This window comes from Xenopus tropicalis, chromosome 1, assembly GCF_000004195.4.
Source record: "Xenopus tropicalis strain Nigerian chromosome 1, UCB_Xtro_10.0, whole genome shotgun sequence".
NCBI lineage: Eukaryota > Metazoa > Chordata > Amphibia > Anura > Pipidae > Xenopus > Xenopus tropicalis.
Genome location: NC_030677.2, coordinates 156827080 through 156971258, shown reverse-complemented (window position 1 = coordinate 156971258; position 144179 = coordinate 156827080). Strand labels below are relative to the sequence as shown.

The 144179-nt window shown below is 38.1% G+C and overlaps 1 protein-coding gene across 3 annotated transcripts; it reads left to right on the top strand.

Annotated features, from left to right (window-relative positions):
- Positions 1-79850: 79850 nt before the first annotated feature.
- On the top strand, positions 79851-137047 carry sfswap (splicing factor SWAP). 3 transcript variants are annotated; one of them, XM_012969267.3, is made up of 19 exons: positions 79870-80117; positions 90929-91065; positions 91416-91585; positions 92026-92163; positions 96479-96555; positions 97005-97230; positions 97708-97832; positions 98083-98215; positions 102947-103175; positions 104833-104964; positions 105821-105914; positions 111906-112056; positions 114339-114581; positions 115499-115686; positions 124158-124414; positions 127819-127947; positions 133982-134134; positions 134837-134909; positions 136702-137047. In XM_012969267.3, exons 2-19 carry the CDS (start codon positions 91010-91012, stop codon positions 136765-136767), a joined length of 2640 nt encoding a protein of 879 aa, XP_012824721.2. In that variant the 5' UTR covers positions 79870-80117; positions 90929-91009; the 3' UTR covers positions 136768-137047. The 3 variants fall into 3 exon arrangements, with proteins under 3 accessions (XP_004910609.2, XP_004910608.2, XP_012824721.2); XM_004910552.4 differs by lacking the exon at positions 90929-91065 and having other exon boundaries at positions 79851-80117; positions 133985-134134; XM_004910551.4 differs by lacking the exon at positions 90929-91065 and having other exon boundaries at positions 79851-80117.
- The last annotated feature ends 7132 nt before the right edge of the window (positions 137048-144179 follow it).

Below are 144179 nucleotides of genomic sequence, written 5' to 3'. Positions count from 1 at the left end.
TATGCACTAGGCTCCCCAGTGGACAGAAAAAGATTGCTCACAAGTTCACACCACGAAAAGCCTTTGGCAATTAAAATGGTTCAGACTCAGGGTCGGACTGGGGGGTGCAGGGCCCAACGGGGTTCCCACCCCAGGGGCCCTGCAGGTGCCCCAGCCAGTCGTGTCCCCTACCCCCCCAGGGCCCCCCTAACCCCCCCCGCAGGGCCCCCACCTGACGTCCTCCCCGAGCGCGTATAAATTGAACGCGTCAGGGGAGGAACAGTCAGAAGGGGGAGCGCCGGCAAAGGTCGGACTGGGCCGCCGGGGCCCACTAGGGCCAGGGCCCAACGGGATTTTTCCCGGTGTCCCGGCAGCCCAGTCCGACCCTGTTCAGACGTCCTGTTATGGGCCCCACCATCTTGTTGAGATCTTGTTCCATTTTTCACTTCTTCTGGGTTTCAAGATGCTATTGATTTTTCCCAACAATACTCTATTTAGATTGGTACATCAGACAGTCACAAATATAGTACATTAATAAAATTCAGTATTTTGATTTATGTCATTTGTATGGCTGAAAATCTTGTCAATATTGCAACTCATTTATGTTGCATTAGTTCTGGGGATAGGGTTTGTATAGGTTGAGCATAAATATATCCCTGCTCCCAGGCAAGTGAGTCACTCAGAGCCTAAGGAGCAACTGGTATGAAGCATAACAAACATGATAATATATCAGTCATGCACAGAATTCATCATTTTTGGATTCAGCAGCCGACCTAACACTCAGCAAATGACTGAGTCAAATATCCAACAAATCCAAATGTCAATTTGCATATTCAAATAAAAGCAATATCCAAAAAATGGCAACTTCAGTTATCCAGTGCCTTAAATTAAAGATAGATTTGGGTCCGTTGAGAACTAGAATTTAGACATGTCTATGTCTTGCAAAAAAACAAGGTAGGGATTCAGCAAAATTTGAAACTGTACCATTAATTCAGTAAATGCCTAATTGCAAGGGTCATGGGGTCCATATATACATATTTACCGGGACTCTCAACTGGCCCTCCCCAGCCACCTATTTTATTCTTATATTAAAAATATCTTGTCAAAATGTAACTGTAAGGAGTTATTTTTGCTTAAATAACACTTAATTATGTTTTGCCTCATCGCTGCACAGAGGAAGAATATGTCATGGCTGTCACGGAGCAATACATTTCCTAAATAATAATAACTGTTACGACTATATTTTGCCTGGCATAATATTACACATATACAATTAAAAAGCATATTCTTCTTCATTCATTTGGAAATTACAAGCACAACATATACAGTAGTTCCATACAAAGTGATGCTGCCAGACAAATACAGATTCTTGTATCGAGGAAGACATTTGTGACTTTTATTACATTACAGTCTTTAATGGAAAAATATGAGCAATGCAAATACATTTTTCTTTGTACAAATATTTTTTTCATTTTATGAATATAACATAAGGTTTGCCAACTTGGCAAAGTGTTCAGCAGAAAGGATTGTATATATTATAGTTAGGGCCAATGTGTAGTGTATGTAATTATATTTCCTGCAGGAAAAGTTACTTTACACAAAAAGCCAACTTTGTTGGGTGCTATACTATACTGATAGGGTACAAATTCACTTTAAAGTTACACTATGGCTAATTTAAGTGTAGTAATTAGTGATGAGCGAACCTGTCCCATTTTGCTTTGCCGAAAAATTTGCAAAATGAAAAGATTTGGGAAACAGGCAAAAATTTGCGAAACGAAGAAAATGTTGTGCATCAAAAAAATGTTGTTGCACGCATCATTTTTTGACGTGCGCGTAAAAAAAACCACTGCACGCGCCATTTTTTTTTTACCTGTTTCATGAAAAAATCTGCCGAAGGCGAAACATGGAAATTCTTCTTGGGAGAAATGTGCTTGCCCAGGCAGTATCCTACAAGGGGCTTATTTATTCATTTTGCTGTTTGTGAATTCAAGTTTGTTTTCTAAAATGAATAAACTCGCATATCGAAAGCTTATTTATTAATAAGGAAAAACCCATTCGAATAATAAACTTGAATATCTCAAATTTTTCAAGTTTATTAGTTCTAAAAACTTGCAGCTTGACGTTGCCTAGGTGTAACAATACTTGGTGGTCTAGTGGGACGGCGTGGACGCCAACCACCTCCTCCGGTGCAGGGACGCCTGCCTTCTTATGTTAGGCTTTTAACGCATACGCGCCCTTTGACGCACGTGCATGTGCACATGCGTTCTTTCACTCGTCACGCGCGTGACATCATTTTGCTGCCAAGTTCACATATTTAAAGCACTTACTGCCCTGTGTTCATTGGCCAACATAGGGCTACCTCCTGATGTGTTCTTTGTACTGTTTTGCTCTGTTCTGACCCTTGCCTGTTCCTGACTATTGTCGTATTGCAGCCTGAACCAATCTTTGCCTGTTTTTCGACTATTCTTCTGGATTCTGTTTTGGTACCAAGCTGTCTGATCATTACTGACTCTGGCCTGAGCTCTGACTACGCTGACTCATTCCCCATCTTTCTGCCAGACGGTTCTGGTTCCCTTGCCTGCTCAGAACTCTCAGCTTGGGTCTCTCACTATAAGTCCTGGCGGCATCCGAGTAGCGAAGGGCTCCTCCCAACGTGGAAGGCAGTTGTTATAGGTGGAAGCGTTAGCCGTGACCAGATTCTTGGCGCCTGTTCTGAGTTTTGGGATACCGACCGTGACACTAGATCTACTCCCATTGACGTCTATAGAAACTTGCAAGCTTTTAAATGACAAATTTTTACATTCAAGGTTCCAGGTTTTTGCACTTAATAAATACCAGACATTTGAGTTTTTGAACCATAACTTAAATTTGAGCTTTTTAACTGCAAAAAAACTAGAATCAAGAAGAAAAAAAATCAAACTCGATCATTGATAAATCGCACCCTAATTGTAGGATAAACACAGCATTTCAACTACTTTTCAACTACTTTTATTTTACTTCTTCTGATCTAGACTTTTCATGTCAGACTCAGCTCTTGAAGGGGTGGTTAATGCTACAGAATGTCCTATACCTGGCAACTATATTTTTGAGTTTTTTAATTATTTGCCTTCCTCTTTTACATCTTTACACATTTAAATGGGAAACCCCAGCATCTAAATAACGACTGCTCTGCGAGGCTAATATTGTATTGTTTTTATTACATTTTGTTCCTTATCTTTCAATTCAGGCCCCTTTCTATTCATATAGGAGTCTGTCATTCAAACCACTGCCTTGTTGCTAAGATAAACAAGACCATAGCAACCAGATAGCTAATGAAATTCCAAACTGGAGAGCAGATAAACAAAAAGCTAAAAAAAGATTTAAAAAAACCCCACAAATAATAAAAAAAATGAAAGCCAACTACAAATTGTCTCAGAATATCATTGTCTACATCATACCAAATATTAATTTAAAGGTGAACTACCTTTCATGAATCATGATAGGAAATCTTTGAATGATGATGAAGCCTTTGCAGCAATGCAGGTTAAAATGATATTAGCAGAGAGTTTTCACAGCATGTGCTACCTAGTGGCCAAATGCAGAATTTAATTACAAATTTTAACTTTTTGATTGGGATAATTATATAAAATATCATCAAGCCAATAACAAGTTTGTGGTTAATTGTGCACCTTGAATATATTTTTTTTTACTTATTTGTTATACATCAAATATTGGCATCAGAACACACTCCATTGCCCTCTGTGACAATGACTTGACTCGCCAGTACAAGGAGGTGATCGCCTCGGTGATAACGTTTCCCTGCAATGTGGAGACACCAAGAATAAACCTCCTTTACGTTGCATTATTTATCATTAGTAGTTACTATGTAAATGTGCGTAGATGAATAATGAATAGCATATTTATGTTTGGTCCTGAGGCAGAGTATACAATCTCACATCTAAGAATAACATTAGCTGTTATTGCAAGTACAATAATCTATGTGTCAGTGGCTTTTAATCTGCCCAGGTTATCTGTATTTAATAAACGTGCCCTGTGAATGTCATTGCTCAGACGTACTGTGGCTGTGATTTTAATTGAAACATATTTTGCCTGATGCAGCACGTGCTGTATTTATGTGCTACATTTGTGCTTGCTCTTTCCTTCTCTGTATTTTTATGCAGCAGTCGCAGTAATGCACAGATTGTTGGCGCCGCCGGCAGCTCAGTTGTATTGACCCTCATGAGCTGTACCATATTTTATAGTAATTTTATTTCCTTTTAAACAACAAAAAAACACTTAAATGGTTGGACTGCTGTGTGAATGAATCCAGATGAAATTCTGCTGCTTAGTACTAACATTCAACATGAGGCTTTACTGTTGTGGTCCTGTCCAGCAGTGTGGGAGCTGGATAAATCCCATATACTCATACTGTCCACACATGGACAAATTTTAAGGCCAGCAGACATGACAAATTGTGGTGCGCACAAAGGATTTTGTATGTAAACACAACATTTTGCATTTATTCTGACCCAAACACACAAGTTTTTAAAAATGCACAGACAGATGAGAAGGAATTAGGGGCAACATTGGTTAGGGGCAATTAGTACTTTGTGCCTGTGCACCTAGCCCCAGAGCCACCAAACTTTGCATGTTGGTGAGTTTGGCAGTGCAGCAAACAGGAATCAAGGAAGGGTTGCAAATATATTAAAACTCAGAGGGACTGCACTCCATTTACTGACTCGCCATAGGTTACCATAACTATTAGCACTCCATCATATTGGCCTTCAAATAACTGTCTGTGCACACCGGGTTAACACATATATGCCCACTACCAGCAAGATAGCAGACCCAGTTAAAAAAAGTGCACTCAGGTATAGTCCATAGATCATGGGTTGTACCCTGCACCCCACCCCACCCATGATTATGCATTGTTTTTAGAACATGGAAGGCTAGCTGGTGGACACTACAGTCTGCTTATGGCAAGTACAGGGCTACATTGTGACTGAAAAGCTTCAATCTGTGCCTTGCACTGGAAATTTTGATCCTCCTTGGAGCACAGATGCAAGGTGTCAAGGCCTAGATGCAAGTGATTAGTGCATTTGGAGGCACAATTCTCTGCCCTTCATAAATGGGTTCCTATATGTTTTGGTGCTCTAAACCCAAACCAAAAAGCACAGTATACAGGTCATTATCCCCTGGAGAACCCTAAACTTTAATTAAGTTTAATGACTCATCCCCAAAGCCTGAAAGAGATTTGAAAAATACTGATCTTTTATTACTGGTGAATGAGGCCTTAGCCAATGTAGCTTATTATTTGTTCACATGTAAAGGGTAATTTCCAATTGCAAGTCCAGTGAGCAATTGTTTTTTTTCCATGATGCAGTGTTTCCCCCCACAATTCCGGTGTTCTTGCAGATAAAGGGGGGCATTGCACCCGAAACAACTGTGGCCGGTGCATCAAAATGAACATAATTGTGCTTACACGTTTGGCACAGAGGCAACACTGGAGCTACCACAAGGTCTGGAAGCGGGAGTAGTTCCCAGGTTAATCTGCATCAACAGGAGCAACTGTGCTTGGACCAGGAGGCAGGAGGGATGGAGCGTTGCAGAACACAACTATAGAGTGCCATTAGAACAACTGACTACGTGCGAAATTTGTAGGACTACAACTGCATTTACAGTTGTAAATTTTCTGTGCGTAAACTGAATAGTGCCACATTTATTCAAAAACTGGAGCATTTTAAAAGAGAAGGAAAAGTTCAATCACTTGGGGGGTGCCACTGGGCATGCATATAATTAGTACCCCCAGTTATTGAACCTTTCCTTCTGCTTTAAACATATTTATTTGCTCACTTTCACCATATCTTCAGAGATCAACATCATAAACCTTTTACCTCTTGTATCTGTGGTTAGTTGTTTTTTTATTTTTTATGTATGCTATGATCCCACACTGTGAAATTTGTTGGAGCTTTATAGATATATATGTGTTAATAATAATATCCTTCTAATGGAAGGAATTAGATGTACAGTAGTTTGATTGCAGTTTGCAGGCAGCATTGGAACAGTTGCTTAACTTACTAATAGTGAATGTATTACAATATTTTAAGAAGCAATGATGGAAAATCTTAGTTTCAGAAGAAAAAAAAATAAAACTGGAACCCAAACAAAAGCCTTTTTTCCCCAAACATGAATTGAAAGCATTATCCCTTGCCCTTTGCTGGAAGGCACGTAAAGCTGTTATGGAGTGCTCATTCTTGCTTGCCGAGTGAGGGATGGCTTTCCCTTCATTATCTGCTTGGTGCAGTAGGCTCAGATGTAGCTTCTCATCCATTTTTCCAGATCTGTTGCTTTGTTTGCTGATTTAACAAGAAGAAAACCTAAAAAGGACCATTCATTACAAAGAAAGAAGGGACAGGCTGGCAAATAGCACAACATACAGGGAAACAAATTATATATTGTTGGCAAACACAGTCAGAATTACTCAGCAGCGTGGTGTTAGAACAGTTTTATGTTCCCTTAGGGCACTGGCAGACTGGGAGATTTTTGGTGCTTAGGCTCCAATGATTTTAAATAGCTCAGGAGTCAGAGCCAAATTGCATCAAAATGACCCTATTGCCTGCAATGGCACTTGCCAGGCCACTGTGGCAGTCTGGCAAATCGTTTGACAAACACATAATCAAACAGTGTCAGGTGATTGCCCTTAATGATCCTGGCCCTCCAGGAGTTAACCATGTCCCCGCGTGCAACAACCAACACATGAATATTAACATGAATATTAATTATTAAGTAATTTTTAAGGTCAATTTAGGCCCCTTAGCGGCCTATTTATTAAAGTACAATCGGGCCAAATACAACAAAATCATATTTTTTTCTAAGTTTTCGTACCTTGCGTGTTTTCGCCAATTTTTTCGTTATTTGGCGCTACTTTTTCATACTGTGCGTCAAAAATTACACAACAAAATTGAATTGTGTCAACGAATACGAAAGTTTCGGATTCATTACAGCTTCATTATCGTGACTTTCCTTGGGCCAGGTTGGAGCTGCAGAGTGCCATTGAGCCCTATGGGAGACTTTCCTTGGGCCAGGTTGGAGCTGCAGAGTGCCATTGAGCCCTATGGGAGACTTTCCTTGGGCCAGGTTGGAGCTGCAGAGTGCCATTGAGCCCTATGGGAGACTTTCCTTGGGCCAGGTTGGAGCTGCAGAGTGCCATTGAGCCCTATGGGAGACTTTCCTTGGGCCAGGTTGGAGCTGCAGAGTGCCATTGAGCCCTATGGGAGACTTTCCTTGGGCCAGGTTGGAGCTGCAGAGTGCCATTGAGCCCTATGGGAGACTTTCCTTGGGCCAGGTTGGAGCTGCAGAGTGCCATTGAGTCCTATGGGAGGCTTCCAAAATCATGCACAGAAGGACCAAAGTCAGAAAGGTTTCCCCGCCGTTTATGATCGTTTGGATACAAAAATTTCAGGACTTTCGGATCGCCAATACGATATTATCGTGACTAATACGATTTTTTAGTAAGCTTTTTCATGATATTTGCATTCATCAGAAATCTATTTAATCTCGTACTTTGATGAATAGGCCCCTTAGGGACCTATTTTTTTAAAATGTGAGAATGTTTTTGAATTTTTGAGATTTATCAATCCAAAAAATCTCAAAAATTTGAGAAAACAATTGGCAGCAAAACCTATTGAGATTCTATATAAGTCAATGAGAGGTATATATGCATTATGTATATATTATGTATAGATGCATATAAGGCTGTTTCATATTCTTATTGCAACAGTTATGCTTTTATACCATATTTAATATTTGTTTTAAAATGTTTTAGAAAAGATTATGGGACACATTTGTGGAGCTAGAGGCAGCTGCCTACAGGATATTAATTGATACAGTTTCGGTTGATTCAGTGCTTAGTGAAAATATAATCTTGCAATTAGATGTCATGCAATGCTGTTGGTGGCATAAGTCAGGAATATATATATATATAGAAGTATATATTTTATTTATTATTATGCATATTGAAGTATTTCATTGCATTATGCAAATGCCTTTTAGAAGCAAATCATTTACTGAATACAAACACATAATTAATATAAATACATTCTGAATGTTATATAATCATACTTTGAGCTCAGTGGGGAAGCTGTACAGGAAGATGTACAACTTTGGCTGTAGGAAAATCTCTAACTCTTGCATACAGAAAAAGTAGTTGGGATGTAATACAGGTATAGGACCTGTTATCCAGAATGTTCGGGACCAAGGGTATTCTGGATTAGGGGTCTTTACGTAATTTGGATCTCCATACCTCAAGTCTACTAAAAAATCAATAAAACATTAATTAAACCCAATAGGATTGTTTTGCATCCAATAAGGATTAATTATATCTTAGTTGGGATCAAGTACAAGGTATTTTTTACTATTACAGAGAAAAAGTCAATCATTTTTAAAATTCTGAATTATTTGATTAAAATGGAGTCTATGGGAGACAGACTTTCCGTAATTTGGAGCTTTCTGGATAATGGGTTTCCGGATAAGGGATCCCATACCTGTACTCTCTTGAATATAGCCATATTACCTCTTGTCTTACTAAGTTTCTATTTCTTGCACAGTCCCCCCCCCCCCCCCAAAGTTTTTTTTTTATAGTATGGTGGATAATTCAGGCACTTAATAATATTTGATACTTTATCTGGCAAAATGTATTCTTTAAGAGAACAGGAGTTGTGTGTTTCCTGAAAAAAATGGATATTTAGGCAGCTGAAAACACATACCTTAAACTAAAATTTTCATTAATAATTATATCAAGATATCAAAACAATAGTATTGAAAAATTAAAGCACATTAAAGAACCAGAAAATGATTTGTTTATAATTTTTTTATTAAAAAGTTATTTCTAAAATGTCAACATATTTTGCCAAGCTGTACAATAAATTGGTGTCAGCATCGGACTGGTCCACCATGGCACCGGGAAAACCCCCCCAGTGGCCCCGACCTGAACTCCCCAGGGCGCTCCCCCGATCTGCCGGTCTCCCATCCCCGACACGCCATAGGTGAGTTTCATTTAGGCGCACTCGGGAGAGGTCGGAGGGTGTTGGGGGCTCCTGCGGGGTGGAAGTGTGTGAAGGCAGCAGGGGCCATTGAGGGGTGCAGGGGCCCCCAAGGCAGAAGCCCCGGTGGGCCCTGCAACCCCCAGTCCGACCCTGATGGGTGTACATATTGAACATACAAAAATATGACAAATAATTGATAGAAAAGGTAAAGAGGGCTCTGCTTACTATTTGGAGCAGAGTTGTCTAATTGCTTTGAATGTCAGGGTCATTAGTTTGAATTTTATTCTGAACAGTAGCAGAAGCCAGAGCAAAACATGGCAGGGTAGCATTGCAGTGGGCAAGCAGTTGTTAAGGTGTATGTGCCTAGCAGCAGAATACATATTATACGTCAACGGAGGGAAATGGTATGTGCAAGGGTTTTGTTTAGTGAGCATCTATTACATCATGGGAATCTCACTAACACAGAGGTTAGTAAAAATATGGGTTGATAAATGCCTTTTCTTGGTCAACTTTATCACTCAGCACCACTGGCTCATAAGAGGCAACAAGCAAGAGACATCCCTTGGTGACTGTGCCTCTAGGGCACAGAATATGTAACATGGAATTTAAAGATTTGTGTAAATTTAAATTAACCAATGAATTATGTTGGGTCTCCTATGTAAATTACAACATTTTATATATCTATCTATCCTTGACACGAATGCAGTGGAGATTGTAGTAATAATATATGAAGAGGAAAAATGCACTCAAAGTAATAAATGAATATGTTAACTAGCACTTAACAAGTAGGCAGGGGAGAACTGACTTGATTTGAATTACAAAAATAAAAATTTGCTAAATATATCGCTAATATATCATAAATATATCATGAGTAAGCCATACAAAATCCAATAAGAAAATTCAATAAACCATGTTAGAAGAGGGTAAGAATAACATTAATATGGATAGTTATTAGATAAAGGGGTTATTAATATATCACAAAAAGTAACACATTTGTCTTATAATACTGTTTATTACTGTTTATTACAAAGTTAAAATTAAACTCGGGTATACAAGAGATTAATCATATAGGTGCCAACAGATACATATATTAATGCATTTGGGCTCCTGTGGCATCTGGGGATGACATGGCTCAAGTGCAGCTTTTTTTTTAGCTCCTATATATCTATCTATCTATCATCTATCTATCTATATATCTATCTGCAGGAGTGCATAGGTGGCATCCTAGGAGCAGAGTGAATAAGGGAAGACTAGTTAGTACAAAGCTAAGCCATGGCTTAAGCAAGATGCAAACTTATACTGTGATTATACAGTAACTTACCCAATTCAGCGGAAGCATGAAAGTTATTCTGTATAGTATGCCTGGTTAAATTAATGTTTACTTTAGAAAGTCTATAGCAATTTACAGCTCTACAAACCTATAAAGAATCTTATACTGTGTTAGGTAGATGGAAATCTATATGGTTTATCATGGTATGGCGTAGGAATCGTAATTGTTTTCTAGAATATATAGGTTTTGCTGTATAGCCATAATTGCTAAAGACTATAGATCTTTTTTTCCAGAAAAGATCAAAACGAATGTTAATTCAACATATTAACCCAACATTTATTAAGGTATATATGACAGTGAGATTCACTTAACAAAAAACAAGTCTGTCTAAAACAAATCACTCTTTGCCAGGGCTAGGGGTAGCAGATGGCATATTGATCACAAAGCTGTATAAAAATCCCACAGATAGAAATAATGTATTGTTTTCTACTAGTTTTATTTCCTGCTAAGCAAAGTCAATATGAGGACGAAGCACTGTACCTCATCAGATTATTTCAGCCTACGCACATACTGTATGTAATAAGACATTTCTTTTACAAGACCAAACTGTAAAGCAACCATAAGATATAAAAATGCGCCAAAATGCTATAAATATTTTGTAAATCTCCTAAACCAGCACCCCTGCCATTTGCCATCTGGGAATATATTTGTCACTTGTTTTGGAACTAAAGTAAAGCATTGTGACAGCAAAATTTCAAGTTGTATTGGCGACCTGTGATGGGCAAAAAAGGAAGTGTTCATGTCACTTCTGCTGTTCATTTGTATAGGTGATTCCTGCCACCATGTAGTAAAGGCAGATAAAAAGGGTCACTGTTTTATGCAACATTTTTACATTTTATGGGTCTTTTCAGTTTGGAATCACTTTGCATAAATATGTCATTCTTTGCATAAATAAGTCAGTCTTCCACAAGAGGAAACATTTTTTGCCAACAAAATAATTGTTTACAAAATATCTAAAGCTGATGTTATATATAGTGTATTAGAGACAGTGAGTATGCTACTTCAGTACAACATTTCACATCACTATGGAGCCATTGTTGAGAGGCTCAATCTATAATACATGAGTACAAATGCTTATGGAGAGGATGAGTGCTGCCCCACACACATCAATGTTAGCCCACAGTGACATCATCAAATAAGGACATTGGTTCATATATCCCAAGTTTGTGTCAACATGGAAACCTAATGAAAAGCAAAGTCAAATGAAATACAATAACGAAATTAAACTTAACTAAAACACAATCTATAACTAAATAACCAAATGCATGCTTTACCATTTATAATATCAAAATAGATGAACTAGCCACACTGGAACAAATTAATTCAGTGCAGATAATAAATTGTTACATGTCAAAGGCTTGTTAAGTTTTACCGACCATTAACTCATCGCTGCTGTAAAATACACCTTGCTCCGCAAACAAAAATCACATGTTGTAAGTTCTGCAGTTCCTACCATCCATACAGTCTGTGTTCATAAAGGATGGGGGCACTTGACTCTTGCACCCCTTACAGCAAAGATACAAGGGGCGATTAATTGCCGCAACTTTTTAAAAAGTCATGGCTAGTAATCGCTGTGTGTATCTTCGCCCTTAGGGGCACATACGAACGGGCCGAATGCGTCCGATTGCGTTTTTTTCGTAATGATCGGTAATTTTGTGATTTTTTTCGGCGTCTTTACGATTTTTGCGTAAAAACGCGAGTTTTTCGGCGTCTTTACGATTTTTGCGTAAAAACGCGAGTTTTTCGGCGTCTTTACGATTTTTGCCATTACGGAAGTTGCGCAAAGTCGGAAGTTGCGATTTTTTCGTAGCGTTAACACTTGTGCGCAAAGTCGCGCCTTTTTCATAGCGTTAAAACTTAAAAGGCGCAACGTTTCGCGCAAGTTTTAACGCTACGAAAAAATCGCGACTTTGCGCAACTTTCGTAATGGCTACGAAAAACTCGCGTTTTTACGCAAAAATCGTAAAGACGCCGAAAAACTCGCGTTTTTACGCAAAAATCGTAAAGACGCCGAAAAAATCGCAAAAAATACGAAAAAGTCGCAAAATGTTCGTTTCCAATCGGAATTTTTCCAATTCGGATTCGAAATTGTGTCTTAGTAAATCAGCCCCATAGTGTTCTTGCATTTCTGTAAGAGCACTAAATATAGTCTCATTAAGTATTTTAATGCTAAGGCTCACTAGGAGCTGCACTGCTATATCTAGCTATGTAATCAATTATAATATCATAATAGGTTGACCATGCATTAATTTTGGCATAATAGTCAAGGATAATATTTGGTATTCCAAAATAAACTTCTGTAGCATTAGTCATTAGGCATTAGCATTAGTTTATTTCTGGTTTCAAAAAAATAAGATAAATAACAAGATAAATTTGAGTTTTAGTAAGTCTGCCCAGGATCAGTAACCCATAGTAACCAATTAGCAGGAAGGGGCACATTTACTAAGGGGCACATTTACTAATCCACGAATCCGAATCCTGAATGGGAAAAAATCGGATTGGAAATTAAAATTTTGCGACTTTTTCGTCGCCGTCGCGGTTTTTTCGTATTTTGCGTGATTTTCTATCATCGCCGTCACGACTTTATCGTATTTTGCGCGACTTTTTCGTCGCCGTCGCAATTTTTTCGTATTGAGCAATTGTAAACGGTGGAAAAACCAATCCGATTTTTTCACGACGGCGACAAAAAAGTCGCTGAAAATATACGATAAGGACATAATCGCGGGACATACGAAGAAGTCTCAACGGCGACGAAAAAGTCGCAAAAATACCGATCATTACGAAAAACGTGTTCGGATGCTTTTGGTCCGTTCATGGATTAGTAAATGTGCCCCAAAGTCACCTGTTACTGCTCCTGGACAAACTTGGTGCCTTTTATTACATATGGGGGCTGATGTTTGCATTGCCTCTTATTATGTTATTATACATCTTATAGCCAGACATAGCAGTACAGCCACAGCTGTGTGCCCTCACTATTATTATGGATCATTTATCCAGAATTTTTACCACAGAACATTTAGGGGCACATTTACTAATCCACGATTCCGAATCACGAATGGGAAAAAAACGTATTGGAAACGAAAATTTCGTAAGATCGCAAATATCACGAAAATGCTTACGAAAAAATCGTATTAGTCACGATAATATTGTATTGGCGATCCGAAAGTCACGAAATTTTCGTACTGAACAATTGTAAACAGCAGTAAAACCTTTCCGATTTTTTCGTGCAAACGGCCGAAAAAGTCGTGCAGCGTACGAAAAAGTCGTGCGCCGTACGAAAAAGTCGTGCGGACGCCCGAAAAAATCGTCGAAAATACACTCGGAGCGTTCGCATGAACGCTCGTGCGTTCGTGCTTTTGTAAATGTGCCCCTTAGTAGAGTAAGTCTCATTTGCTGCAATTGCTGGAGCATCTGGGCTTGAGAAATCGGTTAAAAAAAGTTCCTGTAATTGATTACATCTCACAATAAAAAATAAGGCCTGTGTCTGAGTCTTATATGCCACTGGCCAACTGGGGATTAATTCTCCTTTTAGTAAATAAGCCCTATAGTATATGTGTATTTCTTAAAAGCATGGTATTTTTGCTCAGAACAAAAAGCACCCTCCAGAGCAAACCTACTGTAAAAAGCATTACTTGTGCTTTGAAGGCTACATTCGTTACATGTGCTTGATGACCATTATGCCAATTAAATCTAATTTTTGGGGGTGTTACTAGTCCTTTAAAGTGATGATTTCTTTTCAAGTATAAATGCGCAAGAATTCTACTGCAACATGAACCATTTCGCCTTCTTACAAATTCAGCATTTTACACTTCATAAATTATACAGGTAGATTATTAATATATAATATTCTAATATGCTTGTCACAGCCACACAGATTCACTCAGGAAATACTGGGCACAAAATGCCGGTGGTACAGCATTCCATTCCCATTTGTAATTCAGCAATGGGTTTAAATGAACAACAGTCTTAAAGTAAGACATAAAAGATAAGTAATATATAACCAGATTCAAAATCTGAAACAGTGAAACATATTAGAGAGATGCACAAAAGTAATGCATCCGTGTGAGGTATACCGGATATATCAGTTAGAGGCTACAGCAGAGTATAGCAATATGAATAGGGAATGGAAAATCTCACGTTTCTGTTGAGAGAGATTATGAGCACAACATCATTCCTGGATTCGGAGGGGGCCTATTTATGATTGGTCGAGTCTTCAAAAAAACACAACCACGACTATTCTGTTTTTCTTAAATGAGTTAGTGCTTTAGTAAAAAAATGTAAAGCATTTTGTCTTTTTCTTAAACTTTGATAAATTGGCCTTTCCATGTTCCTTTTGGTTTCGACCTTGTTTGGAATAAGAAACAGAATAAACCAACCTATTGCATCTGGATGGACCTATTGCTAATTGTGCTATACCAGCACTGCATGTACAACATAAGTGTCTAGTACACAAGTTCTCTGTATCAATAAAATTGAGGTTTGGATACATGGCACCTACTGTAAACCTACTGTAAAAAGCAGGACTTGTGCTTTACCAGGCATACCATCCGGCCCAAGTACAGATATGGGGTCCATTATTCCGAAACCTGTTACCCAGAAAGCTCTAAATAACGGAAAGGTCATCCCCCATAGACTCCATTTTAATCAAATAATAAACATTTCATTTTTCGCTGTAATAATGAATACATATTAAGTACATTAAATTAATACAATAAAGTAAGATATAATCCTTATTGGAAGCAAAACAATCCTATTGGGTTTAATTACTGTTTCAATAATATTTTTAGTAGACCTGGAGAATTTAAGGTCCTGAAGGTCCTTAAAGTATTTGGAATAATAGGTCCCATACCTATACCATGTTCACCCTCCACTCTTATTGATCAAAGTCCCATACTATACATGTGTGATGATCTGGTAAAATAGAGGCAATAAAAACTGATAAACATGTTTTAAATTAGTTAGGGACATTTTCCCTTTCTTGTAGGTTACACCTTCCAAGCAACAAATTCCCCTTAATGCCGCAGGACACATGAGTTTAAACATAGTCCCTAATGGTGTAGGACTTGTAATGACGTTTAATAATATTCCAAGAAATTGCTTCCCAAAAAGCCACACATCTATTCCAAATTATAAATATATTTAAAAATGTGTCTGTATGCTGTATGCTATTTCTGTGCCTGCTGTGAAATAAAATGAATTTCTTTAAATGTCCATTCCATCTGCTAAAGCACAATCTGGCGGCTTTATTCCGCTCTAACTGCTGTAACTTGAGGAAGGCATTTTCTGCTGAATGTTGTTTGGCCTGTCTTGCCTATTAACTAGCCAAGAGCTTTGCTATGCTGAAATCTCTGCAGTCTCTCATTAGGTATATTCCATGCAGCATCTCCATAAATTGTAAAAGACTTATGAATTATAACCTGCCTAGGTAGCCTTCCTCAATGCATTTGTCATAAGCATCCTGTTTCATGAATGTTTAGAAATAAGGCCCATTTAAGGGCTCAGTAACACCAGAAAAAGAAAATGCTTAATGTACATTGACAATTATTGTCACTAAGGGGCCCATTTACTTACTCACGAACGGGCCGAATGCGTCCGATTGCGTTTTTTTCGTAATGATCGGTATTTTGCGATTTTTTCAGAAAATTATCGCGACTTTTTCGTTACCAATACGATTTTTGCGGAAAAACGCGAGTTTTTCGTAGCCATTCCGAAAGTTGCGATTTTTTCGTAGCGTTAAAACTTGCGCGAAAAGTTGCGCTTTTTCGTAGCGTTAAAACTTAAAAGGCGCAACGTTTTGCGCAAGTTTTAACACTACGAAAAAAATCGCAACTTTTTGCGCAAGTTTTAACGCTACGAAAAAATCGCAACTTTCGGAATGGCTACGAAAAACTCGCGTTTTTTCGCGCAAATCGTATTGGTAACGAAAAAGTCGCGATAATTTCCGAAAAGTCGTAAAGGCGCCGAAAAAATCGCAAAAAATACGAAAAAGTCGCAAAACGTTCGTTTCCAATCCGAATTTTTTCCATTCGGACTCGGATTCGACCCATAGTAAATGTGCCCCTTAGAGTGCTCAAAAGCAATGCCTTTCCATGAAAAAAAACCCCTTTTAAGTATGACTGTCTCCCTTCTTTTTTACTTTTTCATTTGCATTCTTATTGTCCTGTGATTTGATTCAGTTGGGTGTTTTTTACAGCGTTTGCTGCCATAACAGTCATTTTCAGGGCAATTTGCAACAATTCTGTCACACTGTTACAATATTAAGACAAGACCTACACACAACATTGCTATTAAGTATTGTATGTCCTCTCTTTTAAAATCAGTTCAATATCACTCCAAGTAACTGACCGGTAGGGATGAAAAAAGAGATATAAGCAGATGATGCCACATAACAGAATCACTGAATCTGGACACTGTCCTTGAGGGTCAAAGTTCCCAATAAATGGAGAGACTCCATTTAAATACGCTAATAAGCACACAGGGTCAATGACAATATGAATGCTACAACTAGAAACAACTAGAATGTTAGTGCTCTTGTCTAGATCCATATTTGTAACTGTTACACAAAGAAAGTCACACAGAAGCATAAAAAATGCCCTAGTGAATACATTTACCCAAATGAAAAATGCAGAATACCTCATTCCTGTGTATAGCTGCATTAAATCAACCCATACCTTTTCTCTGCCCTAAATGAACAAGGCTGTTATTCTAAAGAGGAGATTCCCTAGTGATAATCTATCCATCATGTTCCAAAACATGGTATCTTTGGGGTTGATTTATTAAAATTAAAATTTTGTTTTTTTCCTCTGCTGATCAGAGAAAATCATTGCAAAATATCAAGAAAGAACAAGTGAGAAGAACTTAAAGGAGAACTAAAGCTTAACAAAGTAGGTTAGTAATGCTGCATATTATGTTTTGGCTTCTGTACCAGCCCAAGGCAACCCCAGCCCTTTAGCAGGGAAGATCTGTGCCCCCCAAAGATGCCCCAGTAGCTCCCCATCTTCTTTTCTGCTGATTTACTGCACATGCTCTGTGCTGCTGTCACTTACTGAGCTTAGGGGCTGACTCACAATATACTGTATATATAGAATATAAATGCCAAAATATAAAGCTGATTTGTAATATAATTCAGATTTTCATTGCATGGCAGCTCAGAAACCAGTGCAATCAGCATCAGCATAATTGCAAATATAAAGGGAAATGTAATAAAAGGTGCAACATTTGCTATTGGTCTAATCATCAATCAACAGTAAGCATTTACTGGTCACCTGTTTGAAAGCAAACATCTTATTGGTAAAATGAATGTCATAAGGCATTTTGCCCTTTCTGAAAATAATGATGTTAGCCACAAGGTAAATTAAGTCAGACGAATAGTTACATAGGAGATATTCTGAAAGGATTTTTCACTTAAATATTTCCAAAAACAGAAGAAATTATGATTTTTTAATATTAAATGAGCTTGAGGGTTAACTGTAAGACTTGACTTGGATCTTGGTAAGAGTGCTAAAATTCTGGTTGTAAGTACATAATGCAGTTGGCCATGTTCGATGTGTATGTATAACAAATTAAACTAACTGTAGGTGCAAGCACAAGGAGCATTAATAAACACAAAACTGCACCCATTATAATGGTATTCACCTAGCATTTGTGCCTACCTATGCCGTAGATTCAGGGTTTCAAATATTTACTCCTGATAGTGACGGAAACAATTATGCTAGAAAAGAATGTCATTGTGGTTAAAACGTGCTGATTAAAATTGGCAAATGCTCTATTGTACGACTGAGAGTCTTGAATTTACTTCTTTTGGCTTAAATGCATTCTGTCCTATATACAAGCAGAAGATTTGTATATTTAATTATGCATGTGCACACTGTATTTTTCCTGAATTATTAAAACCCTGATCCAGACCACAGTTTTTAGTGTTTGAGCACTGGCTTAATCTTGTGTGATTCTGATTTACACACAGGGCATTAGAAACATTTATTTATGGTAGTGTATGTCTGATGTACAAGAGTACCTTGTAGAATACATTTACAGTATGTAGAAACCATTCCATAGTGTAGTACATTATAACATGGGAGAAAATATGTACCTAGGGGTTATTGAGCGAGCTTTGGTTATGTGGTCCATTAATTTGCCTGGTCTGCCTACCTCTCTGACCAAAGACACTGCAGTATTTAATACTACTGGGGAACTACTGGCAAGCAAAACATGTCCCAGTGTTTATAGAATATATTTAAAGCCAAAGCTGTCAAAGAAAATAATTGGTAATTATTGCGAGATTAAAGAGACCAGCATTTACAGAATAACTAAGCACAAGTTTCAGTTCAAATATTTATAATTTCCAGCTTTTCCTTGTGATATCAATATTAAACGTTCAAGGTAAAAAACTAATAAATTAAAAAAATTACTCTGCTGTACAGTAAAACATGTTTTGCAATGCAGGTTTAAATACATATACAGGTATAGGATCCGTTATCCAGAATGCTCGGGACCAAGGGTATTCCGGATAAAGGGTCTTTCTGTAATTTGGATCTTCAAATTACTGAATTACTGAATTACTTGATTAAAATGGAGTCTATGGGAGACAGGCTTTCCATAATTCGGAGCTTTCTGGATAATGGGTTTCCGGATAAGGGGTCCGATACCTGTATATTCCCAGGCAATGCCAAGTCTTAGCTAGTTATTAATAATAAATTGGAAACATAATTGACATGAGAAATAATGAGGAATAAATATACTGCTCAGTCCATCATAAATTTAGGAGTAATTTACCAATGGTCATATTTTTTCAGCAATTTGTGCTTTTTTTTCTGCACTAAAGACCCAATTTTTTTCCATTAAAAAGCACAAATTTTTGCCCCTATCAAAGACTGGAAACATAATAATATGATATACTTATGATATACTTACTGGCAATCAATCTGGATAACAAAATACACTGTGGTGGACCATGATATGGCAATCATCAATAAAAGACATAATGATTAGTGAAAATACCCTCGCACACAGCAGTGTTAGCATTAGCATTAGTCCTCAACACTGTAAGAACACAAATATAAGTGAGCATTATATGGCAAACTTATGCCCACAAGTGCAATAAGCAAAGTGAAATTTCAAACATGATCACCATGGATTTTAACCAAAATGCAGCGTATTCTTAAGAATTCAAGTGTACCAAGTCGGGGTTGCTCCTTTTGCATTTGCACTGAATCTGGTGCAATTGTGTCCAATTCATCAAAATGAATGCAACTGTGTGCATTGTATTTCAAATTGGATGCATTGGCGCTGAAGTCTTTCTGTTGGCATTTCTGGTGTTCGGCGTATAAGTGACATCTGTGTCCAATTCTTAAGGTGCATATGTGCTGCGCTTATTAGCGCTGGATGCAAAGGGAACCCTGGAGGTCACAGTGGTGCTGAGCACAAGAGCAGAGAGCACATGTTCATGCAAATACCTTTAATGAATGCACAATGAACTGTGGGGAAAAGTGTGGGAGCGCAGCTGCATTTGCAATTGTAAATAACACATATATGTTTAAAAAATATAATATTATTTACAATTGCTACTCATTATGAAATTAAAATATCAGGTGGGACCTAACAATCACAAAACCTGCAAATGCTCAGAAGTACATCTTACAGTAAGTAAGCTTTAAATCTGAGCATATGTCAAAATATTCCTTAGCTCCTTACACCAACTCTGTGCCAACTTGCAGCGTATGAGCTTCCTTTTCCTACTAAGTTATCTCAGTCTTCTTTTCTTCAGAGACATGTCCCCCTGTAAGTAAGTATATATACAGCAGTGGTCCCCAACCAGTGGTTCGAGAGCAACATGTTGCTCTCCTACCCCTTGGGTGTTGCTCCCAGTGGCCTCAAAGCAGGTGCTTATTTTTGAATTCCTGACTTGGTGGCAAGTTTTTGTTGCATTAAAACCATGTGAACTGCCAAGCAGAGCCTCCTGTAGGCTGCCAGTCCATATAGGGGCTACTAAATAGCCAAGCACAGCCCTTATTTGGTACCCCCAAGTACATCTTTCATGCTTGTGTTGCTCCCCAACTCTCTTTACATTTAAATTTAACTCACAGGTGAAAAAAGGTTGGGGGTCCCTGATATACAGTACACTTACTGATATATAAGATATTTTAGGCTTTCCACAACATTTCCAGAACTAGTTAAATCCCCTCTCAAAATCCCAAATAACATCATTTAGATTTGTTATGTGGACTAAGATTTAAAGACATACTCATCACTTTCCCATTACAGGGAAATGCATTACAAGGACAGTATGAAAAAAGTGAATATGAGGGAAGAGACAGGAACAAGTGAAGAGTGTTGAAAGGGTTAATCTGATTTGCTTTCATCTCATTTCTGATCATATGACACTTGGGAATCAAAGTTAAAATATAAAAGTATACAAACCTCCCATATTTGGTGGTGTTTAGTGTAAAGAGCATAGTCATCAATGGAGGGGAAATATTTTCAATGCAAGAGATGAGAGAACATACAGGGGCTTTGATTGTTTCTACCATCAAAGCTTCATTGATCTGACAGCTACCTGGACTAATGATAGTGATGCATGTAATCATATGAGCATAACTTAAAAGTGAGGATTACTCCTTTGACAGCTGACAATGACAGCATACAGTACATGACAAACATTGATTTACTTAAATGCTATAATGCTATAGACATTTCTGCACAAGGGAGCAGAATAATTATACACAATTATAGTTCAAAATATAGATCAGAGATATCCACTGTAAGATAAAGTGTTTGCATGAACTTCAGATATAGTAAAATAGAAATGATAGTGGGGGTTATTAAACAAAGTGTTAACTAGAATGTATGCAGTTACTACACTTCTATAAAGGTCAATGTATTATGTATATATATATATATATATATATATATATATATATATATATTATATCGAACCAAGGATGGCACACCGCTTCAATTCTTGTCCCGGGTGCACGGTAAAAAAATTTAAGTATTGAAAAAAAGACCAGCAACACCGGATCTATTGTAAATAGTAGATTATATTAAAAAATGCATGAACAGCCAAACTGTATATATATTATTATATATATTAGTAAGAAGTGGAGTAAAACATCACCGGTGACGTTGCTCATAACAGCCAATCAGATCAAACATCACCGGTAATGTTTCACTCCACTTTTTACACAGCATGATAAATATACCCCTTAAATGTACTCCATAAAGTGTATTCTTCCCTGCAAGCCGGAACTGAAGTTGTGAAGAATATAGGACCACAAGTACTTTACACTAGCTGGCGGCTTACCTGGGAATGGGTACAGGGAGCACAGCAGTGGAGAGTAGCTGGGAAGCAAATATCGAAGTACCAGGGGATGAGACAAAAGTGAGGTCACTAGGTCTGGATCAGGGCAGGCAGCAGAGATTTAAGGTTGGTGTTCAGGCAAAGGTCAAGATCAGAGGTCAAATTCACAGGATATAATGCCAGGAGATCAAAGAGAACTTGATAACAAGGCAAGGAGGATAGTTTCTAGTATCCTTTCATAGGCCTTAGGAGGAAAGAGAGCATGCACCAAAATTTGCGAATGCCTGCGGCAAGATTGGCGCTGCTACGTAAAACGTGATGCAAGGCACGTCGGCTTAGACGCAAGCGCACACCCATGCCTCAAAGGAGGATATGGTACGGCCAGAGAAGGTAAATAGCCTTACATCCTCATTGAATATGTGTGCAGGAATTATAGTTGTTTGTACACATATTTAGTTCATTAGGGTTAAAAAAGACAACAGTCCATGACATATTTAAAATATCAGGGGGGACCTCTAGGTTTTTTACTATGTGGCCCCCCATTTGTTGATAATGTCCTCTAATGTACTTGTAGTTGGGTCACATTGCAAGCACCTTTACTCCAGAGAAAATAACTTCAACCTTTCAAGTCTTTTCTTGTAGTTTAATTGTTCCATTCCCATACCAGTTTAGTTGCACATTTCTGCACTCTCTCCAGTTCATTAATATTTTCTAGTGAAGGAGAGGCTTTAACGGCCACTGAGTGACCCTGCCTAGAGTTACACAGTTTGTTATGCACAAAAATCCCCAAATCCTTCACAATTACATAAGCCCCACCCACATAGTGTATAACTATAAGCGTTTATGCTATTTCTACCAATGTACCTAACCTTGCATTTATTAACATTAAAACTAATTTGCCAATTTGCTGCCCGTAAGCAGCATTTTTGGGAGAGCAGGTCTGTTGGTACATGTATAAGTATTTTACAAGAATTTTGAGGTGCAACTTACAACACATACATTTTTAGTATACATACTGTATATACACATATAAATATGAAGATTTTGACTCTTTTTTAACTCCTGAAGCCCATGTCTTTTATGAGAAAGCCTGTAAATCACTACATTAGTTTTCTGAATCAGCCAATAATCAAACCACCAAGAATAAATCCTTGCTTTTAGCCAATTTTCAACTTCAGGATACTCATTTCCTTTAGCTAGGATTATTTGATTTGTGTATCTTAATGTTACAGTTATTTGAATCTCTGGACTTGAGGCATGTGTTATGGAAAGATTATTTTTGCTACTGTATGAAATGAACTGGGGGTTTTTGTGTTCTAAATCCTTTGTATCATGTAAGTACTGCTTCCATGGGGTGGAGGAATAGATTGACAAAAATCGTACAATTGTGCTGAATATTTTTCTTATTTTTGCTCCTACAATTTTCCTTCGTTTTCTCATGGCCTTCAGTTTTATTCTTGTAACCTGCATCTATTTCTTCATATACTTACAACCTGAGCTTTTATGTTTCTCCTCCTTCTCTCAGAGTACATACTGTTTACAGGTAGAAAGAGGTAGCCCAAATAAAATTTGTACCACTGAATATTTCTATTGCTTACATTGGAAACAGAACTGGGAAGCAAAATGTATAAGTTAGATAAGATCTCCTTCAAAAATACTGTGTTATGTGTCAAGGAAACAACCTCTTAAAAATGAATGGAGTAACAACTTTCTGTAAGAACTATTATACATCTCACCCATCCAATATATTGATATACTGTGGCCTTGCACATCAGAGTGTGCCAGCTTTGTATATTTATATTTAGCAGCAATATTACATATATATCTATGCTTGTCACTGTAGTAAAACAGACCACCATAGCAATGTGCACAAATCTCAACAAAGCAAAGTCTTATACAGATGTTTATATTAAAGGAACAGTTTAGTGTAAAAATTAACCTGGGTGAAATGGATTGACTGCACAAAATAAAAAAAAAATTGTAATATAGTTAATAAGGCAAACATGTAATCTATAAAGGCTGGAGCTGGCAGATGTCTAACATAATGGCCAGAACACTACTTTCTACTACTACTACTACTTTTGAATCTGACCTGCATGATCACAAACTAACTGAACAGCTATGTCCCATGTGGCCCCACCTCAAGTCGCTAATTAACTATGAGGTCAGAGAGCTTAAAACAGGAAGCATCTATTTTACCCAGTTTCATTTTTACATGGAACTGTTCCTTTAGGTAAAGGTTTTAATGTTAAGCAAATATATTGCTATGTATATATTGGCTTCTTATGTTATAATATACACAATATTGCCATTTAATGGACTGATAAGCATTCTCTCTTATTCTATACAATTCATATAATAAAAAAACTGATGAATATGTTTCTGTTATAGGGTTGTTTCTTAGCTTCTACAAAAATTGTTATTCAATCTACTATAACCTCTGCCTTTCACAAGGCTTCTGTCATTATCATCATCTCATTATCTACCTTCATAACCCAACCTACCATATTCCAAACTGCTCGTGTAGTGTTCCTAATATTTTTCTACAACGTAGTAGGAAAATTGGCCTAACAGACCAAAGAGTGGGTCTAATACAATGAGTTATTTTCCTGAGCAAAGTGCCAAACATAGAGAACACTTGGTAAATTAGCAACAGAAGAGATGCTATATTACTATGCTTAACAGTCATATGTTAAACGTTATATAATATAGGTATGGGACTTGTTAACCAGAATGCTCAGGACCTGGGATTTTCTGGATAAAGGGTCTTCCAATAATTTGGATTTCCATACCTTAAGTCTACTAAAAAATAATTTAAACCCAATGGGATTGTTTTGCCTCCAATAAGAATTAATTATATTGTAGCTGAAATCAAGTATAAGGTACTGTTTTATTATTTTAGAGAAAATATTTAAAATACTGTATTGAATTATTTGGTTAAAATTAAGTCTATGGGAGATGGCCTTCCCATAATTCTGAGCTTTCTGGATAACAGGTTTCTTTATCACTACCACTCCCCTGTAGCAAGAAAACATGTCCCTTAAATATAACGCCTATAAACTTTTAGAACTGGCATTAAAGAAAAAAGTCCTGAGGTGTTATCCTATCACTTTCTGAATCCAACAAATTGGTTGTTGTGTAATAATAATGCAACATTACTGTCACGATCTCCCTGAGGAGACGCTGTGGAGTACCAGGAAGGTGGGAGCCTGAAGACGGGGTAACCCGGAGTGTAACCATAAGTCACAGAACTGGTGCCAGAGGCCATGTTGAAGGTGAAGAACTTTAATAAACTAGTGATGTAACCGAACATACAATGAACATACAAACTGAATGTAGAACGGCAGGCAGAGGCAGAATCCAAAAGCAGGCAAAAGGTCAGGGCAAGCGGCAGTCAAACGTAGTCAGGGCAGGCCAAGGTCAAAACCGGGAAATCAAGGTAGAACTAGGAAGGGCTCAGGAACAAGGCAGAAGGCAGGATCAGGACACGGAACTGGAGCTTGGAACCAGCGAGAACAAGGACACAGACACAGGAACAGGACGGCAGGGTCACGAAAGACAATTAAATGACCAAGCAAGGGGCAATGGTCAGGGAAAGGCTTATAAAAGGGTGAAGATTAGGAGATGGGAAACACATGAGGTTAATGAGGTGGGCGGAGGAAAGAGAGCAGACAGAAAGTAGGAGACAAGAGAAGAAACAGGCAGACCGAAATGCCTCCAGTGGCTACAGAGGCAAATGCATGCCGCCAGGAACACCCCAAGTGGTGTTCGAATCCCGCTGATCCTGACAATTACTCAATAATCTTTTGCACTTAATGCTGATTTAATGGGTTCTGTTCTTGTCCAGGGAATATACAGTAACTGTTGTTGCACTGTTAATAAATCTGTGTCAGAGACTAGTTAATGTTGCAAAGTTTCTTCTCTGTTGCAGTTTGCATAAAAAGAAGTCTTGTGGTTTGGAAGTGCACTGTCAGAAATAAAAAGCAAATGCATGTTTAAGACTTAAAGGTATTCTTTAGACAGATGTTGGCAGAGAACAAAGCTACTAAAGGGGAGTTAATGTGTAAGCCTCGGGGTATTCTCAGCCAGAAAGGTCTGTGCCAATGCATTTTTACTGGCCACTGCCTAAGGCTTCAGCATCAAAGCCTGGCATGGGTCCCTTGTGGATTTTTTAGTAGCAATGAACTTGAGAAGGAGAGGATATTTCAGCAGTTGGATGGCTACTTATTAAGACACAAGCTGCTCATCCATGAGAGGCAATACTCGCATAAGATACTGCCTAATATTAAGTATGACAGAGTGTTATTGGGCATATTTAGATATTAGTATTTTCATCTGTGTATTATATAAACCAGATGTGAATACTTATTTAGATATATTTGTGTTTTTACAGTTTATACAGTACAGAATGCCACAACACATGATGCAATGGTAGATTTTGCAAAAAAGGCTTCCTAGGGACTGAAATGGCCTGTAAAAGACTGAAAAAATATGGTGCCGATAAAATGCAGGATAATAAGGATACAACTGGCTTGTGGGCATTGACGCATTTGAAAAAGCAAGTTATGGTCTGGTCCCTATAACAAGGGAATTTGAATAACTGCTTTAACTTTCCTTAAAATGAACCTCCTTGTCCTATTTCCAGAGTGTGTGCCTTTTTGGAGTTGAACACCTGTATGTATGAAAACTGCGTAAAAAAACAGTAATGCCAGGCTGATGGCCTTTTATAGCATAATATATGATACTGTAGATTATATAAAAATACAGAAAATAAATAGTGGGATTAAATACAGAACGCATCAAAACGCATCAGTTAATAGAGCTTCTCCAGCAGAATCCTACATTGAAATACATTTTTTAAAACTGCAAACTGATATTTTTATAGATATATTATTTGTTTCCCAGGGTGCCACAGCCATGTGATCTGTGCTCTGATAAACTTCAGTCACACTTTACTGCTGAGCTGCAAGTTGGAGCAATATCACCCCCTTCCCAGCAGCCAATCAGCAGAACAATGGGAAGGTAGCAAGATAGCAGCTCCCAGTAGATGTCAGAATAGCACTCAATAGTTAGAAATCCAAGTCCAGCTTGGGACTCCTCCAATTACATGGGAGTAGGAGAAACAATAGGTTACCTGAAAGCAGTTCTAATGTGTAGCGCTGGCTCTTTCTGAAAGCTCAGACTCAGGCACAATGCACTGAGATGGCACCTACACACCAATATAACAGCAAACAAAATAAATTTGTTGGTTCAAGAATAAAATTTAAATGGTAGAGTGAATTATTTGCTATGTAAACAGTGTAATTTAGAAATAAAAAGTACACCATAAAAATCATGACAGAATCCCCCACACCTTTATAAATGTAATATTTTATACATTTGTTTTTTTTCACTGTTTTACTGAATAAAATTTTTACACAGCATGATAAATAAGCCCTTAAGTGCCCATATGCAGAGAACAACACATAAATTGTTGTGTGAATTATACTACAAATATAACATGCACTAAAAAAAATGTGCTTTATTTACAAAGGAAGCACAATGGGCATTGTGTACAATGCACAATCTGTTTTGCTTCTAAACTAGCACTTGCAATTGTAAATCAGGCTTAATTAATTAGTCCTGCTAAACCTCTCATGTTCTCATTTCTAAAGGCCCCCATACACGGGCCGATAGAAGCTGCCGATATTGGTCCCTTGGACCGACTCGGCAGCTTATCTGCCCGTGTAGGGGCAGAAACGAGCGGACTGGCCGACCGATATCTGGCCTGAAATTGGCCAGATATCGATCGGACAGGTTAAAAGATTCAGTCGGATCGGGGGCCGCATCGGCTCGTTGATGCGATCCCCGAACCGACTGCCCCATTGCCGCCTACATAATCCGATCGTTTGGCCCTGGGGCCAAACGATCGGATTATTATTTTTTTTAACTTCAGGCTCCCCGCTATCGCCCACCCGTAGGTGGGGATATCGGGGGAAGATCCTCTCGCTTGGCGATCTCGCCAAGCGAGCGGATCTTACCGTGTATGGGGACCATAAGCCCCTGTATGAGTAGTGGAAAGTTTTAGCATTCTGGAGAGAAGCATAACTTCTAGTTCAGGGCAAAATGCTTTCAGTGCATGTCATTGCATCCTGTTCAAAGAGTTATTTGTATTCAATTTTGTGATGTTCTTTTGTAAAAGAGTTATTACATTATGGTTCACAAGATTGTTGTATTGCTAATATAGCTTGCTGTAAATTCCCTTTCACTTTTGTTTTATCATACATCACCCATATGCCCCTCTGGAGACATGTCAGCATCCAGTACAATCCTTTAATCCGTCTCATGGCTGCCAACCCCAACACAGCTTCTATAGTGATTTCAAAGTCTCCTTGCATTATACAGATTACTTCAGTAGCTGGCTGAGTATTCCTGTAATTCCAAAGGCTCAACAGATATTTCTCTGGCCAGTTCTTTCTGAGTCAGTGACCTTATTAGAAGGATGATCTACTTGTATTTGTTGAAATGATTCTAATTCTTGGAGAGAAAATGTTAAACCTCTCACAAGATGTTATATAAAGCCGAATATCCCTTTTCTCAAAGGCTACAAAGGAAAGCTTAATTTCACAGTAGCAAAACAAGAGATAGGTCACTTGATATTCTGCTTCTCTTCTGGTCACTCACATTTTCTTAACTTGCATAACTTGTGGGCACGCTAGCAAACAGAGCTAAGTGGCACCTAATGCAGTATACCTGGCCTGAACCAATAGTTAGTATATCAGTATTATCAGTATTATGCTTGCAAATTTCTAGGCTTGTTCAAAGTGTGCAGACTGCAAAACATGTGAGATCTGCACCAAGGTTTTGTGTCATGGTATACATCAGTGATCCCCAACCAGTGGCTCGGGGGCAACATGTTGCTCATGGATGTTGCTCGCAGTGGCCTCAAACCTGGTAACATAACACATGAGTATTATGGTTTGTTCCACTGATTCAGACCCTCTGGTTCCTTAGGCATTGCTTTAGTATGTACAGGGAGAGGTGCCCTTGCAACAAGTCATCATTCTCTGTTGAGTCTCTTTGAAAAAACTGTTTAAAGGGGTATTTTACCTTTCACCTAACCTTTAGTATGTTATAGAATGACAAATCCTTACCAGCTTTTCAATTGGTCCTAATTTTCTAGCTTTTCAGCAGACAGCCGAAAAGCTATTGCTCTGTCAGGCTGCAATTTCATTGTTATTGTTACATTTTATTATTTATCTTTCTATTCAATCTCTTTCCTATTCATACTCCAGTTACTCGTTCAAACCAGTGTCTGGTTGCTAGGGTAACAGAGGAGAGCTATGGAACAAAAAGCTAAATCATTCAAAAAGACCAACTGCAAATTGTCTCAGGATAGCTGAGACAGAGGAGAGCTGTCTACATAATACTAATAGTACCAGTGGGGGACATGCACTCGCCATTAAACTCAGCGACAGGCAATTGCTGTTGTTTCTTTGCCAAAAGATGTAGGCCGGCTTCTCTGAACATGTCTGCGGTTTGCATTCATTTTATATGTTCAGTGTTTTTTGAGATATTTGCAGTTTTATACTGCTAATTGTCAGACTTTCAGCTCAGCAGTGATCTTCCAAAGACAGATAAGGGCACCACCTAGCCATAAAACACCTACTGGCATTGTAGTAAATTTGTGATTCCCTGATCTGCCCCAATTTGCCCCAATCTGCCAAGAACTTTCCTTATTTCAAGGTAAGGTAACCGTCTGTCTGTCACCAGGTCCGTCTGTCACTAGGTAATGTCATCATCCTGCCCATTTTGTGCCTGCCCCCAGCTGCCGGAGAAATCTAGAAAAGTGGCAACCCAGAGACAGAGTATGCACCACCCTAGGACTCTGCAGGGGGTGCTGCATGGTTAGTTATGGTCACCCACAGTTTCAAAGAGAGCTGCTGAGCAGAAGCCTAATATTGGCAGTGTAAAACTGTAAATATCCCTTTAGGAATTACTGGAAATTTTCTATATAGCAATGTTTGGGTAGGTAAAGAAATTCTTTCTTGGCAAGGGTAATTTCTAAACATTATAGATCCATGGTGGGGGGAAGTTGTACCTTAAATGTTTTAAAAGAATGTTATGGTGGGAATAAGATTTCTGCCTGGAAGACTAACAGCAGAGGTATCTAACGCAACTGTAACTGCCGTCCAAAAGACGCTGTGTCAATCCTGTCCTGTTAATGTGAGTTGCCGACCAATCAGTGTTGAATTCAGAATGAACTAATACAATCTCATTATTTTCATTGTCATTTCAGTCTGACACTCAGGTTTCACATTTAGTACATTTTTTTTAATTGGATTTAGACGCCACAGGGAAACGATTCTTCATCAATGTATGTGAATATTTATGCCACATGTAGAGGTCTTTGTTTCCCCCCTTTTCCATTGTTAAAGGAGAGCAGTATATTTAATGTAAATCTGTAGTAAATAATTAATATTTAATACAATTTTTTTCCTTTTTTATGTAAAATGCCCACACTCCATATAAATACAATGTGCTTTTGGGTGTAAATTGTAGAAAGGCTGAGTAATTGGAAGTAGGTTGTAATGAACAAACACATTAATTTAACTTTTCTTATGTGTTTCTTTTTTATATAGCAGATTTTATAATTGCTTCTTTAAATATGACCATACTTGGACCAATTATATGAGCTTATTGAAGGCAGATTGATTTAATATCATCTGATTGGTGCTTGTGTGAGTAGATCTGATGGGGTATTCAATGGTGCAACCAGAGAACTGTGTCAGATTGGGGTATTTGATTTGACTGGTTCCGTCAGCCCCCAGTGGGTGGGTCGTCACCTCAAAGTAGACTGTGCTAAATGTAATAGATGTCATATAGACCTCAAGGCCCCACCACCCCAGCCATGTAGATCCACCATCACAAACCCTCAGTGTCCCCACCTGGGAATAATACATGTCATATAGACCTATAGTAGAAATAAGAAGCAAATCATGGTAATTGTCATAGGCTTGGACTACTAGGACTACTAGGCCAGGGTCCTACTGGGAGATCCTTTGGCACTCTGGCAGGCCAGTCCAACCTTGAAAAACAAAATAACCTAAGCCAATGGCACTGCGTTGTCCTATTTGGCAAGGTAGTTTGATAGATGTTCCATATGAGTAGATCTGATAGGTGCAACTCCTCCTCGGGTCCACCAGAGAACTGCATCAGTCTGGGGTATTTGCGGCTGACAGGTTCTGTCACTCCCCGTGGTGGGCCATCCCTTCAAGGGCCACCACCCCAGCTATGCCGGCCCACAATCACCGTTGTGAACCCTCTGCTACCCTAAAACATGTAGTTCTTCTTGCTACCAATTCCTGGTGCTGAAAACCACCAACAAGTTGTTCCTTTCTATATCCAGATTCCAGGCAGGCAGTGGGCCTGGGCTGCCAGGGCCCACTTCCAATCTATACTTGCCAGAAAACATTGTGGGCCCACTTACAACAAATAGAAGTAACCTGTGCTAAATGTAATAGATGTCGTATAGACCTATAGTAGAAATAAGAAACAACAGATGGATATTGTCATTGGCTTGGACCATATCAATCATCCTAGTCAGTCAACTATATATAGACAAAACTGGCCTCTTTCTTCAAACCAAGGTAACTGAATAATTGATCTAAAATTGCTAACCTAAAGCTTCTATTATTTTAATGGCAAGAGTCAATATTTGAGACTGTAGTAAATAACTGATTGTGTGGACAAACTGGGTAGGAACAATTCCACTCTTGCAATGGCTAAAAATGTGAACTTTTGTCACTTGTCTCTACTTCATGTATTGCTAAAAGGGCACATGGGGCGATTAGATAGCACAACTTTCAAAAAAACACAAAAAAAGACATTAAGACATTCTGTGCATTAAGCTACTAAAAAACGCTCTCAGCTTCATCCATATTTTACAGAGGCCCAACATGTACTAAGCACAGTGACATACAGTATTAATTTAGATTAAGTATAGTCTGTACCTCCTAAGCTCAGTCTCACACTGTTCTAACCCCAATGATATGTTGATATATGCTATATATCATTTATATAGCAATTATTATAGTTATAGTGACTTTTTTAATTTTTAAAGTCTCCCTCAAGGCTTCGGACACTGACCAAAATACCTGCCTCAGTCAAGATCAGTAACACTGGGCCCAGGCATGATTTATTCCCTGCTTTTATTTCTTTAATATTAGTATCACTTTTCACCCATTTCTCCCACCCCTGCCCCTTGATTCCACCTTCTGTTTTCAGTTGCCCTTTTCCCTTGCACTACAAGTGTCCATCATCTCTAACACTCCTTGGCAATGCTATAAAAAGGCAAGAACACCAAAAATATGTATTAAAGCTTTATTTATAAAATAGATGTTATTTGTATGTATTAAATTTTAGTCTAAAAGAAACCTGCCTATTTGCTAGTTGATCCAGAGGAAGGCAAAAAACACTTTACTTTACTTCTACATTTGGCAATTTTTAATTAAAGGCTAAAGCATAGAAAGTGATTGTTGAGAGCAGCTTTCCACTGACAGCAATGTAACCCACGGCTCATAGCTGTCACCCTATATCCAGCACAATGGGGTGAAGGGTACAAACTGGCTACAACCCTCTTTATCACGTCCCATAGGCCCACTGTGTGTAATTATCAGTCTCAATTAAATAAGAGGGCAGGGGATGAGGCCTACGGGAAACACCAGATAATGCATTTATAAATGCAGAGTTACAGCAGGATCAGTCCCCTCAGTGTGCTGATCACTTATAGAGAAAGACAGCAAGACACTATGGCAGCACCGTTAATCCCATATGATCAACACAATTTTGCATTCCATTTTCAGATTTTGCACTCACTGCTACAGCGCCAATCAGCCCGGTGCAGCTAAAAATGCAGCTTTAACTGTGGGTCAGTTACATGTTTGACCTGCTGGAGGCCATGGGCTCCTGAAGAATGGCCAAACACTCTAAGTATTACTGTTCAATATGATTAGTTGCATTGATTTCTTACTGCCCTTAGCACTGGTGATTTTAGTTTTTAATGGCTCCAGAGAAAGAAACACATCTCAAATGAGAAGCCTGATAACATGTCCCAGTAACAGTACTGGTTACCAAACTGTGGGCAGGGGCTCCTCACTGAGCAGTTTCTTTTGCTAAACCAGAATGCACATATAGCAAATAATGGAGCAGCACAGCATTACCTTTCTCTTGTGCAATGTACATGGACTGGGTGCGGGAGGAAGTTCTACATTCACCTGCCACTTATCCACTACACGCTGCTCTCTCATTTGTGATGGCACAGCAGCAGCCCTGACGTCAGCTGGCCTGTTGATATTCCTTTATGTGATTGTAAGCTCTTTTGGGCAGGGCTCTCTTTACCTTTTGTATCGGTTATTGATTGCTTTATATGTTACTCTGTATGTCCAATGTATGAAACCCACTTATTGTACAGCGTTGTGAAATATGTTGGCGCTTTATAAATAAATGTTAATAATAATAATAATGTGGCAGGAGAGGTGTGGAACAGAGCAGAGCTGCATGATTAGGATTATTTAGGGGTTCTTTATGTTAGGTTCTCAGCCAGGCACCAGGTACCCCAAACCGACACTGGGCCTTTTCTCAGGCTAGGTTCTACTCAACAGCTGCATGCAATGCTACAAACAGTAACACAGACCAATCCCATTATAGCCCCAGAAACCAAGTGAAACATTCCTAATTGCATGAAATGTGCCTGAGTATATTTCTGGGCTATCCAAACATCAAGATCTGAAAGTAAATTTGATTATCATTAAAACAAAGGGAAATGCCCTGCACATAAAAACAATATTTTTCTAAATAATTGCTGGTTTTGCTTTAGTGTTTAAAATAGTGGTAACATGGGAATAAAGTCCAATCCTCTTTTCAGTCTGTTAAACCTTTCTTGATAAACTGTTAAGACCCTTGTTTGTCATAAATTATTGTCAAATATTGTATTACTTGCTAGTGTTATATAAATAATGATGACAGAGGTGGGCCAAGCAGGCTGGGTTGCCTAGGGCGACTCTATCCCCACCCCCACTTAGCAATATGCAAGGTGACAAGTGGCCCTAGAGGGATGAAAACCTGGACTAGCGGTAGGCAGAAGGGCCACCATTGCATTCTAGATTCGTGCCTCTGCTGCCTAGCCCTAGTTCTGGCCCTGAATGATAATGATGATCACTACACATATATATATGGATCAAATTTAATCTAATCTTGTTACGGTGGGTCATGTAGCACTGTAACAATCCCTTAAAATACATCATTATCAGACCTTTGAAATAAACTCTGTAACATGATGTGCCATGGTGGAAAAGAGGCTTAGAATAGGTCCATCTATATTGTACAATATAAAGATGAACATCCACCTTAATGCTACATAAGAAATTCAAATGGTAAATGTGGAAACTGTCATTTATTTTTGGATCTTAAGGTTGAAACATATAAAAAGAACTCCAGAAGTGGACTTTCCTCCAACTGATGAGGATGAAGGATCGGTACTGTGGCTGCTCGATCATCTTCACTATTGGAATATTCTCTGTGGCCGGGGTGCAGATAGTAAGATGATTAACACAATAATAAAAGCAATGACGGTGAACATAGTAGCGGCAATGTTGAGATTACGGGCAGTAGAACCGTAGCTCAAGGCTCCAATCCTGTCTCCATTCACCTTCCGATCCCGGAACTGTGGGTTATAGAAAGAGGTAAAGAAAGATCATTAGAAAAGGAGCTTTTTATTTATATTAAGAAGTATGAATATGTTTTGTTAAATGGCTGCAATAAAGCATCTGCTTTAGATATGAAGAACTGTGTTATTATATAAGGAATGTCGTGGCAGTACCCAGCTTCATCGCTCCCTACCGCCAGAATTCAGTTTGTCTTTTACTGTGACACATCAGTAGCTGTCTCTGTACTGAAAGAATAAGCAAGTAGCTCATTGTCTTACCAGCTATATTGTGAATTAGGCCCCAACCCGTATATTATGGGGCCTATACACAGCCCCATTTCCATAATTTCACCATTATATCACATTACCACAGGCATAAACATAGCGTAACTCTCCTCTAGATCTTTACAATACCTAGCCACCAGATGCTTTTTAAAGGAGCAGTATACCCCTTTGGTCAACATGAGGGCATTGAACCTATGTTTATTGTTATTTCTTGAATCTACTCCATGTTTGGCCCATGCATAGGTTGATCAATAGATTGCCAGTGCAAACATAATCCCCTGGACTCCTGCTAACAAAAAAAGTCACAACATAAAGGATAAAGGGAGGGGTTGTATATTGGAAATTATTAGTCTTGCAAGCATCAAACATAGAGTAGCTTCCATTTCCCTGTTTGGTCTAGTTTAGATCAAGAAATCACAAAAACCACAGATTTTTTTTTAAGGAGATTACATTTATTTACATGGAATAAAATCTGCTATTCCTCTACCCAATCTGCCACAGTGGCCAAAACTTGCAGTAGCAAATATGGTTCATATTTAAGATGTTCTACACAATCTTCAATAGAATGTGGCCCAGACGGCATCCACGTGAAATGTTATTCTACACTGTGTTAATCTGTGTACGTGGGCAGATAATGTCAAATGAGGCATGAGGGTTTAGGATCTGGTTTAAAGTTTTCAGAAACTGAGACATGCTGACCTCTTGATGAGCCTGAGTATCTCTGTCTTCAGATCTGCCCCAAAGAAAGAGTCATATCAATATTGCTTAATATAAAATGTATTGCACCCTAAATGGGGCTTGGTAAATTATGACCTTGATAAGGATCTCTTTTCAATGTCAACATGTTAAGGGAGGCAGAATCTGGCGCACTCATGGCTAAGGCTGACGTGGGGTTCTATATCCTCACATTCACTCAAATTGTTGTCTAATGCCTTTCTATAGACTGCTCCATATACTGTGCCTATCTCCAGATGTTTAGCTGCCTCCTCAGATGGGAGGTCTAAAGGCAAGGAAGGATATAGGTCAATGGCACACTATTACTATTATACTAGGGTGGTCTGTCTGTTATCTCTCATTTTCTTTTGTTTCTTGGTTCAGTGCTGTGAGATTTTCAGAACTATAACAGGCAACTTGGTACTTCTGGAACTGGTAGAATTCCTGGAATTTTATTTAGGAGATCCGAGGGCTGTCTTCTCCTCTAACAAGATGAATGTGGTGCTGGGGATAAACAAGTAGTCAACCTCATCATTTCCCCAGGTACTAGAGCTGTTAAGGATGATTTTCAGTGTATAAGATCCAATGGGCCTGATTCACTAAAGTGCGATAAAAATTATCGCACGTTTTTTTGCGGTAAAAAAGACGCGATAATTTGCGCGCAATTCACCATAGTATTATCGCGTGCGATAAATCGTCATTTTCGCATGCGGTATTTCTCGCGCTAGTTTTACCGCATGCGTTAATTTCCGCGCTGAAAAGTATACGATCGCATAATTCACTATAACTTTTGCGCGCTAAATATCGCATTCGGCTATGCGAAAATTAACACCTACTACAGGCAGGCGATAATTATAGAAAAGTACAGTAAATGATTTTTTGCAATAAAATATGGACTTTGCAGTGTTATTTATTCAAGTATGTGTTTCCCCTAGAGTGACGCAGCCGCCAGTTTGCAGCGAAATGTTCATTTTTAATACAGTAATTTTCTGCAAGTATTGGCGTGTATGGCTAACATGGCGTGCGTTCATTTGCGCGACTATTTATATCTGGCTACAAGTGATGAAATGTTTTGCCAGGCCTGGATTCGCAGCGAATTTTTGGACGTGCGTTGAATTTTTTCGCGGCGGATTTTTTCATGCGTTTCGCGAAACAATCCGCCAATGGCAAAACGCATGAAAAAATTCCCCACGCAAAAATTCAACGCACATCCAAAAATTTATAGAAGCATCAAAAAATAATAGTCACGGGCAACAATTTTTTTGCCCGCACAACATTTTTGCCGTTTCGTGGATCTTTCGAAAGATTTTTCCCTAAAGATAACCAGAACACATTTGCTCATCACTAGTGGCTACTATTTATAAGCATCTACTATTTATATGATACCATTTATATGTGGCTAATATTTATATACACCATTTACAGTATATGTGGCGACAATTTTTATACACTATTTCTATGCTACCATTCATATGCGGCGACTATTCGCGTGCGTAATTTAGCGCATGTACCGGCAAATACCGCATTTAAATAGTCTTCACGAGTTAAAAAACGCATGCAATATCGCGCGTAAAAAAGCGCAAGTATGCTTATAGTGAATCGTGCGAAAAATCGCCAAAATTAAGACGCGGTAAAATTTATAGCGCACTCTAAAAATAGCGCACATTTTATCGCACTTTAGTGAATCAGGCCCAATGTGTGGTGCAAGGCAAAACAAATTGCAAGGTCAAAATACATTATAGCTGTCTCATTTCAAAAGAGAGTGTTTTTTGCCTGGTGGCATCGGACAGAGGGGGGCAGCAGAAGGGCGGGTAACATCTGTAGGGCTGTGACACACCAGGAAATTTGTCACCCGCGAAAATGTAAATCGCCGGTGGGATGGCATACGCGGTACCTCGATTTCTCGAAATCTCTGAAGTTGCCTTGAGAGGAAACTTCCACAATTTCGGGAAATCGCAGCACCGCTTATGCCATCCCACTGGTGATTTACATTTTTGGCGGGGGGGGGATGGAATTTCAGGGAGATTAGTCGCACGCGATATACCTCACTGCTACTTCTTTGCACTTTGAGTCAGAGGACCTTTAACCCTAAAATATTAACCCTGCTTTTAAGCTGAAAAAAAGGCAAACAGAACAAATCACACAATAAGATAACAGATAACAAACATTATGAAAAGTTATTTATAAAAACAGAAAAATGCTAGTAAATCACTCTTCAAAACTGGGATTTCTTCTTTTTCCTACGGATTATCAAGCAAATCTGAACCCAAATACATAGACAATTTTTTTAATTATATATTTGCTTTTAAACTAACACACCTGTTGGCTGAGAGCCACTTGTATTTTTATATGAGGAAGTGGCTGTGCTCTCAGTGCTGTTTGTGGCTGGACAGAATAGATACCAGTGGGAGCCATGCACAGAGCTCCTTGTTGCCGATGCTGGGCTGCGGTGCTCCATTACACGGGTAGAAAGGCTCGTGATTGGTCAGCCAGCATGCAGGTCTTTTGGGAACAGATAGTGGTTAGAGCAGGAAAACCTGCACAACATAATCTGAAGTTTTAAAACATAAAGCTAGAAAAATGTAATAACACCTTTTTTGTTCATTTCAGTGCATTTTGTGCAAGATTTATGGTTGGACAGCAGTAAACATTGGTTGGACACCTAATAAAGAATGATGCCATTTATTATTAAATGAAGAATGCATGTTGACCATACCTAACCAGTAGCTTGTAGCTTGCTGCCAGTGCAAATCCTTTATATTAAATGCAAAAACCTATTGAAAGTTTAGACAAGGCATATTATAAAGCTAAAAACACAAGAAACATTGGGGGGGAAGGGGCAGTTGTATTGTCCCACAATAAGCATAGCCCTTGGACTGTAGCCATTATTATAACTTAACCCATTTCTTTATTCAGACAGTAAAGAATGGCCAGTTCTAAGCAACTTTTTAATTAGTCTTTATTATTTATTATTATTATATTTATTATTTATAGTTTTTTAATTATTTGCCTTCTTCTTCTTACTCTTTCCAGCTTTCAAATCGGGGTCACTGACCCCGGCAGCCAAAATACTATTGCTCTGTGAGGCTACAATTTTATTGTTATTGTTACTTTTTATACTTTATTTTTCAACTTAGGTCCACTCCTATTCATATATCAGTCTCTCATTCAAACCACTCCCTGGTTGCTAAGATCATTTGGTTCCTAGCAAAAAAAACTCCAAACTGGAGAGATGCTGAACAAAAAGTGAAATAACTAAAGAACTACAAATAATATAAAAATGAAGACCAATTGCGAATTGTCTCAGAATATTGCCCTCTACATCATAATAAAAGCTAACTGAAAGTTGGACAACCCCTTTACGGTGTCCCAGTTATACCAAACCTTATCAAACATTGTCATAGGAACATTCTTTTATGCCGACAATTATTCCATTCATTGTATATGCGCTCCCCCCAGTAGACTTCTCTTCTATAGAATCCAGAGCTACGGTGAAAAATGGGGGGTGGCACCCACTGCATATTTATTTAACCAAGTTGAATTCAGCCATGTAGGATTGTATGGATAAAGTATCCTGTGCCCTTTCTCTCAGTTATTTCTCCCTTTTTGGAAGATTCTACTTTGCTTTGCTCTTTTGAGCAAGTCACATGACTGGTTCAACTTTGAGTCTTCTGGTGTTCTACAAACAGATCTATAAAGCAGCAGAACAGATGTATGGCAATAGGCATTCTGGGATATTCAAGGCAGTGACCCAGATGGCCTGACCCAGTGTTGAAACCACAGTAACAAGTTAATCTCACATGTTCGTACAAAATTATAGTCTAGTTAGCTTAACTAACTTTTAGTACCTTATAGAATGTTATGTAATAGGAAATTTTTCTTTTTTTTTATATAGTGTTTGAATCCATAAGAATAAAGATGCCTGTACATAGTCAATACTGGATGTGAATAGGAGCCTTCTTGGCTGAATCTGCAGTTTACTGGTCCATTTGGGAGAATAAAGCTGCAGAGAAGCTGACTAAATGGCTGGTGGCTAAAAACAGAAATACTTAAAAATCACAAATAGTAGTCAGTCACAGATTGTAGTCAATGGTTTGTTTTTATGCGTTAATTAGTGTAGAAGGCTCAGTTGGCTGAAATACCAATTATGATCCCATTTCATGTTAAAGGTGTATGAACCCATTTAGCTGCCACTGTGCAGTCTATAGTCATTGTCAAGTGCAGGACTATTGGAACTATAGTATGAGTTTGCCCAAGTGGCCAGTGGTTATAAACGAGAACCAGGCTTAACAACCTTATATCTTTTTAAGCATGATAACAGTATTTATTAAGCTGAACGTCCTTACAAAACATTGAAGGTTAATAATCTATTTGATTATCTTGGCTACTGCATGTCCTCATGTTTGTAATGCTGCAAGCTCTATAATGCTGAAAGACTTCTTCAGTCAAAGGTTCTACTAATCTTGTTACCGTGGAGCTGCCAGATGACATGTTCTCATTATGCCCTTTTAACGTCTTCACAAAAAAATTAAAATGACCACAGCAATTGCTACTTTAATTACACTGTCATACAAGACTAATACAGTCAGCAGTGCAGATGGTAAAAGCAAAAGCATACTTCAATGCCATCCTGACCATTAGATGCTACTTTAGAAAACATTGGTTGTCGGGTATTTAAGTTTGATGAATTTCTTTCAACAAAGCTTTTTTAATGGAAAGTGCTCCTTAAATTTATCATACTTGATTCTCCGTTGTAGTTCTAAATTTACCTTTCAACTTGCTTGACACATAGGACATTTGCTAGTTGATAAAAAGTGGAGAAAGATTGTATTATTTATTGGTCCATTTAATAGTAGACAATGGGCTCTATTTATTAAAGGGTGAATATAGAGCTTGCCACAGTTCAAATTTCACAGCTGTCTATTCAATAGAATAGGATTTTTAAGGGGATATTTGTAAAGGGGCAAAGATTGCGCAAACTCTAATTTTTCCCTTTGAAAAATGGATTCCTATATTATACATGGACATAAGGAGCTGGGGATTACCCCTGTTGAAATGTGCTGAGATCTCTTTTTACTCTATGATAAAGAGGCCCAAGTAGTCACTACTTTAGCGTCACTCATTATACCATTAAAGCTGTGGTAGAACAAATATTACTGACATATAGGTGTGAATGTAACTCCACTTCCTCCCTTTGTTGTCCATAATCTCTAAGCATAAAGATTAGACAAGGAGTTTTATCTTTTAGATTATAATGTGGGTTCTCCACATCCAGGTGGATATGTACTTCTGGGGCGGTTTAACGCCTCATTTATGATAACCATACCCAAATATAACTCAAACAAAAGCAAATATATAGGGATAAACCATAAGGTGTTTTGATTGAAAATGGTAGGTGAATTAATCTGGTACCCAGTGTTTTATGCATCAGTGGAAAAAACTGCATGAAAGGACATTATATACAGATAGTGAAGGATGTTTTCCCATAAAAACAAAGATCAAGATCATCCCATTAAACTTGAGGAGCATTTGAAGCAGTGTAAGTGGGTCTTTACTGAGGTCAGTGAGATTGTGGAATGCCCTGATGTTGTGATGGCAGATTCTGTAAATGCCTTTACAAGTGACTTGAATGACTTCTTGAACAAGCGAAATTTCCAGGGCTATTGTGATCTTAAGATCAACAGTTAGTTTAGTATAGGTATTTGTGTATATACATATATATAGTTTATGTATGTGAATGTATAGATAGGTCTGTATCTTATACTGTACATGTGCACTGGGATTCCGTTGGAAGGGATGAACTTGATGGTCTTTTGTCTCTTCTCAACCCAATGCACATCATTGTAGTAAAATTATTTTTACTACTCTGTTATTAACTACATTCTCCTACCATATCATCATTCAGAGACAAGTTTTAAAAAATTATTATTTTTAACATGTTATTTGTCATTCAGTTTGACAGTATGATAAGCCAGAGATCATTTCTGACAGCAGCAGCTTCACTTCTATTACAATATTTTAAAGATTTATTATGTTTAATACAATTTAGTTCGTAATCATGTCTTTTTGCCTTCATAAATAGAAATTAAATTTGACATTATTTGTGAAAGATGAGCTTTTCCATTGCTGATACGCTTCTAGTTTCTTCCTGTTAAGTGCTTGTTAGTTGTTAATATCTACTATAGCAATCAGCACATCTCTGGAGAAGAGATACTGTGGTCTTGGTTTTCTAAACCACTGTAACCCTTAGTTGCTGGACATAGTTTCGCTATTCATATATATCTGTGAAATGGCACTCTCTTAGGGGCATATTTAGTATGAAATAAATGTTCTCCTCATTAGACTGGGACATAACTTGTTCAATAAATTATACAGTATGATGTGCTGAAATTTGGCTGGCATACATTTTTGGTAAAATTGGCATTTAATAGAAGTTTCACAGTGGCCTAGATACAGTTGGCAAAAAGGTGCATATACTGCAGGGTCGGACTGGGCCGCCGGGACACCGGGAAAAATCCCGGTGGGCCCCAGCGGCCCAGTCCGACCCTTGCCGGCACTCCCCCTACTGACTGTTCCTCCCCTGACGCGTTCAATTTATACGCGCTCGGGGAGGACGTCAGGCGGGGGCCCTGCGGGGGGGGTTAGGGGGGCCCCTGGAGGGGGGTTAGGGGACACGGCTGGGGCACCTGCAGGGCCCCTGGGGCGGGAGCCCCGGTGGGCCCTGCACCCCCCAGTCCGACCCTGATATACTGTATTCATCACGTGAAGTTCATTTGCCAGAATATGTATAACTCACATCTTAGTAAATTGCCAATGTCATTAGAAATTTAAATTTTTGATAAGATTACACCTTAATGTTTACTTTCATCCTATTACGCAAATGTCTCATAGGGCCAGCTTCAATTTTATGAGGAAAGCTTATCTCCTGATTCAGTTCCAAATTTTCCCATAGAGCCAGATGCAAACTGTATTAAAGTCTAAGGGGAAAACTGGAACTGAATTAGGAGAACATTTTTTTATTTTTAAACTGAAACCATGAGTTTTCATCCAATAAACCATAAAAATAAATGTCTTGTTTAATTAAATCTGGCTGCAGTGTCATGATTCTGGATCCCATACACCCCTCATCCTTAAGCCTGTTATTCTGTACTGAGTGTTTTTGTGGCATACAAGGCATATCAGCACATCAAGTGTGCATCCATTGTGCCTATTAATGCCATTTATTAAAGATACTTGACTCCAAGGTCCTTGAACTTCTATATAGTTGGACTCAGCACTGCTGCATCTGTCCCACCTCCTGATCCAAATTGTTTGCAAGTGCGACTATTGAAGCTAGGGAACCCTAAGGGCTGTGGTACACGGGGAGATTAGTCGCTGCGCTACAAATCTCCATTGTCACAGGCGACTAATCTCCCAAAATGCAATGGGATGGCATACACGGTGCCGCGATTTCCCGAAATCATGGAAGTTGCCTTGAAAGGAATCACCGGTGTGTCACAGCCCTAAAAGGATGCAGTATCTCCAGGATTCCCTCAGAATCACATGCAGATATAATTGTGACACAGAGCACTGAAAACTATATACAGTAATCCCAATTTATGTTTTCTCCAAGTTACTAAATTTTCTTAAAGCTTACCAGCAGCGACACAGAGACCAGACTTCTAATAAAATAATGATTAGTGTATACATATGTGTCCAAAACAATTGTGTGAGGTACCCTGGTTTCTAAAGCCCAATTCATAAAAAAACAAAGCCACTTTGACCCATTAGAAATGAGTCTGAATGAGCAGCTTTTGTATTTTGATACAAGGTATTTGCATGTTTAAGAGATGGAAGGTTGCAATTCACATGCATAGGGGCACATTCATGAAAACGTGAGTTCGAATTCCGAATGGGACAAATTCGGATTGGATACGATAATTTCTGAAGATCGCAAATATCACGAATATGCTTACAAAAAAAATCGTATTAGTCACGATAATATCGTATTGGCGATCTGAAAGTCACGTAATTTTCGTACCGAACAATTGTAAACAGCAGGAAAACCTTTCCGATTTTTTCACGCAAGCGTACGAAAAGGTCACGCGGGTGTCGAAAAAGTCAATTCAACGAATATACGCCCGGAGCGTTCGTGTCTTAGTAAATCTGCCCCATAGTGTTGTGTGCATTTGCCTACTCAAATCAATGTTTTATTGAAACTATATGTGTATTATTCAGATTTTACATCAAATTATGAGATAAAATTCCAAGAGTGAAACCTATTTACTTTAGTGTAAGGTTGAATGTCACTATGCCAAAGGTAGCCAAAGGGATTCACTAAATAGATATTCAATAGTAAATGATTTTGATACTAGTGGTTTGATCTTGAATAACATATTTTTGCAGTTAGCTAAAAACAACATGTGGCTTTTGTGGACCTGGGATGTGTTGTGCTCAACGTATGTGAGTTTACCAAACAGAACGACTATCCTTATAAATGTACATCCAAACTTCTACTTAACCACTGTTGGTAGAAAGAGGAAACAGTTTCAAGAGATTGTCCTGTGACGTCAACTGGGTCACACTGGATCACTTGAGCCAAAATGGAACATCGGCTTAGTAGCTTAAACCCTAATATTATATGCATGGGTTTTTTTTTTATCATTCTGGAGTTTTCAGTCTTCAGTTTTGACTCATACTCCAGCCAATCAGTTCCTTGCTATATTTAGTCAGATACATGCCACTATTCAACAGGCTGATAAATCAGATTCTGCATAACCACTTTACATGTTTTTCTTGATATATTTCATGTGATTTACACACTTTATATATTAATTTGCTCTGTTATATTTGTAGCTTCATCCTCCTTGCTAGCAAAGCTGCTAAGAAGTACTCTAAGTGTCAGGGTACTCACCCGCAGCCCGGTCCGGTGTCGCGCTCCTGTGTGCGTGCGCGCGCACGTCCTGCTCTGCGTGGGCCGTTGCGCGCGTGCGCCCAGGTGCGCGCACAGCAGAGCACTCGCGCGCGTCATAACGCGCACGCACGTCAAAGCGTGCGCGCGCGACAGCGTGCACGCACGTCGGTGGCGCGCTGACGTCACAGGATTCGGCGCATGCGCGGTGGGTATTTAAAGACGCCAAACACCCCCCTCCTATGCTAAGTTGTCTGCGGCCTTGCCTGTTAGCCTGCTAAGCCTGTTTGCTATTTCCTGTGGATTCTCTGTTGCCGACCTTTCACCTGTTTGGATCCGTTTGCTCCTCGCTGCCTGCCCACGACCTCTCGCCTGTTCCTGACCACGTCTCCGCTCGCTGCCTGCCCACGACTTCTCGCCTGTTCCTGACCACGTCTCCGCTCGCTGCCTGCCCATGACCTCTCGCCTGTTTCCGACTACGAGCCTGCCTAAACATTTACGGCCTTCCTGCCTTTTCTCCTAACCCTCTCCTGTACCCATTTTCAGGAGTTCGGGTAGTGGAAGCTGTGGGAAAGAGTCATTTCTCCACAAGATATTCTCCGCTTCGGTTTCGTGACAGTACAACTTAGCCAACATGGAGAATGCCGGAGAAGAGTCTCCCCTTGACTTGATTTCTCAACAGCTCACAGCTTTAACTCAGGCCGTCCAAGAACTGCAGACAGGTTACCAGCAACTTCAAACCCAGATTCTAGCCAATCCGGTAGCCCCTCCTCCAGGAGATGCTCCTCCGGGTCAGGATGGGGCAACTGCCGCTGCTTCTTCAAACGTCCGTGCCTCGGGGGGCTCAAGTGTCGTGAGTGCCCCTGAACCTAAGGTTCCTATGCCTGATTTCTTCTCTGGGGACAGAAGCCAATATCGCTCCTTCATGAATGGTTGTCGTCTGTTATTTTCTCTCAAGCCCCAGACCTACTCAAATGAACAAGTTAAAGTGGGAGTTGTAATTTCCCTCCTTCGGGGTGAACCTCAAGCTTGGGCTCATCGCCACCTAGAACAACAAAGTGTTATTCTTAATGACTGTAACACCTTTTTCCATACCATGTCTACTCTTTATGATGACCCTAAACGCCAATCTACAGCTGAATCTGCCCTTCGTTCCCTGCGGCAGGGAAGACGTCCGGTGGAAGATTACATCGCAGAATTTAGGCGCTGGGCCATAGACACACAATGGAATGATGTAGCTTTGAAACATCAGCTACGTCTGGGCCTGTCGGAATCTTTGAAAGATGAGCTAGCCCGTGTTGGTATTCCGGACCCCTTAGATGACCTCATATCTTTGGTCATTCAAATTGATAGACGTTTGAGAGAGCGACGTCAAGAGAGGGCCGGACTTTCTCCTCCTGTCTGGGTGATGCCCAAAGCCCCTTCTCCTACGGCTGGTTTGGAGGAGGCTGAACCCATGCAAGTTGGTCTTCTGCGTTCCTCTCTGACTGCTGAGGAACGGATCAGGAGACGTCGCCTCAACCTCTGTCTCTATTGTGGTGAGGCCGGTCACCTTCTACGTTCGTGTCCTACTCGTCCTGAGGGTAAGAAATCTCTTTCTGCACTCCAGACATCCAGTCTCTTAAAGAAGGATATGTATTTAACCCTCTCCTTGTCTCTGCAGTTCCACGAAAAAAAGACTAATGTAACAGCTATCATTGACTCTGGAGCATGCAGCTGCTTCATTGATAAGGACTTTATTAAAGGTCTTCTGATACCTCTTCGATCCAAGTCCCAACCCTGGTCGATCAAACTGGCCGATGGATCCACTTCTACTTCTGGCCCTGTTACTTGTGAGACTGTTCCTTTAAAAGTTATTTCTGCCAGCGGTCATGCTGAATACATTGTTTTTGACGTTATTAGTTCTCCTTTGTTTCCTGTTATCCTGGGTCTTTCTTGGTTGTCAAAGCATAATCCAGAAATAAATTGGACTTCTGGAAAGATTTTGTGCAATTCCAGTTTTTGCTCTAATAACTGTTTTTCGTTTCCAAACGAGGCCAAGGCCATCCTTTCCTTGACTCCTCATCCATCCTGCAGTTCAACCGTTCTACCCTCTGCATATCAAGCTTTCCATGATGTCTTCGATGAAAAAGGAATTGACTTCTTACCTCCTCATCGGGTGTATGACTGCCCTGTAGACTTGCTTTCTGGGGCTTCTATTCCTTTTGGGAGGATTTATCCCTTATCTGAACCTGAACTAAGGGTGTTGAAGGACTACATTGAAGAGAACCTTAGAAAAGGCTTCATTAGACCTTCTACTTCTCCTGCAGGAGCTGGAATTTTCTTCGTTGAAAAAAAGGATGGCTCCCTCAGACCTTGCATTGACTACAGAGAACTAAACAAGGTTACAGTTAAGAACCGGTATCCTTTGCCTCTCATCCCGGAATTATTTCAAAATTTACGCACAGCTAAGGTCTTTTCCAAGCTCGACCTTAGAGGAGCCTATAATTTGGTGAGAATTAGAGAGGGAGACGAGTGGAAGACAGCTTTCCGTACACGATATGGACATTTTGAATATTTAGTTATGCCTTTTGGATTATGTAACGCCCCGGCGACGTTTCAACACTTCGTTAATGATATTTTCCGAGATTTTCTTGACATTTTTGTTATTGTTTATTTAGATGATATCCTGATCTTCTCTAATTCCTTGGATGAACATCGTTCACATATGCGTAAGGTTCTTTCCAGACTTCGTACTCACCAGCTTTTCGCTAAAATCGAAAAATGCGAGTTTGAAAGAGAGGAGATTGACTTCTTAGGATTTAAGATCTCAAATAAGGGTATCCTTATGGATCCGAAGAAAGTTGAGACTATCATCAATTGGCCAGTCCCTGATAACCGAAAGGCGGTTCAAAGATTTATTGGGTTTTCTAATTTTTACCGAAAGTTTATTAAGAATTTTTCACAAGTCATCCGGCCTCTTACAAATTTAACTAGCTCCAAGAGTAATTTTTTTTGGTCTCCTGAAGCCCAAGAATCTTTTGATGAACTTAAATTCCGTTTCACCTCTGCTCCTATTTTACTTCATCCAGATCCATCTCTGCCCTTCTTCCTGGAAGTAGATGCCTCTGATTCTGCAGTTGGAGCAATTCTGTCACAGAGAAAAGATCCTAAGAATCCCCTTCATCCAGTAGCCTTTTTTTCGAGAAAGTTGACCCCTGCTGAAATCAACTATGATGTGGGTGACAGGGAGCTGTTATCCATTAAACTAGCTTTGGAGGAGTGGAGACATTTTTTAGAAGGCGCCAATCATCCCTTTATTATATTTTCCGACCATAGGAACCTTGAATATCTCAGTTCTGCTAAAAGACTGAATCCCAGACAAGCACGTTGGGCTTTATTTTTTTCTAGATTTAATTTCCATATTACTTACCGCCCTGGGTCCAAGAATGGAAAGGCTGACGCTCTTTCAAGGATTTTCCCAAACAACAGTCCCAAGACCAAGCCGGAGGATACTATACTACAATCAAACAATTTTCTTCTCATTCAAAGCGATTTTATTTCTCAGTTGAAATCATGTTCCAACCTGGCTACGTCTGAATTTCCTTCTCAGTTTTCGGCCTCTGTAAAGGAGGGTTTGGTCTTCAAGGACAATCAAATTTTTGTTCCCACATCTCTTCGTTTTTTGGCTCTTAAATTGGTTCATGATCAACTTTTGGCTGGCCATAACGGGATTCATAAAACTGTTGACTTAGCTCAGAGACTTTTTTGGTGGCCAGGTATCGTTCGAGATTGTAAGCTTTTCGTCTCTTCTTGTGAAATCTGTGCACGCTCCAAGGTACCTCATACCCTTCCTGTTGGACTTCTACATCCTCTCCAAATCCCTGAGCGCCCATGGAGTTCAGTTTCTCTTGATTTTATCGGGGAGTTACCAAAGTCTTCTGGATATAATACAATTCTTGTTGTGGTGGACAGACTCACTAAGATGGCACACTTTATTCCTCTGGTAAAACTACCTTCCGCAGCACAAACGGCCGATATATTCTTAAAAGAAATTGTTAGATTACATGGGGTACCTCAAGAGATTGTTTCAGATCGAGGCCCCCAGTTTACCTCTAGGTTTTGGAAATCCCTCTGCTCTGCCCTAGGAATAAAGTTAGCTCTTTCTACGGCTTTTCACCCCCAAACTAATGGTCAAACTGAACGTACCAACCAAGCCTTGGAACAATATTTACGTTGCTTTTCCTCATTTCTCCAGGATAATTGGGCCTCTCTACTTCCTATGGCGGAATTTTCTTTTAATAACTCAAAGCATTCATCCACGAACCAGTCTCCATTTTTTGCAAATTTTGGTTTCCATCCTGCCTTGCTTCCGGATCTTCCTATTGATAACTCGTTTCCTGCACTTGAACAAAGACTGAAATTTCTGGCCAGCAACATTCCTATTCTCCAAGAATCCATTAAGAAAGCTCAACATAACTTTAAATTTTATGCAGATAAACGCCGTAGAAAGGACCCAGAATTCAAGATTGGGGATAAAGTATGGCTATCTACACTCCATCTCAATTTACCAGTACCTACTAAGAAATTAGGCATGAAATTTGTGGGACCTTTTTCTATTATACAAAGAATTAATGAAGTGACTTTTAAACTAGAACTTCCCTCTTCATACAAGATTCATCCTGTGTTTCATGCGGCTCTACTTAGACCAGTTGTGCCTAATCCTTTCCCGGGACGGGAGGTTAGGGCTCCATTACCTATTACAGTGGATGGGAATGAGGAATTCGAGGTTGAAGATATTTTGGACTCTCGCTATAGGAGAGGTTGTGTTCAGTACCTTATACGGTGGAAGGGGTTTGGACCTGAAGAGGATTCTTGGGAACCAGCTGGTAACATCCATGCCTCTAGATTGTTGCATAATTTTCACAGGCGTCATCCTGAAAAGCCTTTTTACGTCCGGAGGACGTTCCTTGGGAGGGGGCACTGTCAGGGTACTCACCCGCAGCCCGGTCCGGTGTCGCGCTCCTGTGTGCGTGCGCGCGCACGTCCTGCTCTGCGTGGGCCGTTGCGCGCGTGCGCCCAGGTGCGCGCACAGCAGAGCACTCGCGCGCGTCATAACGCGCACGCACGTCAAAGCGTGCGCGCGCGACAGCGTGCACGCACGTCGGTGGCGCGCTGACGTCACAGGATTCGGCGCATGCGCGGTGGGTATTTAAAGACGCCAAACACCCCCCTCCTATGCTAAGTTGTCTGCGGCCTTGCCTGTTAGCCTGCTAAGCCTGTTTGCTATTTCCTGTGGATTCTCTGTTGCCGACCTTTCACCTGTTTGGATCCGTTTGCTCCTCGCTGCCTGCCCACGACCTCTCGCCTGTTCCTGACCACGTCTCCGCTCGCTGCCTGCCCACGACTTCTCGCCTGTTCCTGACCACGTCTCCGCTCGCTGCCTGCCCATGACCTCTCGCCTGTTTCCGACTACGAGCCTGCCTAAACATTTACGGCCTTCCTGCCTTTTCTCCTAACCCTCTCCTGTACCCATTTTCAGGAGTTCGGGTAGTGGAAGCTGTGGGAAAGAGTCATTTCTCCACAAGATATTCTCCGCTTCGGTTTCGTGACACTAAGAATAACTTACTGTCCTTTTGATGTTCTGGGGGACAATAGGCTTAACTTGTATGTGCTATATTAAAGGGTACATATGTCATTAGGCTTAACTTGTATGTGCTACATTAATTCCTTTTCTACTGTCACTAAGCTTAATATAAGTAGATCAATACTGTATGTGCTACATTAATTCCTTTCCTACTGTCATTAAGCTTAACTTGAACTTGATGAATGCTCTATATGCTCTATATGCTACATGAATTCATTTTCCTACAAATCAAGATCATTTGGACAAGGAGCAGGGATGTGAGGGCCAGTCTTCCTTAAATCTAGGAGAAATTCTGGAATCTATGTAGACTAAGGTGTCTCTAATGCATATTTCATCTTGCTTCAAAGTTGTTGTTTATAAAGTTCCAGCCCAAAGGGGAACAAACCTAACATGTCAGTTTGCAAGGAGTATAAATCAGTGTGATTTCATTCAAGATGAGTTGTGAGTCAAAGGTTTAAAGTATTCTTTTTGGTAAGTAGTCAGTAGAGTCTTTTCCCTGCACAAGTCTTAACAAACAACCAGAATTGCATATGTATGTGTATCTTGTGCACCGGAACTCAACTCATTGCTGAATTGTGATTTATGCATTATGCACAGGGACTGCTGATATGAATTATCATGACTTGAATAGAAGCAACTATGTTATGAACACAAACTACAGTTTATGAATGAGATCAGGCAGAATGTTCTATTGAGAAACTGAAGCCTAAATTGAACCTCCGATAAAAAAATGAACTGAAAATATATTACTGTATTACTGGAAAATCATATTGAAAACTGTGACAGGTCTTGGTTGGTATTTTCTGTTAATGAAAAAGTTTGTCAGTCATTTGAATATCTTACATGCTGCTTTTAGAGCATAACATGCCATAGAAACCTTCCTTTTCATTGATACCCCCACCCCCAAAAAAAACCAGCAATTAGTTGGCTTTTTCAATCCATTTCCAAAAGAGAAGCAATCGTTTTAAGCCCAACAAGAATACAATAAACTTATTGCGAGCAGTTAACATAAGGGGAAATTGAGATCCCCATTAATTAGTTCATGCATTAGTGAGACGCTTGCTTATTTTTGCGTGTTTGAAAACCTTTCCAGCTGTGATGACAAGCAATTAATATTTCTGTTTGTAGTCATTTTAAAAATAAATGCAAATAGCACTTCAGTTATGCATGCTGTGCTATTTAACCATTCTTTGCTTGAGGGACCAGTGACATATGGAGAACACACCGTCGTTTCTCTCATGCTTTACATTGTTTTTTCCACTTTCGAATAGACTCCTTTTAAAGGCAGAGGACATGATCAGTGATGTGCAGATGAGTAATGCAAGGTTTGTTAATTGTATATGCATGTATTTCCTGTAAACTAGTGTTTAATTATGTCATGTTAATTATAGTGAAATCATTCTTTGTTATATGGGCTAGGAGATACAAAGCAAACAGTAATCTTATTTGCTTTATTCTTGTAGCCTACACTTTAGGGGCAATGGCACATGGACAAATCACACTCCCCCATAGCTGACAAAACGTCTTGATATACCTCTGTATGGCTGACTATTCAAATCACTGTGTGCAAAACGTTCCTGTCACTTAAAAATGCAAAAATGTGGAGTCACATTGGGGCCACAAAGGCCAAGGAATAGAGCGGCATAAATTTAGGGGCACCATACCGCCCAGCAACACATAGAATTTGCTCCCATATGGAGCACTGGGGACGGGACGTGCAGAAAACTTCTGAGCATCCTGTCCCCAGTGCTTCGTATGTGAGCAGAAAGGATGCACATGATTGAGAATGGGGGCGGCCTCTTGCTGCCCTACAGTCAAATCTGGTGCTGTGCGAAGTGCCACATTTTTGTGCAATTAAACATTTGTGCCATTGCCTTAAGCTAGCTATAAACAAACCTTCCCACCAGATTTTCGGTCAATGCATGTGCCCTACAGTTTTTTAGACCTGACTAATAGATAAATGGTCAAACCCTAAAGCAAATAATAGTGAGATAGGCTGTTATTTTGAACCAGATATGTAGGCCAACAAGTTGTGAAGTCAGCAGCCAATATGGACCTGTGTACAGGCAGCTTTAGATGCTGTAGGGTATAAAATCCATGCCATACACTACAATGTCTGAGTTACTGTTTGAAATGTCTGCACACCACTTTCCTTATTTTAGGTTGGGCAGTCATATCAGCACAGCAGCACTCATAATTAATTAATATAACATTATAATTGTCTTTTGGTGCCAAAGCTTCTTGGCCAAGCTTTGTATTTTTGTACTTTTGCAGATAAGGCCAAGAATAACACACCTCTGCCAAATGACCTGGTCCGTGAGCTTATTAATCAGGTATGTGCTAATGATGAGTGAAGGTTTTTTTTAACAGACAGAAAAACTCTGTGTTTTGTGATTAGCTAATTATTTCAGAAACATGGCAAAATTGCAGCATAAACATTTTCACCACAAATAAAAAAGTGCAAGAAAAAATGCCCATTGACTCCAATGTATTTTAGATTTTTGGCAAAAAAATGCTCAGTGGCTCAAATGCACTGTACTGGAAAAAAAGGCGAAAAAGCCTATTGACATTTTGGCATTTTGAAGGAATAAAAACACAGACTTTAAACCTCTGCATATATGTGACCAAATTAAGGAAAATGTGTACATATCCATTCTTACTGATTTTATATGATGAAAAAAATTAGACATCACATCAAATGGGTTGAATCAGGGTATGCTAAAGGTGCTGTCATGACACAAGAAATCCTGCAGGGTAAGACATAAGTGCACGGTACTGCCATACTGACCACACTACATATCAGCTTTTGAAATCTGCACTTCTTGTCAGAATCATGAGAGTGCTACACCCCTTTTAAAGGCAAACTATACCCCCAAACTATGTAGGTCTCTAAAAAAATATATTGCAACAAATTTCCCATATGTAAATGACACAATACAATGCCACATAAAGCAAAAACTTTGGGCATCCTATTGGAGAGCTCTTAACAAACAAAATATATTTCAGAATTTAGTTCTCAGTAAACCTAAGCAAACAGAGTAAATATGAATTGCTCAAATAAAACATCCGAAGGGAAATAAATTACATGTAGTGTCCACTTTACTTATTTTCTTTGTTTGCTTCTTTGCAAGTTCAGAACTTGTGAAATAAGGTAATTGGAGACTGGGAACATTTGATGCATGTTTCTGATAAGAAGAAGTAGAATCTAGCCCTTTGTGCTGCTATTATAAATCCTATTAGATATTTTGTATTAAATCTCTCTCTCTCTCTTCAAAAGGAGAATGTAGTATCAAAATTGGTTTCTGAGATGCACTAAATAAATTCACAGCCTGAAAATTCAGAGCAGCTTTTTTAAGAGTTTAATTCAAGAATTTTTTCTGGCTGGATGTCTCACAGAGATAAAGCCAAAACTTCTGTTGATTTTTTTCGTTTTGAAAGCTTTTGGCCAGAAGTTACGATCGAATTTATGTGTCACAACAAAGCTGGTGAACTGAATTTCCATGAAGAGTATATAGCACTGTACCTGGAGGACAACATAAAGAAATAAAAAGGGAATGTCAGCTTCTGTCCTTTAGACACTGAACAGAATGTATATATTTCATTAAGAACAGCAGGATTTTTCATAATGCCTAGGCTTTGGCTGTCCAAAAGGAGAGCACAGTTTCTATATCCCCATAATAGAAGACTTGATTCTTTCTAAACAAAAGAGAAATTACACAAATAGAACATGCTATACCCAACAGTGTTTTCTTCTTGTAAAGTGTTTTATCGTGTAGGTGGAAAATAGCTGCGGCAAATGAATATAATATGCACTTGTAGTTGGTTTAGAAAAAAGCTATGATTCTATACACAGGTTTATAGCTTAATGTGAACAGAGCAAAAATGCTGGTAGGTTTGTTCCCCTGTTATACTAAACATAAGTATGGTTTATTACATGTGTGAATGTGGGGTTTACCAAATGACAGGGAAGGAAGAAATAAAACGGTGCCAAAATAATCACAAATCGAAACTATACCATTGCAGGTCTCAATAAAAATATTTATAAAATAAAAGTCTATATTTAAAACTATTTTCAAGATAGATAAAGCCTTTATTTCAGCTTTATGTAATTTTCCACTGCATTATGCCAAAATAAATCAGGTGAAATTTAAACTTCCCCTCCAGCCTATCCAGTCCCTGCGCAGCTCTACTGGGATTTAAACTTCTATGACAAATGAGCAGTACTGAAAGCTGTATAGGGGAAAGAAGATGCAGGCACCCTAGCTACTCGAGTCTGCAGCTCACTGACAGTGGGCCAAGTAAGTACAGCATGGTCAGGCCCCTCTTAAGACCCAAAACCATCCAGCCCCGGGACAACTGCACCCCTCTCCTCCCCCCCCCCCAGAGTGTTACTGATTACAGTTTAATACCATCCTGAAATGTGAAGGATTGTCCTTGGATTGCGGTGAATCATACATCACAGGGTCCTGAAGTTGCAAAGCTATATCTCTGGGAAGCTGCTCAATTAATTAAATAATAGGCAGTTTAGCTGGGTGGGGGTGATATCGTACAGCCCTTGCATTGCTTAAGATGATTAATTAATTAAGCTGTACGATATCACCCCCACCCAGCTAAACTGCCTATTATTACCTATCTATCTATGATAGGCCAGGCACAGAAATGCAAGGCAAGAATCTGCTCCTTACTGAATTATGATGTGCCTACACCCGGATTCATTCTGCCGCCCCAGGTGTAGGCACACAGCATGGATTTTGATGTGAAAATGCATACTTATTGTACAGCGCTGCGGAATATGTTGGCGCTTTATAAATAAATAAATGTTAATGTAATATAATGTAATAGTTGAGCGCCAAAATCCACTCTGATGTGCAGGCATATCAGAAAGCAGTTAGGAGCGGATTCTTGCCATGTGCTGGTCGTGTTGCACTAGTCTTACAGTCAGTGGTTCCATTTTATATTCCTATTCTAACAGACGTTCTCTGCTATGGTAGGTGTAGTCTAGATAATCTGATATCCTGGTTGTGGCTTTGATTAACATCAGAGCTACTCGCTGCAACCACCCATTGACTCTAAGGTTTCGTGTGATGTTCCTCTTCATAGAAATTTAGGACCCTTTCATATGCTTAGTTATCCAATATCAGAGTCACCTTAGATGAGCCATTATTCTTAAATGGATTTATGATTCAAGTACATCTCCTGTCTAGCAGCCAGTGAAAAGATGGCATTTCTGGTTCCCATAGAAACTCAGCTATAACTGTCTGCTTTAACTTTTTTTCTCCTAACCTCCTCTCCTGAGCTCAGCTCAAACAAAGCAGTTCTGTCTGTGTGAGCCTGTATTCTTGATGAAATGTATGCTGAATAAGGGTCTGTGTGTGTGTATGCTGTTTGCAGATTTAAATGTATCTGATTATGTATCAGAGGAAAAATGGCCACCGGGTGAAAGCTGCTATTTGCTTTAGGAAAATGTTATGGTGCTGGCAAGCGGAGGGGATATATTCAATACAAATGATGCCATTTGGGTGGGGGAGACATGCCCAATTGATATACATTGTAGGCAAAGGTAGGCTTTACATGTCCTTTAATCTTAGATTGAAGGATGGCAGTTATGTAGTGTATAGAGGGAAAAATTATCTAGGTATCCTGTGTAGTGTATGACTGGTCATAAGGAGGTGATGAGCAGTATTCTGTGGGTAAAGAAATGCATGAATATGCAGTCTAACGTGAACTGAATAATCTGCAATGTAAAATGTAAAAAAGTGGGTCAGGGTATCTTCCACCTGCCCATTACACTGATACTTGTCATTTAGAGAGACTTCACACTAGCAACTGAACCAGTACAGTTTATGAGCACTAACTCTTGCATACTAGAAGATATTCCACAATTCTCCCTCCAGCTTCTTGTCAATACATATTGACACTGTACAAAATAGAATGCATGGCATTTATGTTTAATTTTGGAAATAGAAAAATAATATATAAAATGCTACTCTTGGTGCTTATAAGAAACCATTATTAAATTACAATCTACTAAGACCAGCATCAATAATATTTATTACTCTGCAGTAATTACTCTGAGTAAACCATAGAGAATTGCTTTTAATTCCGTTTGCCTTTCCAGACTAGTATTGCCACAATTCCAGGGTTTAATGTAAAAAAGCTAAAAAAGGTCATCACTTTAGGGAACCTAGGATAAAAGTAAAAACAAAATTAATTACATTAGCACCATCTGTATCTTATCCTTACTTCTAAATCAATTTATGGAAGTGGGTGAGATGAGAAACAGAAAGGAATCGGTAAACACGGAGAATATTAAATCAAGACAGTAAATTCTCATACAGATATTAATCTAGATTAGAGAGAGCCAGAGATATGATGAGAGAGCTGTTTGTTTCATCATGAAAAGAATGTGATATAAAGAGAAGACTCAAGTATTACAAAATGAAAGAAGTGTTACTAGCTGAAAACAAGCTTTGAATTATGAGCATATAAATTGCCTGCATATAAATCCAGTTTCAATAGCATATTAATGAATAAGAACTACAAATATGTGTGTAGCAATCCCATTAGGAACACAATTATTAGGTGTTAGTTAACACAATTCTACTGCATAGTTAAGCATGGCAATTTCACTTGTGGCGTTTACTCACATCCAATTATTTATTTCATTTGATGCAGTTCAGTAATAAATGTAGTAGTGCTTGTTGGCTAGTCCCGCAGGAGAAAGGTGCAGGAGAAGTTTTCATTAGATTTATAGAGAGTTTTGTGCAAGTAAATGTATATGGGTATCTGTTGCTCTGTCTGTGTGTGTATTTCTGTGTGATTGTATTATGCACATATCCTACTTGGGCAGTAGCCCTTCCCTTGAAGACACAAACTGAATCTATTTGCACATAATTCACTAACTGTGAACTAATGTTTATGCTTTCATAATTTGGTGCAAAATTAGGAGCCTGCATGGGCCTAGCGCAATTTCACAGGACATCTGGAAAAGAAAGTTGCATTTTTGGTTAAAAAAAACCCTGGTGAAATGCAGTTTTTTTTAACATTGCACTCCTTTATTAAATGAGCTCTTATTTATTTGTGATTTCTTTGCTATGTCGCAGATAGTGTACATAAGGCATGCACTTTATATTGTAAAAGCAGAAAATAGAAGTTAGTTAGTAGTTAAAGCTCAATATGCTAAGAACCACTAATTGCAACTTCATTTCTCAAACCAATGACAACCCCATTCTCTGCCAATTTAGAAGAGAAAATTGAACAACATTTCAAGACAGCCTGCTTATAGTTATACTGTACATACATCTATGTAACTGCTGCTACAGATGTTACCATTGGCATTTCCCAAAATGGATTACACTGTTTGTCTCCAGATGACCTCAGACATTACCTAGTACTAGTTTTAATGATATCATAACCTACAGGTTTTTATCTTAAAGGGAAAAAAGAGTTACTCCGGAAGAAAGATAAAAGTATACATTGTAGTAATCACGTATAGAAGAACTGTGACCGTTAAAAAGTAAAAACTGCATTGCCTTTTTAGAAATAACAGCTGTAATTGATTTCCAAAAGGACCATTTTAGCCTGTGGTGAAACTTGGAAAGCCTATGGTGAAACTTGGTACACTGAGCATGAGAAAGAGCCCAGCATAAATGTATACTTCAATAACATAACAAAGCATGTGCTCTGTAATAATTTATGGTAGGCTTGGAGAGCTCATAAAAACCTGTATCTGGAGTGGAAATGAGTAGATGCTGCAATGGGGTTATAGGACAGACTTTTGGGGGGAAAAAGTTGCATTTTTTATTAATAAAGTGAAATTCACTGATTTTTTAAACTGTACACTTTAGTAAATAAGCCCTTATTTATTTGTAATTTGTTTTCCATGTCACAGATGATGCTAATCAAAAAGTGGAGGTTATTTAGTAGTTAAAGCTCAAAAACCTAAGCACCAGTAATTGAAACTTACTTCATTTCTTGTCCCCTTATTTTGTTTAATAGCCACCTGTGGCTTTATGATAAAGGTACTGTTGAAAATGTGAACTGTACCCACAATATGAAGGTAAAATGAATCCCTTGTCTATTGGTAGACAGTTACAAAGCTAGGAAGCAAAATGCATACCATACATTTAAACAAAATGTATTATCAGCAGTCGAACAGGCCTGAGAGAGAGAAAGATCATACCAGATCATAAAACGTGAAAAGAGAAAGCACAGTATTTATATAACCCACTGACTAGGCTGTATGGGCTTTGTAGATTTACAATACATTATTTTTTTATACCACATAATTACTTAGTACTTTACACAAGAGACTAAGGTAATTTTTATCAGGAACCAATTAACATACCTGTAGAAAATAAGGCACTGAATGTTTTATAAGAAAAGTCTGAAAAAGGGCATAAGGTCTACAACTTATGGTATGGGTTTCTGTACCAGCCCAAGACCTCCAGAACCCTATAGCTATTAAAACCTTTGTTTCTGAAGATGCCCCCAGTTTGTGAAGATGCCCCCAGTAGCCCATTAATTATTTCCATTTTTCCTACCTGACTTGTTTGTTAAGCTTTAGTTCTCCTTTAAGGGTTAGGAGGAAACTCCAAATAATTTGTATAAGAAGAATCTCACTGGTACAAATGTTGGTTTTGGGTGCCAAGCCCCAAACCAAAAAGTATAGAGGTACAAGGTAAAGTACCAGATGGGCACAAAATGTGTAAGGCTGACCTTGTACATGTTATTTAAATAAACACTTTGGAACTTCTACACTTTTTGGCTCATACTTAAAGCCATATCCAGTGAGTACCTAAGAGGTTAAAATGAACATATTTGTTTCTGTCTGTATAACTCACATACCAGACTAAAACCATTATTATTAACACAGTACAACATAATTCATCCTCTAGCCCTATAAATAAATCTTATGTTGCATTAGATTCAGTTGCATTAACAGGCACAGCCAGCAGGCAAGGAAATATCCACTCATGCTAAATTCATAAAATACTTGGTATTAAATTGAATATGTAGACACCTGTCCGTGGCAAATACTGACTTGCTTGTAATGAGTGACAAGTAGATGAGGGTTTGATGTTAAAGCATAAATGAAGGGCACTGTCTATTGCTTACATTATTACATTCTTTCATAAAGCAAGTACCCTAGGGCCTGACATTTTTGTATACAAATCAGATCAAACTAAATATTGTATGCTATATAACAGTGCTGTCCAACTTCTGCGGTGCGGAGGGCTGGAATTTCTCGAGCATACATGGTGGAGGTCCGCTAATTGAAGCCAGTTTGACCACTCCCCCTTTTTAAACCACACCCACTTAAAACCACACCCATTTTATCACAATGGTGGTTGTGAAGCCCAAATGCTTGGTCCACACTGCGGGGATATCAACCGTTATTCATATATGAAAGAATTATATTATGTCATATTAAGACACACCCTTAAATCCATATGCCTCTTTCTCACCTGTGGATAGCACAGCAACCCCCAGCACATAATTACACACCTTAGGGACCATTAAATGGCTATTTCCAACTATTAACAAACTCCCAGAACAAACCCCTGCCAGGTTCACCTTCCACAGGCAGCATAGGGCAGGCAAAGTATGGCACACACAGGCAGCACTCTGCCTGCCCTATGCTGCCTGTGTGTGCCATACTCTGCCTGCCCTATGCTGCCTGTGTGTGCCAAATCTGCCTGCCCTATGATGCTTATGTGTGCCATACTTTATCTGCCCTATGCTGCCTGTGTGTACCATACTCTGCCTGCCCTATGCTGCCTGTGTGTGCCATACTCTGCCTTCCCTACCCTTCCTGTGTGTGCCATACCTTCCCTGCCTATGCTGCCTATGTGCCATACTCTGCCTGCCCTATGCTGCCTGTGTGTGCCATACTCTGCCTGCCCTATGCTGCCTGTGTGTGCCATACTCTGCCTGCCCTATGCTGCCTGTGTATGCCATACTTTGCCTGCCTTATGCTGCCTGTGTGTGCCATACTCTGCCTGCCCTATGCTGCCTGTGTGTGCCATACTCTGCCTTCCCTACCCTTCCTGTGTGTGCCATACCTTCCCTGCCTATGTGCCATACTCTTCCTACCCTATGCTACCTACACACATTGTACATACAAATGCTTGGTCCACACGGACCGTATGGAGAGGAAATGATGATAGCAGAGCAACAGTATAGAAACCACACACACATATACTGTACTATGGCACTTAGTTTAGAATTTTCAACATTTCTGGATTAACCTCTTTTTCATCAGGCACTTTTACGGCAGCATGTTGTGAATATTAAATTCTATTCAGGTGTAAGACAGCATGTTATTATAATATATGTGCTGAATTTTGTACTATCTACTTGTAAGGCAATGTGATCACTCTCCTTTCTGGAAGGAAATATGTTCAGGTGTAGCAATGCTACAGACCATGTTAATGCTGTACTGCTGTAATCTTGTAATGGAAAATGTGATCAGCATCCTTCCTTAAGTGAATTTTGTTTAGTTGTTTAATCCTGTATTTCATAAACATATGGCACTAGCAGGCTACTAATTGGCTTGTAATAAAATAGACCCTAGTGGGTATATATGCATTTATGCCCCAGTGATAGGGAAATTACATAGAAAGCTCCACTGGGACAGGAAAAGGTTAGTATTTTGATTAGTATTTGATTTGGCAAGGATTTTTACTTACTTTACTGCTTATAAGAAGGAGGGTGGTGGTGGTTGGAGCTACATGTTATTTTTGTTTTTAAGAGGATGACAGAATGGTCTTCTATGATATCTATCTATAAATCTGTTGGCAGGCACCCTGGTATTGTCTAGATTTAAACTTGGCACTGAAAGAGTATTTAGGTGATGCTTAGCAATTGACAACGGCAAACTTGAGCATCCTCATTGATGGTGTAGGCATATACCTGGTACCTCTTTGACTTAGACCCACTGACTCAGAACTTTTATTTACAGTATTCTGATATTTCATCCTAGGGACAAATGTATTTGATCAGAGCTGTTTGGACATTGACATGTGTGACCAATTATTATTATTAACATTTATTTATACCAATGCTGGTCAGGTCCTGGCCTATGTAAATGGATCATTGAGACTTGACTAATAGAGCATGAATAATGCTTTATGTTTTCTAATGCATTCTCTAGGTGTTGATTGGCTTTCTAGATACCACATTAATGCACATCTTAACTTTATCCACTTTTCTGCATACTCTCCATCCTAAGCATAAAGTGTATAAATATAAGTTGGCCAAAAACTCTCTGCTCGAATCATTGGATCTCCCACAGTCCTCTTCTATGCAGTTTTAGTAGTTGTACTCCACTCCTTTTAAATGAGAACAGTATTAGGTCTATATAGAGTAGTATTTTTGTGAAATAAACTCACCTTATGTGCCAGAAAGAATGAAATAAAGTGAATAATGTACCATATATATTAATCCTAGTAGTAGAGGACTAGAGATAAGTAAATAAGTATATTCAGTTAGAAGAGAGCAGCATTATTCACCCAAAGGTTTGCTATTAGTATAGGAGGGTACTCACAGACCCATGGAGGGTTACAGAATATAGTATCCCTGCCTTTCTTTGAAACAGCTATAAGTTCCTCCAGTTGTTCACAAGAAGACATCCCTTCCCTGGTGTCTAGTGATAACGTAAAATGTGTCAGACATAATGTCATCACTAGAAGGGACTTATGGATGTACTTCAACCCCGCACGGACCTGAACTGTGGTTTAACTATTGACATTTGTACAGATGTCTTCTTGTGAAAAACTGAAGGGATCTGTAGCTGCTCCAAAGAAATACTATATGTTGTAACCCTCCATGGATCTGTGAATCTCACCGACATTAATAGCAAACCTTTGGATGAAAAAGGCTGCTCTCTTCTTACTGAATACAATTATTTATTTGTCCTTAAAGGAGAACTAAACCCTAAAAATGATATAATAAACTGACTGCACAGGCTTAAAGTTTTAGCATCTCCATAGTAGTAATGATATAGGTCGTTCCAGTTGTCACAGGAGCTCCTCATCTTGGATTCTGTTCGAACTGTCTGGGACACCGCACATGCTCAGGGTGGTCTGATCCTCTGTTGAGAAGCTGAGCTTAGGGGTCGTAGAAAATTCATAGAAAAAAAATCAAGCAGAAAATAAGGTTTGTCTGTCATATAAGCTGATGCTACAGGACTAATTATTCAATTCTGATGCAAATGCCCTGTTTTTAGATCTGTCATGTAATGTTAATCTGAATTAATTACTAATCACCTTTTTACTGTTACATTTATACTGTATTTATGAAGTATATTTTGAGTCAGTCCCTAAGCTCAGTAACTGACAGCAGCACAGAGCATGTGTAGGTAAGCAGCAGAAAAGAAGATGGGGAGCTACTGGGGCATCTTTGGAGGCAAAGATCTTCTCTGCTAAAGGTTTGTAGTCACCTTGGGCTGGTATAGAAACATAATGTACAACATTTTTGCCCTATTCTTTAGTTAGTTATCACAAAAATACTACACTATATAGACTCCTATTGCTGTTCTCGTAGCTTAAAGTGCTGAAGTACTACTGCTAAAACTACTTAAAAAATCCTAACACAGCCAAGCTGAACTAGGTTAATGTGTCAATGAAAAATGATGCTGGCTGGTGAATACCATTATAGAAGAGCACATGATCAACTCAAGTAAAATATTGTTCCAATATCTTGCACTCATATGATCTAAGGAGATTGATACAGGCAGTCTGCACATTTGGATATATGTCTTTTAACTATTAGGCTGTATCTGCGCTATTACCAGCAGTTACTGTGTTACAGCCAGAAGTTCAGGATGCATAACTGGCCACAGGGCCATTAAGGAGTCATTTGTATGTCTCCACCTAATTTCTTAGTTAAGGTTAAAGCCTTTTAGTTTTGGCTTTTAAGCAGTGCTATGTGTGTAGCATGAGGCATGTAATTATATTTTGTTTTAAGAAGGTTCCCAGTGCTTGCATTTAAGGCTCCTTTTAGCCCTTCTCTCGGTTACCCTATGTTTTTTATTATTTACCTGTATTTAAACTCACTCTGACCTACACTATTTACTATTGCTCTTGGTGCATGTACCACTTAGGGGCAGTAATTACAAGGTTTTCCTATGCCTTTTGGCTCCTGGTGTTTCTCAGCCTTTTTGCTTCAATGACATCCAAGCTAGGAGGTGTTCCTTATGCCAATGTAATTCCTTCTACACACATCTCTGACTGCCTATTGCTGCCCTCTTAGCTGAAAGTGCTGGAGTACTACTGCTTTAAAAAACCTAACACAGCCAAGTTGAACTTGGTTGATGTGCCAATGAAAAATGATGCTGGCTGCTAGTCGATAACATTATAGGAGAGCACATGATCAAGTCAAGTAAAATATTGTTCCAATATCTTGCACTGTGTGTAGCATGAGGCATGTAAATACCTTTTATTTGAAGAAGGCTCCCAGTGCTGGTCTTGCTTTTAAGGCTACTTTTAGCCCTTTTCTCCATAACCCTTATGGTTCTTTTGCTTGAATGTGGCAGTCACAGATATGTGTAGAAGGAATTATAAATAAAGTGATACATACATACAATTACTTGGGCATAGGGAACACCTCCTTGCCTGGATACCATTGAGACAAACAGGCTGAGAAACACCAGGGGCCACAAGGCATAGAAAAACTTTGTTATTACTGCCCCTAAGTGGTACCTGCTCCTAAAGCAATAGTAAATGAACCAGATAGTGTAGGGCAGAGTAAGTTTAATTACAGAAGCGAATAATAAGATGAGATAGTTCTCAAGAGAGTTAGTAATACCTCAACCTTAATCTTTCTCTTTAGCACAATTCTTAATCTGAACTGACCCCACGACTACTGCCCCTTCTAAGCGCAAGTGGATGTTCACATAGATGTGTTTCCTATTATGAGAATTTCCATCTGTCTTCCTTTCAGTCATTGAAAAGGTTATGATTTAGCTTTCATTTAAGACATAGAAAAGCATAAATCACTTATATTTTGTGTTCAGTCCAGTAGTATATATATTTATTAACTGTAATGTTCACAATAGTAGTACACCTTTACTAAAATATACTAGCAGACAAATGTTTCCCTGCATGAAAAGAAGCCCTTGGAAGCACAAAGCTGACAGGCTATATTATTTGTGCAGTTATGTAGACAGCATGTCCATGCCTTTTCTCTTCTAATGCAATGCACAGAAATCTGCTGATTCTATTAGGATTAATTCATGCAGAAAATCATCATTCTGTTTACAAGGCCCTATTACAATTTCCATTACAATTCAATGTACAATAGCTTTCTCTTTATAACTGTTTAGGAAATGATTTCTGCTCAGTATTTAAAGTTCAGATTTGATGAGCAATATGCCCGTCTGCTCACACTGATTATGTATGAGCCCCACCAATTTGCAGTCGGTCTTATTTGCTTTTAGTGTTAATGTCTAGTAACACATGCGGTTCAACAGAAAACAACCAATTTTGTCTTCACCATTACATGGCATTAAAAGCTTTGTACAGTCTGGAAAAAACATCACTAAAATGTCACGCTTATGTTTATCTGCAGAGCACAACATAAAAACCAATCCGAAACATTCTACTTAGCAAAACATCTATAGTTGCAAATAGTCTCTTTAAACATCCCAATTTGCCAAAACATTCTGTTTATGTAACCATTCCATTTAGCTAAGACTTCCAATCTGCCAAAAACACTTGTTTTTCCAATATTCTCTTTAACTAAATGCTCCCATTTTGAAACATTCAATTTCAGTTAATATCCTGCCAAAACATTGCATTTAACTAAGCATTCAGTTTAACAGAACATTCTACTTTTGCAACCATAACATTTAGCTGAACATTCCATATTGCCAAAACTATCTGTTTAGTTACAAATTCTATTCTGCCAAGGATTATGTTTAAATAAACATTACATTTAGCTAAACATTGCATTCTTCTAAACATTCTTTTATAAATTATATATTTCCAAAACACTCCATTTAACTAAACATTCTGTTCTACCAGACTTTGGGGCAGATTTATTAAAATGTGAGTTTAGAGCTCAATTCATAAAAACTCACCCATGTTCTATTCATTCCTATGTGATTTTCAAATGGTGAGTTCTAATCTAACTTTCACCCATTGATAAATACCCTTCTAAAAATCCTATAGGAATGAATAGAATGTGGGTGAGTTTTTATGTATTAAGCTCTAAATTCACATTTTAATAAATCTGCCCCTTTGTCTCATATTTTCTAAATGTGCAAAATCAGTAACAAATCAGATTTTTACTTTCATTTTCTAAATGGCAGTAAAAGATCAAAACAAATGTATTGGCACTATGTAAATAACAGGAAATAAATTAATAATTGCTGCACTTGTGCAGTTTAGCACCTACATATGTAAGTGAGCCTTTAAAACTGTAATAAGCACAGACCAAGTCTAACCTGGCATTCATTTTTGGTGTTAAAGGACATGTAAAACCCCCCATGTAAAAAATTTAATTAGTGAACAGCCTCTTACAATTCTTTAAACACCTGCCACTCCATAAAATTTGCGAAACGGCAAGAAAATTTGCGAACCAGCGAAAGTTGCAAAATGCATTTGTCACATAATTTTTTAGGCAACCACGCCCAAGTACCATGAAACTATTATTGCTGGTGGAAATTTCTAGCCCATATGTTATAAGATGCAAAAAATGAGATGAATTGAGAGTTGCTATGCCAGAGATAAACACTCATCATTTTATATGCTAAACAAACTGTACTGCTAAGAAAATTTTGAGAGAAATGTCTGCCAATTTATTTTATGTATTGTAAGGGATGTGCTGAACATGATCATTGTTAGGTGTATTTTCTACCACTGCTTAAGAGGACCTGTCACCCATACATAAAAAGCTGTAAAATAAAAGTCCTTTTCAAATTAAAAATGAAACCCAAATTACTTTTTTATTAACACATACATATTATTAATGCATTTTAAAATCCCATCTGTCAATCTTATATTGCCTGCCCCACCTCTATGCCTTAGGCATAGAGGTGGGGCAGACAACCTCTTTCACTTTCCATTCAGCACTCCCTTTCCCTCTCCCTCCTCACCATCTAATTTTGAAGCCAGCACATGGTCCCCCATTCTGGGATATGCACAAGATTCTGGGAAGCTTGCCTCCACAAAATGGTGTCTGCATGCTTGTTGGGATTCTGTAATTCTAAGTCTGAAGGAAACAAGATTTATATTATTTATATAGTGTAAGTGAAGTTTATTTTGCTTGACAAACACAACAGTATAGAATTTGTAATTATTTCTTGGAGTGACAAGTCCCCTTTAAAGGTGATACACAATTAGCACCAAGAAAAATGCCTGGTCTTGAAGAAAGTAAGGCTATGTTCTTTTGCCAGCTTAGGAAAAGTCAAATAACCGGGTCCCTAGAGTAAATGGAGGAGAACAGGGTGGGCCCTCCATCCCAACTGTAGGTAGCTGCCTGATTAGGCTGCTCTCCGGACACCTCACTGTGTTAGAGGGGCTGTGGTGCTGCCAGGAGAGGCTGGTAAGCTGGACAGTAGAGTCAGCAGGGTTTAGTGAGAAATTATAATGTTAGCGTGTGAAAGTGACCCTGTGTTTCTGTGACTTTTATGTTGGGAAGAGTTTGCCAGAAATAAACCTGTGTTTTGACAGAAGATGTGGTATCCCAGTCTCTATGCTCCAGATCATATGCTAACCTGCCTACCACAGCTAACTTTCCCCAAAAACTGCATGTACAGGCGAAACGGCTTGTCACAGTATTTTTTGAGCTATAAATGGCCTTGGATAAGAGGTGTACTGTATATCAACTACTGATAAGCATACAATACATGTCATCATCAGTAATATAATCCCAAATCAATGATCAATAGTTAAACTATTCATAATTTCAAATTGCAAGTAGCATAATCAATGAGTATTCTATTTTCCAAAGTGTGTCTTGATCAAATAGCATAGGATCAGAATCAGTAGATTATCTGTTTAATAAAGTCTGGAGAGTTCAATTGCAGTTGTTGGTTAAACAATCAATAGCAGCAAAATCAATTGAACATCAACATAAGAACTTAGTACAAAATCTTATCTGGAGATGACAGGTATACATTTTTAGACATTCATAGTCATAAAATGAAATCAGAAAATAGTACTGGTTTATTGGATGATAAATTAAGATTTATGAATATACTTTGTTATATTACAGGTACAAACTTTATTCCCTTTCAAATGTTTCTAAATTCATTTCTTGATAACAGTAAACTGCCTGTCCCTTCTGTCTAAATGCGATATCTGCTAAAAGAAAGCTAAGGACCAACTATTCATCAAATTTGGACATTTTTGAGTGAAACTGATGTATCCCCTGTAAATGTTTGGGACAGTCACACAATGGTTGTGGTTTGCTCTTATAAGATCATAATAACCAATCTACTTTTAAGTGTGATTTGGCCAAACCCACCCCTTGGCTCAAAATTTATCTTGAGTGTCACCCCTTCATGAAGGTTAGGAGTCTTCTTACATAATACATATTGCCCTTTATCTCTAGTTTGTTGTGTGCTTTTAGAAGTGTCGTTGCTTGTTTGCTTTATCCAGGTTTTCCTTATTAAGAACTAATAATAGCTAGAGAGAAGCAATTATTAAGGGCATTCTAAAAAGGCAATTTAAGATAACTTTGGAACTGTTCTCTAGCCTTAAAAAATGACCCCTTCAATAACATAACTAAATTCTATGATTATAAAAAGAGTTGTCAGCAAAGCACAGGAATAAAACATGTATGTACCTACCTGCAACAAATTAAAACAAAATGGTCTCCCTTGGATTTTCTTATCTGTTAGCATCACTGAGGAAGGAAGTGGCATGCCAGGTGATGCCCGTATCCCATTCCTGTGTGACCCATCTTGTATTCAATGTTGCATTCACAAATGCTTGCAACTGTGTGCTCTTCATTAGGGCTATGGCACACTAGGAAATAAGTTGCCCAAGATAAATCTCCACTACCGCAGGTGACAATTGGTTTCCCAAAATAGCTGAAGTTTCTTTGAGAGGCAGCTTCGGGCTACTTTGGAAAACTGAAGAAACGCATTATTATTGCCAGTGGAAAGCACTTGTAGATTAGTTGCCAGTGTGCCATCTGCCTGAAGAGGCAAAAAAATCATAGAGCTTCATACCAAGTTTTTGTGCTTTGCACCTTGTCCCCACTATTTTAAATGAGTCTTTGCATATGACATATTTGTATGTCTGTGTTAAATACTGTATCTGTACTACAACTGTAATGTTTGAATCTAAACTATAGGTTTAACACAATTTCTTGTTGGAATTCACATTGAAGTTAATTGTATTTTAATGTTAAGTATATATTCATAAGCCTAAACTTTTTTTTATTCAAATGCAGGGCATCCCTTTAGGGATCCCATCTGCCTGAGGCAGAATTGTTCAGCTGCGCCTTACCTTGGCTGCAGTGCACAGGATTCCCCTCTGGCAATGAACATGGAAGTGCTTACCCTGCAGCTGTGACGGATCCTCTGGTTGCAAACTAGCTGGCAGGGTTATATGTGCTCCAAAACTGCAAGTAGCTTTTTGTTTTATTTCATATGCCCCAATAGTCTGCAGTATAAGCAATGTTTCTTGCCTCATGTGAAGATCACCCTGCATTCCATACATTTGTACCAATACTTGTATCAATCTTTTTTCTTTTATAGTAACAACTCTGTCACCTAAATTCTTAGTATTGCTTATATGCAAAAACAGCCAGGCATTTAACTGATATCATATCCACTTTTACAATGCTATAGAGTTTACTTGTGCCAATAGATACACAGATTTTGGGTGCCTTCCACATAACTTCTAGGTCAACCAAGGCAAAAACACAGACATCTAGAAGAAACATTTGTTTAATTTGTAATGGAGTAAATAAAAAAATAAATATTGACTCAAAAGGAGTCAGTGACAACAACAGAAGTCTTAACAACAGATTTACACAGAAAGTACTTTCAACAGAATCCCAAAAGATTCTTGTTTGTCAGATTACGGATGCGTGTGTGTGCACCCAGAAGCACTGAATCCACCCGGGTGCACACACACGCAGCCATAATCTGACAAACATAAGACTTGGCATTTGTTGGCAAAAGCTTTGTTGCTAAAAGGTAAAAGCAGCATAATTTAGTGAGCATTTGAACATGGGGAATGAAAGAGAGGGCAGAGTCAAATGTGACTCCTAGGCAGCAAAATAACTACTGTTGTCCTATAAAAGCTTCTGTTTTTCTGTTTTTATTTGTTTTCCTTCCTCTTTTTCATTCTTCTCTCTTTCTAGTTTTAATCCACCATTTTCTCTGTCTCACTGTCACAACAGTGTATTTATTGTTTTTGTCATGTCCTAGTAAGCTTACTTTTTTATTTTCTCAATAGCAGACAGTCAATTTACGAGCTGTTGGTTGTAGTTAGATATGCTGTATTTAAATAAAATAGGTGCCTTCTGCTAGAGCTAAAATGTTGGCTCCAATGTACCCTCTGGCCTGCCTAGCACATATATAGACATAAACACAAACGAATGCAGATAGGTGTCATGTCACTGCCAGCTACATATTATTTAGTGAGAGAGTCAGAAATCTTTGCTTTTGCGCACATTTTTTTTTTAACTAAAAATAAATTCTTACTTCTAACTGTGCTTAGTTTGCCAGGCTCCACTAATAGCATAAGATCCTAATGCAAAATGGCATCATCATTTATCAAAAAAAGTTCCACATGAGCATTCCCTCGAGCAAAATAACAGCTGTGCTTGCACTGTGACACCGCTTATGCCTCTCTGAACACATTCTTGGTTTGCTGTAAGGTGATAGGTTTCATAATTAGTTGACAATAAATTAATCTAAATAAAAGCAGAGTAAGGGAATAACAGAGCGATCATTAGATACATTTTAGCGAATCAAAAATAAACTGCTATAGATAACACAGGATAATATACTAGATTACTATACAGATTTAAAAGGCAGTATTTTGGTGGTAATTAATGTTGAGCATAACATAATTTGGAACTGAACTCTTTAAAGGAGAAGGAAAGGCTAATATAGAGTTAATCTCAAGCTGCAGGCATTCCTTCAATTCTCTCAATAGTGCCCTTAAGTCTCTCTATATTTCTCCTGTTCATATGATCAGAAGCCTCATAGGAAAAAAAAACGCTCTGTAAAGAAAGTTCCCATAATGCCTCCCTCCTGCACCAAGACCAAGACCCCTGTACATGCTCAGTTTGTAAGACTGTGAGAAAGCTTCCTGCTGATTGGCTCAGATCCACATTCCTAAAGGGGGGAGTGAGTTCTTAGCATTCTTGAGGGAGGGGGGCAGGAGAGGGGAGAGAGATGGGTGTCTCTGGCACAGGAAAACAAAGAGACAAGAAATCCTGTATCTTTTGATAAAGGACTCAGTGCAGCATTTCTTTGAGTGCTTATGGCTGTATTTACATAGACCTTTCTGATAACGCTTACTTAGTTTTCACCTTTCCTTTTCCTTTAATTAAAAGTTATGCAACGTGAAAGGTTAAGGCAATTAAAAAAAAAAAAAAAGTATGTGATGGTTTTAAGCATGGATTTTAGAAATGTCAGATTGATTGGCTTACACTATATAAAATATATGATTCATTCTGAATAAAAAGGAATTTACTTACAATACAGGTATGGGACCGGGTGCTTGGGGCCGGGTTTTGCAGGATATAAAGTCTTTTCATAATCTGGATCAACATACCTTAAGAGGCAGATTGAATAAAACTCTGAAAAAAACTGAACTACAAAAGGTTGCGGAAATGTTGTGAAAAATTCAACTTTTTTGGCTTGTCATGCGATAACCAGGACTTTTTCAGCATCAGCCAGCATCAAAAGTCTGAAAACCTCTAAAGTTTCGAAGCACAGAAAGATTTTCCAGAGAAGATGGAGTATTTTCGGATTTTGAATTGTCGCAGTTTTGTTGCATAGTAAATCTTGGAAAAGTCACTTTTAGACTACCATTCTCAGCAAAGGCCTACACTGGTCCCAGCAGAAAAAAGTAATATCCCCATGTTACAAGTACAAGGTCTTATTATTACAGAAAAAAGGAAATCATTTTTAAACACTGTAATAATTTGATTAAAATGGACTCTATTGGAGATGGACTTCTCGTAATTTGTAGTGTTCTGGATAACTGATTCCAAACCTGTATTTAAAAAGTACAGTATATTCTGCAAATGTTTCTAATCACATTTAGCAATAACTGATAGCAGAGGACCTAACATTTAAAGAGCTAAATATAAATCAGAGAAGAGTAGCCAATAAAGGGGTCACAATAACACCTCAATATATCTTGTCATTAGGATGATTTAAACTAACTTGGTTCATTTTACTACATTCTCTCACAATATTTTCTCTTTCAAAAGCTAATGACCTTACATAATAACATTTCTGCAAAATGATCCATCCATGTATTCAATTTATAGGAGCAATGGAAAAACTCTTACCCAGACTTACCTCTTACCTAAGATTTAGATGGTTCATATTTCAGCTAAAAAATGGAGAGAAAAAAATAGGAAGACTTTTTCAATTCCTCTCAATTTCTTTCAGGTTTTAACTTCCACCAATCTAGAAATAGTAGAGAGAGTACAGTACCAAATCAGAGTCCAAAAGAGTAGTCAGAGGTCAAGCCGGGGTCAACAACAATCAGGCAGCGCGGTACCAAACAGAATCCGGAAGAGAAGTCAAAATTCAGGCAAAGGTCGGTTCAGGCAGCAGTACAGGAAGGTCAAGGACAGGCAGGGGTCAAAACAGATCAGCAGAACAGGAATAACACACCCAGGAACTCACAGGAGAAAGACCTACGTTGGGCAATGATTATGCTCTAAGATCAGCTTTAAATATTAAAATTTTGCGCCATAATGACGTCATACGCAGCGCAACGCGGAAGAAGGAAAGTGCGCATGCGTAAGAGAACCGGAGGGCGGGCGTCCCCGCACGGGCAGCGGCGGGCGTCCCCGCCGGGCCCCTAGACCACCAGGTACCCTTACAGAGACAAGAGGAACTTCACAACCTATTTTTTAACAGAATGTTAAGTGAAGTTGTGTATTAATTGTATAACAAATATTTTGCATAGCAGATTGCACTAAAGCACTTTAGATTTATTTTGCAATGATCTGAAACACAAGCAATTGCACAGAAGCACTTTAAATAAACAGGTTGTGTGTGAACAATATAAACTCTTTTTGACCCCTCCCCATGTACATTTACTATTTCTACTACATTTTTTTCTGTTTTTGTTTCATTTCCCAATTTCCCAATGGGGGTGCCATGACCACAATTATTAGAAATCCCCTCTTCTACTTTGGTGGGGAGCAAACGACATGAGTGGGTGGGTAAGGTAGGGGTTACCATGTGCACTGGGTCCCTCCAAAGATTTATTTTGCAGAGGAGGAACGCATTGTAGTTTTGCCACTGCAGGACCCCAGGTCCCAAGCATTCTGGATATATACCATATATAGCATTTTACTTTTTTTTTTTTTTTACCAGGATCACAATTATTTAAACTGGGTTGGTTACAAAGAATAACTCTTCTTAAAACTCATATTCTTTATATAGCTGTTTGAAGAGCAGCACAAAAAAACGATATTCTGCATTGTTTTTACTAAGCCATTGCCATATAAAGCACTTTCAAAGGGGACCTATTAGCATAAGAAATAATTCAAAATCATAATTAATTTAGCAAATTGGCAAAATAAACTTTACTTACACTAAATGAATTACTTAAATATTGTTTCTTTTCTTCTTTTGGAATTCACAATCACAGCAAGCAAGCATGCATTTTGCGGAAGCTGTCTACAAAATTACAGACAGTGGAAGGAAGGGGGAAATATAAGGAGAGAAATTACTAAGAAGTGCAAAAATGAAAGTGAATTGCTGTGCCTGAGACATAGAGGCTTGGCAGAAATATATATGATTGATAGATGAGATTTTCAAATGGGTTTATAACAGCAATGGATGTATTATTAAATAAAAGAATTTGAGTTTTATGTTTCATTTGCAAAGGACCTTAATTGTACAGCTTTTTTCTAGATGACAGGTCCTCTTTAACATTTGAAGAGGCTGCAAAGTACAATTTGCAGGCATAGCAAACTTGCATAAAAGCCAACATTGTGATTACAATTTTATATGATGCATACATTCCTTCCTCAAGTTTATTTAAGTATAACATTTTGGCATAAAACTCCAGCACTTATTAGTAGTGTACACAAAACTTTTACATTAAAGGGCAAGCTTTAAAAAAAGAAAAAATTGAAATGCTACAGCCATATCAAGAAAAACAAAATAATGGATCCTGCAGCAAAAAGCACCTCAAATTTTTGAGGTTCAAATTATGGGACAGCCATCTTCATTATAATGAAATAATATTTAATTATTTCCTTTTCTGTGTAATAATTAAACAATAGATACTAACTAAACTGCATGAATCTGTATTGGTTGCAAAACAATCCTACTGGATTTATTTAAGGTATGGTGATCTGAATTATGAAAAGATCCCTGATCCAGAAAACCCCAAGTCCCAAGCATTCTGGATAACTGACACTATTCCTGTACCTGGAATTACTTTCAAGAACCTTTACTGCACACCAACGAAAACAGATGATTTAGACCAAAATGTTTTACTGAGATCCTTGAAAATGCACTTATAAATATTGTGCACATCTGGTTCAAAAGCTTTCCTGGAAGAATACCGTCAATCTAATTTTGTGACAGCTACTCTCAATGATAAAGGTACAGATGTCATTCTGCGCAAGTCGATAACAGCCTAGTCACTTAGTACTTTAGCTTATCTGCAGACATCCAAAGAATGCAATTTATAGAAGCTTCTGAAGATTCAGAAATATTACGCTTTCCTTTTGTGAAACCATAAGCATAGAATGATAGGTTTCTTCATTAACTCTTAGCTAAAGAGTAGCTTTAAAATCATAAATACATGTGTTAAAGTGACCATATCTAAAAAGAATACTGTCATGGGAAAACATATTTTTTTCAAAACGCATCAGTTAATAGAGCTTCTCCAGCAGAATCCTGCATTGAAATCCATTTTTCAAAAATAAACAGATTTTTTTATATTTAATTTTGAAATTTCACATGGGGCTAGCCATGTTCTTTATTTCCCAGGGTGCCACAACCATGTAACCTGTGCTTTTATAAACTTCAGTCACACACCCTTTCCCCACCCAGCAGCTGATCAGCAGAAAAATGGGAAGGGAGCAAGATAGCAGCTCCCAATAGATATCAGAATTGCCCTCAATATTAAGAAATCCAAATCAGGACTGTAGTTAGAGAAATGCTGGAGAAATGTGCACCTGTGCAGTAACCCAAAGCAACAAAGTCAGTGTTGCATGTACAACAAGGTATAAATTAACTGAAGGCATGTTGCTGTTTGCTAATGTAAAAAATGGCAGTGCATTCAAAGGATATCCATGTAGAGGTCCCAGAACTCATTAACAAATTGGGCTACTGGTTCTATTTAAAGCCCATAACAAAATAGTGACATTCCAAATCAGGTCTAACAAGTCAGTGGCACAGCTGCATTTAAGCATCATAAAAATTCATATTAAATGCATAACACTTGTGCCAAGATGTTACATTGTGAGTCTAGAGAAAATACTAGTACGAGTATCATGTTGTTTTTCAGTCTGCAGAATCAGGTATCTTTGTGTAACATAGTAAGTTAGGTTAAAAAAAGACGTACGTCCATAATTTACGACCATAATGCCTATATATAACCTGCCTAACTGCTAGATGATCCAGAGGAAGGCAAAAAAACACCCCATCTGAAGCCTCTCTAATTTGCCGCAGATATAATTTGCCAAGATGGCAATCGGACCAGTCCCTGGATCATCTTGTACTAAGAGCTATCTCCCATAACCCTGTATTCCCTCACTTGATAAAAAGCCATCCAGCCCCTTCTTAAAGCTATAAAATGTATCAGCCAGTACAACTGATTCGGGGAGGGAATTGCACAACTTCACAGCTCTCACAGTAAAAAATCCTTTCCGAATATTTAAACAGAACCTCTCTTCTTCTAAACGGAGTGGGTGCCCTCGTGTCAGTTGGAAGGACCTACTGGTAAATAAAGTGTAGAAAAAACAAATTTATATTTATATCTGAAAGTTCATAAAGTATTTTGCACCTTTTCTACATAAACTCAGCCGAATGAGCTTATATCAAAAAAAGTGTATTTTCCCTTTAAAGTAGGAACTGCCTATGTATAAAGGTTTGAAAAGTTTCCCTCAAAGTGGAATCGAAAGTAAAGCAATTGTCAAATACATTCAAGACATTTCATTAAAATCTTCAAGTAGAAAAACATTAATGAAATTCCATTGTTTTAACAGCTTTGACAAAATTATTGACAGGTAGAACATTTATGATTATTTTTTTCTTTCATCATTGTCAAAGAGAGATACAGCTTCCCAGAGGAAAGAAAGTAATTTTGCATCATGAGCTATAGAATTTCAACGAGCTTGTCAATGAAAAGGACATAGAAGTTCTTTTCAAACAGGGGGGGTTAAAAAGTTGTTCTACTAGAAATGCATTAGAGATGTGTCAGGATTAAACATTTTGTTGAAAAAAGTTTTCTAAATCATTACAATTGGAATAAGCAGAGAAATATCCAAACTTTTTATTTCATTTACGTCATTTTTTTTAATCACGATCCTGCAGTTTATACACAAGTTCTACACTTGTATGTATAGAAACAAGCACTGGTCTAGTCGATTGAACCCTTTGATGCCAAAATAGTTGCTAAAATATGAGACTTAAAGAGATACTGACACCAAAAAGTAAACCTTTTTTACAATAAATCATAAGATTGTCTTTGTATTGTATTTATAATTTTCCCATAAAACAATTTGCCCAGTGTTTTCACATTCCCTATCTGATCCCCCTTGTTCCACTATGAGGGGGCTGCAATATTTGTGCAGCAGGAGGCCGTTAGCTTTAGAAACTATAACTCACAGGCTGAGAAGGGACAGTCAGGTTTAGGAACTTCAAGTAACAATTACTTACAAAAGCAGCACTATCAGTGAAAAATGATCAACATGACCTATTGGTAACTTTTAATGTACATTCATATTTAATATTAATGTACATTCATATTTAACTTTTAATGTACATAGATTGATTGTATAGATTGTAGGCTCTACGGGGCAGGGACCTCCATCCTCTTGTGTTTTTGACTCTTATTGTATCTTTTATTTATTTGTCTTTATTGTAATACTTTGTATGTATCTATTATCTTAATAACCCCCAGTTTGTATTAATGTATTCTACTGTACAGTGCTGCGTACATAAGTATATAGATATACATACATACATACATTCAAGTAGTTATTTAGTGTCCGTATCACTTTAAGAATAGGATCAGTTAAAATCCTTGAAACACTAAAAAAGTGAGATTTATACATTAAAAAGGAGGCAAGGCCAGCAAAACTAATCAATATATTGTTAGATATATAGAAACTTAATCTAATTATAAGAACATTATGTATCAGAGAATGTATCTTTATCATGTGCATCTGGGTGGCTTGAATCTCTTTGGCATCCTTCCTCTCCTTCAGCACACAAGTGTCCTGCTCATCATGGTACATTTAGTGACTTACTAAACCGGCTTTTTTGTGAGGATATTGGGGTTCCTGACCCTGCTTGTTTGACCTTGCCTTTTGCTGACCTTCTAGCGAGCTCACCAAACGAGTGGATCTTTTCCCAATGTGCCCACCTAAAAGGGGGTAATATCGGACTAATTTGATCGTTTGGCCCTAAAGCAGCTAAAATATGCTCGTGTATGGCCACCTTTAAAGGAGAAGGAAAGGTAAAAATCATGGGGGGGAGGAGCCAAATGTTAGGCACCCCCCAGTGACTATAAACCATACCAGCCTGGGGTAGCTGCTGCAAGTGTTTCCTCTTTCTTCTGAATCCATGGGCTGGCGCATGGAGAAGAGGAGACACTCGCTTGCTGCAGGTACCCCGGGCTGATGCTGTTTTCTTCTCACAGGAGCACCAGCCCAGGGTAAAAGTTAAGTGATTAAAGTTACTGGGGGGTGCCTAACATTTTGGCACCCCCCCCCCCCAGTGACAGCCTTTAAAGGAGAAGGAAAGGCTAAGTCACTTGGGGGTGCCAAAATGTTAGGCACCCCCAAGTGACTTAGATCGCTTACCTTTTACCCCGGGCTGGTGCCCCTGTACGGAGAGAAGAGCACCAGCCTGGGGTAGCAGCGATTGCTTCCTCCTTCCTTTTCACTTGCGCGTGCATGCGCAGTACAGTGAAAAGCCGAACTTAAACAAGAAAGTCGGCTTTTCACTCTACTGCGCATGCGCCGGCCGACAGAAATTCAGTAATGCGCTGCTGCTAGTTTTTAAACGAGAAAAAAAGGTAAAAACTAAGTAAGCTTTATCAGAAAGGTCTACGTAGATACAGCCACATAAGCACTCACAGAAATGCTGCACTGACCTCTCTGTCAAAAGATTTCTTGTGTCTGTTTTCCTCTGCCAGAGACATGCAGCTCTCTCCCCAATCCTGCTCCCCCCTCCCTCAAGAATGCTAAGAACTCACTCTTCCCCCCCTTAGGAATGTGGATCTGAGCCAATCAGCAGGAAGCTTCCTCATAGTCTAACTAACTGAGCATGTATACTGGTCTGGGTGAGGCATTATGGGAACTTTCTTTACACAGCTCAGTGTTTTGTCTTCCTGTTTGGCTTCTGATCATCTAAACAGGTGAAATATGGGAAGACTTAAGGACACTATTGAGACAACTGAAGGTATGTCTGCTACTTGAGATTAACTCTTTATTAGCTTTTCCTTTTCCTTTAATCTATAGATGTCATTAAATCTTCATGCAAGAGAAGTAAGGCTTTCCAAATCAGATGGATTTTTGTTCATTGGATTATTGTACAGGTTTTAATTTTTTGGTACTTAGACTTCTGAATCTTGTTCCAGAAGTGGAAATATGCAAAAACTAATGCAGATTTAGAACGCTCAGGTTGTCCTGAAATTTTTTTAGTTTTCCTAGGTAAACTAAACATTTTTCCCTGGAGAAAGTTTGCTCCAGTTATGGACTTGCGGCAAATTTTCACATTCTGCCATTGGTGGATTGTTTCACGAAACGGGCAAAAAAATTGCAGTGGAAAAATTCACTGTGCGACAAAAGAAAAAATCACGTGCGTCATTGTGAAGTTTCGGAACAGATTCGCTCATCACTACTGAACATGGCTTTAAAGGAGAAAGAAAGGTAAAAACTAAGTAAGCTTTATCAGAAAGGTCTATGTAAATACAGCCATAAGCACTCACAGAAATGCTGCGCTGAGTTCTCTGTCAAAAGATTAGTTGTGTCTGTAATTCCTGTGCCAGAGACACGCAGCTTTCTGTTCTCTGCTATTTCCTGCTCCCCCCTCCCTCAAGAATGCTAAGAACTCACTCCCCCCCTTAGGAATGTGGATCTGAGCCAATCAGCAGGAAGCTGACTCATAGGGCCCGATTTACTAATCCATGAACGGATCGAAAGTGTCCGAATGCGTTTTTTTCGTAATGATCGGTATTTTGCGTTTTTTTAGTCGCCGTCGCGACTTTTTCGTAAATTGCTGCTACTTTTTCGTAGCCGTTACGACTTGCGTGAATTGTTGCGACTTTTTCGTAGCCGTCGCGGAAAAATCGGAAAGGTTTGCCCGCCGTTTACTAGTGCTCAATACAAAAAAGTTGCGACAATTCGCACAAGTCGTAACGGCTACGAAAAAGTCGCGACAATTCGCGCAAGTCGTAAAGGCTACGAAAAAGTCGCAACGGCGACGAAAACATCACAAAAAATACGAAAAAGTCGCAAAATATTTGTTTCCAATACGATTTTTTCCCATTCGGGATTCAGATTCATGGATTAGTAAATCAGCCCCATAGTCTTACTAACTGAGCATGTTCACTTGGTCTGGGTGTCTGTGCAGGAGTGAGGCATTATGGGAACTTTCTTTACACAGCTCAGCGTTTTTTCTTCCTGTTTGGCTTCAGATCTTCTGAACAGGTGAAATATGGGGAGACTTAAGGGCACTATTGAGAGAACTGAAGGTATGCCTGCAGCTTGACATTAACTCTTTACTAGCCTTTCCTTCTCCTTTAAAGAAAATATTTTGTTGGTAGCCTGACCTGATCTGGCTGTCAAAGAAAAAATCCTAATTGTATGCAATATTTCTTATTTCACTTGGAAAAGTAAGCATTTGTGTTTAAACAAATACATTTGAGAATATTATTTTTTTTATCATATCCATTTATTTAGAGAATTTGACTTTAATGATAGTTCCCATTTAATGTGTATGGCCACCTCACCAAATGATCTTATAACAAATAGCCAGAGTAAAGCAAACCTGCTGCTTTGCTAAGAATGGTAAAGAACTAAATGACATGTGCAAAGGTGACTATATCTGGTAAACCCGTGCATGATGCTACTGTACTTGAGCCCCCTTAGGTGAGTAACACAAATCACTGATATAAATTTCGAGTTGTTTGCATACTGAAAATCAACTTTAGTTTTAGATAATGGTGCCCTTTTAAAATCTCACTAATTTTGAGTATTCGCTGCTTTTATCAGGAGCATTTCTGTAAATACGTGTGTTTACGTTTTTTCTGGCACATTTCCTCGTTAATTTAGAAGTACGTATTGCCCCTCTGGTATTTCTTTACATAACACTGTCAGCACAGCAAAAGGTTAACATAAACATGGCATAAACCATAGAATTCCTTCCTGTGACACTTGGATGGCAGCAACCACCTTGTGATTGGCTAATGTATGCGCTTACTTTGTCGTTATTAGCACTCTCCGCACTTTCAATACAACAGGTAGAAAAAAAAAATATCGCACTAAAACATATGTACTAGTAATAAAAATAACATACACACATGTTATATTTAAAATAGAATAGGGTAATATTTTTTTGAACGGCGGATGAAAAAACACAGCCAGCTTGTCGAATCTGTAAAGGGAAAACAAGCGGAAGTGGTTGCGAAGCCATTTTGTCTGAGGTTATGTGAAGAGACGAAGGCCTTGCCTGCGTTTACCGTGATAAGTTCACGATGTATAGCGGAGCTAAGGGAAAGAAAAGCCGGAGCACCAGCAGCGGGAAATCGGCGGCAGTGGCAGAGCTTTTGGTTTTCGGTTACGCCTGCAAACTCTTCCGGGATGATGAGAAAGCCTTGTACCATGAGCAGGGGAGACACCTTATACCGTGGATGGGAGATTCCCAGATCATGATTGATAGGTCGGTTGGACTCTCATGAAAATAAGCACAAATCCACATGACCTAATCTTTGTTATATTACAGTGGCCGGCGTGAAACCATTTGCTGGCAGAGGGGCCTGTCCTATTAATAGGCAGCACTGGCAATTACATGTGCGTACATACAGACCTACCCATTCATGTGTCAAGCAGTCTGTGCTCCCAAAATGTGTATTAGAATCTCGTGTTATAGTTAGGCATGACATATTTTTAGCATGGATATGTACGATTGTATTAAAACATTTATTTGCCCAACTTTTTTTAATGGTTGTGGTACGTATAAATATATGTACACCTCAAATTACTTGACTGTAGGTTTCTTATTTGCCTTCAGGCAAGATTATTAAAGTCAGTCTATATGTAGTACTTGACTGAAAGAAAATGTTTGTTACAGGCCCCTCTAATAGCAAAGGAGTTAACGCCAATGGCCTCCAACACCAGGTATTCTGTTTTAATGAAACAAACCTGAATTCATGTTTCTGGTAAACAAATGCTACCTGAAAGTGTATATGTGTGTTTATTTCTATTCATACACTAGTGCAACATGTGTACGTAGAGCTTTATATAAGTTAAATTGTTTTAGGGCTAGTCATACCCTTCTATTAGAAAAAAAGACACTTAATTGGAGTTCGGTAGCCACAGTTGGAAACTGTTATCTGTCCCCTGTAATTGATAAATTTGCTTCTTTTTTGTTTTACCTGTTACACCCACAGTTTTGCCTTTTTAACTGGTTAACCCTTTTCAGTGAATTTGGGATTGTTGAGCTACTTCCTACCTGTCACTAAGTGAGTTTGTGTCAGTAAGCGCAACTGAATGTTGCATGTTTATATTTACATTAAAAGTAGTATGTTTTTAAGAAATGAAATTGATGTATCTTTTGTAACCTGGAAACATTTTTACTTGACATCCCTCCTACTCTATTCTAGTAGTTTTTTTTTTTTTCTTGAGTGCCTTTAAAAGTTAAAGCAATGTCATGTATTTGTTGGTTTTTGCATGACTTAGGATGCTATCATTAAAGGAACAGTAACACCAAAAAATGAAAGTGTATAAAAGTAACTAAAATATAATGTGCTACTGCCCTGCACTGGTAAAAGTTGTGTGTTTACTTCAGAAAGTCTACTATAATTTATATAAATAAGCTGCTATGTAGCCATGGAGGCAGCCATTCAAAGGAGAAAAGGCACAGGCACATAGCAGATAACAGATAAAACACTATTGTACTCTACAGAACTTATCTGTTATCTGCAATGTAACCTGTGCCTTTTTTCCAGCTTGAATGGCTGCCCCCGTGGCTACACAGCAGCTTATTATATAAACTATAGTAGTGTTACTGTAGCAAACACACCAGTTTTACCAGTGCAGGGCAACAGTGCATTATATTTTTATTACTTTAAAGCAGTGTTTTTCAACCTTTTTTGGGCAAAGGCACACTTGTTTCATGAAAAAAATCACGAGGCACACCACCATTAGAAAATGTTAAAAAATTTAACTCTGTGCCCAGCAGCAGTGCCCCCCTAGTACATTGGTGCCAAGAGCAGTGCCCCCCTAGTACATTGGTGCCCAGCAGCAGTGCCCCCCTAGTACATTGGTGCCCAGCAGCAGTGCCCCCCAGTACATTGGTGCCAAGAGCCAGCCCCCCTAGTACATTGGTGCCCAGCAGCAGTGCCCCCATAAGTCAGTGTGCCCCGTGGCCCCCCCTAATACATTGGTGCCCAGCAGCATTTTACTTCTGCTCTTCGGCGGCTTCAGCAGCATCTTCCCCTCACGCGCGCCGCCTCTGCACTTCTGCCTACACGCGACCGCACACAGGCCCTTTTATAACGTTGCGCCCCGTCCGTACTGACGTCACCCGTACACACGAGGCGCAACCAATGACAGGGCCCGGATTTTATTAAAGGGGCCCCTTTGAAAGTAAAAGTTGCGGCCCTGCCTACGGCACACCAGGCAAGTGTGCCGCGGAACAGCGGTTGAAAAACGCTGCTTTAAAGCTCTTTCATTTTTTTGGTATTACTGTTCCTTTAAAGGAGAAGGAAAGGCATTTTACTGCATTTTACTGCGTTTTATTACCATACCTGAGTAAACAGCTTTAGAACTTTCTCCATTTGCTTAATATAGCAGCTGCCATTTAAAGGGGACATGTCACCCACACATAAAAAGTTGTATAATAAAAGTCCTTTGAAGATTAAACATGAAACCCAAAATCTTCTTTTAATTAAATCATCTATACCTGTTATAAATGTATTTAAAAATCTGAGCTGCTCAGATTTTTAAAGGAGACATATCCTATAAAAATTAAGAAGGTGCCAGTGAATTATACTCCTCTAAATATATAAGGATTGTGCTTAAAAAAAGTTGTATTTCAGACTGTTTTATTGAGAAACTCCACTAAAACCTCACTATTCCCACCCATCTGTCCCACTTCCTGTTGGCTGAATTCTCTGGATGTGCAGGGGGGCCGGCAGCTCTCTACACTGCACTGTAGGATAGGAACCAATCAACAGCTAGGCTGAACTGATAGGGAACTGAAGTCTTTCTGTGCTTGTGTGAGTGCAGGGCTGTTATTGGCTCTCCCGCTCCTGCTGTGCTTCTGGCAGGGACCGTTGGGACACGCCCACCCTTCATTTCAAACATGGTCAGAGAAGTAATAGGTTCTATAGGGAGCTCCAATAAAGGGGCCATTTTTATAGATAGGATTTATTTTTAGCACAAAGTGTAACCAGCACCATATATTATTCATAATTGCGTACAATATTAGGGTTTTTCCCATTTATCCAATATGTCTCCTTGGAGAATGCAAGTCAAAATTTAAAAAGCATACTGCCCAATAGTCCTCCTATTGTTTAGTAAAAACGCTACACTTTTGGCTCACCTAATCAAATATTTACTCAGTCACACTTACGTCACATTTTCTATCTGTTTTCTTGAACAGGCAGCCATCTTTAAAAAGGTATTCTCCCTTCCTTTCCCTCCTTGCTTCATACTGTACATGTGTTACATTCCCCCCCTTCCCCCCCCCCGGCAGATCCGCTCCTGATTGGCTGGTGGGCATGTGTAGCTCAGAACAGGAGACAGGATCAAGTTACACAAATGTGCTTTGCTACTGAGGGCTGTAGGCAGCCTACAGGAAGAGGAGAGAGATTTCAGTGATGTCACTGTATTCTTCACACTGCTGTAGGCTGCCAGCACTATATCTCAGAGAAGCAAGCAGGGATCTGGGAATTTAGATATGCAGTAAGTACTTAAAAAGAATGCCTTTAGACTTACTTTTAATTTATATTAACCTTTCCTTGTCCTTTAATAACAATTACTTTAACTTTCTATTCAGCACTTCCTATACATCACCCAGATGGCAAATGCATAAGATTTTGGGGGATACAAAGCTTGCCTTAATAACAGTGCACACAAAATGGTGCCGGCCTGCTGGCTGTAACTACTAATTCCAAGACTGAAGGGAAAATATATTCAATAATATGAAATAGTGTAAGTAAAGTTTATTTTGTTCTACTAACCTGATTCAGAGGGATTTGGAATTATTTCTTAGGGTGACAGGTCCCCTTTAAGTAACTTTCTTGCCTGCAGTCTAGCCATTATAGCTCAGATCACACATTCCTAAGGGAGGTGGATGGGGTGGGGGGAGCAGGATAGAGGAGAGAACTGTGCAGACTCTGGCCACAAGAATTAAGGATGTTTCTGGGAGAGGAAGTCAGACACTGGAACATCATTTTTACAAAAAGAGACAAGAAATCTTGTGTTTATATTGATAGGGTACTCAGTGCAGCACTACTGTAAGTGCTTAAGGCTTTATTTACATAGACCTTTCTGATAAAGCTTACTTAGTTTTTACATTTCCTTCTCCCCCCCCGTGCAGAATCACATTATTGCCTACTAGAATGTTGGTATATGGGTTGTAAGAGCTGTTGATGAAACTGTGCACAACTGTCAGAAGGAATGTAAAAGGAATTGCTGCATGTAGCAAAGCTATTTCAGGCCAGTCATGCAAATCATTTTCCATGTAGTCAACCAAATCCCATTATACATTGGAGAGTGGTTTTCATAGGAATTAGATCCTATCAGTCTATCCAAGGATCCCCTTAATTTGGATAATGCCTGTGGCAGTTGCATCAAATGCAATTTGCTTTTTTTCTTGTAGAATGCAATTAACTGTAACTGATGCCTAAAGTTCTTGATGCATGGTTATCAGAAACATACTGTAACAGTGACAAGTATGTACACCACTATCTCTTTAATCTCGTATGATAATTGGTCTTATTGATAGTACATTCTATTGAAGCTGTAAAAAAAGCTAATGATTTAAATGGACTTTATACTGATAAGTTATATACTTAAGGGCTCTGGCACACGGGGAGATTAATCGCCCGCGAAAATGTAAGTCGCTGGTGGGATGGCACACGCTGCGCAGGCGATTTGCCGAAATCGCGCCACCGCGTGTGCCATCCCACCGGCGACTTACATTTTCGCCGGTGGGATGGCAACTGATGGCAACTCGGAGATTAGTCACCCGCGAACAGGGAGATTTGTTGCGGGCGACTAATCTCCCCGTGTGCCAGAGCCCTAAATGTAACTATACTTGTATATAACTTGTAATATCAAGGGTCTGCAGAAGTGCAGTTCCAAAAGTTAGAAAAAGTACGATTTTTTTTCCATTCGTACTTATTCGGACTGTAATGAATGGGCCCCCTATGTGTTTACTCACTATACTGTATATGTTTTTATGTGAATTGCTGCAGAAAAGTATAATGTGTGTATAATGATCGGAAGTCAAAGAAGAATTGTACAGAGGACCATACAACTTTTTGGCTTAAATCCACCATGTAGGATGCCACTTATATATTGCTGAACCTTACAGAATATTTATTAGATGTTTGTTATTTCCTTGTCAGTCACTTCTTATAATATAACTTTGATATTGTATTCTTAGAAGATATTATTGTGAAAGTCTTCCAGCTAAAGATGGTGGGTTTCTAATTTATGGGTTGGTGCTTCCTTCAAAAGTTAATTCAGTTGCTGGATAACCATCTCTCATCTGTATTTTTTGGTTGCAAATCTTTTCCAAAATTCTTCAGAAATTGTTTAACGTTTTTCTCATCAGTCTCTGAATTATCACTTACAAAATATACCTACCGGTACTTATTTTTATACAGACCAAACTAGACCATTTCTAAAGAATTAAAAATAGATAGTTTAAATATTTTTTGTAAATAGTTAGATATGCAATATGATCCATACATTTTACTTACATCTCCTCTAAGCCATGTACACACTCACTGGATATATTTATACTGAAAATGAAGATGCCCTATCTTTTTGCTATGGATTATAGTTTAGATGCGTACCTAACCTACTGAGCTAGGGTTGCCCCAAATCAGATCAATGTAGAGTAGCTTATTAAATTATCTTAAGCAGTGTAGGTTTAACATTGCAACCTCATTAAGGAGGAAATGTTAGAGACAATGTATCCCTGCATATGAATGCCTGCTGTTACTGTACATATACATTTTCAGGAGTTTGTTCCAAAACATGAACTTCAGCTTGACCTCATTAATTTTAAGAGTACATGGTTGAAGGTTTACTCATTTGTAAAACACTGTGTTCCCTGTTTTTTTAGTTTTGTTTTATAATAATGCACAGGAGGAAATTTTCATCAATGGACTGTCCTTCTCTGACATCTTTGGAGAGCCATTTATTTATGAGTTTGTTTTTTTATTTTAAATGTGTAAAGGAGGCGAAGGAAATTAACATTTGTTTATCAGTCCTCATATGTTTTAAAGTAAAGTGGCTTTGTTTTTAAATTCTAACAATGCTATGGGAACAATAAAGTCATCAATATTTTATCTATGCACTACTGGTTTATTTTTTTCCCATCAGATGACCCGTCTGCTATCAAACCGTAAATTATATAAATAATCCCTTTAGCCATTGATTTATTTAATTGTTCTCTTTTTAACAGCTTTGGTGCCCTTGTTGGAAAAAAAATATATAGCAAATAAACAATGGATTTGTTTTGGAGATTTTTTGTGAAGTTTGTAAATTGTTTTGTATATAGCATGTTCTGTAGTTTGTAGCAAATGTAAAATTTATATATATTATATTAGATAAAATATTAGTGTAATGACATATGGGTCATATTGTATCAGGTGGAGAAACTGCCCTGTGTGTGCTCCTAGTATTAGGGGGAGATTTACTAAGGCACGAACGATTCAAATGCGTCCGAATGCGTTTTTTTCGTAATGTGCGGGTTTTTTGCGACAATTTTGTCGCCGTCGCAACTTTTTCATATCTTGCGTGAATTTTTCGTCGCCGTCGCGACTTTTTCGTACTTTGTGACAATTTTGCGACAAATTCGTATTGTCGCGCTGAGTACGAAAGTTTCGGATTCATTCAAGCTTCGGTATCGTTACTTTCCTTGGGCCAGGTTGGAGCTGCCATTTATTCCTCTGTGAGGCTTCCAAAATCATGCAAAGTCGGAAAGGTTTTTCCGCCGTTTACGATCGTTCAATACAATAAAGTTGCAACGGCGACTAAAAAGTCGCAAAATTTTCGTTTCCAATCCAAATTTTTGCCATTCGAATTTGTGCTTTGGTAAATTTGCCCCTTAGAGTTATCAGAGGGTAGAAACACTCTAATCTAGAGAGTAGTTAATGGTGCGTGTGTGTGTTTTTTTTTGTTTTTGTTTTTTAATGTGAAGTTGGAAATGACATATCGGTTGAAGAAAAATGCTTATGTTGTGCAAAAACTAATTATTTACATTTTGTATATGAGAGGAATGCTTTTCACCACCCTACAGTTCTGCAATTAATAGCTATAAAAGGCTGCGGCTTCCTAAACTGGGGATTATTACACATGCAGGACAACTCCTGCACTTTCCCATTGCTGTTGGTGGAAAGCATTCTGTAGCTAGTCTTGCTTTTCATGAAAGTAGCAATAGTCAAACTCTTAGTCGTAATGTTCTGTTTTTCGAGTGTCCATGGAGTGTTCCCACGTTTAGTTTTCCTCATCAAGTGATATGACAGTATCCTTTGCGTTGTGTGGATATAGCTGGGCAGTACAAATGTATGATAAGCTATTTTGCAATACTTGCAGCTTGCTTAGAAGGACATTAAATAAAACTATTATATATGAATAGACTTCTCTTGATTACTAAGACTGTTGCTTAAAAAAAAAAACACTTGGTGGAACTTTCATAAGTACTAACCAGCTGGCATGAGAGGTGCACTGCCCCAGCTCTTTTTTCTTAAAATAACATTTTAATCATTATAATGATTTGGTGTTCTTCACATTTCATACATCTCAGTTTGTTACTGTAAGGGTGGTTTAGGTATGTGTAAGTCAGTGGAATCTCGCAGCTGACATCCAGGCAAGGTTTCATGCAGTAGCTTATCTGTAGTTTAGGCTGTACAGGATCTCTTGTTGACTTGTAACCATTGTTGAATATTGTTAGGTCAGTTGCTCTGTAATGACCAGAGTGTAGTGTGCCTGCAAACTGGCAACTGTATTTGAGCAGCATTTACTTTTACTGCAGTCATTCTCACCTCAGCCTTAAAAGAACCACTGTACCATAATTTTGTATTTAGTGTAATGGCAGCATTCAAAGCAGAAAAGCTATTTCCATTTAGACTATTTTTGTTATTGTCTTTCGAAGTTTATGGTTTATCTTGCTGTTGTAGTCTTGGCTAAAGGTGGCCATACACAGGCAAATTTCAGCTGATGATTTGGATCCTTTAAACTCAGCAGCTCATCTGCCTGTGTATGGGTCCCCCCAAACCAGCATACCTAAAAGATCCAGATCTCTATTGGGTAGGTTTTCTCATCAGATCGGGGACCACATTGGCTTAGTCTGACGGCACCTATGCACCTATTTAGTGGCCTCTCCAAACGAGCGGATGGCAACATCTATAGTCACCTTAAACTTCAGTTGTTCTTAGCCTTGATTACCTTCCCTAGTCTTCCAGTAGTGGAGCAATTCCCTTACAAGCGATTTGCAGAAGGCATGGCCTCAACGTTTTTAGGTGTAACCAACCTAGATTTAGCCAGTGAGGGGATACTAGCTACACAGAGAGAGAGAGAGAGCGCAGTGTGGTTTACCATGTGTAGATTTGTATTTAGGCTGCAGTATTTAAAACTGGTTGTTTCAGTTATAAGAGCTATGGTAGAAAACCAAACTATAAAAATTGAGCATTGCTGTTTTTTTTTTTTTTAAAGATTTCACAGTGATTATAATTTGTGCCACTAGCTTTAAAAATCCTGGCAGCACCTAGTATCGGTACCCTTAACATATACACAGATTCATTACTTAAAGATAAATTAATCAAGTTGGACATGTTGGAATTTCAATAGTTAAATCCTGAGGCCTCATCTGTCAGACATTTATAGGGAATCTGGTCAGAACTTGCAAGTGATTTACAGGCGCATTGGGTGACAACATTTACCAGAGTGACCTGTGGGTGAACACAATTTTGCATTTTGCAATTTTCCAAATATCATTTTGAATGCTAACATGTTCTTGCTGTGCAATTACATTTTAGGTCCATAATTTTCACCCACTGAGTTTTAGCAAATGTGGTCCCAGTGTATTAAATTGCATTTGTTTGTGATGAATTATTGAAAATCTTTGCCAGCTTTTTACTGTTTTCATCAGAATACCATAATTTTAATTAATTACATTGACTTTTGTTTGCATTAATGGATATAGTGAATTATTATACTTTTATACTGATCAAAAGCCTTTGAGGTATGTTAGCTTATGGTGGATTTACATGTTTGAAATTGCGTGGTTGATTTTCTGTGGGGTTTTTTTTTGTTGTTTTTATTCTTATCAATATGTGGTATTTGGGAAATGTAAAAAGAATTTATTTTTGGTTGGCTACATACTAATAATGCATTCCCTCCTCAAGCTGTAAATAAGGGGCATTCGCATCCAGACCCCACATAATTACTGGTGGGTTCTATGTATATTTGGTCACACATTGAAAAACCTCTCTTTGTACATCTGGTAATGCACAGGCTTATACTCTCTGCCAGCTTGTGCCAAACTTGTTTTAGATCCGTTGTTATCCCATTGTTTTGAACACCTGGAACCGATAACATCATGTGACTCGAGGAGGCATTGACTCCTGGTCATGCTACATGTGTCCACAATTTCTTGTGCTATTTGGGATCGGAACATTGTATATTTGACAGTACACAGTCAGTTTGGGCAGAAATGTCTCGGTATAGGTAAAGGATTACTCTTTACTGCAGAGTCAGCACTTTATATTTCTGATTACTGCTATCTTTCACCTGTTTGCTGGTTTCTGGAACTTTGATTCAAAATGAATCAGAGTAGCAATTTGTAATAAATGACAGTGTTCTCTTTTGAACGTATTCGGACACTTTATCTTATGTTCAGCTATATTGTTTCTCGTCATCTGACTTTTGGGGGGGGGCGGGTTTGTAAAAATGCAGGCTTCATGCGCATCTTGTTTTCACATTCGAAGGTAATTTGATTTTTTAGACTAACTTGAATTTCCATATGGATGAATCTGAATCGCATCAAATAAAATATCAGGCTTAAATGGTTAATGCGGTTGTTTTAACATAGTGCAACTTTAGTCAAATGTAAAGGAACAGTAACATCAAAAAATGAAAGTGTATCAAAGTAATTAAAAAATTTTGTACTATTGCCCTGCACTGGTAAATGTTCTTTGTTTGCTTCAGAAACCCTACTATAGTTTATATAAACAAAATTGCTGTGTAGCCATGGGGGCAGCCATTCAAATTGAAAAAAGTATAAAAGGCACAGGTAACATAGCAGATAATGGATAACTTATCCTTTATCTGCTATGTAACCTGTTCCTTTTCTCCTTTTTTTTTTTTAGCTTGAATGACTGCCCCCATGGCCTTCACAGCAGCTTATTTAAATAAACTATAGTAATCTTTCTGAAGTAAAGACACAACTTTAACCAGTGCAGGGCAACTGTACATTACATTATAATTACTTTAAAACATTTTCAGTTCTTGGTGTTACTGTTCTTTTACCCATTTGTCCCTAAAATAGAGTGATAGAAAGGAATATCTTCTCCGCCCCCCCCCCCCCCCCCCCCCCCCATGTTCCAGGCACACATGAGCTGTAAAACCCACTAAGTTGGGATGAAAGACACTGCTATGAAAACCATACAGAATGCATATATTAGGGATGCACCAAATCCAGAATTTGGTTCAGGATTTGGCCAAGATTCTTCCCTTTTTTTTTTTTTTTTTTTTTTTTTTTTTTTAGCACGATTCGGCCAAATCCAGGATCCTGGCCAAATCCTTAAAATCATGGGACTTTTCATCGCATAAACACAGAATTTGAACATTTTTTCACTGTGCTGCACATGTGGTTCATTTTTCCCTTTGCTAGCGTAACTTGCATATGCAAATTAGTATTTGGTTTGGTATTCAGCCTTTTGCTGGGACCCCCAAATCCCAAAAAGTGGATTTGGTACGTCCCTAGCATATATGTATATAATTATGATAGGGAGATAGTTGTAAGTCAGTAATTGATAGCATGTGTATTGTTATGGATGCATTGCTTTAGGGCTGTCAACATACTTTTTTGTTCCTCAGGTTACTTTTTTTGTTCCTCCGTTTGAAAACTGATTCAGGCCAAAATAACAGTTAAAAAAAGTTGTCCTGCGAAATTAGCTAATTCCTTGCTTTTCCTTTTATAAAGCCTCCTTACACTGCCACATGTATGTTCCTGTTGCCTTGTATGTGTGTGTCTCTCTACTACATAACCAGAACTTATTTCTCCAGCCATTTGGCTATGGGTCGAGCCTAGCCATGATTTTACCACCAGGAGATCTACGTTTCTGTGGTGAAGATCTCTGATGAGAGATGCGGACCAGCAGAAAGAAGCCAGAAAATTTCGAGCGTTTGGGTCTTGCGGATAGGTATTTATGTGTTCGGGTTCGTGTGAATGTAAACTTTGAGTTTCCAAACCCCTGAAACATTTAAATACTGATTGGTTGAATCGCATAACGGTAAGCACTTAATTAAGCACTATGTCTGGCATTAGAATTGCCAGCTAATCAAATACAGAAGTGAAACCTATTAAGGACCAGTACTGTTAACTATTACATTCCCAGTCTACTGGTAATTTGGAACTTTCCAAGAACTGACATAAATAAAACCCTTTACTTCCCAAAAAGTTTTCCTATTCTACCACAAGTTAAAAGCAGGCAGGTAAGTTGCTGATCTAAATTAAAATACCTTTCACTGACCATTTTACTTCATGTTGCAGGTATGATGGACGGGGTCACTTACATGACCTCTCCGAATATGATGCAGAACACAATTCCTGGAACAGAAACTATAATCTATCTGAAGAAGAGGCTCGTATAGAGGCACTTTGTGATGAAGAGAGGTATTTAGCGTTGCATACGGACTTGCTTGAAGAGGAAGCAAGGCAAGGTACAGCACCAGTTACAAAATAGAACAAGATTGCCCCCTGCTATAAGCTGAACAGTTAATCATTTTTGTTCTTATTTTATACTCACTCTTTCTGATATTATCTGTTTAACAGTACCCAATGGAATGGAAAACAGCTGTCTGAATGTGGACTACAGGATAGTTTATTTGTAGAGAATCTCTGACCTTGCCCAGCATATCAGGGCAGTGGAATACAAAAAAAGACCCTAAATGCAATGTGCCACAGTGCATTAAATTATCAGGAAAAGTAATTTCCCATTTTTTTCCTGTTCTTTAATTGCAAAAAGGAAAACTTCCTATTACACTCTATACTTATGCGCTTCTGTTAATTTTAAGCAAATGCTTAGAGCATTGATTTTTATTTTTTCCAGATTATTTTTTCATTTTCATGATTTTAATACCTGTTTATATATTTATTCAAGAGGAAGAATATAAGCGGTTAAGTGAAGCTTTGGCTGAGGATGGTACCTACAACACTGTGGGCTTTCAGTATAGTGATTATTATGACCCTTCACAGCCCACTGAAGAAGAGGAACCACAAAAGGACAAAGATGACAAAGGTATATTTGTTTTGCCAGAAATGTTTTTGAATTCCTTTCTTTTAATATGTCTTCCATGGACAGTAAGGACCAGTTACACCAGAAAATTAAAGTGTTTTAAATAATTTAAATATAATGTACTGCTTCCCTGCACTGTTCTTACACAGTTCTTATTTAATTTTCAAATTTCGCATGGGGCTAGCCATATTCTTTATTTCCCAGGGTGCCACAGCCATGTGACTTGTGCTCTGATAAACTTCCGTCACACTTTACTGCTGCGATGCAAGTTGGAGTGATATCACCCCCCTCTCTTCCCCCACAGCAGCCGATCAGCAAAACAATGGGAAGGTAGCAAGATAGCAGCTCCCAATAGATATCAGAATAGCATCTATAGTAAGAAATCAAGTCTGGCTTGGGACTCCTCCAGTTAGTGTGAAGACACACGGAGCTACTAGTAGCAGCTACTTGTCACATCTACAAAAATAGACAATGCTGATCATTTAATGATAACTACATTGTAACATAGTAAGTCACTTGCTAAGAAGCCATCCAGCCCCTTCTTAAAGCTATATAATGTATCGGCCAGTACAACTGATTCTGGGAGGGAATTCCACAACTTCACAGCTCTCAAAGTAAACAAAAACCTTTCCGAATATTTAAATAGAGCCTCCCTTCTAAACAGAGTGGGTGCCCTCGTGTCCGTTGGAAGGACCTACTGGTAAATAAAGCATTAGAAAGGTTATTATATGATCCCCTTATATATGTCACCTTTTAAGCATCTCTTCTTAAGTGTTAACAGACCCAACTTGGAAAGTCTTTCTTCATAACTGAGACTTTCCATACCCTTTACCAGTTTAGTTGCCCTTTTCTTGACCCTCTCTAATTTAATAATGTCCCATTTGAGCACTGGAGACCAAAACTGAGCAGCTTATTCTATATGGAGCCTTACCAGCACTCTGGAAAGGGGAAGAATAACCCCCTCCTCCCGTGAATCTATACCCCTTTTAATAAATCTCAAAACCTTGCTTGCCCTTGCAGCTGCTGCCTGGCATTGTTTGCTACAGCCAAGTTTATTATCTACAAGGACTCCAAGGTCCTTCTCCATTATGGATTTGCCTAGTGCCATTAAGGGTATAAGTTGCTTGCATATTTTTACATCCCAGGTGCATGACCTTACATTTATCCACATTAAATCTCATCTGCCACTTAGCCGCCCAGATTGCCAGTTGGTCAAGATCCTGCTGCAAGGATGCCACATCCTGGATAGAATTGACTGGTCTGCAGAGTTTTGTGTCATCTGCAAACACTGATACATTGCTTTTAATACCCTCCCCTAAGTCATTTATGAACAAGTTAAACAAAAGCGGACCCAGTACAGAACCCTGAGAGACACCACTGAGAACCTTACTTCAAGTAGAGAATGTACCATTAACAACCACCCTCTGTACCCGATCCTGTAGCCAGTTTTCTATTCATGTGCAAAAGACTTCACTGAGGCCAATAGACATCAAGCAGTCTGTTAAATAGTATTTGTTCCTTATGACAAATTAACAATTACACATCACTTTGGATTTCTCTATACAGAACTAGCAATAACAGCAGTAAATACCTCACTGGAACTGCCTTATTTAGGTACTATGGGTTGGAGGGTATTATCTTTGTATTGTCACCAGTTCTGGTATTTTTCCCTAATGGAATTGGATGGTGAACCTTTTTATGTTCACCTCAAAGGGCCAGGACACAAGAAAGATAAATGTTTGTATAGACATGTATAGATTGTGTAAAGTATTTCTTATTTTGTGTATGAAAGCTTTTCTTTTTTTATGTTGAGAGCTGTGAATGACATTTGACCTCTCCTTTACATCACTTGAATATTAAAACCATTGTATTCTGCATAAATATTTTTTTTATTCTTTAGTTAAAGGTATTCTGTCATGGGAAAACATTTTTTTACAAAACGTGTCAGTTTATAGAGCTTCATCAACAGAATCCTGCATTTAAACTGTTTTTCAAAAGAGCAAACTGATTTTTATTTTATATTTATTATTGAAATTTGACATAGGGCTAGATGTATTCTTAGCTTCCCAGGTGCCATCAGTCATGTGCTCTAATAAAGTTTAGTCACACTTTACTGCTGCACTGCAAGTTGGAGTGATATTACCCCCCCAAGCAGCCGATCAATAGAACAATGAGCAGGTAGCAAGATACATGTATGGCTAAAAATGCTCTCATGCCGCACCTAGAGGTAAATATGAGGATAGCACTTCAAGGCTGGCTCCTGAAAAGCTCCGAATGAATCCGGCACAATGCAGAGATGGCTGCCTACACACCAAAATTACAGCTAGAAAAATACATTTATTGGTTCAAGAATTAACATTTTAAACGGTCAATTATTTGCTATGTAAATAATATAGTAATAAACTGAACCATAAAATCATGGCAGAATTCTTTTTAATTAAGTTAATTTTCAGTCTAAAAATAGCACCATAATAAGCACTGTATCCAAGATAATTTTATTTTTGGACAATTTACTGTCCCTTTAAAGCCGGCCATACACGCACCATTGTACGAAACCTCGGGCAAGTTAAAAGCTTTTGATTGGGCGCTGAAGATGCCTGAGCAAAATCTAAGTTTAGGGCTGAATCAGCAGGTGGAGGTTGAATTTCTATTGTTTTTACCTCTATGTCTGACAATTCAGCCCTGAATGTCAAAGGAGGGTGGGAACGATCTTTCCTGCGAGCAATGGCAACCTTTGGATACATTTTGTACTAGAGAACTGTAGCTGAAGTGTGCATTTATGTTCACCACAGTTAGTTATTTGTGGCTTACTGGGTTAATTCAAGTGGAAATTCTGTTCTGTCTTAAGCTAATGTCATATACAGGTGTGGGATCCCTTCTCCAGAAACCCGTTAACCAGAAAGTTCCGAATTACTGAAAGGCAGTCTCCCATAGATTCCATTATAAGAAAATAATTCTAAATTTTAAAAATTTTCTTTTCTCTGTAGTAATAAAACACTACCTTGTGCTTCATCCCAACTAAGATATAATTACTCCTTATTGGAGGCAAAACAATCCTATTGGGTTTAAATGAATGTATAAATTATTTTTTAGTAGACTTGGTAGGCATGGAAAGCTAAATTATGGAAAGATCCTGAGCATTCTGTATTACAGGTCCTATACCTGTACAACATTTTTTTGCGAGTGACTGATGGCTTTCCTTGCATTCAAGCCTATGTTATTATGTTTATCAGAACTCTTAAGATTCAAACAAGTTTTGAGAAGAATTCATGTGTTATCAGGGCACTAAAATATTTTATTGAAATAGAGAGAAAAAGAGTAAAAATAACCCCTATGGAAGCTCCCACAGGGGTTGTTATATTTTTTTTCCTACCTATTTCAGAATTTTATTAGTAATTACACTTCTGTGGATTTCAGAAACTTGAGTTTGTAATTAAAGGTGTAAGATTGTCTTAATTTTTTTTTTTAAACTAAAATATTTTATATTAGGTGTTTATTATTGTTTTGCCTTGGCTTCATATTAGTCTATAAATATCCAGCACTTGTTTTTGCCTCTGTGCTATCCAGTAGATGAATTTAAAAATATTTGTGCATAGTTTTTTTTTTTTAACAAGCCAAGAGTGTGTTTTTCTGATATTAGCATGTTTGTCATATTGAGTAATTAGCAGTTTTTCATATTGTTGAGTTGGTCTTATTTTACAGTCCTTCTTATGCTGCAAATGTACATTTTAACAAAAATACAATTCCAATTTGATTTTGACATTTAAGCAGTAAAGTAAACAACTTTTTTTAACTCCTGTAGTTGCTGAATATCTGGAAAGGTTTTCTTTTTCTTTTTTTAGTTGCCCAGCAAATGTCACACGTTAATATCTCACACTAATTTCACAGTCCAGTTATTAGATTAGATAGAAAAGCATTTCTTATGTAGATAAAATAAACAGCTGTCTTTCAATTTAGAAATTAAAATGTTCTGTTAGTAATTTTCTGAAAATATAATAGTAATAGTTCTTAAGTTACTATGGACAAAGTCATTTGAGAGTCATTGAACTGTGTTTAGGCTTATCATTTGTGGTTTAACAGTTTTGATGTTTGTTGTTTTGTTGTTATGGGTGGGATTGAATTAAAGATGAGAAGCCCAAGATACCCATACCTGGTACATATACACTCTTCCTATAACCTGTGTATGGAAGGCCTAATGAAGCAATGTCTGCCTCTAGTGCATTCTCCAAAAGTTATTTTGCAGTAATTATTCATGTAAGACCATATACTTTAAATTTTATTATAGCACTAATAAAGCAGTTACAATTTTTTTTTTAAGAATTAAGTGATCCTGAAGATAATGAGGAACCATTCATTGCACCAGAAGGGCTGAATGTTCCATCAGATGTTGAGCTGGTATGTATGAAGTGGTTGTCTGCAGTATAAAGTGTAATGTTATTTTACAAAATACCAGTTTAGAAGAAAATCTGCCTCCATTAGATCTTGCTATAGGTTAGGACACTTTGACTAGTTCTGGGCATTTTATATGCCTTTTGACACCACAAGTCTGATAGCCATTAAGATTTTTCTGAAATGAACTAAATCTTAGAAGAACTCAGAATACTTCTTCATCCTATGTTCCTATGAAGTAGCAAGTGGTTATTTTTGTAAGCTTATATCATTAGAAGCAGGTTGGGACAACCGTACCTTACCTTAGAGATAACTAGGGTAAATGTGATCCACTTTTGCCTGCTTTTAAGCATTATTTTGAGGAAATACAAGGAAATTTTAGAATGAATAAGTTAAAGTACTTTACAACTAATCACCTTAAATTTTGTCTTATCTTATGTTGTTTGTCTTTGCAGCCACCAACAGCAAAAATGCATGCTATTATAGAGAGGACCGCAAACTTTGTATGCAAACAAGGTGCTCAGTTTGAAATCATGCTTAAAGCCAAACAAGCCCGGAACTCACAATTTGACTTCTTGCGATTTGACCACTATCTGAACCCTTACTACAAGCACATACAAAAAGCTATGAAGGAGGGGCGATATATTCCGCAAACTGGAAAAACAAATGAGGAGAAGAAAAGTAAATGTTTACATACGTGTGTAGCTAGTTTGGCCATGATAGTTCAACAGTTTTCCTTTTTGATAGAAAAGAAAATGAGCCGCTTGTGTCATAGTATGGTGCCTTTCTGTCAGAGTTATTCAAAAATATTGAAAGTCAGACTACTCTCACAAAATGCTGCTTAATGACAGTGCCTCTCATCAGCAACACAATTCTACTGAGTGCAAAGCTATTGCCATTATCTAAAGACTTAGAAGGACATTCAGAATTCACTGAATACAATTGATCTTGGGGCCCCTAAAAGGGATTCTTAACCTATTAGTCAAGATCCAAAATTAGTTTTCCTGATATTTGCTTTGATTATTTTGATTTAATTCTTTTTGGGCAATATAGTAGTTAAAAGGGCCATCAATGTGTGTGTGTGTATATATGTGTATATATATATATATATATATATATATATATATATAAAATAAACAAACAATCTTTTACCTACAGAATTCTTGCCAAGCACAGAAGAAAACGATGATGAGGATGATGATGATGATGATGAGGGAAGTGATTACCTTCATCCAAGTCTTTTTGCTTCCAAACGCTGCAGTAGACTTGAAGAACTCACAAAGGTATAATAAAATCAAGTTATCAGCTCCTAATGTGTGTGTGTGTGTATGTGTGTTTCGGTCCTCCACTCCTGACCTTAGTTAGGAGTCATACAAGCTTTAGTTGAGTAGTCACAGTTCTGTTCCTGCAAAGCATAATGATAACATCTATTTTTTCTGATCATACAGTCATTTCCTTGGTGTAAACACACAATAGTTTAGAATTTGGACTGTTATGGTGAAAGGTTTTTTAAAAATATTTTTTGTTCCCTAGCCATTAAAAGTGATTGATCCAGACCACCCACTTGCAGCTCTTGTGAGAAAAGCTCAGAATGAGAGAAAGGCTTTGCAACAGACTGACAATATTGGACCTCCTCTCGCTACCCAGACTGAAAGCGCAACAGAGTGTAAGTTGGCAACAAAATAATCATCTTAGAAAGGAGAATAACATTTAGGGCCATGGCCCACAGGTAAATCTCTACTATAGGAAAACAAAGCGGGCATATACCTTCCCACTGGTGATTCACTTTATTGCTAGTGGGAAGGCACTTCAGGGAGATTAGTTGTCTGCAGTAGCCGACATGGGCCATGGCTTCAGTTGAGTAATCGCAGTTCCATCAAAGCATAATGATAAAATCTATTTTATTCTGATCAGACAGTAATTTCCCTGGTTTAAGCACACATTAATTTAGAATTTGGACTGTTATGGTGAAAAGTTTTTTAAAATATTTTTTGTTCACTACCCATTAAAAATGATTGACAGACAATATTGGACCTCCTCTCCTCCCAAATTTTAGGCTTGAGCAATCGTAAAAGGAACTCGACATGAGTTAAGGAACTCATGCAGGGTTTTAGGCAAAAATACCTTGTTAGCTGAGGTTTTTATGTTTTTTTTTTTCCAAGCAGGCTTTCTTAAAGGAGAACTACACTCTCCGCAGCTAGTTTGTTTATGCTGATTTCCTGCTATCCAACTGCACATGCACAAGCAGGGTTTGTATCGGCAGAGAGACCCGAAGAATGTTCACTTGAAGGGAAGATGTCGCCCATGTACGCAGCTCCGCTGCGATGCTCCCTTACGTTGGGGTGTGCGATAGGGGCAGTCTTTAAAGTTAGAGACAGCGATAAGGGAGAGGGGACGGGGGTCGAGGCAAGCTAGTTAAGGGGGCTTTTATAGCTGGGGAGGGGGTAGTTCTCCTTTAAGTAATAAGTTTGGCATCCATCATAAATGTGCCCTGTATTCTCAGTTAAGGTTTTAATCTTGTTTACTTCTTTCTGCACCTTACCATTCATTTGTTTTTTTAACTTTTGACTCAATGTGAAGATTCTGGTTGTAGTATATAAATAATCAGTAACATTTATTCCAGTTTCTTTGGTTATCTGGTCTAGTGTCTGGAGGAATAAACTCTTGCATATAACAACTTTCCCCATTTAGTCAGTTTTTTTTTGCTTGGTGACCGAAGTTGATAATACACAATGATATATCACGGGAGACAAATTGGGTGAAACAGTGCTACTTTAACAACTGATGCTACCATTATGCCAGTATCTGTTAACTATAGATTGTAGGTGATGGCATGCTATGATTATGTTCTGGAGTTCACTTATAGATATAGATGAGTATTATAGTTACATGAAGTATATAGGGAAAAAAAACAGATATGCTTTGATTTCGATCAGTTCAATGTGTGTTTTAGCAGGAGCATGAAGAATAGTGCATTATACTAATTTAAGTGAAAGCATTACTGATAAATATGGCATTCTTACCTTCTGCCAAAAATTCTAGTGATGGTAGTCCTAATATCACTAAATATAGGAGTTGGAAGAATTGGACATGGTTATTTTATAATTGCAGAATATGTTGTTGTCATATACATTTTTTCTGCTGTACAGATCTGCTGCTAGGACATTTAATTTTTTTTGTATTGGTGTAAGTGTTAGTATCTATCATATGAATGGATATGATGGTGTTTTGGGCCATGACATTTGCAAACATTTTATTCCATGCGCCTAATACTATTTTACTTTTCCAAAATGTGTTTACTAAAATGTTTGAAAAAGCATGTTTTACCTTTTATTCCTTTTATTTTCTTTAGTTAGATAACCTGCATGCCACTCCTAACATATTCATTCAAGCTAGCTACAATTACACCCTTCCAGAAACAATTCATTACAAACATAATAGAGATGGGGTTTTATACTGTGCAGCAGACGCTGTGTTCTGCTATTAAGTAATGGAATTTAGTCAAGGGCAGTTTATATTATGCCCTTGAAAAAAATAGCAGGATTTTTTTTTCATATTCTTAACCAAATTTGGTAGCAGGTTTATAGCTGTTATAGCTTTATGGTATTTCACTGTTGGCTGTGAAGAAGTCAAAAGGGATTCTGGGAACAAATTCCTTTAGGCTCTTAGAAAAGTCCCATTTACATGGGCTTGTCCCATTTACATGGGTTTATCCTATAGACTAATGCTTACCCACAGGGTTTTCAATGCAAAAGCCAGGATAATAGCTGATCAGATTCCCAACTACAGACCGGTTTCGCCCTTCTTGGGGCTCATCAGTGTAGTGCAGGGTTTTCTGATCATTGGCTGTGAAAACTTGTGGATTTTTCCCCACTAATGCTATTAATGGAGTATTCCATTAGTTCCCTATTTTGGCTGCATTGGTTTATATTCAATTATACCCTTGGTATCAGCTGTTTCACTTCCTTGTTGATGGATAACAAAAATCGTAGAAGATATTGCTTGCTGTATAAATTGATATCAGAGGTTGATTTTGCTGCAATACAGGATGAGTATAAGGTGGCATTTACGTATTTTTCTTTCCTAACACTAAAATGAGCCGCTTTATATCCTACTGAAGCGCGTTGATCTGCAACACGTCGGACCCTTGGGATTACCCTTAGAAATTTTTCCTGACCCATACATCAGTACTGCATCCCTGTTATTGTACTGTTTATATTAAATTAAAATGAAAGTCTGTACAATCGTTATTGAGAGCTTCATGCACCGGCATACAAATGCTGGCAGAGGAAAAACTATGTGACACTAACCATAGAAAATATTTTTTATTTTCTGTAGAATGCAGATTCTGTATAAATTATAGTGGCAATAGGGAGTCTTTAGGGTGCCTTTGCTAAGACCCCAGGCACAAGTGCAAGAGCACTAAGGAGATAGAATACATGCCTTCCATAATGTTTAGGACAAAGGCACATTTTTCTTTGATTTACCCCTCTGCTCCTTAGAGTAAAACTTTTAATCAAACCATTCAGATGTGATTAAAGTGCTATTGCATACCTTCAGTTCAACAAAGGGAAATTGTTTAGTGGATGTAAGAAGGAGCTTAAGGGGTATTGCAAAATTTAGAGACAAGAGGATGAGCAAAGGGTTGAGTAAAATGGTAAAGGGTGTATACAGGGAGAGCAATTGGAGAGCATAAATAAAGTGATAGTGGGGAAATAATGATAGTGGATAAATAATGTCTGGAGAAGAAAAAGCAATGGGAGCCAAAATAATGTGAGAAGGCAGTGTAGAAGAATAGAGGAGTACAGGAGCCATAGCAGAAATTGAAGAAGGTGAATAGGTATGAATGGTAAGATCAAGTCTATAAGAGTAAAAAAATATGCAAGAATGGGGAGGAAAAAGCATGATAGAAAAATCATTTTGAAGTTGTAAGAAAAAGATTTGGGTAGAGTGAAATATACTTACTGTATATACTCGAGTATAAGCCTAGTTTTTCAGCACCCAAAATGTGCTGAAAAAGTCACCCTCGGCTTATACTCGAGTCGGGTTCCTTGGATTCCTCCAGCCTAGCACCCTGTCTCCTTTGTGTGCAAATTAGGCCAACCGCAACCAGACCCTCCAGTGCCCTGGCCTAGGCTCCCACTAGCAATACTTATTTCCCCTTACATCTCCTCCGGGACCAGGTCTGCTGCCAGTTTGCCAATGTGCAATGAGCGTGGGGTAGTACTTTTATTGTTTTTGTTGACCCTCTTCTCCGCTTACAGAGCTAGTTTACTGTTTTTCTTTGAAATAAATATTGAAAAAGACATACCCCACTGATGCCTCAATTAATGTAATTTTATTGGCATTTATTTTGATTATTAAAACTTAGCGGTAGCTGCTGCATTTCCCACCCTAGGCTTATACTCGAGTCAATAAGTTTTTCCAGTTTTCTTAGGTAAAATTAGGTACCTCGGCTTATATTCGGATCGGCTTATACTCGAGTATATACGGTATACTTAAATACTTTCTAAGAAAAGAAAGCCTAAGAGCAAAACTAAAGGGAATTATGTATTTTTAATAAAATGTGGCTTAAAGAGAGGTCCTACAATTTTCTCCTGCTTAATTAGAGGTCCTGCAATTTTCACCTGTTCTCATTGGCTTTCAGTTGTTGAAATATAACAATTTTTTGTCAGGTCTCTCTCCGTCCCTTCCACTTGCATTTTATGTAGGCATGGCAAAATAAGAAACCTGTAGAACTTATGGAAGTTGGTGGTGTTTATGATTTCTTGAATTATGTTCTTTTTAATGTAAATGTAGACTTAAAGACTTCTGTTATGTAGACTTAAAGACTATGTTATAGAGAGTCCAGAATGCGCATCTTAATTTCAAACCCATGATGTAAGCCTTTGTTATTTGTGTACTTCTATCTCGGTTGTATTAACTAAACATACTAAACAGATAAGTGGTTTGATACAGCAATAATCAGTCGTTATCTTTTTGTGAGAAAAGGTTATGGAATTATATATTTCTATTCTGGCGTAAAAAAATAGAGCTTTGCTAAGAATTACATCAGTCATTTTACTTTGAAAATGTGACCACTTTTGCTTCCCTTATTGTTATATATAATCTGTCTTCCTACTGCACTAGGTCTTTTAATGCATATGTTTAAAAGTAATGTTTAGTAAATGCTTACTGTGTGTACTGCTTCAGGGTAATTCCAAGTCGAGCAGTTTGCTGCAAATTATATAGAATATGTACACAGACTATGTGACAAGGGGAATAGAATGGTACCCAGTGACTTTCCATACGTGGAAGGCTGTAGGTTTTTTTTTTTTCTCTAACATTTGCTATTGGTGTGAAAAATTAGATGTAGTTTTCACATTTTTGTAATATAAAAATGTTTTTTCTTCTCTAGCAACTGTATCATCTACATTTTACAATTACTACATGTTGCCAGATGGAACATACTGTCTTGCATCACAAGCCCCAGGAATGGAGGTTAATAATTGCTACAGTTCAGTTATAGCAGGTGCGGCTGCAACAGCAGGAGCCATAGTAACTCCACAGTCCAACACCACTACACCACCTTCTGAAGTCAGTTGTGGCACTAATAATAAAGGAGCTGAAGATTCTTCATCAGCAAGGTATTACTGTTGAATCTTTATGGGTAGCATAATACCCAAAGGTATATAGTGTTTGTTAAATTTTTTTTTCTTTGTTTGTTCTTTTGTTTTTTTACTTGGAAAATGGCATATTTAAAGGAGAAGGAAAGGTAAAAACTAACTAAGCTTTATCAGAAAGGTCTATGTAAATACAGCCATAAACACTTATAGTTATGCACCTCTATCAAATCGAACACAAGATTCCTTGTCTCCTTTTTTGTAAACATGTTCTTCCAGTATCTGGCTTCCTTTTTCAGAAAAATCTTTCATTCCTGGGGCTGAGTCTGGGCAGTTCTCTCCCCTCTCCTGCTCCCCCCCCTCCCACAAGAATGCTAAGATAGCAGCTGCAATCTTGTGCAAACAGAGAAACAGAAGCTTCTAGGGCTCTTTACTCAGATATGGTAATGCTTTCTGCAAAATATAGTGTTCTAGGTGGCACTAATGTGGCAAATCTATTGGCAGTAAAATGCTAAAATTACTTTCCTTCTCCTTTAAAAATAAATATCAATTGGTAATATGTAAAAGGAATAGAACAGCTCTAAGAAGTTAGAAGTTCTACATTTTGGAATTCTGCATGTTAGCAGTCTATATATTTTGTAAATGTTTCGTCGAAGTGTACACGATCCTGTTTGAAAAGCACCTTGTGTGCATTTTTAGTAGTGCAAGCAGCTTCTGAGGGAGAGATCTGTAAACGAGATACAGCAGGCTACAATGAGGTATTAAAGAGACTGTAACATGAACATTGGTTCAATAAATAGGGCTTGTGCCTTTTAGCCTATTTAAACTTGGAAATGTCTGTTTTTGTTATTCTTTTTATTAAACAAGTTAAAATTTGTAATTAAAACAAGCCCAGTGAGAAGAGTAAAAGGCTAGGGGATGGATGGGTTTATTTATACAGAGTGCTTCCCAGTGGACTGCTGATTTGCAGGAAGTAGGTGACTTTAGTTTCATTTTCAAATGTTGCCCTGTTTAAAGCAAGAAATAAAGAAACAAGATATTTCCTAATTAGAAAAGTAGGCAAAAAGTATGTTCAGTATTTAGTGCTGTGCTTGAACTATGAAAAATGTTGCCCCTTTAAATCTTGCAAAAACCAGGGAGAGATCAATACAGGCAAGGGAGGCTTCAGGGTTTTTTAGCTCAATAATATTACTTTTGTTTAAAAAATGTCTACTTTGACAGCGCCGTCTTCAGCACATGATGGCCGAACACAATCTTTATGATTATGCAAGTTTTTAGTCAAGAAAAAACTGGGTCACCAACCATGTGCCTTGTTCATAGGTCTTGCTGTTCCAGCCCTGAGATACAACTGTAAACAAGAACAAAGATCCATGCCCTCCTACTTTATTTATTTATTTTTTACTGTAAATCTTGTCTTTCTTACCTATAGTCTCTTCTAAGTGCCCATGACTTTCACTCAAGTGCCCTTGGCAGAATTTGACTTCTATTGCTGTCTACTTTTCAGTTATTGCTCCTCTCCACCCTATTTGTGCACTTCTAGTTTTGATAATAATATATAAATAAAGTGTAATAAAATAACAAATTATGTATCAGGGAGTTCTGAGGTTTTTTCTGAACATTTTTTTGTACATCATAGTTAATGTATACTTTTTATCTAAAGTTTGCCGTTCTTGTTCTGCAGTGCACTTACTCCTGTGGTTGCCATCATTCCTCCACCACCTGATATCCAGCCGGTTATTGACAAGCTTGCCCAATATGTTGCTCGAAATGGAATTAAGTTTGAAACAAGTGTTCGAGCAAAGAATGATGCAAGGTTAGAAAACTTCTTTGCATTGCAATTGTTTTACATCTAAAACTAATTTAGTTGACTGCATTAATAATGGTTCATGATAGAAAATGTATATCTAGTGTAATTTCTGCAATTTCTATCAAGTAAGGCCTTTGCCTACTATAGTGAATACAGTTTGTGAGTGCTTTTTATAAAAGCTAGGTTGCAGATGGTCAAGAATCAAGTTGACAGGGATGAGGAGAGATGCCAGTAGCCGTAAAATACAGCAGATGATTGATTAACAGTTATTTGCTGTATATAAGAATGTCTGTGTGTGACTAAGGGGGCTGATTTATCAAAGTACGAGTTTGAATCCCGAAATGGGTAAAATTCGGATTAAATACGATCATTTCTGATGATCACAAATATCCCGTAAATGCTTACGAAAAAAAAGTATTAGTCACGATAATATCGTATCGGTGATCCAAAAGTCTCGAAATGTTCCTATCCGAACAATCGTAAACGACAGGAAAACATTTCTGACTTTGATCCTCCTGTGCATGATTTTGGAAGCCTCCCATAGGACTCAATGGCACTCTGCAGCTCCAACCTGGCCAAAGGAAAGTCACGATACCGAAGCTTGAATGAATCCGAAACTTTCGTACTCGGCGCAACAATTCGATTATGTTGCACAAATGTTGTCGCAAAGTATGAAAAAGTCGCAGAAAATACGTACAGTACAAATACAAATTTTTTGTATTTCGTACCTGTCGTACTTGAATAAATCAGCCCCTCAGTGTATTATGCAACAGTTATCAAAATAAATCATTTTTTTTTGTAATACTTGAAACAAAACTTTCTATTACATGTTTACTCAATTTCATGTTTTGCAATTTTTCAGGTTTGATTTCCTGCAGCCCTGGCATCAATATAACCCATATTATGAATTTAAGAAACACTTTTTCATGCAGAAAGAAGGTCTTCTTAATGTCCACGTATGTATTTTTTAATTTGAGCATTTTAACTGCATTTTGAACACTGTGTTGTATTGTGCATGCAAATCTATGTTAACTGTAGAAACCATACTTTCCATTTTCCTTTCCAAAGGGACTTTATTGTGAAAAATGTATGTGTTTTTAACTGAAAATAATGTACTATTGAATGAGAGTAGTGTTGTCACGACTTGATTATAATTGAAAAAGTTTTATTCTTTTATGTTTGAATATTGGACTTTCAGAGCAGAAATATATTGATTGCCTGAGGGTTGCATATTCACTCTCTGGTTTTGGATGCCCAAAGATGCCCTTTCTGACAGTGCCCAAACAAAATTTCTTGTAATCCTATTATATTGCAGTCATTTATTCTTGAGAGGAAATGTGATCTGTAATGTCCTGTAGGCATTGGTGGATTTTAAAATTATAGATAGTTGGCTGAAAGAAAAGATCTATTATATGTCTTTCCATGTGTATATGGCCAAATCTTAAAATATCTGTCTAGTTGTCTGAATGGGTCAATTTATTTATAACCTGAACATATTAAGGTGTAGTTGTAGCCTGCCTTCTTCTTTTTCTTCTTCTTCTTCAAAAAAAAGGAGAAAAGAAAGGTAAAAACTAAGTAAGCTTTATCAGAAAGGTCTCACAGAAATGCTGCACTGACTTCTCTGTCAAAAGATTAGTTGTGTCTGTTTCCCCCCCTCCCTCAAGAATGCTAAGAACTCGCTCCCCCCTTAGGAATGTGAATCTGAGCCAATCAGCAGGAAGCTGACTCATAGTCTAATTAACTGAGCATGTACACCAGTCTTGCTTTTGGTGCAAGAGCAAGGCATTATGGGAACTTTCTTTACACAGCTCAGCATTTTTTCTTCCTGTTTGGCTTCTGATCATCTGAACGGGAGAAATATGGGGAGACTTAAGGGCACTATTGAGACAACTGAAGGTATGCCTGCATCTTAAGATTAACTCTTTATTAGCCTTTCCTTCTCCTTTCAATCCAAGGTTTGAGAATTCATATTTGCTGTACAGTGTAGTTAAGTAGATGAAATTGCCTACATTGGGGTTGTGTAAAATCAGCATTTTTACTGGTATTTTGTCTATGCATGAAGTATTTTATGCTACAGATCATTTGGTTTAATTTCCAGAATTGGTATTTTATATAAATTGGCTAGCTTAAGAGTCCATTTCCACCTTATTAAATTCTTTCTGTAGATGATACATCTCGTAACTTGTTACAGTTAAGCAGGAAATAAGCAGTTGTATTAAAAAAAAAAAAATCCATGCCATGCATGGAAAAGGATTGGTTTTCCTTTTGGACTGCCTGGAAGGAAGACGTAGGAATGGTATCAGCAAAATCTGAACATGAAATGGTAATGCAAAAGAGTTTGCATGTTGCAACAATACAATGATTCAAAAGATACCTCATAATAGACAAATAACTACTCCTATCCAAATTAGTAAATGGTATTCCAGCCAGCACTGCAGCAAATAAAAGTAGGGCCATAAAATTCTCTCAATCTAGTGGGCCAGTTATTTGTTGTCAGTTTCTGTATCATGGTAAAACAATGAAATTGCACATAAGTCAATGAAGCTTTTAGGTAAGCTGCGGGAATTTAAAAAGAGCCACATGCATGCCACTGCATTAATCTTAAAAAGAGAATTGATGCAAAGTTCCTTGCCATACATCAATTTGACACTAAATGTATATCCTGCCCTGCCAGAGTGCAAGACACAGCTGTAATTTATTAAAAAAAAAAAAAAGCAAGTAGAAAATTTTTCCAAACAAGTTTCCTCTCAGGCACACAAGACATTCTACTAACACAATGCTCTGTTATAATAGCAGCAGTCAGCATCTCTTCCCAACCTACAGTTGCTTTCTATTCAAATAAAGGCAAACCATTCGTCCAGTTGGGGACTAATTAGGAATATTTGTGCAGATTATACCACATCTTCTGTCCTTGTGCACACTAGTGGTTGTGGTAGCATTAGTATATTTGTATATTTTTCCCAAATTAATTTAACTAAAATAAGTTTAACTAAACAATGCTACTGTAACTAGAGAATGCATAAAGGAATTCACTGAGGGTGCCAATATGTTCATCATCCCCCAGTGAATTTTGTCACTACATTGAATTTCCAAGTATTCTACAGGGCCAAAAAATGCCCACCATTGTCCTTTGTAAGAATCATCTGAGAGGGCTAGCACCAGTATGGGGCACATTCCTTAAAGGAGAAAGAAAGGTAAAAACTAAGTAAGCTTTATCAGAAAGTTCTGTGTAAATACAGCCATAAGCACTCACAGAAACGCTGCACTGACTTCCCTGAAAAAAGATTAGTTGTGTCTGTATTTCCTGTGCCAGAGACACACAGCTTTTCTATTCTCTGCTCTTTCCTGCTCCCCCTCCCTCAAGAATGCTAAGAACTCACTCCCCCCTTAGGAATGTGGATCAGCAGGAAGCTGACTCAGCTGACTGAGCATGTTCAGTTTGGTCTACATGTCTGTGCAGGAGTGTGGCATTATGGGAACTTTCTTTACACAGCTCAGCGTTTTTTCTTCCTGTTTGGCTTTAGATCTTCTGAACAGGTGAAATATGGGGAGACTTAAGGGCACTATTGAGACAACTAAATGTATGCCTGCAGCTTGAGATTAACTCTTTATTAGCCTTTCCTTCTACTTTAATGAACACTAAATAAGTAACATGAAGAAAATCAGAGTTTGACATTTTAATTTTAGAGCTTTTAAAGGAGAACTAAAGATTAACTAAAGAAGGAGGCTGGAAATGTTGTATATTATGTTTTGTATTTCTACTCCTGCTCCTGCCCAAGACAACCATAGCGAATTAACAGTTAGGATCTGTGAAAGATGCCCCCAGTAGCTCCCCATCTTCTCTGCTGATTGTCAGTTACCTGAGCTTAGAGAGCAACTCTCAATATACTCTATAAATATTAATATAATAAATATATATATATATATATATATATATATATATATATATATATATATATATATGTCACAATATGAAGCTGATAGTGATTTATTTTGATTCACATTACATGGCAGCTCATTTAGGGTGTAGTTCTTCTTTAAAAGCCGCAGGAAGCCCCCAGATATCTTAATTCAAAGCTGTGGTTATCGTTATTATTCAGCATACTGGCTTATTGTTTGCATTTTGAGTAGTAAATAATAATGCTTGGTATGAAATTATACTCTCTAGGTTAAAGCTTTGGCTTGTTTTCTGGCATAAGTTGCTTAACTTCTGGCTTGAAGGAAAGGTTAAAAACTAAGTAAGCTTTATCAGAAAGGTCAATGTAAATACACCTATAAGTCCTCTATCAAAAGAAACACAGGATTTCTTGTCTCTTTTTTTTTTGTAAACATGTTGTTGGGGTGTCTGACTTCCTCTCTCAGAAAAATCTTTAATTCCCCTGGCCAGAGTCTGCTCCGTTCTCTCCCCTCTCTTGCTCCACTTCCCATGAGAATGCTAAGAACTCCCTCCCCCCTCCCTTAGGAATGTGTGATCTGAGCTATAACGGCTAAACTGCAGACAGGAAGCTAAATGGCAGCTCTATCTTAAGCAAACGGAGAAAGCTTCTAAAGCTGGTTACTCAGGTATGGTAATGGTTTCTGCAGACTAAATATAGGGTTCTAGGTGGCACTAATGTGGCAAATCTATTGGCAGTAAAATGCCTTTCCTTCTCCTTTAAGTTTAACACATACACACACCCTTATTTACTCACTGGCCATACAGGTAAAGCTCATTCTGCACTTAACATTTGTCATGTATGTGTTCTCTTTGCTTACTATTCTGTAAAGGAGCAACTTCTGTTGATGAATGTTAAAGAGCAAGGAACCAGGCATCCCTAGCACAGACTTAGACACACACATGCACAGTGGTGCAAATGTTATTTTCATACTCCTTCACATGTAGATTTCATTGTTAATTTTCAGTTGCGTGACAATACTTTATTATCACACTTTGTTTTGCATGAATGTTTCAATCAATTTATTAAATCAGGACCTGACAGACTCAGTGCAATTGCTGTCTGCAGCATAAATGTTCTACCTGTTTTATCTGCTTCTCTGAAAAGCCATTTGTTTATTTCACCTTGAGTAAAACGTTTTCAGACCCCCTAAAAGATTGCCATCCTTTCATTCTGCCTTGCAGAGAAATGGCACACTTTTCTCTCAGGAGATATTAATTTTTACAGTACAGTAGGTTTTAAAAGAATGCATACATTCAGATCTCACATGGTTTCTTATACTGCTGAGTCCTTTCTCTGAAACTGGTCAAGGGGAATCTTATTTTACGCTATGCTTAGTTTAGATATTAAACCAAAGCAGTAAAGTTTTTGTGAACACCTTCTAAAATGCATTTTATGTTTATCTGTATTGTTTTAGCTTTACAGGAAATGTAATGCTTGACAAAGCCTTTTAACTAATATGAATATCATTATATAAGCAGAATAATTAGCAGAATTAGTGTATGATCTTAAATCCACTAGATTAGCATAATTAATAGAAAAAGGAAATAACTACAGTTTGTATAAACAACCTAAACCAAATGTGAAATGGTCTCGCTAGGTTTGATCCTTACTGTGTTCTGGGAGGCTTGCTTCTGTTGTTTGCTGCATTTAAAGTAGGCTAGTATTGCTCCTGCTTATTAACTATCTGTATTAACTATTACTTGCATTGATGATACATCTAAGGTAGTTTCAGAGGGTTAAAATGAATGTTTTTGGTGGGTTTGGTTTTATTAAACCAAAAGAAGTTGCTAAAAGGTCTGACCAGGGCAGTGCTCTTTTTTTTTTTTTTTTTTTTTTTAACATACAGCAGTCTAGGGTGCTTTACTGCATGTATCCTTTTGTGGACATGTGTAGTATAGAACTTGTTTGGATTCTATTGTATTGAGCATGCATTAAAGGGGAACTATCACAAAAATGAAAGATTCATCATACCGAAAAGAGAAACTATCTAAATATGTGTTAAAACATTTGTACCAATTCTAAAATCAAGTTATTCTTATTTATCACCCTCTCAGCATCAGTCGGGAGTCTGATTTTGATTAACGGTTAGGTCTATTGAAGCTTTTGGGGTGGTGTTTAGAAAATAAATTAAAGCTCTTTCAAAATCACCAGAAATCCTGCCAAATTAGTAGGTTTGTTAAGATTTGACTCCTGCATAAGGAAGGGAGACAGTTTCTGAGAGGGGGAAAGTGAAAAGTAACTTCATTATTTCGGAAATGGTATAGAATTTGTAATTTATTTTCATTTTTGTGGTGGTTCCCCTTTAAGATAAAACTGACGGGAGAAGGCAGGACAGTTTTCTGCTAGAAAGTACCCTGTGAGTGAATTTTGTGATTTGTCTAAAAAAAAAAAAAAAATTCCAGCTGTTCATGCTCCTAGTGATGCTAATTGTGAAGATACACTGGGCTACTAGTAGCAGCTACTTTTCAGTGCTGCTAAACTCCAGAAAATACTGTGCCATAGACAATACTGTGAATTGCCAACAATCTCAGTGGGACATTAGCCTCGGCTGTTGTGACTAGATCCTCAGTGGTACGTTAAGAAAGGGGCATGTCGGGTAAAAAACAGCCAAGGTTGTGTTATGTTTTTAAGTTTTTATTAAAATGTGAAGTCTTTGTACAAATAAGCATTTTAAATGGTTTGGGGCATTTTTTTTACTGAAATGCATTCATTCACTATTAAAAAGAGATCTGAACTAAGTCAGTCTTTGGCTGAAATTTGAAATTTAGTCAGCACTTGGTAAAGATCAGTACAGAATCATTAAGAGAGGATGCCTCATTTGTAATGATCCCTATGACATTAGAGCTTATTTTCTAAACAGGTACTAATCACTTTTTTTTTTATCCAGCATTCTTTCACAATTGTTTTGCAGTATTGTTCACAACTCAACAGATTTTGTAACTGTATATGGAAGTATCTTATTTCACTGTTAATGTTATTGTAATGCTTGTCATTTTATTTTTTATACAGCCTACTCCAGAGGTTGATACAAATCAAAGCTTTAGCGAAGTAAAGAGCGAATCCCTTTTGAGCACTGATCCTGCAGTGAATGATGGAAATGACAGCTTTAAAGGTGATGCAGCTGCCAGTAAGCCTGTCAGTGATGGGAAGCTCATGAAAGGTAATATCTTCCCCAAAACTGTCTTGTTGCTTTAGAAACTGAACATGCTTGTTTTTATGGTTAAGCGCACACTGTTTGCCGATGGCCTGCTCAGACAGAGCGAGCCCCTTTAGTGTTCTCTAGGAAATGATGCACAAGTGAAATAGATATACCAATGGTTTATACACAAGCTTAGGCACATGGGCTAGGAAGAGCTGGAAATCTGGTGTATATCTGGTGGCTCACTGTTAAGCTTTTCTTTGCCAATGTGGCTGTGTAGTTGATTTCAAGCTTACCCATTTTGTATGAACGTAGATGAAAATCATTGATCTTCACATTCTCTGAACTGTTCACTAGACTTTTTTTCTTTTTCAAAACTGTGGGGTGCACTTTCAGAATTTGGTGAGGCTGAAGTGAGATGCATGATCCCCATTGTTATATTAGTATTATAGTAGTAGCAACAGTAATTTTTTTTTTTAGACGTCATTCTAATAATAATTTCTATAGTAATGTTTTGAACAAGTAAGGCTTCCATATTGTCCATGAAACACAAGTGAGGCCTTATTGAAAAAGCCTTAAAGGACAAGGCAACGCAAAATATAATTTTTTGCCTAATAAAAGAAACCAAAATTCTAAACAGCTTTGCAATATACATTTATTACAAGTTTTTAATGGTTTTTGAGTTATTTGCATTTATAATTGCTATTAGAAGCAGTGTTTGCCTGTCCTTTTCTATTCTCTGCCCTGGTGGCTCTGACTTGAAACATTGTAACAAATGCCAGCAGACTGACAGACCTGCCTTGCTGGAGGAAACTGTTACATTTTAAACAGTGTTGCAAAGGTCAAACAGGAGTTCAGCAAATGCTGCGTTCAATAGCAATTACATTTACAAATAACGTTTAAAGGGCTACAAATTTTATTTATTAATTATTTCATATTGGAAAGTTGCTTAGAATAATGTTTTCTTTCATTATGCAAAAAATTATTTTTGGGGTTGACATGCCCTTTAAAGGAATACTGTCATGGGAAAACATGTTATGTTTTTTTTGTTTTTTTTAAACAGATTAGTAAATAGAGCTTTTCCAGCCCACTCCTGCATTGAAATCTGTTTTTTAGAAACGCAAACAGATTTTTTTTATCTTTAATTTTGAAATTTCACAAGGGGCTAACCATATTCTTCATTTCCCAGGGTGCCACAACCATGTGACTTGTGCTCTGATAAACTTTAGTCACACTTTACTGCTGAGCTGCAAGTGGGAGCAATATTACCCCCCTCCCAGAAGCTGATCAGCAGAACAATGGGAAGGAAGCAAGATAGTAGCCAGTAGATATCAGAGTAGCACTCAATAGTAAGAAATCCAGGTCCAGCTTGGGACTCCTCCAGTTACATGGAAATAGGAGAAACAATAGGTTATCTGAAAGCAGTTCTAATGTGTAGCGCTGGCTCCTTCTGAAAGCTCAGATGGCTGCCTACACACCAATATTACTAAACTAAACAAAAATACATTTGTTGGTTCAAGAATAAAATTTTAAATGGTAGAGTGAATTATTTCCTATGTAAACAGTGTAATGTAGAAATAAAAAGTACATCATAAAATCATGACAGTATCCCTTTTAAGGGGTAGTGTTCACCTTTAAATTAACTTTTAGTATGATGTATGAGGCAATTTACAATTGGTCCTAATTGTTTGGGTTCTTTTTTTATTATTTAGCTTTTGGTTCATAAGCTCTCCTGACTGGGATTTTGGAAGCAATCTGGTTGCAGTCCAGGGTGCAGTTTACCATAGCAGGCAGGCAGTTATGTGAATAAATTATTTAAAATGAGTAGGAGATGCCTGAATAGAAAATATACATAATAAGAAGTAACAAAAGCAATAAAATTATATCCTCACAGAGCAATAGCTTATTGGCTGCTGGGGTCAGTTACTTACAGTTGAAAACTGGAAAGAGGCAGAAGAAAAATGGCAGATAATTAAACTATAAAAATAAAATGAAGACTCTATGAATAGGCCATTCTATAACCTACCTAAAGTTAACTTAAAGTTAAACCACCCCTTTAACTTCTGCTTTTATTTGTGAAACCTTTTTTCTTTGTCTGCTAAAAGTGCTTTAAAGCATATTAAAGTCCCACTGGTGATTTTTCATGTTCTGCCAGGGATCTGGCATAGAAAAGATGCTCTTACTCATGTAACTTAGGCATAAGCGCTTGTTGCCAAGGTAAATGAATGTGAAAATTTAGTTCATATCCATGCTGCATCCAACAAATTTTGACTTAGTTATATTTTTCCATTTTGTTTCTTCAGTCTCTTTTGCACCCATAAGTTTTGCTATAAAAGTAAAGGAAACCGACCTGCTACCACTTGAGAAAAACAGAGTTAAATTAGATGATGACAGTGAAGAGGAAGAAGAAGGTGACATACAAAAAGATGGGCACCAAAGCAAAGCAAGTGGTTCATCAAGCAGTAGCCAAATCCTTGGTACTGGGCCATCCATGGCAGAAGAAAAGAGACCTCAGCTAACTCCAGAGGAACTTGAAGCAAAACAAGGTATAAAAACAATGTGGATTTCATACTTACTGGAGCTCTCCAATTTGGGGGATCCTGTGAAAAATTGATGTAAAAAAAAAAAGTCACATACAGCCCAATGTGTTGTTGTAGCGTATGTAATTGTATTGTTTATATTTTGGAGCTAGAAGATTTCTTAAAATGAGGTGAATGTGATTTATTCTGCTATTCCTTTTCTGATGTTATATAGTTAGTTACATAGGGTTGAAAAAAGTCCATCAAGATCAACCCAAGTAAACCAAGCACACACAAACCTATACTGACCTATCTATACACTCACTTACACAAACCATGTATACCAACATTAATACTAACTGTAGATCTTAGTATCACAATAGCCTTGTATACTATGCTTGTTCAAGAACTTATCCAAGCCCCTTTTAAAGGCATTAACAGATCTGTCACCACTAGGAAGGGCATTCCACAACCTTACTGCCCTCAAATGTTAATGGGGGTTCAGAGTTTTGCAGAAAGCCTACACTCTCAGATGCTTTTTGAGTACATGATAGATTTAGTAGTAGTAGTGCAATGCATGATCCCATTGAGTCTATTTTAAAGAAGAAATAAAGCTTAACTAAGAAGTAGGCTAGAAATGCTGCACATTATGTTTTAAGATTGTGTATCAAACCAAGGCAACCACAACCAGCTTGTTTCCTTGCAGGTATATAATTTACTTTAAAACTGTATTTATTAAAAGGAAAACTGTATTTATTTGTAGCATAAGTTAATGCCTTTGTGATTTAAGTTTTAGTGAGCAAATAAACACATCAAAGCCATTGTCAGCAGACCACTATTGATTTACTGGTTTTACCATTAGATTGTTATATTTGCATTAAAAACATAACTATTGATATAGCTTAGAACCTTAACACTTAGCAGTGTTGTTCATTTTAATTTAGCAAAGCAAAAGCTGGAAGACAGATTGGCAGCAGCAGCTAGAGAAAAACTGGCTCAAGCAGCAAAGGAATCAAAAGAGAAGCAACTGCAGGCTGAACGTAAAAGGAAAGCTGCATTATTCTTACAAACATTAAAGAATCCATTAGAAGCAGAATTGGGAAGAATAGAGGAGAGTCACTTCAGCTCAGAGGTAAGCTGCCTTGGCTAAATGTTTTACCACTTGCTTAAGTCTTGGTATGTTGGGTTTTTTCTTTTGGTTCCTTGTAAAGAATGATGTGGTTCAAAGTAGCTTGGAAAATATGAAGACAATGAGCTAATATAAAAGGAGGAAAAGGTTTGTAAAGGCCTTGGGAAAATAAGTTAAGGGGGGGAGACTGTTGTTGCAAATAGTGTTGATTAAGTATAAAAAAATCAAATATGCTTTTGTAATAATGCCTCTCACTGAGGTGAATAAGGAGTTCAAATGCCTAATAAGCAGAGGCAGAAGTGCTGCTACCCATCAAACAGTGTTAATGCACCTTGATGGACAGTGTATTTAGCACACAAATGAATGAGAATATTTCCACAACAAGAAACATATATGCAGCAAAGCTGTGCTGTAATTGATAGTATCAAACAGCATAAGAAATGAAATGGTTTAGTACATGTGAGCATGATGTGCACATACCTGCTGTTGTTTAACCTGTTGTAGATGGTGTTTAGTTTAAAGGAAACGTAAATGGAATTTAAATGCACAAACTGATGTTTCTCTGCTTAGAAAAAAACAAAAAATGTTTCCTGAGCTGCTGCTACTTCTGTAATTTTCTTTTAACTGCCAGCCTAGTCGGCAGAACTGACTGACACTGCCTATTTTTGCCTGTCAGCATTATAAACAGTGATTTGCTTTGCAGCAATTGGTAGATTGCTGTTCCTATAAGCCCATTGCTGCAATGGGAGACTTTTAAATTGGCATGTGTACCTGAGAATTATTTGGGTATGGGATCCGTTATCTGGATGCCTGTTATATAGAAGGCTTCAAATTACAAGAAGGCCATCTACCCTAGACTCTGCTGCACTGACACACAGCTTTCTGTTCTCTGCTCTTTCCTGCTCCCCCCTCCCTCAAGAATGCTAAGAACTCACTCCCCCCCCTTAGGAATATGGATCTGAGCCAATCGGCAGGAAGCTGACTCATAGTCTTACTAACTGAGCATGTTCACTTGGTCTGGGTGTCGGTGCAGGAGTGAAGCATTATAGGAACTTTCTTTAAACAGCTCAGCGTTTTTTCTTCCTGTTTGTCTTCTGATCTTCTGAACAGGTGAAATATGGGGAGACTTAAGGGCACTATTGAGACAACTGAAGGTATGCCTGCAGCTTGAGATTAACTCTTTACTAGCCTTTCCTTCTCCTTTTAATAAGAGGTCCCACACCTGTATTTGCCGCTGCCTTTCAAACTGCTTCTGCCCCAAGGCAAATACTTAATCTGAAGGAACACATAATGGCACAGCCATTTTGCACACAGTTACATGGACATGCCATGGTGCTATCAGGAACAAGTCTGACATATTATGAAAAAGGGGCATTTAACAATATGCTGACCACCCACCCAAGGGCTATATCTTTGTACATATATACATGTTATCAGTTACAGGTATCCTTCCCTACATAAATTATAAATTTAAAAAGTAAATATATATGCAATTCATTTTTTTTTACTGATCTGTGTAAAGTTTGTGAACTTCCTGGAACATGTGTTAGTCTCCCTGACGGAAGTTCCAGTAAGGAACTGAAACGCTGGATCAATAAAAACCTTAAACCTTTTTTTTTGTTTGTTTGTTTTCACTTTTGCTGTTGATGACTTTGAGCTTTGATTGTGGAAATTCCTGTGAGTGCAGTTTTTTGCATTTGTATTTTACTTTATTGCACAGGCACCCAGGTATTAACCCCCATCGTATGGTGTGCTACCTCTGCTTGGACTCTATAACTTCACTTTAATTCCTTACAATGCTAGTTTTATTTCAGCGTTAAAATGTTTCTTGCAATGTGTCCATATGTTTTGCTATTAGTTTATTGGTGACAAAACTGACAGGGCTGGATTTAATATTAGCCTAATATTCCTGCTAGTGTTAAAGTAGTACATAACAAAATAATTGTATTTGAAATGCCTAGCTCTCATCATTTGAAAATGTCAAGAGTATGTAGTAAAACAATTACAATAACATCTAAACATATGGGAAGATTAGGGTTTATGTACATTATATTATATATAGATAATATTTGCTAAAAACTTTACTGATTATTAGATGCAGATAAGAAGCTGTGGAAATAGCTTTGGATGATAATGATACATTTTAATGGCTGGTGATACAAACTAATAGTAATTAAATTGGCTTCTTATTGTAGCAATGAATGTAAATTACAAATTTGCCTGAGCCACGTTAGCAAATTTTGATGGACGTGTTTTTGTTGAATAGGGTTTATCCCTAAAACAGTCATGTGAAACCATGGCATGCTTTCAAGTGTAACAAATCATTAAATGGTACAGACAGCTGTATGGATTGTTTAATGCTTCAAACATCATGAGCTTCAATTGGTTTTTCTCAGATATAATAAGCTTTAAGAGGAGTAAGACAACTGCATATCTTTCACAGATGCCTCATACAGTGCCTGCACAGTGCTGCATAAAAGCTGAAACAAGGTGATTGGCCTATTTGGTCTGTTATTACCAGGCTGTTTATTACTACATTTGTGGAACTTCTATCAGTTTTTTTGAGCAAATGGCTTGTAAGCCAATCGAAAAGTCATTTACCACAAATGATTGGTTGAAGGTACAACAGATTTTAGCAATTAGTGCTCCCCATCAACTGATACAGGATGTCATCAGTGTACAGGAAGTACAGGAAGAAATGCTTCCCATGTGCTCACACATTGACCTATAAGCCAAGCAATCCATTTAATACATTTTGGTCATCTATTTGTGGCCTAATTATCTGAATACCACGAAACAAGAACACACTGTTTTAAAGGAGAGGGGAAGGCTAAATCAATGGGGGGGTGCACCCCAGTGATTGTAATTGCTTACCTGATACCCCTGGCTGGTGCTCCTGTTAGGAGAAAACTGCTCCGGCCCAGGGTAGCTGCAAGCTAATGTTCCCCTTCCTTCTGTCTTGTTTCTTCAGGATCCCAGGGCTGGAGCAAGCGCAGTTGAGTGAAAAAGCTGACTCTTTTTTTGTTATTTGGCTCTTTACAGCTCATGCGCGAAGATCAAAGAATGAAAGGAATGTTCATCTTATGCAAATATCTACCAAAGTGATGGTTCCCATTACATCTAGAATTGAAGTTTGTGCTTACCCTGGGGCTAAGCACTGTTGCAAAGATCGCAGTTATCACTAGCTGTCCTTATTCACTTGCCTAGCATAAATCTGCCACCAGTAGAATTAATGCTAGGGAAATTAGCAACGTAAGGACCAAGCATGTGCAGTAGAGCTTAGAGCAGCAGCTGTCCATTTAAATTATCAATTTTCTATTTAAACGATCAAAGAGAAGGGATTGTGGCCAGGACTTTGCAGAATGGTGGACGTTCCGTTTAAAATATATATTTTTTCTCCCTGTAGTGTTGTTGGAGTAGACCTAGTATGGCTTGTCTTTTTAGAGAAAATGATGTATATAATGTAAGATTCTTTTTTTTTTTTTTTTTTTTACTTTCTATTCAGAAAAGTGGCCTCTGTAATGGAACATGACTGCTGCTCTTCGTTTGTATTGTATTTAGCAGTTAGACTGTCTGGCATGCCTTATTGTATCTTGTTGTGTCAAGTATTCACTGAATCAATCTGTATACTTAGCATAAGGGAAGGCTAGTGTGTTTGCTACTTTAGGAACTGTCAGGTGTTGAATGCAAAAGTACATTTGTTGGAGAAAAATGCTAAGGAATTTTATTACACATTACATTGCACAGACCTACAGATATGAAATTCTCACCCCAGTAGATTTTATTTATTTTTAAGTATCTGTCTCTCCCTTTCAAACAAAAATTGTCATGTCAAGTATCATGCTTGACAGGGCTGCTTACCCTTACCTTATACCAGGGGTCCCCAATCTGTTTTACCCATGAGCTGCTTTCAACTGTATAAAGATTTGGGGAGCAGCACAAACATGAATAAAGTTCCGGGTGGTTCAAAAAAAGGGCTGTAATTGGCTTTTTGGTAGCCTCTCTCTGGACTGACAGCCTATAGGAGGCACTGTTTGGCAGTTGTTTGGTTTTTATGCAACCAACACTCCAAGCCAGAAATGCAAAAATAAGTACAGGTATGGGATCCCTTATCCAGAAACCCATTATCCAGAAATTACGGAAAGGCAATCTCCCATAGACTCCATTATAAGCAAATAATTCTAAAAAAAAATGATTTCCTTTTTCTCTGTAATAATAAAACAGTGCCTTGTACTTGATCCCACCTAAGATATAATGAATCCTTATTGGAGGCAAAACAATACTATTGGGTTTATTCAATATTTAAATTATTTTTAACAGAATTAAGTTATGGAGATCCATATTATGGAAAGATCCCTTATGCGGAAAACCCCAGGTCCCAAGCATTCTGGATAACAGGTCCCATACCTATACTTGCGTTAAGGTCACTTGGAGCAACATCCAAGGAGTTGGTGAACAATGTGTTGCTCACAAGCCAAGGGTTTGGGGATCACTGCCCTAGACAATCCAGCTCAGGAAAATGTTACATATGTGCAGCTTAAAGGTAAAAGACGCCTGATTTAAAAGTGAAAAAACTTTCTAAAATGTTTTTGTATATGGGTAGTAGCATACAGCATTTAATATTTTCTCCTAAAACTTCAATGGCTTGTGCACTTGCAGGGCACTTGGAAACACTGACTGCCACAATTCCAATCAAAAATGACCTGACCTGATAATACACTTGCAGGTCTACCTGCTGTGGAAATCAGTTTGAAGCATTTGGCGTTTCAGGTTGCCTACCTGTGAAGCTAGTAAAGGGAAAGGAAAGCTACGGATACAGTTTCTTCCTAGATTAACCACACTAATGCAAGCTAGAATGCTATATATGTTCTGTAGAATGCTTTACCATACCATAGCAGCCTTAGAAGCTCTCTTTGTTTAAGAAAGCAGCTACCATTTTAGCTTAGCCTTCATCTCTCCTGCTGCCTTGAAGACCTGGGTTCGGATTACAGCAGAGAAGGGAAGTGGAGAGAGGATAGAGAAAGCATGCTGTGCAGGGTTGTGCCCATGCTCAGGAGGTTTTAGCTGAGAGAAGGAAATATGATACAGAAGCCCATGTGTATACAATAGAGGAATCAGAACGGCAGGCCAGTGAGTCTGATTAGGTGTATTTACATAGACCTTTCTGATAAAGCTTACATGGTTTTAACCTTTCCTTCTGTAAAGCTCTGGGGCTGTGAGCAATTGCCCTTGCTGTTCTATATGTCTAGTCATTTAAAGTTAGAATGCCAGGTTTTAGCAGGTTACCTGCATATTCAAGCTGTGTGGAATTGAAACCAAATATGTTGCAGCATAAAAGACTGAAACAGTACATTAGTTTTGTTGTAATTTCCATTCTGTGACTTTAAATAGGCAGACATTACCATTATAGCATGACATAGACATTAGCAGAGGAAAATATTCTATGCCAACAGCATACACTTGACATATATTGTGTCTGCCAATTCTGAACCAACCAGTACCAGTAATACACTTTGATGTGCTGAAGGAATCCAAAAATTTTTATTTTCATTAGTTTTGTGAAAAAAATTAAACGATCTTTTTGAAAAAGAATCTGACAGACATGAGGGAGCCTAATATAATAAAGGAGAAGCACATAGTAGCAGAGCAAAATATACTGTGATGAAAGGATAACCACTTGACCTCACTGTGGTTTTTCTGTCCCATAATATACTTTGATTTATTAACAAAAAAAAATTTTTAGACTAGTGTTTAAAAACTCAATTTACGTTTTTACAGAGAGGAATATATTCCATTTTGCCTCTTATAGAGTGGGATTTTAGATATCTGTATAGCCCCCTAGTATTGAGATATAACCCTCTCAGTTAGCCAAATAGCTGTTTTGGTGATATGTAAAAGTAGATCACCTCTGGAGGTTTAATAAAGACATCCAGACCTGCTATGCTAACTATAAAACATCCACTATTAAACAGCATCACAGGTTATGTAACTCATCTCTGACCAATTAACACAATTGGAAATGGAAATTTTAAGCGAGCTTTTATAGCAGAGGTTTGTTTTGGTAAGGTGACATAAGCATGAATATGCTGTGGTACCTGAAAGTATTCACTCCAGATTTTACCCTCAAGTTGGGCTTTTCTGAGTAACATTTTGAGAACCAACTGGCAGTATTTTGGAATAAGTATAACTGGCCAGTTTTAAAGGAGGAACAGGCAAAAACAATGCCACTTTTTTTCCCGAAGAGGTAGCAGCAATCAAATCCACACAGAAAGGGTTTTTATGTTTCAAATATCTTAAATGTATTCATGCACACAAGTTGCTTGTTTGAATAAAATATTGTTGGTAGCTAAACAGTGGTTATTTAATTCCATCACAGTGTGTTTTCTTTAGACTCTTTTCACCTACTTTAGTAAAGGAGAAAGAGAGAAAGGATTTTGCTCATTAAAAGCCCCTTATAAACACAGTAATATTTTAACAAGGAGATATTCTGTCAACTTTTAAATGTTGTACTCACTATATAATGTAGAGCTTTACATTAATTGGCAGGATACTCTTTAATAAAAAATAACATGCTTGTCTGCTCAGGTATGTTAATTGCCCTCTCCGATCAACTTAGTGTCACATCAATCCTGCGGGCCACCACTTATACAGCCAGTAGTTGGGAAATTGTTCTGCTTACACATTCATTGCTTTTAGCTTATTATAGAGACTGCATACAAGCCGTAGTTATTGCTGAATGCCCAGATGTGTGTCCGTTTTTCTCACAGTACAAAGGCTGTTTTAAAATATATTCACAAATGTTTGTTTATAACGAAACTAAAAGGCTGTTAAGCTAAACCGTAATATTGTTGTGGGGGGTCTGGAAGAAATGTGTAGGCAGAAAATGAGTGGAAGCAGGAGTTAACGTTATGGAAGGTTTAATGAAAGAAAACAAGATATAACCTTGGCAGGGTAGGGTGCTCATTTACCCTTTAAATGCCCAGGTTGTAAAATTTACCATCTGTAAACAGAGACTAGTGTGACTGGATTTTGACCACCAGTTTCAGTATGATGATTTTTTTATTGACTATTTTTGAATGTAAATTTTTTGTCTTCGATTTAAGATTAGAAACTTAGTAGTAGAGAAATGTATTTACTTATTTGGAAGCAGTGAGAGTATGTGTATATAGTTTTCAGGGTCGAATTTCTGTTAGGGGCTGTAAGTGTGCTTATTCTGGAGTAGACGATATCTGCCATAAACATTTGTAAGCAAGTTTTGTATTTTTGGGGTTAAAATACTTTGAAAAATTGGGTGTAATATGTTCAGAATTTCCCTTGCATTCATGTATGTTTATCGTTAAAGATGTTGTAAAGTGCAAGCATTTAGTCCATTTTTAAGTAATTTCATTAATAGCACTTCACTTTCCAAAGCTTCCCAGTTTGGTGGTTTGAAATAAAAAGATATGTTAAATATTTTGAGCTATTACTGTTCAAAATTTGATTGATACTATTGACATTAACCTATACATATTTGGTATTTTTATATTTAGGAGACACAAGGCTTTACAAATCAGTTGTATTTTTACACACACGTATGTTTCTGAATTTATTTCATATGATTTTCCCTATATCGTGTTACAAAATTGGAATTAGTGTCATTCAGGCAGATTTAAAAAGCTTAGGTTGTCTAAAAAAAAAAAAAAACATATGTAGTTGTCCTGGGTAAACCTAAAAGGTCCCAAATGCACTAACAAAACTGCTTTCAAAGCCAACGAAGGGAGAAACTTGGCTTGCACTCAGGGTTACACGAAGAGAGGCTGATGATTTTGAAGCAGTAGTACTGTCAGAGGCCAATGTGCTGGCATAATTCTTTGCACACAAACATACAAAAACATTAAACTGCCTTTTGTCTTCAACTTTCATTTGTGCATCCATGTGCAGATGAGGGTAAATAGTGACCTTTGATCCCTCTAGTGTTGGAAAACTAGTGACGGACTTGACTGGGTCATTTTAAAATTTATATCTTTTAATGTCAGTGAATGTCAGTTGTTTCTGAAAGTTGTGTGCTGACCATAGAAATTTGGGTAATGGTACAATATCTGATCCGTTTTGCAGAAATAGCATCCATTGTCAATGCACATATGGCTCAATTTCATCTTGAAATTGTGCCTGTGGGGTTTTTTCAGCGCAGAGTGAATCATCATTTTTGTGCTGGTGGGGAAAACGCAGTATATGCCATTAATTTTGTGTGGGGGAGGGGTGGTCTCTTTATTTTTTTAAGTTTTTTAATTGCTCTGGAATATCACCAAGTGATTCACTGATATTATTCTTTAATACTGATAACAGTGTTATATAGTACCATGTTACAGTTCTTATATATCCAATGATAACCACCTATTCTATAAATCCATATGTTAGCAATATGTCTGCAGAACATTACTCTGTAGTAATTTGTAGTTGTCGGGTGTCTTAACGCTGTTGTTATCCATCTGCAGGTTGTTAACAGCATGACCTGTGATCTGTTACCAGAAGACAGAATAATACCGACATCCGAGTATCCTGTCACTGAAAGGTCACCGTGCAGAGAATTCCCCAGGGAAGAGAGAGAAAAAAAGAAGAAAAAACGAAAAAAACACTCCAGGTCAAGATCACGCTCTCCAAAACACCATTATGAATCAAAGTCTAAGTCACGATCTCATGACAAAGTAAAACATTCCCTTCCCACTGCCTACAGAACAGTTAGACGATCTAGGTACGTATGAAGGGTGTCTTTCAATTTGCTTTATTAATCTTGCAACCATTATTTAAACAGTCTTTGGATTCCACTGTATTTCATTTATGAAGAATCAGACCAGGATCAGACACAGCACACATTAATTTTGCTTAGAGCTGCTGTCAGTCACTTGAGCTTAGGAATTGACTCACCTGTCAATTGTAACTTAATACTGCACCTAGGCAACTTGTGTTCCTTTTATTAGAGTTACATATTATTTAGGAAATAGTCATTTTTATTCATAGCTGCAGTCATTTTCTTTGCCTGAAGTCTAGAACCCACAGTCTAGGTTGACCAGATCACTTGAAAATTAAGGGACACATCTATTAAAAAAACATGTTGCAGGGCAGCCCTAATTGCATTTAAATTAAACTGCAGTCAGTTAAAAGCTGTATAGAAGAATTGAATTGAAGAATATTCCACTCTTGTGTTGCTTTCACAGTATGTTTTTGGTTATTGTCCATTATCTGTGTAGCACCATTAGTTTTGCAAGATTTGACTGAATCTGAAAATTTACACTTCACTTGTCTGCACCCATATCATTAACAAAGAGTAGTTATTCAGTTCTGTTGGCAGCCAAATATCCCTATACAATAACACTCTTTCTACACTTCTCTTCACCTCATTCTGGTACATGTTAGTCTTAGTTTCATCTGTCCAAAGAATAGTATTCTAGAACTAGGCATGTTTTTTTAGATTTTTTTTTAAGTATTTTTCTGGTAAAGTCTAATATGTCCTTCATATTCTTGAGGCTTACCTGTAGTTTGAACCTTGTGGTAAATTGTGATGTTTTCTCTTGATTCTGGACTTTGATATTGATACACCTACCTTCTGGAGTGTATTCATGACTTGGCTACATGTTGTGAATGCAAATTTCATACTTGAAGTCACTAGACATCCATACATTTTACCTGCTTAATTGTAAATGAAATAATGAGGGAACTGCCTAAAGCTGGCCATGGAGCAGCAGCAGTTACGTTCAGTCCATTGAAAAGGGGGAAGTAATTATGAAAAGTGCTGTAATTCCTAAACCATTCACCCATTTTTGTAATTACACTCTTGTTAAAGCTGACAGTCTACTTTTAGCACACCATAATTATATAACTTCCAGTGTTACATAAAAATCTCTGGAGTTTTCATGCAATTGTATTCTGTGCAAAAAAAAAAATTGTCAGGAAAAGCACTCAGTATTGCTTTATTCCATACCTTAGACTGAAAAATAAAGTATTTTGATAATTGTCCAAAGGTTTGGGTGACTGCATTGATGCACGGGTTGACATAGTTAACTGGGACTTTACCCCAGTCCGCTCTCTCCTAACCTATCTCTCTGTGCTGCAGTGGTTTATAGACCTGAGCCCCTTCTGCCAATCTCTCACATCAGCAGAAGGGAAGGGGAGGGCACACATTTAAAGATTAAAACAGTATACATTTTAGGTAGGTCATCTCCTGGTTTGGGTGGAACAGAGATAAATCTCTGCAGCTATTGGGTCAGAGGGAGGCTTAGTGGCACATTACAGTGCTACATTTCACCTCTGTTGTAGGAGAAAAAGTGACTGTTTTCTTTTAATAATGACATATGGGACAGTTTTAAAAAAAAAACTGCAACTACTTATTATCAAGGAGGCTTAAGGAAAAGTCAGCCCAGCTTGCAGCAGATAAAGATATGTCCTGGTCACTAGCAAGAGGCATGGAATTGATTTTTCTGAATCGATTTCAGTTGCATTCCTTGTGAATATCAACTTTTAGTATATTGTAGATTTCCATTTTCTATGCACCTTTTATCTGTTTATTTAGTTGTCCGTTTACATTTAAAGTCTGAAGGCTGCATCACAAAAAACTAAATTCCAACAAACACAAATATTAATTGTAAATTTGCTGCTGAATTTTCTGTCTATCCCAAAAAAGAGTCTGCAGTCAACTCCCCCTTGTCATATTCCAAAAAATTTGCTTTGAACTGTACATTTTACATTAAGGGCTCTGGTACACGGGGAGATTAGTCGCCCGCGGCAAAACTCCCTGCTCGCGGGCGACTAATCTCCCCGAGTTGCCTTCCCTCTGCCATCCCACCGGCGAACATGTAAGTCGCCGGCGGGATGGCAGACGCGGCGGGGCGATTTCGGGAAATCGCCGAAAAAGCCTCGCGAGTCTTTTTCGGCGATTTGCGCGAAATCGCGCCGCCGCGTCTGCCATCCCGCCGGCGACTTACATGTTCGCCGGTGGGATGGCAGAGGGAAGGCAACTCGGGGAGATTAGTCGCCCGCGAGCAGGGAGTTTTGCCGCGGGCGACTAATCTCCTCGTGTACCAGAGCCCTAAAATGTACAAAAATATTTCAGCATCAACTATTTAATCACTGTGCAAAGTGTGCATATGAACCAAGTATGTCATTAGAGAGCAGTTACACAACTCCAACTGCAGTGAACATGATACTCTGGATTAAGTCTCCAGACTCTCTACAGGAACTCCTCACTCTCCAGCTATTCGATTTAATGAGATCATTAACCTTTTCATTAAAAAAATCTAACATTACAGTTAGAGTTAAACCTTGAAGACAGCAACCAAATCCATAAATAAAATATTGCTTGTTTAAATAGTACTATGCGAAATGCCAGTAACACATTTCAGAGCTTTCTAGATGTTATAGGTCACATACCTGTAAATGGGGATCTGCGTTCGCTCCAAAATTCAATCAATTAAAGTTACCTTTTAGTATTGGCTTGTATTTATTGATCCACTGTTTAATAAAACACGTGCAATAAATTAGAAGTAAAAATGTTTCAACTATAGCCTTAATTTCACAGAGCTATTTTAGCTTCTTTATTAAACTACAGATATGGTGCATGCATGTGGATGGGGACAATCCTTGTGATTTATTGTGTCAAAAACATGGATATACAATGTTTTGTAGGGGTACCATAGTGCCTTATTGAGGCAATAGATTAGGGAAAGAAGTTTCTAGTCTTGATAGGTAACGCTATTATGTAGTGTATAATCACCACTCATAGTGGTCGCATTCTTCAGCTCTCATTTGTAATATATATCTTTGTCCATATTTGCTGATTTGCTGCTGTATAGATCCTCTCTCAATGTGCTTTATTCTAAAATTACTGCTTTATATATACCCAGCAATCATGGAAGATCTCTGTTCTTGCATATTCATGACAGTCCATTTGGCAGGGCAATGTGCCTTTATATTAAATATACATCATTTAGATAAATACTAAGTCATATATCAAAAATGATTAGTGGACCTATAAAATCCATTGCTACTGTTTACAAAAGGCAACACATCATTGTTATTCTTTATGTGATATCATAAATAAGAATTGTATCAATAATATGCCTTGGCTTCTCTATTGCTTTCACTGACTTTTTATGATTTCAGATCAAGATCCCCACGAAAACCTTCTCAGTCTGGGGAAAAGCGGAGAGAAGAAGAGAAAGATAGAGGTGTTCCAAGTGCTTACCGTTTTGGCCATAGCCCAGGCAACAGCAGAAAGCGTACCCGGTCACGGTAAATGTTAAAAAAAAAAAAAAAAAAAAAAATTTGAGTTTACATTTGTTTTAGTACAGTAAAGATTTTGTTGGAAATGTGGGCAGTGCTTTAAATCAGTGCTGTCCAACTTGCAGCCTGTTGGCTGCATAAGGCCCGTGACCCCCCACCTGTCTGGCTGCTTTGCTTACCTTTGTGTAAGCTTTAAATGGTATCATGAAAAGGTTAAAAATAAGTAAGCTCAATCAGAACGGTAACCAAGCTAAAATGGCAGCTGCTATCTTAAACAGATTGAGCTTCTAGGGCTGTTTATTCAGGTATGGTAAATTATACTACAGAATAAATATAGCATTCAAGCTTGCACTATTGTGACTAATCTATCGGCAATAAACTGCCTCAATAGCTTTTCTTCTTTAACTATGCTGAATCTGCTTTCAGTGTACGTCTTTGTTCTTGTAAGCTATGTATGTGCACATACAGCAGATTCTGAATGCTTCACAATTTTTGTATGCATTGGTGTTAAAATTTTCATGAAGAAGTTTGGGGCCTAGACTGTGCAATTGAATGAGTCTTAAGGTAACCCGATGGTTGCAGTTACATAACTAAGTGTCACCAGAGAGCATCTAGCATGCCTGTAGTGACACTGACTTTTGTGTAGAGGAGCACAGAAGTACTGGCTTACGCTCAGTGATAGAAATCAATTATGTGTGCAGTAGACAGCAACACGGCACTATGGGTTTGAAACTGGCAAATGAGCACTGACATATTTGGGGCTTGCCTATAAAAGTGTCTTTGTTTTCATAAGTAATTTATTTGCTTTTGTTGGTAAAGGTTTCATGAAAACTAAAGCATCTATATCCAAGAATACTGTGTTTTTTATGGATAGCTTAAAAGCCTCCTAAATTAATGACTGCATGGCAGATTGAAAAATATATGTAGAACAGTGTTGATGTAATTTTACAAAAGGGCACCATGTTATTTACTATTAAGTACAGTAAAAGTTTTTTTCTTTTCACAACTTGACATTTTTATATGTTTGAGAGAGAGAAGCCAGGATATATAATTAGTACAAACCCTGAGAAATTATAATTTCAACAATTCCTTGGTGCTGCTTTACTGATGACTCACATTAGCCAAGTAATAAATAACACTTTATAACAATAACACTTGCTAGTGATGAATATTATGGGAAAGTATCAGTCTTTCAACAGATAAACAAGTGTGTTCAAATGTAAACTCAATATCATTCTAGAAAACACAACTATTACAGTCTATGTGCAGTACATGTCCTGCCTCCCACCTAAAACTCAAGAGCTTATTGATCCAGGGACTGCTCAGTATGGCTACTGGCCCACGCTGGGTAATGGTCTACAACCCAGACACATATTTATACAGTTAAAGAAATAGCTAGGAAATAACATACTCCAATTTTTTAAAAATTTAGGTATATAAAAGTTAAGAGGTTGTTCCATTGTCATGTGAAAACCTAAATCTAAGGGGTTTTCTGTTATCCTTACTATTCGTTGTAGGATCTTATTCATTCTGATTTTATTGTGGCAAGTGAGAAATAGTGGAAGCAGTGTGGAGTATCAGGATCAGAAGGCACACACAGTAATGGGCATGTCTGTTCAGGTTATAAACAGCACTGAGATCATTGGCAACCGTTTGTCATTGTGTGTCATTGTAAAATGACCGTACTATAGGTTATATACATATAGTTACATAGGGTTGAAAAAAGAGTCCATAAAGTTCAACCCTTCCAAGTAAACCCAGCATACACAAACCTATACTGACCTGTCTGTACACTCACATACATAAACCATATATACCAACATCAATACTAACTGTAGATATTAGTATCACAATAGTCTTGGATACTATGCTTGTTTAAGTACTCATCCAGGCCCCTCTTAAAGGCATTAAAAGAATCCGTCATCACAACATCATAAGGAAGGCAATTCCCCAACCTCACTGCCCTCTCCGTGAAAAAAAAAAAACCCTACGCTGCTTCAAATGAAAGTTCCATTCCTCTAATCTAAAGGGGCGGCCTCTGGTGTGCTGATCGTTTTTATAGGGAATACACCCCCTATCTGCCTATAATCCCTTCTAATGTACTTCTACAGAGTAATCTTGTCCCCTCGCAAGCTTAGTTCCAGTTTAGTTGCAGTCTCTGCACTCTCTCCAGCTCATTAATATCCTTCTTAAGGACTGGAGCCCAAAACTGCACTGCATACTCAAGGTGAAGCCTTACCAGGGACCTATAAAGAGGCAAAATTATGTTTCATCCCTTGAGTTAATGCCCTTTTTTATGCTGGACAGCACTTTATTTGCTTTAGTAGCCACAGAATGACACTGCCTGGAATTAGATAACGTTTTATCTACAAAAATCCTCAGATCCTTCTCAATTAAGGATCCCCCCAACAAACTACCATTTAGTGTATAACTTGCATTTATATTATTTCTATCAAAGTGTATAACTTTGCATTTTTCAACATTAAAAAATGTATCCCCTATTGTAAGATATAAGAAAAGTATAAATTCCAGAGTAGTTCCATGACCATATAGGACTAAAGACTAAAGAAGTGCTATTATAAATCCTTGTTACCCTGACAACCATTTCCTCATTCTCTGACATGACAGTGGGTTGCAGTTGTACAGTATATTAACCCCTGTGTATCCAGGAGTTTCTTTCAGTAAGTTTGCCTTAACCTGTTTTTCAAATGTGTTTTATTTATTTGTTTCCTGGTATTTATATAGTGCAACACATTTCCACAGTGCTTTACGGAGATTATGCATCATTCACATTAGTCCTTGCTCCGGAGAAGCTTACAATCTAAGCTTCCCTGTCTCTATCACATTCACACTAGGGGCAATTTAGTCAAGAGCCAATTAACCTGCCTGTATGCTTCTGGAGTGTGGAAGGAGACCAAAGTGCAGAGAGGAACCCCACATAGACAACATACAAACTCCCTGTAGATAGTGCCCAAGCTGGATTTAAACTCAGGACCCCAGCACTGCAAGACAGACCTGCTAGCCACTGAGCCGCCTTTTTTTGGCAACAGGGCAAAATATGTAATGAAAAAAAATATATAGTTACATTCTCTTTAATGAGCAGGGACAAAACAAATCACCATTTCATTGAGAAACCAGTCAGATGGTTCTCCTATGGGTTAAGTAACAATAGGCACAGCTTGTAATGAGATTCAACAGCTTGTTCCTGATGAGGGGAGTATTATCCCCACAAAAAGTTTAACTTCATCACAAGCCAGTTCTTGGCTTAATAAAATTTCTATTTATGCATTGGATTTCCCTTCCTGTATTTATTCAAGCAACACAAACATTTTTGATAAACTGAGTACTATTTCTTCTTCTTATTCTTCCTTTCCTTTGGGTTCAAAAATGTGCTTTTGAAAAAGGGTCCAGAATTCAAGTGTTTGTGGTTTCTGTGCAAATTACAATCTATTTTAGTTATGTAGTTTAGTGGAGATAACCTGCACAGTGATTTGAATAAATAATATGGAAATGTTAAGTATAAGATGCTGTAGACTGCAAATTTTGCTTAGATTTTTCATAAAAACCGCTAACTTAAGCAAAGATTTGCAGTTTAGTAATTTGGAATAGAAATTAAATTCAAATACATGTTTTTCTGTGGTCAGTTTACTGTTAGTGCTTGTATTTTATAGTCCCTGTATTGTGCTTTAGGGGCCAAATCGTCAACTGTGAAAATGTGTGGCTTAATTTTGGGTCTCAGTACATGAGACCTTTGTAATCCTATGCATATTGGGCGTCTTATTGTTAAGACCCCAGCATTCATTTGTATTATATTCTGTCTTTTCCTTATGTAGGAGGTAAGATGTCATTTAGATGTCTGTTTTGGTTTTTTTAAAGAAATTTCATAAAAGCTAGCTTTGCACATATTTACCCCTTTCAAACGTGTACTTTGCAAAAAATGGTTTTGTGTTGTTTTTTTGTTTTTTGGGGGCATTTTTGACTTTGCAGTCCAAAGTATGCTCATTCCAGGTTCAGTTCAAATTTTGGTATTGTACTGCTCTTATTTGTGATAGTCGTTTAACTTGCTACAGATGTGGAATTACACAAAATTTCAGGCAATTTTAGAAAGCTTATGTTAGTCTATATATGCCCCTAAAATAAAAGAGCACAAAATGTTCAGTAATGGCTTGTACTTAAAGGGTAAGTGCCAAAACATAGCAGAAAAAAACTATTATATGGCACGTGCTCTTGAGCTAGCAGGGTAAGCAGCGAAATGTCACTCGGGGACTGTCTGACTCCTTTGCTCCACATTGGCATGAATACAAGTTTAGATAAAGGAACAAATGGTGCACCTGTAGTGGCAGGTGGGCAAAAGGTAGTTTCCAAGGTCTGCAGAACATCCCAGAAGATTAGATATTTGAGTTAAGAAGTATTAGTGATCACAGATATTTACTGTATCAACTGCATTGCAGCATATCTGCATTCAAAAGCAGCATCTTATCACATAAATATGCTGCCTCTTACATGCTTAACCACCACTGTGCTCAACCCAAATACTCAGGAAAGTGATTCTAAGTAAGTAACAAGTGTTTTTATGGGGATGCATATTTAAGGCTATATGGAGGACCATTTATATGTCAAACGTGGTTTATATTGGATAAAAACATTCCCATGTTTTGTGCATCCATGAAGATACTCCTGTTTTATAGGTGGGGCTGTTTAGAAGAACTGTCTCCTTTTCTGAAGCAAAACAGCTTCAGGGGTTTTCTTTGCCTTTTTTGGATCAACTAAAAAGCAACCATGCAAGCTAATGGTTGAACTTAATGAACTTTCTTCCCATTTCCCATTTCAGCTTTGTTTGGATAAAATGCCCTTCCCTAATACGTCAATACTATAGTTTCTTTTTGTTTGTTTTTAAATGTTTTCATCTTTTTGACATCCATAAGGGAAGACACAATCTTGGTTTCAAACTTTTTCAAGTATCAGAGTTATGTATGGAACAACATAGCATTGGTCAGATAGTTCTGTTGACACAAAGCTGCCTAAGGGAAATGGCACACAGTAAGATTTGCCTCCTGCGGTTATACCTGCACTACCATAGATGACTAATCTGCCGAACAGGCGTTGCCATTGCCTAATGTGAATTTTGCAAGTAAAACATAATCCTCTCAGGGATCTGGCTTGAGACAATTTAAAGAGGGGCAGCTTCCCGCAAGTAAGCCAAATGGCTGCGGGTAATGTTTTAATTGCGGTGATCGCAAAGTTAAGCAATAGGAAGGGAAATTTGTCAACCATGGTATCGCAGGTTTAATCACAGGCGACAAATCTTACTGTATGCCATTGCCCTTAGTGTAAATAAGCTTAGCTGACACTCAGTGGGGTGGTTGCAGAACTATGGAACTGTCTTGAAAAATGAAACTCGCCTTTAGGGTGATGATACACTGGGTCACATTCCGCTTCTCTCCATCTGCCTACAAAACGCCCAATGTTCCCTCACTTTTATGGTTTTGGTCCAAAGCATGTAGATGGTTGGCCAGTGAGTTTGCAGAGAAAGCAGATTTAGTGTTACACAGTGTTTCCATGCATATATGTATGCTACAGGTTTGGCAGGATCACCATTTTTACTGATTTTGAACCTTTTACTGCAAGTCACAATTTGCTGAGATTTAGATCAGATACAATTAGATATTGTTAATATAATTTTCTTTTTTTTATCCATGCCACCTCAAATAACAGCTTGTGTATCTTTCATTTATTAATTTCATTGGTAAAAACCTTCTTAGTAACCCGTAGGAACTGATTGAAGGTTTTGTTAAAGGAAACCTTGTCACCTGGGGGTTGAGGGGAAAGCTTTCTTCACTTCATTTTAATTGGGTCGGTTTTTGTGATTATTTTAAAATGTTTATGATGATCAAGTAACCCCAGAAATGAAAAGTAGTTATGAATTAAATTTTATTCCATTGGTCCCTCTTCAATAGTGACATCAGACAGCTGATTTTTTTTTTTCCTGTAAATGTGATTTGTATAATTACTGTAATTGTCATGAACGTATGCTTTTGTTTAGCAGCCCACCTGAAAACAGAAAGAAAAGGCATTCAAGACCGAAAGCGAGGTCTCGATCCAACTCGCCAAACATGCAAGGATCAAACGTTAGCACTGTGCATTCAACTAGTATCTCTCCTGTGGAGAGCAGGGGCTCCAGCCAAGAGCGCTACAGGTATTCTGAATCTGAAGATATATAAAATGCAGTACTGAAAAATTGAAGTATAGTGGCTGTGTAACTGCGAATATCTTTCTACAATACACAGCAAAATTTACCCTGCCAAGAGGCTAAATTGTGTGACTGATGCTCATATATCTTTCTTACACCTCTTATACTAATCTACCCCACTGCTATCCATTTACCTTGGCATCTGTACATGTCTTAAGGTTAAGAAATCATTTTTGAACACAACACCAGCTTGGACCAGCACGTTGTAGTAGAGGCACGATTGAGTGAGGAGAGAAACACAAACAGTTTCTAGCTAGGCAGCACCCCTATCCTGGAAAAAAACTCTTGTGATCAGTATTCGACCAAGGCAATGTTTACACAGCAATATTTGCCTATGGCATAAATGGCTAGATGATAAAAACTTCCATTTTCGGATGATGATTTTTTTTCAAAAAGCCCCCCTTCCCCCCCCCCATTTTCCTGTTTCCACTGATGTGGGAAACCCCAATATGCAGAGAAATAGAACTTCCAAGTCAGTCTGCACTTTTAATGGGTCCAAAGTGAACGTAAACCCTGGTTAGACAAAATAAGCTTAAATAACTTGATGCTCTGCTACAAAATGGCTGTTATGTTTGCCTGGTACTAAATGTACATTATGTTTTAGCCAACTATGTGTATCTGAACCTGTGCATGACCTTGTACTTTCAGGGGAGGATCTCAGGACAAGGATGGCCACATAGAGTCAGAAATTGTTTCTTCGGTGCAGAGCAAAATAACTCAGGTAAGCGTACATGCAAATTTCTTCTTTAATAAAGGCTTTATAATGACATGTTGGGGTAATTGTCACCTTGCCATGTCTCCAGTTTGCTCTGTTTTGCCTTCTTGCTGAGTTGTATGGATAATTTACTGTTAATTGCTTGTTTGATGTATGTAAATAATGGAATACGGTTTTGTATTTATTATTTTGAAACAGATCTTATTCTATAGATGATCAGTCTGCAATTCCACCTTTGTTTCTTGATTCTTTGAGTGTGCAGGATTCAACTAGTTAAACTGTATTGTATGGAGGGTTTTGAGAATGCTAGCACCTTTTTTTTGTGTCTATTTAGTAGTAACTAAAACTGTAGTTCCCTCCTATTGATTTTTAACTAGAGGGGGTCATAGAGACAATTTTGAAATTACCAGCTGGCAGGAAACTATTTTAAAATATATAAAATTTGTATAGAATTATGTATATTAATAGTGACTTAAATGATCATCTTTATTACCTTTATCACTTCAGTAGTTTCTTGGTACCTTTATGTTTATTCAGTATGTGAAATATTTATTTCCTATGTGCCTAGATAATCATTTGATATAATTAGTCAGTAGTAAATGTACACTGCTGACATTAAAACTTTAGAAATCTTCATAGCTGTAAATGAGAATTGTCACAGACTCACCTTAGATTGGCAGTCATTTAACCCCTCATCTTGTTCCAGGTTGAAGTGGTGGATTCATGTACTTTGAAATCCCTCTGCTTTCCTTGGTTAGTGGTGGACAGATTTTCTGGAAAGCAGTAGCGGCTCCCAGAATCCATCACTGCAATATGGAATAAGTTGAGGAAGTGTTGCCCGAGGGGGGGTGGTAAATTGGTTGCTACAAGTCAGAGAGAGATTATCATGGGTTCCTCTCAATCTGTGGTAATCCATCCAGCCACAATTTAGCATCTGCTTTTAGTGCAGAGTTTAGCATGAAATTTTGCTGTTTGTAAGAAAATGTAATATTATGTCCCTCTGCACAAGATTTGATAATATTTTCAGAGGACTTATGCTAAACAGTACAGGAACTTTCATTATTTCTCGTATAATATCAGCCTTGTGGGAGGACCCTGTACAAGCATTTAGGCCATAGCCTGGGATCGTTGGGGATAAACATATCTCTCATCATCAGTGTCACAGTGAGTTTTTGTATCTGGCAACCCTGCCAAAAGCTCATTCAGTTAACTTAGCATATATAGCACTGATACTCCAGCTATTAATAAAGGAAGAAACAAGTCTCCTGAAACAGATACTTGCTAAGGATCATGGCAGTTGTCACTCAGCAGTATAAATAGAACCAAAGAATAGTGACCTCTGCCTTACAGCAAGTGACATACAGACAAGTCTGATGAAATTGATCCTAGTATGTCTGAATGCCATGGGAACGTTATGATGAAAGCTCCGCTGCACCAGGGACTGATGTGACTGGTATGTGTCAACACTGTATATAGATGCTAACCTGTCTTACCAACCATAGCCTCACAAGATTGGGTGAATTTTGAGATTCTGCCTTCAAAGCAGCACCAAATCATCTCAATGTGACCCATGCAGCCTCCCATTTTGTTTTTGGATATACATGAGAGTGTGTGTTTTCAGGCTACATCTGTGCTGTGTCAGCACTTTAATGCCTTTTCCGTAATAGGAGGTAGCAAGGGGGGATTTGGGGCAAAGTACTAATAACATAAGCAAAAGAAATTTTGAAAACCATGTTGTATGCCTTGGCATAAATAAATAGCTGCATGCACTTACATTTTTCTTAATGCTTTGCTGCAGGATCTCATGGCTAAAGTGAGGGCAATGCTTGCCGCCTCAAAAAATATGCGCAACGACTCTTCCTGAGACCTCTTGGCATGTGAATTACCACCAGAAGTCTGCAATTAAACCAGGGAGACTGCTGCCTGTCAGCATGGATGGAATCGTCTGACTGCCCCCTTTTTATACACTGCTCACAGTTTATTCAACTTGATTTCCTTAGGGAAAAACTAATCTGTGTTTGGTCAATTTTTCATTGACTTTTTCCAGTTCCTGTAAACATTGACCAGCAGTTTGCATTCTGTATATTTGTATATATTCAATTCCTGTTTCACTGTGCTTCAAATAAAATCAATACAAAAGCTGAGCATTATTTATTTAAAGGACTCCATAAAATGCAAGTGCGAAACTGATTTGGGAAAAGACACTGGTGGCTCATGTGATTTTCAGAACTTTTTTTTACATTTTACAGAAGTTTCTTATATGTAGAATTGAAATTATCTGAAAGCCTTGTAAATAGCTAGGGAGAACTATTACCCTACAGGATTTCCCCCTAGCTGTTAGCTACCTTTATATTCTAAATAAAATGTTCTATCTGAATAACTGAAATAGAATTTATAAAAAAAGAAAGTATTTTTGCTACCGAAAGCATTAACTGTTTACCTGTATATACTTTTTGCCTTGGTGATTCTGATTTGGTGATTCTGATTTGGTGATTCTGAAAAAAATAACTTCTTTCAATGCAAATATATTTTCAGATAACATTGAAAATGTTTAATGTATATTGAAAAGTTGCCTAGAATTCAATTTTCTTTCCTTGTGAAAAAAGCTGATTTTGAGTGGAGATCCTGAGTAAACAAACACACCAATATTTTATATATATTTCTATTGCTTCACAGATGCAGAGTTAAGTAAGATTACAGATTTTGAGAAGGACTCTGTGTCAGAGGTCCACAGTGTATTTGTTTTATCCAATATGTGTGTATTTGTCACTGGCCCAGCATACAGTTCCTGTCTTGCCTAAAGCTGGCCATACATGTGGCGATCTGACGATGTTTCGTGCGACCGTCGGTCGCACGAAACATCGTCAGATGTGCCACACACCATTCAGGGCTGAATCGGCAGGTAAGGAGGTAGAAACAATAGGATTTCTACCTCCTTCTGCCGATTCAGCTCTGAAGGGAGATTTTGATCAGGCGCCTTCTATGGCGCCCGATCAAAATTTTCAAACTGGTCCGATCGGCGAGTCAGCCGATATCAGCAGCTTCCTGCGATATCGGTCGACTCGCCGACATACCATACACGCACCGAATATCGCACGAAACGAGGTTTCGTACGATATTATCGGTGCGTGTATGGCCACCTTAAGTGTTTGGCTGACTAGCTGTCCTTACCACTGTGCAGAACCTTTTTGCCTTTATTATTAACCAGTAGGGGACTGGGGCATGGCTTACTCTCACTGGGTGCTAATTGTAGGCTATGCGACATATAGGAAAAGGATGACAGAGCTTGGCACTGTTCTCAAGAGTGAAATTCAACCACTCTTTATTTACTTGCATGGGATTTTGACCCATATTTATCAAAGGTGAAAGTCTCCTTTTGAAAACTGTGTCTCTGGAAAGGCTATAGAGATGAATAGATAGCAGTGGAATTTCGCTCTAGCTTACTGTTGCGAATCCAACTAACAGTTTTGGGAATTGTGACAATGGAGGGCCCCAGATTTTTCTTGTTGCATTCAGTTTTTTTACATGGAATAAAAACCCCTCCCCCATTACATTTTAACTGAGCGGTGCACCCCACAGCCCCCTCCAATTCCTCCCCAAATATGGCAAAGCAACTCCCAAAATTGCTCTGTATCCTGCATAGCTAACTCCCACATGCAGAGCTTACCAGTGGTATTGGTGCCCAGGTTGATTCCAGTCCCAGACTCCCAGGTGCTTATCTCCGTTCACCTGTACAACATTCACAGATCATACATTAGTAGAACAATCTTTGCCATATACATAGGTAACAAAAATGTGCTGCTGAAGAGATATTTACCTCAAAATCACCTCCCCTGCTGAACCTTCACTTTTGTACAGACCCTGTGCTGGGCAGTCAGTGACCCCTAAAAACACTCCAGTTGCTCTTTTACTACCTTATATGATGTCACACATAGTACTGGCAGCAGACTTAACTCCTATTGGCTGTCTCCTGTCAGTCTGACGCTGCTTCCTGTGCTTGTGACAGAGTTCTGCAAATCTAACATAATAGAGTCTGTTTGCCTATGTCCTTTGCAAGGGAGAAATTAAACAATGGCCTTTCAATGTATGCAACTGGTTAGCGTGCACAAGCAACTGGTCACAGAAACAGGAGGACTAATTTAACAGATAGAACACTGTAAAAGATACTTTTTATATCTGTTAAATTAGTCCTGTTTCTGCAGGAGAAGGGAGAGAGAGCTGTGTAGACTCCGGCCGCAGAAAGAAAGATTTTTTTTTGAGAGAGGAAGTCTGATACCAAAGAACATGTATACAAAAAAGGAGACAAGCTTTTCTGCGAGTGCTTATAGCTGTATTTATAGACCTTTCCAATATCTTATAAAACCACCAACAATGCTCTCAGTGTTAGAAAACCTATTTTCTATAAAAAAAAAAAAAGAACACTGTAAAAGATACTTTTTATTTTTATTTTTTTTATAGAAAATAGGTTTTCTAACACTGAGAGCATTGTTGGTGGTTTAATAATCTCCTGCTTCCCCTTCCCATCAGAATGTGTGATCTATGCTACCAACTGGTAGAGCTGCAGCAGGAAGCTACTAAGACCAAACTAAAATGGCAACTGCAATCTTAAACAAACAGAGGAAGCTTCTAGGGCTCTTTACTCAGGTATGGTAAAGCTTTCTGCAGAATTTATATAACATTCTAGGTGGCACTAATGTGGCTAATCTATTGGCATTAAAATGCCAAAATGCTTTTCCTTCTCCTTTAATGTAGTTGTCGAGAAGGAATGGACTTTACTGGTTAAAACTTATTTTTACTTTTTTTTTTTTAAACTTTTTTCCATAAAACATTCGAAGCAAATCATTTTTTGTCTTCACTAAGAAAAAGCATGTCAAGTTGTGGAAAAATACACAATCCTTTGGATCCCGGGGCATACGAATCATCCATCTGTTGTTTTTTTTTTTTATTGATATTCATTCTTTGGAGAAAGCAGCACTATAAACTTTTTAATACCTATTATAAATATGCCACCGTACTGGTGTGTTTATACCAGCTCTAGGGGCATTATTCACATTGCAATGCCAAGCGCTTGGTCGTTGGCCAGTCAAGTATTTCCTGAAACCTTATAGACATTCTGTAATTTGCTTCTGATTATTTTCGTTTCTGAGCTGTAAGATGTATTTGGGCACAAAGAGTTAAAAGGAAATAAATGTCATTATTTGCTGTTATCTAGCAGCGCAATATGACTGCCTAAGGGGCTGAGCTTTTAGGTGTTTGCAAACTTAAGCAGCATAATCAGTTATGTGTACAGGTAATGATCTATTGTCCAGAAACCTTCTATCCAGAAAGCTCCAAATTACAGGATGGCCATTTCTCTTTCAATTATTTAAATAAACTGAAATCTAAATGTAAAAAAAAAACTATATTTCCTTTTTCTCTGTAATAATAAAACAGAACCTTGTACTTGATCCCAACTAAGATATAATTACCCCTTATTGGGGCAGAACAGCCCTATTGGGTTTATTTAATGGTTAAATGATTCCCTTTTCTCTGTAATAATAAAACAGTACCTTGTATTTGATCCCAACTAAGATATAATTAATCCTTATTGGGGCAGAACAGCCCTATTGGGTTTATTTAATGGTTAAATGATTCCCTTTTCTCTGTAATAATAAAACAGTACCTTGTATTTGATCCCAACTAAGATATAATTAATCCTTATTGGAGGCAAAACAATCCTATTGTGTTTAATTCATATTTAAATTATTTTTAGCAATTTAAGTTTGTATTTCCTTTAACCCCAGAGAACCATATATTTTTGGAAACTTTCTGAAGAAAAATTTAATTCTGCTAAAAACGGCAAATGTTTGTTAAATGTATTTATTTTTAGTAAAATTCTTGGGTATAAAGACAAAACTTCATAAATAAGTGTCACATTTCTTAAGAATAGCTTAGCCAATAATATTACCTAGCTATGTGGCATGTCAAGACCCCAAAATGAAAATCTGCAACCCCCAGCATATAATTACACACCTTAGGGACCATATAATGACTATTTCCAAATGCTAACAAACTTCCAGAACCATCCCCTGCCAGGTTCACCTCCCACAGGCAGCATAGGGCAAGCAGGGTATGGCACACACAGGCAGCATATGGCAAGCAGGGTATGGTACTCACAGGCAGCATAGGGAAGGCAGAGTATGGCACACACAGGCAGCATAGGGAAGGCAGACAATGGCACATGCACAGGCAGCATAAGGAAGGCAGAGTACTGCCTGTGTGTGCCATACTCTCCCTGCCCTATGCTACCTGTGTGTGCCATACTCTGCCTGCCTGATGCTGCCTGCGTGTGCCATACTCTCCCAGTCCTATGCTGTCTGTGTGTGTCATACTCTGCCTGCCCTACCCTGCCTATGTGTGCCATACTATGCTTGCCCAGTGTAAAGCACACACAGGCAGCATAGGACAGGCAGAGTATGGCACACATAGGCAGCATTCAGTGACACAGTGTTGGCACTGCTCCTACAGTCTTACACTTAGATTGTAAGCTCTACGGAGCAGGGACCTCCTCCCTACTGTGTCTCATACCACATGGCACTTATTCCCTGTGCATTTATATAGGTGTGAACAGGTGAACAAGGTGGGTTCTTACAGTCTGTGCATGAGGGGTGAACAATGCAGGGATTAAAAAGAGTGAACAGTCCAGGGGATTACAGCCTGAATCTGAGGTGAGAACCATGCAGGGCGGCCTGCGTTTATTTGAAGGCTGAGAATCTCCCACGTGTGGCATTAGCCAGAGGGCTCTTACACACAGGCTTTTTTTTTGTTTTTTAATGCATTTTGAAATGCATGCAGAGCACATAAAACGCATTGTATTTAAATGCATTTTTTTTGTCAGTTCTATACACAAGCCTCCTTTCGATTGCTTTCTGAACATGCGTCAAATGCAAGTAAATGCAGAATCTGGTGTCTAAAAAACTGCAACTCTGTATGCTTATGAGTACAACCGGGCTGTATAGAATGCAACCAATTCGTTGTTGCGTTTAGGTGCGTTTAAACCTGCATCTCAAATGCACAAAAAAATACCCCTGTGTAAGAGGCCTTAATCAGCCATGGGTTATTTCAGGGGTCGGGAACCTTTTTGGCTGAGAGAGCCATAAAACCACATATTTTAAAATGTAATTCCGTGAGAGCCATACAATATGTTTGGCCGCGGATGCTGTGGGGCAAGGTAGGGTGGGTCCCATGGATGCCGGTTGCGGATGCGATGCGGAGGAGGGCGTGGCCTGTGCTCGGCGGATAGAAGACGTGTTCTAAGGCTTAGAACACATATTCTATCTGCCGAGCGCAGGCCACGCCCCCGTTATTTTTTTTTATTAAAGATTTGGCAGCGAGCCAGATGCAGCCATCAAAAGAGCCACATCTGGCTTGCGAGCCATAGGTTCCCTACCCCTGGGTTATTTCATTATCACAGCTTTGTTTTATTTAAAATGTACAGCCAATCCAAAGTTACACATGTCAACTAATGTAAACATATTGCAGACGTAGCTGTAGTTGGCGCAATAATAGACTCCTTGTGATAGATTGGCTCACTCTCCAGTGCAGCTGTTATGGCCGGACTTTTAGCCAATTAGTTTATTATGGTGCTAAGGAATAATAAAAGCAGTGAGACTGTGGAAAATCTGTAAAATATTCAAGTGAACTGTTATTGCAGAGAGAATTTTTGGATTATATGTATATATATATATATATATATATATATATATATTTATATACAAGGTTTGCTGTGTTCTATATTTCACTATAAATGATGAGGGAATATTGGTATTGCAAATGAAAGTCTTGGTCATTTCTCAAAGGCATATTCTCCGGCTGTTTTTGTGCACATGGCTGTACTATTCCATAAGAGGAATGAATTTAGTTGATAAATGACTCAGATAACATGTGAAACTGCAACAAATCCTGCTATAAAGCAATGTTTCTCACTTTATTGCTCTCCAAAAAATGCATTGAATTTAAGAGCCTCAATTATTCATTTTCATTTCCACAGTCCCAAGCCCAAGTGCATTGTCCTGAGATTAACACTAGTGGCTTTGTATCTTTGTATCTTTGGGGTCAAAGTCGCCCAAGCAAAGTTAAGAACTGAGTGCGCCCACTCTCTATTTCTTTTCCTGCCAATCTTATCACTTTTTAAAAAGAGTGATTTGTGCGTAAGTGCGGGTGAGTGCCAATTATTATCTACTAAACATGAAATAAACCCAATAGGATTGTCTTGCCATCGGTATGGATTTATGCAGATTGCAAGGTACTATTTTATTACTGGTCAAACAGTTAAACATAATTATTCATTTAAATAGGATTCTATAGGTAAGGTTGCCAACCTGCAACTGGTCACCAGTGTAGCCAGTAAAACCAGGGAATGCCAGGCTGGCATTACAGATTTGCCAGCAATGTACTGTATATCTTAAATTCTGTCCCATATCCTCCTTATTCTCTTCTGTCTCTCTATCTTTCTACCCAATGCACACAAATCTTTGCTTTATTGGCCCAGATCCACTCCCATCACTTGATCAATATGCCCATTTTACATCATCTTCCTGCCCCAATCAAATAAAGATATGGCTGGACTTTTCATTATCAAAGAAGGTAGCAACCCTGTTAATGGGAGATGCCAGTGCTTTATTTCCAAGCTTTCTGGATAAGAGACCCTATACCTTGCTAATTTGAGCCTATGTTGCTTATTGATACATCAAACAGAAATGTCATTAATTGTAGCTGCAAGGGAACTCTTATTGATATAAACAGCACCCCAAATGTATAGCAGAGATGTATTTGGCACCAAACCTCCAACAGCACCTCCTTCTCTCAACCTAAAGGAAAGCATTTTTCTCGCCCAATGATCGGTAGCAGGGGCATTTTTTTCTACTATGTGTTTTTTTCCCTTGATATAGGCATCTGAGGGTTTCACCCTTAAAGGACCAGTTTAGTTTAAAGGAAAAAGAAAGGTAAAAACTAAGTAAGCTTTATCAGAAAGGTCTATGTAAATATAGCCATAAGCACTCACAGAAATGCTGCACTGACTTCTCTGTCAAAAGATTGGTTGTGTCTGTAATTCATGTGCCAGAGACACGCAGCTCTCTGCTTTCTCCTCTCTCGGCTCCCCCCTCCCTCAAGAATGCTAAGAACTCACCATCCCCCCTTAGGAATGTGGATCGGAGCCAATCAACTGGAAGTTTCCTCATAGTCTTACAAACTGAGCATGTTCACTTGGTCTGGGTGTCTGTGAAGGAGTGAGGC

What these genes read in the sequence shown, in the direction of transcription:
- sfswap (XM_004910551.4), top strand. Translation starts at nt 79,933, where the DNA reads ATGTATAGCGGAGCTAAGGGAAAGAAAAGCCGGAGCACCAGCAGCGGG. An exon ending in AACAAATGAGGAGAAGAAAA is followed by an intron (nt 97,231 to 97,707) that starts GTAAATGTTTAC and finishes TTTTACCTACAG; the next exon opens with AATTCTTGCCAAGCACAGAA. An exon ending in AAGGTCTTCTTAATGTCCAC is followed by an intron (nt 105,915 to 111,905) that starts GTATGTATTTTT and finishes TTTTTTATACAG; the next exon opens with CCTACTCCAGAGGTTGATAC.